This window comes from Aythya fuligula, chromosome 7, assembly GCF_009819795.1.
Source record: "Aythya fuligula isolate bAytFul2 chromosome 7, bAytFul2.pri, whole genome shotgun sequence".
Lineage (NCBI taxonomy): Eukaryota > Metazoa > Chordata > Aves > Anseriformes > Anatidae > Aythya > Aythya fuligula.
In genome coordinates this window covers 16211279-16338113 of record NC_045565.1, presented here as the reverse complement: position 1 = coordinate 16338113, position 126835 = coordinate 16211279, and the positions used below count along the sequence as shown (strand labels likewise).

The 126835-nt window shown below is 43.3% G+C and overlaps 2 protein-coding genes across 7 annotated transcripts; one reads left to right on the top strand and one right to left on the bottom strand.

The window, feature by feature from the left end:
* The first annotated feature begins 5916 nt into the window (after positions 1-5916).
* ZSWIM8 (zinc finger SWIM-type containing 8) lies at positions 5917-75386 on the top strand. Of its 2 annotated transcripts, XM_032191568.1 has the most exons (26): positions 5917-6439; positions 33507-33660; positions 34852-34946; positions 39923-40095; positions 41859-41966; positions 44575-44656; positions 45639-45759; positions 46121-46322; positions 47210-47385; positions 50375-51374; positions 53162-53293; positions 53487-53666; positions 55000-55183; positions 55747-55845; positions 56729-56853; positions 58164-58395; positions 59139-59291; positions 60013-60235; positions 60431-60720; positions 61451-61674; positions 61969-62451; positions 63051-63219; positions 65534-65707; positions 67104-67223; positions 68188-68366; positions 69619-75386. In XM_032191568.1, the coding sequence occupies exons 1-26, from the start codon at positions 6262-6264 to the stop codon at positions 69820-69822; spliced, it is 5460 nt and encodes a 1819-aa protein (XP_032047459.1). In that variant the 5' UTR covers positions 5917-6261; the 3' UTR covers positions 69823-75386. The 2 variants fall into 2 exon arrangements, with proteins under 2 accessions (XP_032047459.1, XP_032047460.1); XM_032191569.1 differs by lacking the exon at positions 65534-65707.
* A 1760-nt stretch (positions 75387-77146) lies between these two features.
* On the bottom strand, positions 77147-126426 carry NDST2 (N-deacetylase and N-sulfotransferase 2). 5 transcript variants are annotated; one of them, XM_032191570.1, is made up of 15 exons: positions 116587-116832; positions 116003-116272; positions 99565-100964; positions 94187-94274; positions 93711-93865; positions 92007-92192; positions 91473-91601; positions 86849-87031; positions 85949-86045; positions 84475-84598; positions 83133-83307; positions 82741-82911; positions 80856-80965; positions 79261-79363; positions 77147-79082 (listed from the first exon to the last, which is right to left on the bottom strand). In XM_032191570.1, exons 3-15 carry the CDS (start codon positions 100555-100557, stop codon positions 78957-78959), a joined length of 2640 nt encoding a protein of 879 aa, XP_032047461.1. In that variant the 5' UTR covers positions 100558-100964; positions 116003-116272; positions 116587-116832; the 3' UTR covers positions 77147-78956. The 5 variants fall into 5 exon arrangements, with proteins under 5 accessions (XP_032047461.1, XP_032047464.1, XP_032047465.1 ...); XM_032191573.1 differs by lacking the exons at positions 116003-116272; positions 116587-116832 and adding an exon at positions 126395-126426; XM_032191574.1 differs by lacking the exons at positions 116003-116272; positions 116587-116832 and adding an exon at positions 113280-113430.
* Positions 126427-126835: the final 409 nt, after the last annotated feature.

Sequence of the window (126835 nt, the reverse complement as noted above, 5' to 3'; positions counted from 1 at the left end):
TTATTTGTCATTTCTGATTGCATGGCTGCGTGTGGAAAGACAATGAAGTCTTGCAGATTCAGAATGTAGCTGAACAGCTGGGTCTCATTGCATTAGCAGTGATAAAATCTCAAGAGTGCTTTATTTGTTATTGAGTCTGTTAGATTCCAGCCATACCAAGGATGTGTTTTACTTTCTGTGCATTGAGAAATAAAAACACACTGGATGTGACTGGTAGGGTACCACACGACTCAGTGAAAAGCAGACATTTCTGGGGTGCAACACAGACTCTTTGATTTTCAGTCTCTGGTGAGACCTTAAGACTGAAAACAAATGTAAATGTAAATTCTGTAAATGTAAATTCTGCTTCAGGGTATGTGTGAGTGCTTGTCTTTCTAATATGAGATGCTGCATTCTGAAAATTGCATGTAATAGATGCAAAAGAATTTTGAACAGTAATTTCACTCCTCTAAAATCAAAAAGGAAGCTAAAAAAAAAAAAAGTACTACCCCTGTAAAGGAAAAAACATCCTAGTTGCAATTTTGTCATCTCTGCAGAATTTCTTATTGAATTTCTGTCCTAGCAGAGCACTGATGTAATCATCAGATACTATTTTTCATGGCCTCCTCAGCAGGGACTATGGCTTCTGTCTTTTGGGAGATCCACAAGCGAAAATGCATGCCTGTCTCATGCAATACATTGACTGAAAAAAAGATGAATGAGTGTTTATGAACTGTGCCTTTACAAGCCATAGCCCTGAGGACGAGGAAAAGCTAGCAATCACCCCTGCATTCCCTCATGTTGGCCAGAGAAAGAACACACCCAAATCTGGTCTGCACAGGCCAGAAGACATATTTTTTTTCAGTCTCCTGATGTACATTTTAAGATAAAAGTGCAAATTTGTTTGCCTGCTTTGCTTGCCTCACTACTTTCATCACCTCTTTCATGCTTTCAGCTTGTGATGTTTGAGAAAGTGGAAACAAGATTTATTTGGAAATTTCTGCAACTTGTGATACATGAAAGCTGGAAGGAGAAGGAATGTGAATGAGGATTGCTCCAGTTTAACATAGGTAAACATAATGTGCTGAAGCCCCCTTATAATTTGAAGCACATCACATTAGTAAAGCTCTCTACCACTTCTTCTGTCCTCTGTCTTTTCTTGTTGCAACTTGTGTTTTCTACTGAATTCTGGTAAGAGCTAATAGTGTTGTGTTGCATGTAATGTTGACAAAAGATACCAGTGAGCAGTACTAGGCTTATGCCATAAGTATGTCCCTGCCTATTAATGCTATTTCACGTCCTACAACAGGTCATGTCAGGGTGCAGAATCTCCCCCTAGTTATCTCTTCATTCTGTGGACAAAATCTTTAGTTTCTTAGTTTGCTCTACTTTCATCTCCTTTCAACTGTCAAGACACGCTTCAAAATTTCAGCTGTATTTTTAGATTCTATTTAACTCCCACCATTTTCTAAATAATTTTTCCTCACTAGTGAAGCACTGTTCCTGCAGGTCAAACTCTTCTTTCATGCAATGCAATGAAACCCTTCTTTCATGCAATGAAAATCAACAAAATATTGTGATACCTTCAGGTATTTCTGCTTTCTCATAGGGCAGAGATTCTCTGCAGTGTATCAAAGCTCATGACCCAGACTGCTTTTGATGTAAACTATCAGAACTTGCATTATCAGTAAGGTGTGTGTCTCTAATTACTGCTGATGCTGTGCACTAACAGCTCATTTGGCAGTACAAATTTGATCTGTCTGTGTGTCAGTGCACAACAACTTTTCTGTCAGATTAGCAAGGGATAAATGAGACAGAACTTGCTGTTACATGGTACAGCATATTGCCTGGTTCCTGGCTTGCATGGTGTCCTGCCTCTGCCCTTCTGCCAAGGATGTTGGCTTTGTTGCATTGTAGGGATGTGTATAGTAAGTCCTTTGGAAGAAGAACCTGTCACCAATGTTAGCTGCAATGTGGGGAAAAGTCTTGGGAGAAGCACCAAAACTGTCAGGATGCCATTTATATCCAGGCCTGACCAGCCAGTAACATGGTGAAAACAGGAAAAGCCATTTTTACCTCTGTTTTCTGTCTGTATTCAGCACTCAGGAACAGGCAGCGACTCTGTGGTAAAAGGGCATTGCTTTGTTATATGAAATGTTGTGCCTACTGTAGAAATTCAGTTTGTCCTTTCTGTGTATGTGTCTGTTCATCTGTTTAAGAGTTGTCAGCTGCAGCAGCCACAGGAAGTTCAGCAGAAGGTATGTGAAATACCTGGGGCAGGGCAGCACTGGATGCCACACCAAGGCTGAGGAGAGAGCGTGGTGGGCATGCCCTGCCCAGGTGGACAGGCTGCGGAGCCGTGGCCGTGACACCAGCCCAGGGGCACGGCATGCAGGAGAAGTGCACACTCAGAAGTGGTGGGAGTGAAGAGCCTGAGAGCTGCTGCTTGGCAAAGAGCCTGGTGCTTGGCAGAACACCCAGAAACAAACCAAGACAAAACAGAACCATTCCAAATTCCCAAATCAATGAAGGGACCCACTAAGCAAGGCTTTTATGCTTGGAGTAGTGGTATGCATACTTTCTAGAGGCTAAGCATCTTCTTGTAGCATCTGATTCAGATAATTGACATTGGAAGTATGATTCTGCCCCTCCATAGTCTCTTCTGTCATGGTATTCCTCCTTCTTTGCATTGGAGAATGCAAATTGTCCTTGAACCTGGGGAGACCCACATGCTGTTGGATTTAGGAATTATTTCTGCATCTTAGTTTAAGAAGTGATAATCTTCCTCATGCCATGAAACAGAATACATGTAATTCATTATTGACAGTACTCTTGTGAGCCCAGCTTAGAACCAGTACTCTGCATTGGTTCAGGTCCCTAAGGTGTCCACACAAGCATCCGAGCACAGAGTTTGTGGCAAACTGTATCTTTCTGCGAACTGTCATATTGGACCATGCATGGGAATTCCTTCCTCCCCAAACCAAACAGCTCTGGTACCTCTGTCTGGTAAGATTGCTGTGGGCTATGTCTGAGGAAAATTATCCTTCATCAGACAGTTGAAGAAAATCTTCAGAGTTGCACTCTGCACTGTGACCTACTGTTGTTTCAAGCCTGGCTATGACGTGGGCCAGGTTTGGGTTGATTAGCATTGTTTTATTTATTTATTTTTTCAATGGCTAGTTATTGTATTGCATTTTGAGACAGCTAGTCTTAATGGAACTCATTTGCTAGGAGTGCTAGGAGCTTAACAAAGCCCCAGCTCTGGTAAATTCTTAATTGAGAGGATACTTGAGACTGGATACTTGAGAGGATAATTGAGAGAGAGAAAAAAAGGAGAGAGAGAGAGAGAGAAGTGACGTAGTGATGTTCAGGTTCCTAACCCTCATATCACTGAAAATGGAAAAGAACCTCTGGGCTGGACGGTGAAGTACCAAGTGTGGAGAAGAATAGGGTACCAGCTAGGTCACACTGATAAAGATGCTCCTTCAGACAACTTTTTATCAGTAGTCAGCATTTGACACCCTGCTGTTGTGTTTTCGAGGATGTTAAGTATCCTGTCATTGTTATCTTTATGGAGCCAAGGTCTAAACATTTGACTTCGTAGAACTAGGGGCAAAGCATTTTACTCTGCTTGAAGCTCTAAATCACCAGGTTCTAAAGAATAGCATTTTCTGCTTGCCCCTGCACACTGTAAAAAGGGACAGTAATTACCTAACTACCTGACTGACTGTCATTAGCTCACAGGGTAATTACAGCAACTATAGTTAATTAATAGTATTTCTGGCTAGCTGAAAAACAGGTTCCAGGCTCCACACCCCTTCCCCTCCCAAAAGGTGAATTTCAGAGGTCCTGAATTGATTTTAACAGGTTTTAATACATGCATTCTTGTGTAACAGACTATTAGGGATAATACCATCCTTCAGATATGCCATATGCATGTATGCATGACTATGAATGAGTTCTTCCTGTGAAATAAAAATGTTTACAGGCAGCCTGATGGCAAAAAAAAATATCAGAGAAAAAAGAACAGGGAGCCTACTAGTGTTGTGAGAGTTTATTTAGCAAAAAAAAAAAAAAAAAAAAAAAAGATTTCTGTAAAAAGACGTGCAGTGACTACATTTATCATGTATCTGTTAACTCAGATACCTCCTCAAGAAGATCCCTTAAAGGAATTGTGCAAGTATTTTTAGAACAGCCACTTTGGACAAGCAACATATTAAGTCAGATGAAGTCTAGGAGAAAGATTTGAGGACTAAGAAGCTGTGGACTGCTCCCTTTTACCTTACTGGTAGGAAGCACTGAAGGATCTGACATTTATACAGGTAAACAAACTTTTTGGAGTTGATGGACATTTATTAATGCACATTTCTGTGTTCAAGATCTTAAATACTATACTGGTAAGCATTATAGTTTCCCTTCAGGTCCAAGGGGTATCTTTTAAGACCCACTATGAGGATTCATCAATTGTTTTTATTTATTTATTTATGTTTTGATCAGGGACTATGGTGAATTAAGATGAGTGACATGCTAATTGTTCCCACAAAGCACTTCAGTTTCTCTTAGCTCTAGGAATAGTTTCCTAATACTTCATTCTGTTTTCCTTAGCTCTTCTTTTTCCTGTGAGTCCTCTCCTCTCCTCCCCTCCTCTCCTCATGCAAATACAGGAAGGAAAATGCAGGTCCAGCCTGCAGTTGCTCAGCTGATGCTTTCTCACTTTACAGAGAAAACTTACCGTTAGGGTTTACAGCAGCATACTCTGACAATGAAACAATTTCATAGGTCTCCAAAATAAAATAGAATTTTAGAAAAAGCTCACAATAAGACCTGTTTTCAGAGTCGGTATGATGCGTAAACCTAACGTAACTCCTCATGTAACTGTGTTGGGCGGTATTTTATTTCTAATTTCCGAGTTGCTCAGACTCCACGTCCCCAGCCCCCTGCCTCTGGGCTGTGCTGGGGGTAACGGGGATGTTTTAGCCCGAGGCAAGAGCTCGGTACAGTTTGACTCTATTTTTCAATACAGCTCCTTCTCCGTATCCCTGTAGGAGCAGTACTCCCCTCGTGTTTTATTTCCTTTTTCCTTTACTCAGCTTTCTCTCCTAACAGCTGTGTTTAAGTAGCAGAGCGCCCCGTGGCTCCGCCTTTCCCCCACCTCTCTTCAGGTGAGCGGAGCTGCCCTTTCCCCCTCGGGTGCCCGATTTGCGGTCTCTGCAGGGGGCAGGAGGTGTTTTAGCACAAGCTGCGCTCCCCCATTCCCTTTGGTTGTCTAAAAAGAGGGAAAACAGCAAAAAGGAGACCCCCGCCACCCCCCCCACCACACCGCGGGACCCCCTCAGGGACGCCTCACTCTGGGCACCCCCCTCCCCCCCCGTCATGCCCCGCGCGGCCGCCTGGCGGCGGAAGCCGGAAGCGCGGCGGCGGAAGCGGGGCTCAGCTGGCGGGGGGGTGTCGCAGGTGAAGCTGGGAAGCGCGGAGCCATCTTGGTGCCCGCGCCGGGCACCCACCCGCCGCCGCCGGTACCGCGCCAGCACCGCGAGCCGCCGCCGGGCCGGGCACGGGAGGGGGCGTCCGCAAGCGGGGGCCCGGCGGCCATGGGCCCCTAGGAGCGCGGGGCGCGGCAGCGGCAGCGGCGGCGGTCGCCCCCCCCCCCTCCCCTCCCGGCCCCTATCTCCGGGCTGTGCCCGCCCGCCCGCGCCCCCATGAGGCCGGAGCCGCTGCCCAACGGCCGCCGGTGCCGGTGGCGGTGCTGAGGCGCCCCGAGGCCGCGCTGCCCCCGCCCCTGCCCCGCGGGCGTTTGAACGGCGCCGGGCGGCCCGGGGGAAGTTGGCCCCCGCCCCGCAGGCGGCGCTGCCCCGGCCCGGGGCTGCCGGGGGGGTCGGGGCGGCCCGGGAGTGAGTCGGGCACCGGCTGAGGGGCGCGGGGGGGACGGGACGGGACGGGGCGGGACGCGCTGAGGCGGCTCCGCGCGGCCCCGCCGGGCTCGTACGCGCCGCGGACACGCACTTCTTGTGTGTTTGTTTTTAAAAAAACAACTTTTTTTAAACCAAACGAAACTTGTCTCCCGGGATTTTCTACGCGCGCCCGTTACTCTGCGATGGTTGCCTGCTTCTCCCGCGGCCAGACCGCGCTCGCTCCGTTGCTGCTGGAACCGTAGCGTGGGGATCTGCAGGGGACCGAGATCTTCAGCGGTACCGAGTCCTCCAGCCCATCCACCTGTTAAAGCCAGCACTTCTCTGTCTGTTTCTATTTTTTTTTTTTCCCCCACGTTGCTTGTCGGATGTGATGGAACTCATGTTTGCCGAGTGGGAGGACGGGGAGAGGTTTTCCTTTGAAGACTCTGATCACTTTGAAGAGGACTCTCTTTGTTCCTTCATCTCTGAGGCCGAGAGCCTTTGCCAGAACTGGAGAGGATGGAGGAAGCAATCAGCTGGACCCAATTCTCCCACTGTCAAAATGAAAGGTGAGAGCACACGGTGCCCCCGGGCTGTGCGCTGGCCGTGTGGGAGCCGTGGGGTGAGGGGGCGTTGCTGGGCTGGGAGATCTGCAGAAGTACCAGCGGTGCAAAGAGAAGGCAAACGCAGGCTAGTTGCGAGGCTAACTTTGGAACAAAGACCGAAACCGGGAATTTACCGGGGTTCTTACGAAAAAGTAGCCTTTTGGGTGACTTCATCTGCCTGTTCTCCGTATGGTTGTACTTCTGCTTTTCTGAGTTGATTTTCTGTCTTGCTTTCAGAAATCCAAAAACAACCTTCTGTAAACAAACCACAAACATATTTGGAAATAATTATACATAGGTTGGTTCCTAACTGCACTGATTGCATTACACAAAGGTTTCACAGAGGTCTTTATAATTGCTGTAAAACTACTCATGTACAGGTATCTTTGTATAGAGCAATCTATTTTTCTCATTCTTTATTTTTCTCTTTTCTATTCTTCTAAACTTTCTTTTGTAGTAGTAAAGTAAGCGGGCCTTATGTCTGTGACAAAGGAATGAGCAAACTGCTGTGTGTCAGCTTCAAAATGGTTGTTTTATTTCTTTATTTTTGAGGAGTCTTTTCTTTTTAATAGCAGACAAAAATAGTATTAGAAATTAAAAAAAATATATATATAGTATAGCTACTAAATCTTTGCATGTGTTTTTTTTTGTTTGTTTTGTTTTAAATTGAAATGCAATTTGTCTTTTATCGTGGTGCATCATGACCCTAGAATTCAGGTGGCATTTACACTCAGAAGGGCCAGACATACAGTTAACAGAAGTTACACGAGCCCTTTCTGCTCTTCCTTTTATCTCCTGCCTTTTTTTCAGTCCAGCGTCAGTACTTTTCCTGTTACTGCTGACCTTCGTGACCATCAGCTGCCTTGTTAATATCTCCCTGTCTGAACTGCAAAGCTTCATTCTCTTCTGAATGTTGGCCTTCCATGAACAGAGAGTGCAATTTATAATGAATTGTGCTGAAATCTGGCAGTGCTATGCTATGGACAAACGTTCACTTGTCACTGGATTAGGACCAGAAAGTACACTTTGCATTAACCATAGGCTTTCCAGAGTAGCTTAAGTTCTAAATTTTTAATAAAGATTAGAACTGTCCCAGCTCCTAGATAGGAAACTGTCTGCATCTGTCAACTTGTCAGTAGTAGAATTCAGGGTGGAATGGAAACTTTATTTTTTTTTAAAAAAAAAAAAGGGTGGGGGGAGGAAGAGAGAGAGAAATGCAGTGCTCTGTATCTGCTCCTGCTGGCGGGCTGCACTGGTTTTCATATGGAACATCCTGAAGGTGTAAAGAGGGTGAGCAGTGTTGGAATTGTGTTTGTTTTCTTAAAGGTGTGAATCCTGAGATGCAGAAGGAAGGGATAGGCACAGTAAGCTTCGTGTTGCTTTAAGCCTTGTTGTGTATATTAACTTGTCTGAAAAGAGCTGAAGTTTTGACAACATGCTGCTGCGGAAAATCTGTAGTTCAACAGAGGTGTATGAAACTGGTTTGTATGCGATCAGCAGGTCAGAATGATACTTGGAAAGGTGGTGGTGCTTTTAGTTGCCTGCTCTCCAGTGCTTCAGTGTATGATTTTGTGTTTTTCTAGGTCCTGGCCTACTTCCTTTAGCTCTCTTGACCGAATTAAAAGCAAGCAGCAATTCCTCTATCTACTGTCATCCAGTTGTTGCATTAAAATGGAAAATTGCTTCAATAGATTGTAGATAATTGCAGTCTTTGGTCTCTTTCCTGACATGGGAAACTAAGCAGCTAACATCACTGTTGTGATAATTGTCATGATTTACACCATGTGGAGATGTTGCTGTTCCAGGTTCTGCAGACCTGTGTAGGCAAGGGTTGCAGTTTTTGTATTTGGTTCATACTTTTTAGGTTTTATCTGTAGGGAGACTTAATTTCTTTGTGCTAAAGTTTTGCTCTAACAAGAGAGACATTCTGAAGGGATGCTGTTGCCTGCTATTGAGGCATTTGCTGGCCATCTCAGGCTCTGGTCAGGGTTATTTTGAGAGGAGTGTGAACATGGATTGCTACCTAAATAATTATTTGTCCACTCTGTGTGTTCACATATGGTATTACTAATATGCAGGTACTTTACTATACACAGCATGTTGCCAGTGAGTCTGTACTGGCTTGGAATCTTTCATCATCTGGGATCTGTTTGGATTCCAGAAAGCCTGTACAAATTTAACTATTTTTAACACCTCTTTTTGAGATATTTTTTTTTGCAGTCAGAAAAATAGTTTCTGTCAAGAACTTGCTGGATCCTGGGGCTGTCAGTTGTAGTGAGTCTTCTAAAATGTGATAATTCTAAGTACAGCTTGTGTGTTTTTTACTTCCACAGTTTACCATTTTGCAGTGGCCTGTGATGTAGCTTCCTATGCAAACATGAAATGAGGTTAGACACAGAGAGCTTCGATTTTAAAAGCTACAGGAAAGTAAGAGGAACTATAATCTGTTAGCCTTTTCCTCCAGTTTGGAACTCCGCCTGTGTTTTGATTTGGAATCAGTCAGACAAGTTATGTAATAGAGACAATTTCTAGCTTTTTTAATTGTTTTGAGTTTGTCTTTGTGAGAGTTCAATTCTTCTGTAATTAGTTCAAAGAGAATCCCCTTGAGACTGAAGGAAGTGCTGCTGGCTGAGGATTCTTCTTAAACAAACTAACAAACCACCATCCCCACCACTTACAGCTTTTTTACTTTTTGCAACATTTTACTTTGTGCTTGGGTGTTTTCTGTGTTTTGGTTATGCTTACAGCAAATTTAACAATAAGTCTTGTTGCAAATAGAGACAGTGTTCACTGCTGAGCTATTTACTTATTTGTTAGTCACTCTGTCAATGTGCTAGAAAAAAATAATGAAAGGTCTTATAATGAAAATAATGAAAAAGTCTGTTTTTTTCTAATATCATCCTTGGAACTGAATTCTTTGTAAAATCAAGTATCTTGAGTAGTTGCGTCAGAAAAATAGGACTGTAGCTGATTGTTTTTCCTCAACTTGATTTTTACCGGTTTGTGATAAATTCCTCATATGTTACTTTATGTTACTTTTTATAGAGGAGTTTTCTTTTTAAATGTAGGATTGATAATGTACAGGATGAATGCATTGTGTCCACTTAATGTCCTTGGATTTTGAGACTCCTCACAATTTCCATGGGTACACCTGTACTGAAATCCCAGGCAAGATTTCAGCAAAACATATCAGTTCTGGGAAAACCAAGAGTCGTTTAGAACTTACTAAATAATTTTGTACCTCTGCTTTAGAAATGACTTCTTCTCACCCTAGGCTTCCTTGATTGCTTGTTTTTACCCCTGTCTGTTTTCTTTTTGAGTGAGATAATCCTAGTAATATATTTGACTATATACATCATTGATGAGAAGCTTGCAGCTGTACTACCTGAATAAAGTAACAGGAGGACTGAATTCATCATCGAAGTTCATGTGAACAGACGTTTTGGAGAACAATGTCTTTGCAGCGTTTTCAGAAGCGCCTGCTTCCCCAAGTTGGTTTATGGCTCTAACTCACTTTCTTCCACATCAAGCTACGTTTCACCAATTTATCACCTTTCTGCCAATGATTTTGCCATTTCCCCAATTTTCTAGACAGTCTTTTGTTCTTCCCTGGAAACCATTCTGAGAGGCAGTATGGTTGTCTGATTGCCCTTCTCACTTTTAAAAATAGCTGCATTTTTTTCATTGGCAATTGAAGTCATCCTGGTGTACCTGCAAAGGTTTTGTCATCGGTTGTGATTACATAAGTATTTTTGCAACAGAGGTCTTAGAGTGCGTGTTGAAGTACGCTCCAAACCTACCACGCCTTTGTTTCTTCTTGAAAGCGTCTCAGCTTTTTCCCACCCTAAGTCTTTTACAGTTTCTGAAGCATCAATGTTTACCAAACACTTAAGAAGTTGCTGTAAATACTGTAGGATTGCTAAATAATGTGTTCACAATACTTTCTGCTCAGTTTGCATTTATTTATTCACACTGGCTTACACTGGAAGTGTAATAATGAGTTGCATTGAAACTGTAATCAATAGTGATTATGGTGCTAAAGCTTGATCTTTCTTTCTTTCCTAACTGTTGCATACTGTATGGCAAAAACCTCTTAAACTACACTAAGAACTGATGCAGGCAGTAATCTTCTACAAAATATTGTTATCCAGCCCCAGAAAATTTGTATACTTCCAAGCTGTTAGGAATGCCCACAGTGTTAAGTACCAGGTACAGTGCCTCAAAAATACAAGCCATAGTGAGGAAAAGGTTGGCAGAGAATAGGCAGAGCCTGAGGTAAGGGTGTGATCACTTCAGAGAGACAACCTGATCAAAGCTGGAACAGTGTCTGCACTGGAAAAATGGCAGCGACTGATTTTCATTCATTTATAAGGATAAAGAATAAATAGCTTAGAGAGTAATACTTCTTTCTCAGAATTGCCAATAACAGCTTAATAAATTAAAATTAACCCTTGCTCAAAGAGCAGTTCAAAATCAAAAACAAACCAAAAGACTAAACCCAACAACAAAACAAGAAAAAAACACACTCTCTTTCAAATTTATACTGTGCTCTTCAGACTCTTGTTCTTTGTTGAGAAGAGTGTTGGTGTCATCCAGAGTATCCACTCAGAGCCTGAGGAAGCTGGAAATGAACACTCCATGGTTTGCTGCAGTTTTGTTGCTGACTGTTACTGAGTATTATAGCTACAATTGATTTTTTCCTACTTTATTTGTGCCTCTGGTATTGAGAGGGAGCTTATGTAATCAGCTTGTACTTCTGGGAGATACAGATGTAATGCATCTTATTTGTGTGGGTTTTTTAATGTAAAATAATGTGACAAATCTGTTTTAGCTCAAATATCTGTTATAATATGTCCAAATTCGCTGGTAACATTAAAAAACCCCAAACAATAACCATTAAGCAAGAGTATTGTATGTGTATAGCTGCCTGATGAGTTCCTTCACAGGAATTAAAAATCTGAAAGTTAGTGAGAGATATTGCAAATGCTTATGAAATGAGTGGAGATCAGCTGTCCAAAGAGGAAAGGTAACATGAAAGTGAAGGCTTAGCTCTTAGCAGAAAATAGGTTTCTGTATATTTTTTCACCCTAGTAAGTGGATTGCACCTGTTTTTGTACTCCATCCCATTATGCATAGTGGTTGGTAGTGTTGACTCACTGTATAGCAGCAGCAAAAGTTCCAAGTTGAGGGTTGTGCAGAGGTTGTGCAAGGTGCAGAAGTGATGTCAATTCATTAGGGCTGAAGGTGCTGAAGAAACTCGGGAGACTGCCATTTATCAAGACTGATTGGCATAATTAAATGCACCGCTTCGGAGTGGGGATGCAGATTTCAGAAGCTGTCTAGAAGTTTCTAATAAACAAAAAGATTGTTTCATAAAGCAGTGATACCTCTGCCTTTTGGGAGGATGACAAGCTGAATGACTCTCACACATTTGCCACTTATTTTGCATTTTCCCAAGCCTTTTTGAGATACCTGCAAGTGTGTCCCCTTCTCTTCGGGAATGGAACTGGGGAATCCACGTAAAGAAGCTATCAGGAAAAGATGTACCTTTACTACTGCAATTTTAAATGGCCGAATTTAAATGGTGTAATTCTCTTGCTGTCTTCTGACCTCTTCCTTTAAATAAGCTTCTCCTCATGAGAAGTCTTGCACATTCTTTCCATATTTTAATGTCTCATCTTTGTACTGGGAGACCTTCCTGATTCCAATGGATTTTTCTTTTTGTGTTTGTTTTCTCCCTCCTTTCACCTTGTGTTGCTGAATGACCAGAGATCCTAGATGCTCTATTTGAATTTCAGGTGGACTGAAGCTATAGGGGTTCTTCTCTGTGACATGCTCACTTCCAGGGAAGCAATGACAAGGATTCAGCTTTGATTCTAGACTCTGGATCATGCTCTCTTCCTTCGTTTCTTATCCATGTCTTTATATCCAACATCCTTCCCACCGTTTTTTTTTTTTTTTTTTTTGACCTGTTCTTTATTGCTAGAGGGTGAGTTTTATTTATTTATTTTATTTGTTTTTAACCTGTAAGTAACTAGCTCTTTCCTGAGGTAAAAAACAAAGTGAAGACAAAAACACCTCAAGCTACACTTCGTGTTTGAAGTATGTGGTTATCTGGACAAATTCATTTGACAATGAATTGCAAATGTCTTTTATTGATTATTTTACCCAGAACAATGCATGTTCACAGAATCACAGAATTTCTAGGTTGGAAGAGACCTCAAGATCATCGAGTCCAACCTCTGACCTAACGCTAACAGTCCCCACTAAACCATTTCCCTAAGCTCTACATCTAAACGTCTTTTAAAGACCTCCAGGGATGGTGACTCCACCACTTCCCTGGGCAGCCTGTTCCAGTGCCTCACAACCCTTTCGGTAAAGAAGTTCTTCCTAACATCCAACCTAAAACTCCCCTGGCTCAACTTAAGCCCATTCCCCCTCGTCCTGTCACCAGGCATGTGGGAGAACAGACCAACCCCCACCTCGCTACAGCCTCCCTTGAGGTACCTATAGAGAGCGATAAGGTCGCCCCTGAGCCTCCTCTTCTCCAGGCTGAACAAGCCCAGCTCCCTCAGCTGCTCCTCGTAGGACTTGTTCTCCAGGCCCCTCACCAGCTTCGTCGCCCTTCTCTGGACCCGCTCGAGCACCTCCATGTCCTTCTTGTAGCGAGGGGCCCAAAACTGAACACAGTACTCGAGGTGCAGCCTCACCAGAGCCGAGTACAGGGGGACAATCACTTCCCTAGCCCTGCTGGCCACACTGCTTCTTATACAAGCCAGAATGCTGTTGGCCTTCTTGGCCACCTGAGCACACTGCTGGCTCATATTCAGCCGACTATCCACCATCGCTCCCAGGTCCTTCTCTGCCTGGCAGCTTTCCAACCATTCCTCTCCCAGCCTGTAGCTCTGCTTGGGGTTACTGCGCCCCAGGTGCAGGACCTGGCACTTGGCCTTGTTGAACTTCATGCAGTTGGCCTCAGCCCATCGGTGCAGCCTATCCAGATCCTCCTGCAGAGCCTTCCTACCCTCGAGCAGATCGACACACGCACCTAGCTTGGTGTCATCTGTGAACTTACTGAGGTGCACTTGATCCCCTCACCCAGAACTGCTGTTAAAACAGCATCTTTTTTTAATGCTTATACATGTGTTTCTTGCATAAGTCACGTCTTTGAATGCTGACAGCAAAAGTTGTTTTCTTCATTAAATTAATGTGTTTAAATATTTGTATGATCTGGTCCTGCAAGCAGGCCAGAGCAAGTGGGAGACTAATTTTGTGTGCCTTACAGCCACTGCATGAGCCTGGTGCTTTGAGCCGTGCCCCCTCTGTGTGGCTGGGGTCACCCGTCAGAGAAGCTGTGGGGAATAAAACTGAAGATGTTGCTGCTGCTTCTGCAGTGTTGCTGATTATATCAGGAGCAAAAGAGACCAGATTTGTCTTTTTCCCCTGATAATTCTTAAAAAGTACAGGAGAAGATGTAAATCCTGTCCTAATGTAAACCTTGGGAGATTTAAAATTAGAGCTTGGCTACTCACAAGATGCATCTTCATTTGTAGGCAGATGACTCAATTTCAAAACCTGCATTTTCTGGGTCTGCTTTTGAAGAGTTAACATCCCACGATGGGGGTGAATCCTTGTGACTCTTCACTTGGCCGTTGGAGATCTTTTTGCAAGTTGCTGAGTTCAGAGAGCAGTGGGAGCTTTCAGAAGCCAGGCAGGCTTGTTCACTACGCAGAAGTGGCCTGGTAGCTTCATAAATGGCATTCGGCTATCGTCAGCTTCATGCACCTCTTACTCTGTAGTGGTGTTGCTTAATATAGTGGCATGATCTTTATGTTTGAAGAGGCACCAGTTAAATGCAGTTTAATATGCAGGTTTACAAGTCTGGAATTGCAGTTCTGTTTGGGGAGCAGCAATAAAGTCATAACATAGCCTGTTTATGGAAAAATAGCACCTTTTGTGCTGTGTAAATTTCTTGGGTCTTTGGTGAGAAAAGAAGAAGTGAGAAAAGAATGAACTTGTGTGGTAACTATGGTAAAGTTCATTTTTAAGCAAACGTAAATTCAGTAATTACAGCTATGAAAGCTTGGTAGCAGATTAGAAATGGTTTAAATACTTAAATGGATATTCATTTTCAGAGTAACTGAGAAAACTGCTTTTTGTACAGCCTACTTTATGAACCTTTGCTTGGTTTTGATGCCCAGTTTGTTAAGAGTTAAGTTACTCTACAAGCTCCCAAGTGCAACAAAGGTGTCCTTACATGTTTTAAACTTGCACAGAATTGAAGGGAAATGTGTACGTATTACTGTGACTTGGTTTAGTGAGTGGGAGAGTGGTTTCTTGTCCATAGCAAGTTATTGATAGTCAGTGGTTGCTGAGTGATGCAACTTATTCCAGTATGTTGAGAAAAAAATAACACAGTTGAATGTTAAGAAATATGAACCCGAAATAAATAAATAAAAGTAAATGGCAAGGGTCATAGGGTAGTCTTTATATAAACAGATAAAAACCCTCTTCCCTCCATGCAGTATACCTTTGAGGGAATAGAAATGGACGTCAGTGATTGACCAACATTTTGTGCGCCAGTTGTAAAACTGGGACCAGAAACCGTCTCCTTTTAATGGTCTGGTGTCCTAGTTATTATACAGTACTTTGTTCCAGGGGAAGAAAGGAATGTACAGCTTCAAAAGATGTTTTACATACTTTAATGAAGTTTTGGAGTAAATGTTTGTCTGTTTAAAATATCTATAATTAGTTTTGATATGCTTTTTTTTTTTTTCATATCTTTAAGTAAAAAGTCAAAGAGTCAAAACAAATTTATACTTTAGCTCTTAAAATGTATACATCTCTTTAAGATTTTTTTTTCTTTACCAACAGCTTTTTTTCTGTCACCTATCCAAATGTAAGACTAAAAAGCAATTGTAAAGGTAATTTAAAAGTGTCATGGCTAAATGTTAATTTTCAACTTTATTTTAATGCACTTTATTTGTATTAAGCTCTTTCCTTCCTCCTTCTCTTTTGCGACCCCTGTCTAAACACTCCAAAAGTAAAATTGAAAGCACATATATATCAACTCTTTAAAACACTAGGATTTTATTTTTTTTAAGACTGAAGAACAATGATGCATAATGTACAAAATATTTAAAATGTTAATTCTAGTTTTAAAGTACCATATCACACTTTTCTGAGTTTCTTCCTCTGATCCTATAGTCTGGGGCCAGAAGCATAGGGTTACTAACCAGAAGATTCTCATACTCCTTTGAATTTGTGTGGTTTTTGATGCGTCCTTTTGGTTTCTTCATCTGTGGAATGGCTGTGACATTCTGGCAAGGCTATGGATTGTGCCGCTTTCTAGTTTTCCGACATTTGTATCAGAAAACACTGAAACTGGTATCTTTGACCAGAAATTTTGCGATGGTGCTTTAAAAGTTAAGGGCAGGGCTTATGGAAAGTCTGTTGGTTTTGGTATGTTTAGTTCATTTATGTTTGCTTACATGCAGCTGGAAACATAATGTCTTCTAAAAGAATGAAATAAAGGAACTCTCAGGCTATACTTGTCTGGAATTTTGCATATTTTGAGAAAAATGATGCTGTGAAAAGTGTCTGTTTTTAATGAAATAGTATTGGTCTTATGAGTTATTAGTGCTTCTAGGTTGTTCCAACAAAACATAAAAAAGGAGAAAATGTAAGTATTGAACAGTATAAACTAGGTCAAACATGTTTAAGATGCATTATATTCAATGGGCAAATCTTTGTGCTGATTTTTCTTTATTTAAATAAAAGTCTGTTGTTAAATTGGCAGCACTGAAAAAAAATGGAAATTAAGACATTCTCTTTTCACAGAAGAGGGAATTCTGAAAAGGTTGCAGGAATAGTGTCTTTACAGAAATGTGTAACACCCTCATTTGGCTGTTGCAGGCAGCAGACCCAACTGTTATTTCCTGATGCCTCGATGACTTTTATGCCTTTCTTTGGTCCACTAGTTTGGTTTAGTTTGTGGCTGTGGGACAAATAGTAGAGCTTTCAAGCTCCCTTTTTTTTTTGTATGAGATTGGCATGTATGAGAAAGGGAAAGGATAAGATAGGGGGAGGATGAAAAAATCTGTCTTCAGAAGAAATCCTGTTTGCCCATGGGAGAAATGCTAGATGCTGTCATGCAGGAGAAGGGAGAATAGATTCAACAAAATGAAAAGGGAGGTCAGAGACACCCGCCCAAAAATAGGAGAAAGGTCCACATTTTTTACAAAATGTAAATCGTGTGCTAAAGGAAGTATTACACAGAATTTGTTTGCAAGCAATGAGAATATTTACAGGAGGGCATCCAGCCATATTTAGACCTCACGAGTTAAGATATTTACTGAGGTGGGCTGGTGAGCACCTGCACCACCAATTCTGGCTTCCTCTTCATATAGAGAGGGGAAAAATGTGAGTAGGTGACGATCATTCTTTGCCACCCAGAAGTGCTGGTAAACAGAATTAATGCACTGTGGAGCTCTGAAAATGAAAACACTGATATTTTAAAATCTAATTAGTATGGAACTTACTGTTTTACTTTTTGTTCCAGATAAACTAGTGCAAAAAGTTAATTGCTGCTTTTTTGTTCGTGAGGCTAAAGATCATTAAAGATCCAGCTTTGAGCATGTCTCCCCAGCCAGAATTCAAGAATGGAAAAAGTGAGGTGGCCTTAAAGCGAATGTAGCCAAGTTACCATCTGGACTCTTTTTTAGATGGATTCATTAAAACAATGCCTACGTGTAGCCGAACCGTTATTACTGGCATCTTGCCAATGGATGTGACAGATTCTTTCTTGAAATACAAAAAAATGCGCTGAAGCTGTGAACATTGAACGCTGTATGACCTTACGGAATCTGTCCATGTCTTGTTTCTTGTGTTTGAAGGGCTTCAGCTTTTACAGATCTCAATTGATGTTCAAATTTGTCTGACTTCATGTATTAACAAAATGTTTTTCTTGAGACTTACCCTTTATTTATTTTTTTTCCTTTGTAATATCCCTGTACTGGAATTCTTACTTGATAAATTTGCATCTGGCCCATCCTCTGGAGAGTGTACAAACACGAATCCTTGTTAATCCGTGTTAGAGGCTAATTGAAGAGCTTGATGATGGCTTGAATGCCTAAGTTTCATGCTTTTAGGAAGCACTGATGGCTGATGTAAAAATTATTGTTAAGTATTTGACATTTAAGCTTCATTGTAGTCCTGCTGGTAAGTAAAGATGTAATTAATAGCTCTGCAAATGAAACGACTACTTCTTATGAGACTCTAATACCTTGGTGAAGTCTGTAGGGCATCACTTAATAATTCTCTTGAGCTGTTTACAGTTTCTGCTGCATATTACGTGTAATTACATTTGCTACCTCATATTTAGGTCAGTAGATGCTGAGATGGGAGAAAAAGGGAAAAGCAGCTGTAAATGCATTTGCGGGAGCTAGCTGGATGGGCCAGGTGTGAAAATATTTGCAGCTTACGCTTGCATATAACTTTCGTGCATGGTTTGAAGGGAAGGCAATCTGACACGGATACGTTAGTTGTATGTGACCCTGAATGCCTTTGGAAGTTTTCATTGACTAATGGATTGCTTTTAAAGCGGTCGTGTGCGGGGTCAGCTAAGCTGCTTAACCTTCTCAAGGGCAGGGAGTTAGTGTTTCCTTACTGGTTATGAGCAGCAAATGCTTCAGGACTTCTGCAGCCATTTTCAGAAGGTGGTTGGCTTTGCTTCAGTCCTGTGATGTTGGAAATACCTTGGAAGGTCTTGCCCATCTGGCTAAGCAAATTCATGCAGTGGATTGTATTTAATCAGTGCCTCACGGCTTTCTTGTGTTGCATTTGTCATTATTTTTGTGTACTGAAAATGATAGATGTACTTGTCATTAGTTCCTCTGTGCGCACTGTGTAGCTGCTGGCTTGTTCCTGTATTCCTCGAGACTCAGCTTTGTGTCGAGGCGGCCTCTCCGCCCTGTTGTTCCCTCTCCAGGGGAGGGGAGGGAAGTGGAAGAGAAGTCTTTTCTTGTTAGAGGAGGAACTTTTTCCAACCGCAGGATACCAAGGAATGATCAGACAGATGCCTTACTTCTAGTGAAAAGAAGTGGCACTGCTGAGGGATGGAGAGCTTGAGGAAGGCTGGGGGCTGCTGCCTTTGGGGGCTTGTGTCCTGCAGCAGCACTTTGTGCCGGCCACGGGCTGCTGTGCTGCACCTCTCAGCTGCAGAGGGAAACCCTGGAGTTGAGGGATAGCACTGAGTGGGCTTTGTAACCTCCCATAAAGCCGTAGACCCAAGGTTAGAATTGGGGGAGATTTTAACAAAACCAAAGGAAGTAAAAACAGGAGTCAGGTGAGAGTTTTTCTGAAACATTTAGGTATCTAACTTCTTTTGACTCTTGTCTGTGGAAACAGTTTTTTAAACCTGTAATGGTTTTGCGTCGGTGATACTAAAAGGTGGTGTCTTCTTTTAGGTTCTGGCAGATGTTTAATTAATTTTTTTCACCCTAGAGATGAGATTGCCTCATCCTTGATCTGTTCTTTTCAGCCAATAACTTTCCCATAAGCCCAATAAAATTGGCCTGATCTCATTCTGATAATGCTCAGTAATGCAGCGCTTCAGTGTTTGCCAGTGCATTTGTTTGGAGGCCAAGCGATACCGCTCTGGGATTTAGGCATAGGAGAAAGCTGGCTAGAGATTAATTTTGCATGTAATACTTCAGGATGGATGCTAATGGTAGAGAGCAACACATTAAATGCTGTATGCTGCATGGTGTTTTGTGTGACATCCTCGCAGCGTTAGAAAACCTATCAATACTTCTGGGTACAGATGCTCAGCTGGGCTGCAGTCTGGGTTTTTGACTTGTGTTTGTCTTCCACTGTCTGTGTTCAGCATAATAGCTGCTCCCTGGTGGTCTTTGTAACTTGCTTGTTTGTTGTCGGCCGCAGCGGTTAATTTTGAATTCTGAGATTATAAAATACTTTGTGCGGGGCAGAAGTGGAAAGAAGTGGTGGCACTGAGCCTTCCTTTCAGGAAACAGAAGGCGTTTGATCTCTGTGCTCTGAATGCACAATGCAGGTTATGCAGTGTGCTTCTGCATGGAGCGCGAGGGGGAACAGCGCCGGGAAAATGCCTCAGCCTGCAGCTGATCTGCTTCATCAGCTGCGGAGTTATTCTGAATGCGAGCTGCCCAATTTGTTGTGAAACCTTGGCCAGCACTGGCATGAATACAGTGTTTTGTAGCACTGTCTGTCTTTCTTTACAAAAATCTGCTGTTCATTTTAGGTTTTCTAACAGCTGTCAGTTGCTTGCCCAGGCTGCTCTTTTTTTGAAATGAGTTCTTTTTTTTTTTTTTTTGTTTTCTTCAGGGAGGGAAACAGAAGGGTGATGGGTGATTGGATTAAGAATTTACTTGTCTGCATTTCCAGAGGAGGTTGTCAGGTTGTGAATGCTGCATTGCCTGCCTAATGCTGGTATTACAGTTTTTGGACCTCAATCATGTTAGAGTGGGTGAGAGTTGAGAAAAGAGCTTGCTGACATTTTGTTCTTGAGATTCAGAGCTTATGGAGAGACAAATAGATCTCATCTCGCAGAAGGCATCAGCATAACATCAGATACTCCAATTTCATCAGCGCAGCTCTGTGCACAAGATTTTCACAGTCATTGCACAGGTGAAGCAATAGAATTAAGTGGAAAATACAGCTTTCCGTTCTGATCTGGTTTTAAGAGAGTTTGGAGAGATTCTGACATATGCTGAGAGCAGATGCTTTCTCTAGGTACTTTGTATGTTTTTGCAACAAAATTGTATGTGAACTGTGAGGCAGAACTGAAGTGACTAGAATCTGAGGAGTTCAAGTTTAGTGGTGGAGGAAAGTTCAGGTTTTTCTGTCCTGGAGTTTAGAAGTCATGGATTTTGGTTTCACCTTTATCTCCCTCCCTTTCTCTATCAAACATCTTTTTGGTTATTAAATATAATGTGTAGCTTTCCACCTTTGCCTTGTCCAGAGGTTCTGATGATTGAATCAAGTGTTCTTTCTAGAGGTCTGGTTTCCAATATATGAATAGTGTGTAACTATGATGCTTTAAGGACATGAGGACAAGTTAGTAAGGAAGGAAAGTAAATGCTCTTCAGCCAGCTGACCCTTGGAGTGTAGAAAAAGTTTTCATATGTGTGGCTCTTCTTCAGCCTAGAAAGTGCAAGAGGACGTTTAAAGGTTACTTGGACATACTGAATTCTTTAGTCACGGTCACTAGTGGTGAAAAAAGGAGTAACAGAACAGAAGTGATTATTTTTCTTATTAATATGTCATAGTGCCCTGAAGACAGAATTCCTTCAGGTATTTTGTCTCTGAAAGTATTTTTCCTGACATAGGAAGCTACAGATGAGGTTGGGAGGGGTAGAAATGAACAAGCTGCTCCAAAACAGTGTATTGAGAAGCTTGTCTCCATCTTCATGCACATTGTAGCTTCTTCTTGTGAGGAGCTGCTTCTTGCATCATTTTCTAAAAAGTCCTGTAGCAGAAAGCATCAGCCTTTTTCTTCTGGTTTAGGTCTGTTCAGCAGTCCTAAGACTGCCCCAGATCTTCCCTGGTAATGCTGGTACTACATGACTTGGTTAAATTGTAATTTCTTCTAATTAAGTTGTGATAAGAGTAGCAGTCACTGCTCTGGTTGTTGTTGCAGTAGGATTATGGTAGACACTATGTTTTGTGGGATAAGATAATGTTTCTGAATCATTTTGTGGAAGTTTCAAACAAACTTGTGCTTGGGATGTTTGACAACATGATTTGAGCTGATCTGGCAGAGGATGTTAAACCTGCTGTCCATGTCTCTCCAGTTCTCCTCTCATCTGTGTGACACAGAGGTAAGGGCTCTGATTCTCAAGGGAGAAGGCTAATTTGAAAAGAGTGCAGGAAGAAAAAGCCATTTTCTTTCTTAAGAAATTCAACAGAAATTTGAGGATGGTTAAACACCGGTGGCTGATGCCCCATGCCTGTCAATGTTCAAAAGGCATGTAGATAATACCCTCAATAAATTGCTTTAACTTCTGGTTAGCCTTGAAGTGGTCAGGCAGTTGGACTCGATGTTTTTATGTCCCTTCCAACTGAACTATATTGTTCTGTTCAATTCTAAGTAGGTGCTGCATTCATCTGTGGTTGCTTGTTCTTCTCAGCATTGTTTTAGCATTAAAAGCAGGGGTACTGGTAACTAGAGCATCTCAGAAGAATGCTCTGAAGGTAAGTCACAAGCATTTTATATGGCAGTGGATGGTGGCTGATGGTTGTTTAGAGCAGGGAGAAATGAAGAATTCTATAGGGGAAGCTGAGACGTGGCTGTGGGATTTTTGGTATACTCCTACTGATTTAGACATGAAGTAGGTTCAGACTCTTGGGCCTTACACAAACATCATGCATCTTCTAAGGTTTAGTTCTCTTATCAGGTATGGGATAGGAGTATAAAGACTCATTGGCTTTTTTTGTGCTTTGTGAAATCTTGTGGAAGTGTTTTGAGGAGTTGGCCTAATACTTGAACACTTTACGATTTCCAAGATGTAACTTTAAAAACAATAACCTCAAGATAAAATACTTCTTAACTCACTCCAATATTGAAACAGCCACCAGTAGGAATTGAATATAAGTAGGAGAATATGTAGGATTCTAAATATGAGTAGGAGTTGAGCATGTAGGATCCCTTCCTAGTTAGGTTCTTGGCTTCTTTAACAATTTTTTTTTTGGATTGCAGTCTCTATATTTGGTCTTAGGGTAGTGGTGATGTTACTTCTCTGACAGCAAAGTTAAGTCAGCTGTTTTATTTATTTATTTAGCTCTGTATGCATACAGAGTGAGTATAAAAAATGATTGTAAAGTAAGTTTGTCAGTTTTTTTTTTTTTTTTTTTTTTTTAATAATTCAGATGACCAGAAGGAGACCTGCAGGACTTAGCAGGTTTAAACTTACTGACACTTGAAAACAAAACAAATTATTATATTAACAAAACACTTATTCACCAGAAATCCAGAGTGTAATTGAGTATTGTATTTTGCAAATCTATTAGAATGTGCAAAACAAACAAAAGTGTTAATATTTGGTGTTTAGGTGTATTTTAAGATCTGCATTAAAGAAAAAATACTTTCTTGCTTCCTAATCATAGAGACAGAAATCATGGCGTCAGGATATGTCTATACATTTAGCCAAACTACATGTATATACTTACTTGATTTTGAAATGAGGTGTGAATACAGGAACAAAAAGGTAGTTTGAGCAATCAGGTATTTTTTACATTTGTAGCATATTTGCTACCTATATGAGCTGTTTGTGACACAGTATTAAGCAATTTTCAGAAACCAAATTGAGCTGAGATTTGACTTTGTGCTATGGCTTTTGTTGCTGATAATAGAGACTTTAAGGATGAATTGGACACCCTCTTGTGGTAAAATTAGCCTGTGCTTTGGATAAAATAATAAATAGCTATTCTTAAAATGTTACTGTGGTTGCAATGGAATTAGTATAGTAATGGTTGCTGCAGTTTGTCAGTTAAATGTGAGGTTTCCAGTTGTTGACCATAATCTGCCCATCTGGGGTTTATTTGTATTTTTAAAAGCTTTTGGCTATGAATCTCTTGATTGTTATGTAGTATACCCTAATGAAAAAGTTCTGTTACTCATTCCACTTCTCAAATATTTAGTACATTAAAATGTCATTCTGTGGCTTCAGCCTGATGTAGGTTCACCCAAATTCTCCTTTTTGCTTTCAGCATGGTGTTATATATCTCCTCATTTGCTATCCTACCACATTATTCTCAGTGTAATTTCACTGCTAAAAAATGGTTATGAAAACCAGACAGAGCTGTATAACTCTAGGTGGGGGAAATGAGAGGTATAAGAAAGTCTTATTAACACTGATCCCATTAAGGTTTTAAAATGTTAGCTGCACTTGCCTGCCTGTTCTGAGTATGTGGACATTTTAACAAGTACAAAAACATTTTCAAAATGAAACAAAACAAAAGGGGCCCTCAAATCAAAATGCTCCTTTCAGTCATCTTTTCTGAGCAAGCTTGATTAGTGATCAGCAGCAGTGTTCGTAGCATACCTTCTCCATCACTTAAAACCTATTTTTTCATCTAACCTTCTTGTTCTGTCTCAGCATCTGAACAACTTGCATGGATGAATTCCACTGAAGAGTTTTTTCCAGAGTCTGCTGCTCTCCGTTATTGCAGCTGCCTTGTTAATGCTGAGGTGTTGTGCGGAAGAATTGGTTTGAAGCAGTATCTGAGAAACAAATTGCTGAAACTTTATCTTGACTTGGTATAAAAGCTGTTCTAGTATAAAGGAGTTGCTTATTTTCTGAAGGTTGACACTGCTTGACTGGCTTAGGAGCCAGGACCATGCATTTTCACGTTTGTTTCTTAATCTGTAAGTAAAAGAACCCCCTACTTTTTAGCAATACTGTGGTTTGCTTGGTTTCAACAAGCAACAACGTTGGCTTTTCCCCTTCGCATAGGATGGCATGGAACTGTTAATCTGAAACGGGGGAATGCCAGTTGAAGACAGCGGGGGCACAGTATTCGAGTATTATGCTGAATCTTCAGCTGCTCAGGTTGCGTTGTGCCGTAGGTAGTCAAGCTAGACCTGGATTAGGGTGGGGAGGTGTGTGTGGGGGAGCTTCTTGTGTCCATTCAGTTGTCCAGGTCTGGCATTGCAGGGTCTTGGTTCAGTCTTGGGGTCTGAATTGCCCCATCTGTGGGGTGACTATACAGCACAGTTTCATCACCCTTCGGCTTGCCAGTTTGTGTTTCTTCTCTGCTGTTTGGGGCAAGAAGTTACACTCTTTGTGCTTGTTCAGTCTTTGGCATGTCTACTGAGAACACCAATTTGCTCCAACTGTGCTGGAACAATCTGTGATGTGTGTGTGTGCGTGTCCACTGTGAACTGCCCAGACACCAGCTGTCTGGTTCCAAAAGGTCATTACAATGCAAAGTGTGGTGATTTTTTGAGGGAAATGACTTCCTAATTGTAAGAATCACCATATGAGCCTGAAAGAGGGCATCTTGAGTGAGATTTTTCTTTTTTATCTGATGTGCTATATTAGATAGCCTATTCTACGCACAGGTCTAGCTAATCTTTCTTTTACTACATATTACAGCTTTATAGCTGCTCCAGCAGTTTGCCTCTGAGCCTTTACAATGAAATTTTCTCAAGCGGTTCAATTTAGTTTAAACTCTTTTATCTTAAACCCTCCCTCCCCCAGCTTGGGCACATTTTGGCATAGGTTTTTAAAGGTGAATAATGCTATTGTTTCAAATGCTTGTTTGTTACCTCTCTCTCTTCTATATGTTTAAAACTATTAGCTGTTTTGGTTGCATCGTGTTGTAAATATTTAGTGTCTTTTTTTGGAGCTTGGTAGTTGTGGGCAAATATTTCATATTTCACAAAGTCTTTCTGGCAAAGAGTAGAGTGGCTGCAATACCTCTTCAGCTCTGATGGAGAACTCTTCCTTTATGCCTTTGGAAACATAGCTGCTACATTTGTGACTGTGTCATGAAGCTTCCATTTAACTGTGCTTAGGTAATTTACGCCAAAGATCATTATCCCAAGACTATTCCAGGATGCTCTTAATATTCCACCATTTGTATGTGTGCTGTACTACCGTATTATGGATGTGCTGTATTTTCTAATAGTGTGACCTGAAGTTTGGGACGTTGTACAAGACAGGTATTGGCTTCGTGTCTCACAAGTGTGTGCTTGAAAGCCACAAACCAGCAAGCTGACAGAAATGCATCCTTACTGCTTCCGTGGGCTGCAAGTACATTAGTTCAACACTTCTGATCTTCCCTTTCTGATGACTTTATAGGGTTGGGATCTGCTTGGGCACAATGTTAATGTGACAGAAAACTGAGTGGTGGTGGTGGTGTGTTTGTTACTCGTTGAGATTGTTCTGCTCCTACCTGAATGCCTTTTCTTTGGAAAGAGAACTAAAGTAACTGGGCCTTGTGGAAGGAGCTTTGGATGAGAAATGCTTTTGAAGGAAGAGAATATACCCTGTTTTCAGGCATTTGCAATGTACCGTGTGTTTTATCCTCAGTTCAGAGGTCAATTTTGATTATTTAAAAAAAAACATATATCCTGCTTTTTGTAGGGTGTTGATTATCTGGCAAAATGGAAGAATAATAAGGAAAGAAGTATAAGTAATAGCCTAAATACTTTGGGTCTAATCTTTATTCAAAATGAAGAGAAATTTTTAATTCCAGTGGTCATGTTTCATTCTGCAGTGTTCACCTTGGGAAGTTGTGCATTCAAAGCATTCACCTTAGAGTATTACAGAGTTCAAGACAAAGGCAGAGTTTTTTGATGTTTGTTGCAAAGTTGGAGACAGAAAGGAATATATTGACTTGGCATGTACTTCTTAAAGATATCAACACCAAGAATAAATTTTTAGAAAGGAAAAATGGAGATTAAAGTAAAACAAACAGCAGAATTTTGGAAAAAAATGTACAGAAAACAGTAAGAAACCAAACATTTTTGAAGAGCTTTGTTTTAGGTATGTTATAGGTAAATGCAAGGCTTGCTCTGCTGGCCTGTATTTGAGAGTTCTCAGCACTTTTTTTGGTTTCAAGGGGTATAAGAGAGACTATGTCGCTGCCTTAAGTCAAGGGGCACTTTACTAGTGTGCATTTCTGCTTGATTTATTTTAGTTAAATGCCTAAGTGGCATTCCACAGTGGCAGATTTATCTTTCTACATGGCAAACCCTGTAAAAAGGAATGTAATATTTACCATTTAAAAAAAAATGAGGTTTGTAAAACAAGTTTTATAATGGGCCCGCACACACCTTCTTCACCAGTCAAGATTGCACTCTGTTTTTTCTGTTAGTTTTTCTGTTCTTCTCATTTTCTCTTTTGATAACAGAAGTGCCTCACTTCATTTCCCCCATCTCCTTGTTCTATCTATAGTTGGATTACTTTGCTCCACTGTGTTACATTTTGGACTGAGGCCAATGGTAGAGGTGAGAGGAAATGTGAGATGTGGGCTAGGGATAGCTATAAAATCAAGCTGTGGACTGATCTGTCAAAAGATAATGCAGCCTAAGATGTTGTACAATGTAGTTTACTTGTTCTGCTAAGAAATGCCACCCCATTTTCTTTAAGGTATATGTAAAAAGACAATGAGTCTTGTCTGTGCACTGTCTTATGTCATACTTAGAGATTTGTTCACTTGCATTTGTATTTATTCACTTGTACGTATAGTTTATTTTTAGGGTCATGTGTCAACTGAAAGTAACCCAATGGAAATAATGTAATTAGATAACAAAACATTCCGTGCTTGGCCAAGTTGGATTTGTTTCAGTTCCATTTGATAACTCTTTTGTATTCTCTTTGGCCCTATTTTGCTGATTATTCAAGCAGTTTCTTCTCCCTCTCCTTGTCTGTCATGCAAACTCTATTATTGTACTGAAGAAAACATAGCTTAGTTGGAACATGATCTGTTTTTATGAAAAAGTGTTGGCTGCAATTCCTGCAGCCTTGCCTATACTAGGAAAGGTTAAGCAATGTAGCACACCTATGTCAGTAAGTCCTGCTGGTACAGAATTTGCTTCCACTGGTGAAAATGCATGTGTGTGTGAATAGCTTGTATTAGCTGTCTGGGGGCTGGGTTTGGTTTGGTTTGTTGTGTGTTTTGTTGTTGGTTTTACTGTTACTGTTATTGTGCCTGCAGGAATAATAATAGCTATTAGAAAACTGTGATAAAAATCAAACCTGTAATTCACATGAAACAGTAGCAAAAAGTGTGGGATGGTTCTCATGTTTCACATGACAATAGATGGATGGGACGTGATTTATTCAGAATGGTTTAGATGTGTTTGGTCCTGCCTCTCAGGTAGGATGTACAGATTAGATGATCTCTCAAGTTCTTTTCTAGACCTGGACTTTGGGTTTTGCTAGTCATTTAATGTGTAGGTCAGAACTGATGAGGGTTGCTTATGTTTCCAAGACTTGAAGAGTTTCCTTTGTTCTGCTTGGGCAATCATGTCTGCTTCCCAAGAGGAAGCCGAGATTCTTGCTATTGTGCTTCACAGTTTAAAATAGTCTTCTCCCTCAGATAGATTTATCGTTCAAATGTGTCAATGTTCCATTACATCTTTGATTTCATTACTGTATCGTTTTTTACACTGTTTGCAATCTTCTTTGCTGTCTTTATCATTGCATTCTGAATGCATGCTTTCTCCTTTTCTTTGCTAGCAGACTTTAATTTTTTGTTCTTGCCCAAAATGTATTTATGTAGTACTTGAGAGTACCTTTTGTCTGTCTTACTGATAGTACCTTTTGATACAAGCAGGTGTGAATTTGCCAGTAGTAGATGTGTGTATCTAGAGATAAACTTTTGGAAAACGTTTTGTTTAGGACTCAAAGTATTCAGAGTCTAATTTAAGCACTTAGCTGGGGCTGTCCAGCTGACTTCACAGGAAGCCTAATCATGTGCTAGGTAAGTGTCTCTCTCACCTTAGGGACTACCCCCTCAAAACTTAGGGCAGTTTAACATAGCAATTTTAGTAGTCACAGTATGTGCCAGCTTAGCTACTGTGAATTCGTCTATTCTTAAAGTATCATTAAAAATTTATTTTCTACTTTTCAGTTATCTTCTACCCTTTGTTCTCCATGGCTCTTTTCCTTATAGAAAATTAACCATTTTAGACAGATTCATGGCCTTACATATAAGACTATTGCTTTTCAGATTATTTTTCCCCAACAGGTGTTACTGCTTTCACCTTTTTCTGAAGAGGTCTAAGCTGTGTGCTCTGAATGTCTGAATGCACACTGAAGCAACATTGTGATGGTTAGTTGACTGCTGTCTTCTGCAGATTACTACTGACACGGAACAGCTGACAAAGCTGAGGTCAATGCAAAGTGAACTGGTTACCATAGTTCACTGTGTAAATCTGTTAAAGTCATGGGCTGACTTGCACTGGAGCAGATGAGGAGGTCTCTTGTTGTCTGGTCCATTGACTCTTCTGTGAAAATCATGATCTTCACCTCCCAAAGCATATTGTTTAATTCTTTGGTCATACGCAAGGCCATCATTAGAAGAAAAGGGGCTTGCTTACGTTTCAATTCTTTTTTATTTCTTTTCCCACCAGTGTTGATTTCCATGACAGCATCTGAGTTTTTCTTCCTGATTAGGTTTCTAAAAGATTAATACGTAAGTGTGTTTGGCATCTGGTTTAGCCTACATTGTCTCATCTGTTTTGGTCTTACTGTTTTTGACTGAGTCTATCCATCATAGCACTCTAAAATATTTTATTTCATATCCATTCTCTGCCATGTTTATAAATCGTTATACTCCAGCATTATGACTTATTCCAAAGTGCTTCAATATTCTGTATTTTCACACACAACTCTTAAGTCGTTGTATTTCCTATACTCTGTCTTCTTTTCCCACTTGTCCATTTCACTTAATGTAGCACAAGTGTTTGACAAGGAAGAGAAAAGCTCTAAAAGTCATGTGCTACTAGTGCCGGGATGCCTGGTACCACCCCCAGAATCTCTTACAGAGTAAATTCAACAGATTCCTCAAATAGGGCTGACTTCCATACAGTTAAAGTGGATTTTTTTTGTCCCGAAGTCATTGTCATACGTGATCAATTTAAGACTACCATGGCAAGGGGTTTTGCAGCCATATAACTTTGTGAGCTGACACAACACTGCTGAAGTGAGTCATCTTCCTCAATAAAGCTGCAATTTCTTCTCATAGTATGAAATCTTGGTAGACGATGCAGAAGAACAGGGGACGCTGGCTACAGTGTTTCCTGGGAAGTTATTTTGTCCAAAGGAGCCTTTTGCTAATATATAATGTGATTGTGAGAGGGAGGCAGGGATCTGTGGGGAAAAGTGGCAGCTGGAAGTAGGGTCCTGCTGGTGTCAGGACCATTTATCCAGCATACTCCCTGCTGGTGTCTGAAAAGCACTTGAGAAAAGATGAGAGTTGTAAGTACACTATGTAGTACATAAATTGCTCTAATGATGGTTATTCACTCTTGACTTCCCTTTTTGGGGTGAGGTACCCTGTGGGCAGGGAATGGACGTAGCGTGCAGCAGCAAGAAATCACTGTGGGGTTCTCCTGATGAGGTTGAGTACTACTGCTTTATTGACAGAAAGGTCCTGAAAATTGTTAGATCAGGGGCTACAAAGTTGTCTGATACATCAGAAAGCACGTGTTTCTTATGTGTAGTAGCAATCTCTCTTTCCCACTTGGAATACAGATATTTTTTCAGGAGGGGTAATGTCAATTTTTCTTGAGCTAGTTTAGATTGAAAGAAAACAGTCATACTGTGTAATGAAGTGAGTGGAGGGTAATTGCAGTGATCGTACTAGTGCTCCTAGTACTACTATTCCTCTGCTAGCACTACTGAGACCTAGTAACTGATTGTATGCAGTAGTCCATTGCAACTATAAAGAAAAGTATTTTTAGGCATGAGTATTTTAAGGCATACTGATAGAATAATAAGCAGAATGCTTTTGCTTTGCTGTTTTTCTGTCAACCCAGTCTGACTTTAGCATTTCTAATCTGACCTTCACAACCCGCAGCAAATAGCTGTAAAAAGGAATACCATCCACTTGTAGTCATACAGTTCTTTGAAAAAATGCAGAGACATTTCACCTGATACTGAAGTCTTTTTTTTTCAATTGTTATACCTTTGTGGATAGAGGTCATGTAGGCGTTACCTCTTTTTTAGTACTGTGTAATGAAAGACTTGGATAAAGTGCCTCTATACAAAAAGTGTGGTTAAACCCACAAAAACTACCTCTCCTTTCATTGCTCAGAGTTATTTCAAGGATTAATGTGCCTCAGTTTGCACCTTCTGTTGTATCTACTACTGCTGCAGTAACAGCAATGATATTTAAGATGATTGTGTTGTACTAATTAAAAATAGTGATTATTTTTACTGACGTGCATTGGCTGTCAAAAGTGGAAATGAGAAGACTTGTCCACCAGATCTTTTTTATCTCCTTGCTGTAAAGAAAAGGAAAATCCACTTTACCATCACTGTTCATTTTACATTCTGCTGCTCTCACATTTGTGGATGGGATTACAGAAAAAAATAGAGGCTCCATATAGAATGTAGAATAAAAAACACAGGCAATGGAGAAATAATGCTGTGAAGGTAAAAGACTCTATCTGTGAGAAGGGAATGCTGCCTAATGAATCCAATTTCACTGCAACCAAAAAGTCACAAAAGTGGATTTTTGCAAACTGTATGTTCTTTCCATATTTATGTAATCCTACTGTTTGACAGGTCTGTTCAGTACTGGGGGAGATGCTGGCTGTTTTGCTGCGTGCATGCATTTTCAAAGCCCTCTCCCTTCCTCTCTTGTTCGCAGCTGCTCTGACTGGAGGGCATCTCTGGGCAGTGGGTGAGAAAGCATTGCCGACATCAGGGCTGCAGCTCTCCCTGGATATGTTGCGTGGAGGCCAGTGGAGAGGGGAAGCTGAGGGACTGATTGGTTTACATGCTGGCTTCTAAGGGTGGGTAAGAAGCTGGTTAGGGAGGTGAAGAGATGTAACACTGAATGCCTGAAACTCTATTAATTAGGCTTTTGGCAACAGGGTCAGGAAGCCAGGGAACCAAGGCTGCTGTAGGACAGGAGGTGATCTCAGTAAAGCAGTGGGGTCCTTGCATGGAGAGCTGTGATGTTATTGGCATAAGCAAAACTTAGAAGAGTGCTGTGACTGTTGTGTTAGGATGCATGGTTACAGGCTTTTCTGAAGGGACAGGCAGGGCAGGCGAGGCATGGGTTGGCGCCGCGTGTGGTGGAGGGGCTTGCTGCTTGCAATGGCATGGTTGAAAGCCTGTGGAAAAGGATTAAGGGACAAGCAAATAAAGTGGATGTTGTTGTGGGAGTCTTCTGTAGGCCACCCAGCCAGGATGATGCCAATAAATTAATCATAAAGGAACTAAGAGATGAGATACCTCTAGATTTAGCACCCTTGTTCTTATGGATGATTTTAACTGGCCAGATGTGAACTGGGAATATCCCACAGATACGATAAAAACAGGCCCAGGAGATTGCTAAAACACCTTGGTGATAGCTTCTTGGTACAGGTACTGAGGGAGCCGACTAGGAAAGGGGCCCCCCCAGATGTGCTGCTTATTAACAGAGAGGGTCTGGTGAAGGGGCGGTTGGCGGCCATCTTGTGCACAGTCACCATGCGGTGGTTGAGTTTAACACCTGTGGTGATAGGAGGCAGAGCCCTGAGCTGGAGGACCATGACTATGGGAACAGTAAACTCGCAGGCAACACTAAACTTGTGCGGAATTTGCTGCTCTAGGTGGGTGCACGTAAGTCTATGGGGCCCGATAGGTCTCATATCAGCTTATTCAGAGAGCTGGCTGATGTTACTGAGTCTTGGGAATCTGGAGAGGTCCCAGTCAACTGGAAGCTGGCAAACATTGTTCCAGTTTACAAGAAGGGCATGAAAGAAGACCCTAATGATTACAGGCCTGTCAGTATCACTTCTGTTCCTGGTAAAGTTATGGAGAAAGTTATTCTGGTAGTTACTAAAAAATGCCTGAAAGACAATGCGGTCATTGGTCACAGCCAACACGTGTTCATGAGGGGAAAAGTCCTGTTTAATGAACTAAATTTCCTTCAAGTTTCTTCATTTCCTTTAAAATAAGGTTACCCATCTAGTACCTAGAGGGCAAGACGTATGAGGAGCGGCTGAGGGCCCTGGGTTTGTTCAGCCCCGAGCAGAGCAGGCTGAGGGGAGGCCTCATGGTGGCCTGCAGCTCCCTCACGAGGGGAGCGGAGGGGCAGGCGCTGAGCTCTGCTCTCTGGGGACAGCGACAGGACCCAAGGGAACGGCATGGAGCTGGGACAGGGGAGGGTCAGGCAGGGTGTTGGGAAAAGGTTCTGCACCCAGAGGGTGGTCGGGCACTGGGACAGGCTCCCCAGGGTAGATTTTAAACTCAACCACCGCATGGTGACTGTGCACAAGTTGGCCGCCAATCGCCACTTCACCAGACCCTCTCTGTTAACAAGCAACACATCTGGGGGGGTCCCTTTCCTAGTTGGCTCCCCAGGTCATGGCACCGAGCCTGACAGAATTCAAGCAGAGTTTGGACATTGCTCTCACACACGTGGTTTGATTTTTGGGTAGTGCTGTGTAGAGCCAGGAAGTGGACTCCATGATCCTTGTGGCTCCCTGCCAACTTAGGATACTCTATGATTCTATGAACATAAGCCTGGTGTTTCATTATGGAGTGTAATGTAGCTCAGAGCAAAGCAGAAACATAGGGTTCCCTTAGCCTCATGATAAGAAATATTTATCTGTGCTTAAAAATGTAAAAAGTAATTTGGTAGAAAGAACGTGATGAATTTTATTTATAGAAGGCTCTTATGCCCTTGGTTAAGATCCTCAGAAGTTCACTGTAGTCAGCAGTCTACAAATGTGAATTCCCAGTTGCTTTTGTAAAGAACTTGAAATATAAAGACAGAAGAAAGGTAGAGGAGAGGGGTGAAAACAAAAATTCTGTTTTAAATGAAAGCCTTGCAAATTGCAAAATCCTGGACGTAACCAAAAAGTCAACACTAAGGTTCCCGGACAATCCATTGCTCTCTTGTGCATATACATTGTACTAATTCTTCTCTGTGTAATCATGTGGTGTTCACAGGATGTTGGCTGCCATATTGTAAAATATGTTAAGTATTTGCTTACCACAAGTCTTACTAAATGGTTTTAGCTTTGTCAGGAGACAAAGTTAGAGTTACCAACATCCACTATATAGGCTAGTGCAGCTGTCCTGATGAAGGACTGGATATTCATCAGTGTGTTCCTACCTATGCCTTGTAGGGGCTGAAAACAAACATAAAGTTGGCAGGCAGTTCTTCAGAAAACTTCTATGCTGCATTTTACTGTATTATCAAAATTGGTCTTTGGTGAGATAAGAGAGGAAGTGGAAGAGCTGCCTGCTCTGATCTCTTTAGCCTCTCTTGAGTTCAGTTCCTTCAATGGTTAATTGCATTTTGTTTCTTGTCTTGCCAGATGGGCTGGTGATCCCATTGGTGGAACTGTCTGCAAAGCAGGTTGCATTTCACATTCCATTCGAGGTCGTGGAGAAAGTTTATCCTCCAGTGCCTGAGCAACTGCAGCTTCGGATCGCCTTCTGGAGTTTCCCTGAAAATGAGGAAGATATTAGGTAATGCATACTGTTTCTGCTTCATTGTCTTATGGAAAAATTCTCTTCACTAGAGAATTACTGTCCATTTAATGTCCTGTATGACCACTGCTCCTGCTGTTGATATGTGCATTTTGTAAAATGTGGATGGGTTAATGTGGGATATGCCATGATACGGAATTTTACTGTGGGGTGAGCTGCTCTGCATGTTTCCCAGGAAGAAAACATATATGTGTGTGTTCTGTGTGTAAATGATAGCAGTGTAAATGCACACTTTAGTTTGCTGACAAAAACCTGTTTGTAAAGTTTTGTCCTTTCATAAGTCTTATGTAGTGTTCTGTCCAGTTTGAATCTGTTTCTTGAATTAGAACTTAACTGAACTCAGAAATGATTGGGGAAGGCTATCTCAACAGGCTGTGCAAGCTTTTTATTGGTGTAAGTAGGAGAATAGGAATTTGCTGAGTACATCAGTGATAAGAGTGAATATAGCCAGGGAGATGATCATATTTCGTATGTTTCCACATAAATTGGTTGAGCATGTAGTCAAAAAACTCCGTTATTAGATCTTTTAGCAATGTATCTTTCTGAAGCTTTTTTTTTTTTTTTTTTTTTTTTAACAACTATAGGATGCCTACCTGTGTAAATGTGCATCCATAATTTTGTGGGAAAGTATGGTATTACTGTCTTTTAGAAAGAATCATCCTGATAATTCTTAGATTCTTGTGTCTAACACTCTGGTATCAGGTGAGGGAGGTGGTGTCAGAAGTGCTGATACATAAAGAATTATAAAGATCACCTGTGATGGACTAGAGCAAGCCAGGTGTTGGTTGTACATGCTCATTATTCTGATGAGCACAGATATAAAAATCTCAGATGATCATGTGGGTAACTCATCCAGAAGTAGGAATTTTACTTTTGCTTGCTAACATTGGACCCTGAAGTGATTTTAGGTTGTGAATGTATTTGTATTCCAGAGTCTTTAGGTTGAAATTACTAGAAATGTCAGTGGCTGTATGCAAACCCAGTTAGGAAGAGACTAATGGTTTTTATGGTTGAAGTGTAATAGAGAAATGGCAGAAAAAAAGCTAGATTTCACCTTAAAGATGAAGATAGCAAGTATTTGTTGAAAGCTAAGTTAGAAATGCAAAAGTGAATGCAATGTGAAGCTTCTCAAAAACAGATGATCTTATATGTTATGTTTATCTCTTACAGGTTGTACTCATGTTTGGCAAATGGCAGTGCAGATGAGTTCCAGCGAGGGGAACAGCTTTTCCGGGTGAGGGCAGTCAAAGACCCTCTCCAGATAGGTAAGAACTCTACAGTTTCATGTCTCAATACATTTCAGATTCCCCAAACCATCTCTCCAGTGATATGACCATGTCTCAAAACTAGCTTTTTTGGTGTCCTAGACCCTGTGCTTACGTGTATTTTAGTAATGTGTTGAGCTAAATAGTATGTTTATTTCAGTATCAATCAACTCAACTGTAAAATTGAGTGAAAAGACAGAAATGTCCTACAAATTAGATCCTTGATCTGCCTCAGCATTTTGGGAAAAACTTTATAGAATGCTTTTGTCTCCATAATGCTTAAATTTCTCATTAATAAAGGGAACTTGGCTTTCTGGTAGTCTGATCCAATTAATGCCTTGCCTAACATGTATGTATGGCAGAGGTGAAGTTTACAAGTCTTAAATATTATTCTTATAGCAAAAGAATTGTATTTATAATACAGCTACTCTTGTAGTACTAAGGCAGAAGGAAAACCCTGTTGCTGGATAGTGAGTTTTATCCCTTCTCACTTACCTTGCTCATTTTACATTTTACAGTTATGAAAACTAATTTTATCTTAAACAAGGAACTGGACTCTGGATTTTTCATGAAATCCGTTGAAGTGAGGAATAATGTTGAGTTAGTTTTTCTAGTGACAGCTATAAGACAGGAAGGAATTATGTGAAATGGGCAACTCTAATAATGATAGCAGGCATCTTGGGAATAGAAGCGAAGTACTTCCTCATACATCAGGTATATTGAAGTTGTCAGTAAGACCAGGTAGTAATTTTGGATCATCAACAAAACTGAGCTAAATAGAATAAAATTGAATTTTGCCTACATAGACCTTCGATGACAGGACTGAGATGCTGCAAGAGGCCTTTAAGGCTGAACTTCAGGAGGATAACTGTTTGAGACAAAATGACTTAACAATGAAACTGGCAGAAATTCAGTAATTCCTGGGACTTTAATAGTGGAAAAGAGCAAAATATTTAATACACAATGCTAAGACTGTGTTTAAAACCTGTTTCAGTAATAAATTAAAATTGAAAGGAGGTATAGAAAAACTTAAATAAACAAAGTCTGGGAATGTTAGTTCAAAACCTGTGCTTGGGGGAGGAGGAAAGGAGTAGGAAAAAGAGGGGGTGGTGAACAACACAAGGGAGGAACTTCTTGACCACACATACAGCAACTGAACTTCTTAACAAAGGATTGTGTGTGGAAGGGAAGGAAGTAACTTTGTTTAAATAGTAGCATTGTTTCCTCCTTTGGAGAAGAACTTTGTCTAAGGAAGGATTTTTTTCTCTGAATAGCAGCTCAGAAGAGAGGCAGTACATGTGGGGTGGATGTCAGTTCACTTGTTTACTGTAAATGATTTTACAGTGTGTGGTTGCAGTTTGAATTTCATATATGGACAAACATGAAAATAAATGTAGGAAATGAAGCAACCATTTGAGAGGGGATTTGATTTTGGGGGGAGTCAGCAGTGTATTGTGATGTTATGATCAGTTGGACAAAGGTTGAAATGTGCTTTGTGCTCTTCTCTCTGTGGTGGTTTCACTCTGATGGGCAGCTAATCTTCACCACAACTGCTCTCTTGCTACCGCTCCTCAGAGGAAGACAGGGAGAAAATACGATAGGAGAAGGCTCAAGAACTGTGATAAAGACAGGGAGATTGCTCACCAATTACTGTCACAGGCAAAACAGACTACGTGTAAGGAGATAATTCTTAATAGGCAATAACTAAAAGCAAACTAAAAACACCTTCCCCCCATATCTACCCCCTTCTATCTCCTATCCCAAGCAGTGCAGATGAATGGGGCTGCGGTCAGTCCATAACACTTCATCTGCTGCTCCTTCAGGGTCACTCTTGGCCCCTGCTCTAGCGTGGGGTCCCTCGCACGGGATGCTGTCCTTCCTAAACAGATCTTGTGTGGGCTTCCCACACGCTGTAGCTCTTCAAGAGCTGCTCTAGTATGGGTCCATACCATGGGGTCTATCTTTTGGGAACAGATTGCTCAAGAAAGGGTCTCCTCAGCTCCCATAGAACTGTCTATTTAACAACTCCCATCATCCCTGCTCCTTTGTGGGCTGCGGTGCCAGGAGTTGGACTTGATGATCCTTATAGGTCCCTTCCAACTTAGGATATTCTATTCTATGATTCTCTCCACGGGCTGCAGCTCCAGCCCAGGGAGCTGGGGAGCAAATAAAAAGCATCTGTGTTTCATGGGACCTAGTCTGGGTAGCAGCTGATTTTTTTTTTAGCTTTTCTGTTTGATCAAACCATGTGTCTTAATTGAATATCACGGACGACAGTATGCTGCTACCTCTTCACTGTGCTAAGACCTGCTTCATGAGTGCAGTAGATTGCTCCTGGCATGTTGTGTAGTGCATCCTAGCCGAGTATCTTCTGAAGTGCTGGTACTGGCTGCTTGACAAATTTGGTCTAGGCATAGGTTAACTGTTGGATTTGATCTCAGAGATCTTTTCCAACCCAAATGATTCTATAAGTAGTAAATGTTGTGGCTGTAAGAAGTCTAAGATGCACTTTATGTGCAGAAGCCTAAATGCTTTCACAGAAGCGCTAATCTTGCTCTGTGCAGAGAATTAAAAAAAATGGTAGTGAGACTCGTGACAAAGCGATTCCTCTGGCCTGCAGCCCGTTTGTGAGGTCTCCTGGAGTGGAGCTAGCTAAGAATAGAAATAAATACATCTTTTTTTTTTTTTTTTTTTTGGTGGGCTACGTGCAGTTGTAGAATGAATGCTACTGGTACATTTAGACAGTTTTTAAAAATGTACGGCTATGCATGGAGTAGATAAGCTGGTACCAGATAGAGAGTGCAGGGGGTGAATGGGAGGGAAGAACACTCCTTGGCCTTGTGACCTCCTTGGGGTAACTGGGTCAGTAAGTGCATGGTGCAGTGAGCATGATTCTTGTCTTCATGTTTAAGCAGGCAAGTCTGCAATCTGCAAATAGTTGCAGTTTGACTGTAAAAAAGTACAGTTTGATGGCCATTTCTTTAAACAGGAGTTTTGGGGTAAGGAGTCCAGAATGGTCTCCCTCACTGCCACCATTTCAGTCTCTGCAGGTTCAGACTTTTATAAGCTGTGCAGTGAACTGAATTGTGGTATTAGTTTCCTGTGCCATCCCCCAAGCAGTTGTTCAGTACAGCAAGATGGCAGTGCAAAAGAATCAGATGGATCTGCTGGAATTGGCATTGCCGGTGGCAGACATGTTCATTAAGCTACAGTTTGAGTTGAAGCTTGTGATAGGTCATGCTGAAGCCCTGAAGTTTTCTTTGTCTCTCTTTATACTAATTCTTCCCTCTTTGCCTTTAATCAGTTAGCTGTCTTCATATGCAAATAAAAATATCACGGTAGGAGCTTGAGGAGAGTGCATAGCTGTGACCCACTCTTCTCTAACACCTTTAGAATACTTATTTTTCTTGGTGAAATAGAATTGCTGCAATTACAATTTGTGAAGTGCTTAATTTGCTTTTGTGAAAATTAGGGCATTTTGGCATTAGTCTGAGATGCTTCTAGTATACCAGAAGGACTAGCTGAACTGTTTGGGTTCTATTATCCAAGTGTAGAATACAAAATAGAACTGTAGCTAGTAATAAGCAGTGCAGTAATTTTGTGGTGAATGCCTTCTTTTGTTTTGATTCTGTTCCAATTGCTAAAATGGCTGAAGAATTTGGGTGGCATTATGTGTACTAATCAAAATAATCACCCACATCAGGAAGAGGATTTTAATACTGGTGAACAAGAGAAATAGAAAGGTTAAGTAAGGTAAGAGCAAGTTTGTGTTGGCATGGGGATTGTATTTTGAGGAGGAAATACTGCACATTGTTTTAAATGAGATTTAGTAGGTCATGTGCATGAACACTGTTACTGTAATTTTCTCGCAATATCGTAATAAAAGTTCAGTAGTGTGGGTTGATAATGTACTTGCCTGTGCTGATGATGGAGAAACTGTTTGAATCATTTGTCACAAGCCGTTTTTTTTTTTCACTTAAAGTAGATTGTTGGACTGAATTTTGGTTGCGGCTTTGATACGCTTTGTGCTTTCCATGCTGCATTAAAACTGAATTTAAGACTGGTGAAAAGGTTTTGAGGCTGATATTCATTGCTATAAATGATGATGAACTGGTGATTGGAACCTTAAAGACAAACAGGAGATTCATTCTCCTGATGGCCTTTTCCTGCTTGTAATACGTGTGCCTTTGGATAATCATATCTGCAGAGGAAGCCTCGTTTTGAGTACCACTGGTATGCACTGTACATGAGGTTATATGAAGCCAAGTCTTGTTAAAGTGTTTTATTATCCTGCCTGAGATGAGATTCATAATTTGTGTGTTTGATCACAAATGAATGAGACTGGATTCTTTTAAGTGTTATTTTTGAAATTTTCCTTTTTTGGTATTTTAGTCTAAGCAAGTGTTGTTTGTATGTTTTCTGAGTGCAGGGTTTATAAAAGTGGGGTTTTGCAAAATTTCAAGTAGGTATGTAATTTGTGAGAAATTGGTAGCCTGTGAAGCCACAACTTGACAGTAAGTGTTCAGGTATAAGTGCTGCCTTCTTTAGTTCACTGCAGAATCGTGAAAATTAATAGAGTGGGAACTAATTCTGAAGAAGCCACCTAACCTGTTCTTTTGCATTATTGCTAGAGTTCATAAACGTGGTAATCACGCCTAAAATATGTGTAGTCTGACTTTGACCCTGTGATCAAAAAGTCCCACTTTTCAGTGTTAGCTTTATCCGGTCCTGCTTGTCTTTGTAAAATATAAATTAATATATTAAAATCTGGTAATTTAAAACCTTTTACAATGTGTTTTGCTTTTCTGCTAATACACAGCTGATTGGGAAGAAAGGAGTGCTAGAGACTAACTTGTAGGTGTCATTGCTAGACATAGAGTTTTGCTGTTTAAATGCCACATACCTAAATTTCCATGCTATCTGAATGTGTCTTCCAGGCACCAGTATAGTAACTTTCGACTTTTGAATTTTAACAGGTTTCCATCTGAGTGCCACTGTGGTACCCCCACAGATGGTGCCACCCAAAGGTGCATACAACGTGGCAGTGATGTTTGACCGATGCAGGATCACGTCATGCAGCTGTACCTGCGGAGCTGGGGCCAAGTGGTGTGCTCACGTCGTGGCGCTCTGCCTCTTCAGGATACACAATGTAGGCCTTTAAATACACTTCTACTCTCCCCTAGGTATCCTCTTCTCTGAGTCTCTTGTCATTACCATATTATGCAGCATGCACTCTCTTTAGGGAAATCGGTTTTGGCACTCCTTTTGGTTACAGATTGTGCAAATGTGCACTCACAGTTGCAGTCTGCAGTGTGAATTGACTGAGGCTCTAAACTGCAGAATGTCCTTTGATAATGTACAAATTGCTAAGAGTAGATGCAGAGTCCTTTTTGGACCCTTCCTGTTTCTCATTTCAATGCAAAAATTACTCATTCTTTCTTCAGTCTGCAGGAGTGGAAGGTCACCAATACTTAATCTTTTATTAAAAGTCTTGGGAAATGTGGGATTTGAAAGCTCTTTCTTGAGGTTGTTTGATCACTGAGAGTGCATAAGAAGTCATTTTGATCACAGTTGGCCTTTATGTCCACCAGTTCACTTATACACATAGTGAGACAGATAAGTGTCATTTTTGCTTGTAGATTTCAAACAGTACGTTTATAATTTTACTTGACTGCTAGCATTCTGCATGGCCTTGCATAGAGTGAAAAATGGGTACTTCTTGCCCAGGGACTCCAGGTGAAAACAGGTGGAATCGACCTGAGACACAGAAGTTGAGGGTTCAGACTTGTATGCAGATTTATTTCTTCAGTCTTTAGGAAGCAATGAGAAATATATCTTAAGGAAGGATTAAGCTTGGTTGATTGAAGGAAACAGAAGCTTCTCTGCTGTTACGGAATCTTTTATAGCTAACATGGTTATTTATGATTAATTCCAGATTCTTAAATGAGTGCTGATAACCTCCTGAAGCTTGTTTACATTTCACACTGGACAATCATAATAGGATTAAATTAATACTCGGATGTAGTCTCATTCAAATATCAGTATACTTTTTGTACTTAGAGCAGGAGAATTGGCAAAAAAATAGGTTCTGCTTTGAAAGACTTCCATTATAAAAAGTAGATATTAAAAGTGAGGATAGGAAACAAATTCTAAATTACACTATTTATGTTCAGAAAGTTTGGATCCTTTGTAAGACAGAAATCACCCTTTCCCCTGATCCTTTCTTCCACCTGAAAGTGACAGTGAAATCATTTTCATGTTTGTGTATTCTGACTGCTGACACTAGTGCGATACAAGCCAAGGGATCTTGCTCTGGGTAGACAAATCAATATCAGAAGCATCTTTATTACCAAAGTGCTCTCTCCTGATTCCAGCTTAAATTTTATGTGTGTTTCATTTGGGTACTTTTTTTCTGTATATCGAAAAAGGTTAAGAAACTAGTATTCATTTTATGATCTATTGTTTTAAGATATTGAGAAGGAGTGATTTTGAGATTGAAGTCAAAATCTCAAATGAGATAAATGAGGCAGTTGTGATTCTGTGAAATGGTCTCCTACAGAGCCGGTTGCTTTGCCAGAAGCTTAAAGAATAATGTCCTATTTTAGAGGTTTGTTTGTGAAATCCCTGCCAGTATTTGTGCAATTGCTAGCAACAACAGATCTTAAGCGCAGCTGTTAAAGCAGTTTCCTTGACAAGAAACTCTTAAAAACAGTTTTGATAAAACTTAGACAGCTTATTTGCATCTTATCTGCAACACTCCACATAATTACAGGGGGGAAGAATTGTCTGCCAAAGCCAAGCATGATATGCATCAACATGGCCACTGTTCATGACACTTTATCTGCTCGCTGGGCACAGGTTCATTATGTCTGACCTGGTAATGACAGTTTATATCTCCTTTTCTTCCTTCAGGCATCTGCGGTATGCTTACGAGCACCTGTTTCTGAGTCCTTGTCTCGGCTACAAAGAGACCAATTGCAAAAATTTGCTCAGTACCTAATCAGCGAACTTCCACAACAGGTAAATTGGGACGATCAATAGGACTGATTTTTTGTTAAATTGGGTTATTGCTATTTTGGGTGAATTTATGTGATGTCTTTTGTTGCCAGATCACCAGTTATGCTATTTGATTGTGAGTTGCCGAAAAAGCTTTTAGTTCTTGCCCTTTTCAAGCTTGCCATTCTATTATTTGACAATTGTCTGTTGTCAAGTAAAAGATTAAAAGTGTCTTAGAAGAAGAAAGAAGAGTGATGTCGATTCATGTTAGCATAAATGTGCACTTAGCTTGTGGAAGTAAAGTTCGAACCCAGTAAAATAAAGCACAGTTGTGAAAAACATGGGTCAGAATAAAACAGGTTATTCTTTTTGTGTTTTGTGGATGGATAAATGGAGAAGGCTACACAAGGGATGCACTGTAAAAACATAGCCTAGGTAGGTACTTTCTAATGTACCCAACTGGTGACCTTTTGACTTTGCCCAATGCAGCCTCTTGATTCAAAAGAATCATTTGGGTTATGCAAAGTAATAGGTGTGATGTTTTGTTAGTCGAAGACAAAATCTGCTTTATTATTCCTTAAATATCTACACCATTCAAGGTCAGGTCATTTCTATAATCTGCCTAAAATGCTAGCTCAAATTGCATAAAAATACCCAAGTAACTGCAAAATGTTTGCTTTAAAATTAAGAATATAAGGGTTTGGGAACTTTTTATGATGGCTCAACCAAATGAGGCTGAGAAACGGTGGCCTACATGAGTATCTGTCACATTTCAGTAGTGAGTGTATTAATTATGTCAAAGACTTACAATACTGTCAGTGTGTGCCTAGAATTTGTATTATGACAGTGTGCCTGGGACACTAAGATATTCTATTGCTAAAACATCCCCTGACTTTCCTACAGAAATAGTAATCTTCTTATGAGATCGTATAATATGAAAATGATTAAAAAAAGAACTGTTTTTTGTTGCTGAAACTTAAACACCAACAGTGTGTGCTTCTTGCTTTGTTACATAAAAGACAAAGCTTTTCTTTTCTCCTTAAGATCTGAAAGTCCTATGTCACTAGTCTGCTTGAAAAGGAGGGTTTTAAAAGGTTAGTAGTGGTACTACTAGTTTCCTGAGGATCATGTGAATTGCGTGTGTGATATAATGCTTTCATATATTCTGTCTACTCCTTTTTTGCAAGGTTTGTTTCTCCTTTCATATGTACCAGCTGTGCATCTAGGAACATCTGGACAATTTAATTATTTCTGTCTTTCCGGATAACCATAGGATCATCACAGAGTTATAGAATGGCTTGAGTTGAAAGGGATCTTAAAGGTCATCTACTTCCAACCATTCTATCATAGGCAGGGATGCCACCCACTAGATCAGGTTGGCAAGGGCCCCATCCAAACTGACCCTGAACACCTCCAGGGATGGGGCATCCACAACTTCACTGGGCAACCAGTTCCAGTGCCTCACCAGTCTCTGAGTAAAGGATTTCTTCCTTATATCTAATCTAAATCTACCCTCATTTAGTTTAAAGCCATTACTCCTTGTCCTATCACTACACTCCCTGACAAAGAGTACCTCCCCAACTTTCTTGTAGGCCCCCTTTGGGTATTAGAAGGACTATATTCTATTTTGTAGAAATGTAAAATGTCCTTCTGAAATGTTTTCTTCTGTCTGTTTGGATGCGTCCATGTTATTTGCAAATATAATGGTGTACTGAATATTCCTTGCTTTACAGTAAATGTGATCTTTAACCACAGTTGTTGTGCAGGAAGAGGTGGGGGGTTATCAGATGTTCTGCTGCAAGTCATTTCAATCCTAACTATTTTATATGCCCAACCTGTTGTTAGTGTGCATGATAAGGACTAAACGGATCTAAGGTCTCTCAGCCCAGACTTAGAGTGAAAGTGAGGGAAGAACTGTTTTCTGCTATGCACTTTTCTTTCAAAAAGGCCAAATTATGTGTATGTCTACTCGGGATTTTGCTGTCAGGTGTGAGTCTTATCTGCTTATGCCATGAACTGGCCAGTAGCCATGATGGTATTAATTTAGTGCTGAGATTCTATTAGTTTACTGCTGAGCCATATATACATGTATGTGGTTTCTGTGCTAAAGGCATGGTAAATGAGCTAAAGGCTGTCTGAAAAGTTATGTACAGATGTAACTTACAGTTTGTTCCTCTGTTCTTATTACTTTATTTTAGTGAAATGAATTTTGGAACATGAAATACAGAACATTCATAGCGTAGGAAAACGGTGACAGTGACTGCAGTCATTTCCATATTGCCCAGAGCTGGCTGCAGTAGCACAGTCTGTTTGTTGTCTCCTCCTCAAGAAAAGAGAAAGGAACTAATAACCTACAATGCTTCTGTTTACTTCTTAGGGTGTGAGCATAGAAAAGAAGTCTTGCATATAAGTTTGCTTTAAGAAAGGAGAGAAGGAAGTCTAACAGCTAGTTTGCTGTTGGATTATCTTTAGCACCCTCTACCGTCCTTTCTGAAAACATGACTGTGTACTTGATACTTCTGATGTGAGAGTCCCTCAGTTGGGAAAATCCAGGCAAATATTTGGCTGCATATATTGGGGTAAGAAACACCATGTATATTGTATATATTGAAAGTTTCTTTCATGTTTGCAGATTCTTCCAACTGCTCAGCGCTTGCTCGATGAGCTGTTATCTTCTCAGTCCACTGCCATCAACACAGTGTGTGGAGCCCCAGGTAACCTTGATACATGTTATTTCAGTAATTTGTGTCAAAGATAGGAAGCAGATGTATTTCCATTGCTTTGAGTTTTTGAAATGATGGGTTACAAACTACCTGGGATTGCAGGTGGAGGTCAAAGTAAAAGGGATAAGTAGAAGCATGCATGCGGTTAAGCTACCAGAAATTGTTAGTGTGATGGACTCCTTGGAGTATATGCAGGGGAAGGGAGCATCAGGCAGTGCACCTATTCTAACAGAAGATTTTTCTGTTTAGCTCCGTGTTAATTATGGACTCCTGGAAATGCTGGTTGGAGTGAACTTCTCCAGCCTGCTACTTGAAACAAGATTATTGGCAACCCTCAAATGGGTTAGCTGTGTCTTGGGCTAACTTAGCTAAGTCTTGGTTACCAGAGAAGTTACAGAGTATTGCAGTACTACTGCATTACTCTTATGGTCAAGAATTTTTTCCTACTATCCACTATAAGTACCGCATTTTTATTATCTTGCACTGCTGATAAGAGTTTGTGACTCCAAGTAGTTGTAGGATGTTAATGATAACCTTTCAACTTTTTTTTCTTAGTCGGAACAGTCCCAGCCTCTCTTCATAGATCAGTGTTCCATTCCCCCCACTGTTTTCATATCCCTCGGCTATCTCCTGTCTGGTTTCTCAGTATCATTCCTGGACTGAAAGATTCAAAACCGAATATAGTATTTTAGGTGTAGCTTTAGCAGTGATGAACAGAGGGGTATAAAATAAGCTCATCGAATTGGCTAGCAGTGCTTTTTTTAAAATGGGAGTCACGTCTCCTGTGTAAGTGTTGCCAGTTGTTCAGGTAATGTAACAATAACATTTTGAGATATTTCTGAATAGTGAGTTGAAAATGGGTGAAATAAACTGAGTAACACTGCTTGTATGCTCCCCATAATTTCTGTGGTTGGGCAACAGAGGAAAATCTCTTTAAAATCTGCAAAACCTGTGTATGTGTTCTTGTGTCAAGATCCCACTGCTGGACCCTCTGCATCAGATCAAAGCACCTGGTACTTAGATGAATCTACTCTGAGTGACAACATAAAGAAAACCCTTCATAAATTCTGTGGACCCTCTCCTGTTGTTTTCAGGTAAATTGTTTCCTACTGAAGGGAAAATGTAATACTCATGTAATCTGTGAGCTTATTCACTGTATAGTATGTACCCTTACGCGATTCCGTGGCATGAAGGATGCTTAGTTTTGAGGTAACTTTTCTGGATTGTATTTTTGCATCGGTTGTCCAATGTTACTTCAGTAGAGCACATTGTATTTGCACAGTACCTTATTGTGCGGTTTTCTCAGTCTCATTATGTGTCCTCTCTTCTAAATTATGCATATCTGTCCCATTTAAGATGCAAATATACTTTTGGATATAGCATATACTCAGGATTTTGTGTGGCTTTGCTTGATTTCATTTTTTTCTCATCCCTGTGTTGCTATTTTATCCACAGTGATGTGAATTCAATGTACCTCTCTTCCACGGAGCCACCAGCTGCTGCTGAGTGGGCCTGTCTCCTGCGTCCCCTGCGAGGAAGAGAGCCCGAGGGAATCTGGAACCTGCTTTCTATCGTGCGGGAGATGTTTAAGAGACGGGATAGCAATGCTGCTCCTTTGCTGGAGATTCTGACTGACCAGTGTCTCAACTATGAACAGGTATTTGAGCCTCTTTGCTACAGAGGAAAAAATTCTGGGGAATCAGGCGGAGTCAATGACTGATCCTACATGTCTGTACAATCCATCTCTAAATAACTTTTTTGATAACAGCCTATATTCATTATGGGCATATATTTCTTCACGCTAAACTTATGTTGTAGCTTGCTCTTGCTCTAGCTCAGTGTTGCCCCAGCAACACTGTATCCCCGAAATACCTCAACCTTTTTAACACCAATATATGGAGTCTGAACTGTTTTGTTCAGCAAATTTGTTCTGATTTCTGGCCAGTCAAGGTGATTTATTGTAATGTTTTTTTTCCTAAACAAGTAGATCACATATGAGCTGTTACTTTTATAAAGCCTAAAGAAATGTGTTGGGCGAACCTGAACCTCAGGTTCTTTGGTTATTGCTGTAGACCATATATTTTGATGGGTCTAAGTAGTGATTTTTTTGATATTTTTGTAATTAATATTAGGAAAAATGTTTTCTTTGGCAGTTTAGGACACTGATCTCACTCTAATATAAAATGCAGTACACGTTTCCTTATTACCTTATCACATACTTCAACTTCAAGCAGGAGAAAGGAAATGCTTCATTTATCACATTTGTTCGCTTTTTTTCCTCCAGATGTGAAGGCCTCTAGCAAGAGAACCTCCTGCGAGTGCTTTGTTTTGTTCTATGGGCATGTGCCTTCCAAACAGAAAAAAAAAATGAGGCCCTTAGTTCTCACAAACCAATACAGCTTTAATGTTCTCAGCTATTTTGAAGTCAAATGAGAACATGGTACTAACTTCAGCTTCTGTTTCCTTGTGGGTATTGTAGTTAAGTGAGAACAAGGAGTGGGATGTTAACCACAACACAGCTCCACTGAACATTTTCTTCTGCAGATAACCGGCTGGTGGTACAGTGTGAGAACGTCTGCATCACACAGCAGTGCTAGCGGCCACACTGGGCGCAGCAATGGCCAGTCAGAAGTAGCTGCTCATGCCTGTGCGAGTATGTGTGATGAGATGGTAGTTCTTTGGAGGCTGGCTGTCCTAGACCCAACTATTAGTCCACAGAGGTGAGTACCAAAGTCAGATAATCTAGTGGGAGCTAGAACTCTTTAACCAATGGACACCGTCCTCCCGTTTATTTTTGTCATGTGCAAACACACTCAGGAGTTTTCTCCTGTAGATGACCTGTGTTTGTGTCATTACCTCGTTGCCTGTTCAACCGTCACCCAGTCCTTTTGGAGCGTGTGCTATGTAAGGCTGAAGAGCATTGTAATTGCCTTTAACTTAATTGCTTTTGCTGCTTAGTTTTAGCAACATCATGTAGTGTGAATAATTTGTTGTTTTCTGGAAGTTTTGTTTTACACATGAGTGTATGTCTGCATTTCAGTGTCCCAGTGGAGAACATTTATTTGAGTGGTAATACAGCCTTCTAATAAATTTTAATGCTTTTTGAATTTAACTGTTTGGCAATTTAATGTATTTTGCTATTGTCTATTTCAAGATGAACCATTTATTGCTTTCTGTGTACTTACGGAGCTTATTCTCTACAGTGTATTGACAAACAGTGTCACTGGTGTATTATTTTCTGTCAGTGTTTTCAATCATCTGAGGAAATACTGAGAAGCTTATGCAGGCTTCTGAACCAGATTGTGCCTTGGTAAATCACTACCAACTTTATGTATCACAACTTGAATAGCAGTTGAGATATTGGTGGCTTACGTTGAAAAACTGTGGTCAGCATTGTGATAATATTTTTAGTACGTGCAGTCTGTGAAGTGTAGGGTGCTAAATATATTGAAAATGTCTAATGAGAAATATATGGTCAGAAAAAGTTCTAAGAACAGATGAAAACAGGATGGTATTTTAAATACAATCACATGTGAACAGCATTTGCTTTCGGTGAATTGTTGCATAACGTTAGTACAGTACCGTATCCTTGTAAGGTACACCAGGGACACTAAATACCTGCAGTTTCTGACTTGTAAAGTTTACGGTATGAAGCAGGTAAATACAGCAGATGAAGACAAGTCAACAATTGTAGGAAACTGGGAATGAGGTTTAAAATAAACACAAACATCAATCAAATCATATAGAAAAATCACAAAAGGCTTTTAATAAAGTATGTAATAGTGCTACATATATTCACCTTCCAGCTATCTGGTGCAGTTCAAATTTGCTCAGATTTACTTGAGCTCATGTATAATTGAAATACTTCTGCTTGATTTCCTATTCTCTTGGCATTTTAATAGTCACCAGAAGAACCTTCTTCTATCCATCCTTGCTATTCTTTCCATTGAATCATAAAGAGACTTGCTACCTAAATCCGAATTCATTGTGGGCACTCACCCTTAAGTTACCTTTCCTGAATAATTCCATCTCCTTCTTTTTCCTTCTGAAAATTCTCTCCTCAGTTAAGCCCCACTGCCCTGCTCCCTTGAGAATTAAATTCTTTAGATAACTAGAAGCAGTCTATTCTGTTGAGCTTATTTTGTTCTAATACACTTTTCACCTAATTTGGGTCACCCCATTTTGATTTTGTTTGGGTTTCTTTAGCTTTTGAGGTACAAGTGCAACACTTCAATCCCCTTGGATTACCTATCAAATCTCTTAGATGTGTGGCAGAAACAACATGGCAGTTGATTGGGACACTTGGTGCAGAGCTAAAAGACTTTCTAGAAACTTCTTGAATTAGTTTGTCTAAACATTGTTATCCATTCAGACTACCTTGTTTGCGTGCTTAGGCCGTATGTGAGATTCAGAGCTGTGAAATGCAGAAATGCTTTGTTCTTCCTGTGATAATATGGGACATGGGACTACCTGCTGTGTAATTTAAGTGAATTTAAGCCTTCTAGCTTGCTTCTTCCTCGGTTGCTTAAACATCAATTACATATTTGTTTTGCTTGTTTTGTGCCTATGGTTTGCAATAGTTCAGTCTCTGGAGGTAAGCCTGCTACAGCCTAAATTAAATTGCTGGGCTCTAGATAGGCGTATCGGGGGAGAAAGATACATGCCTAGGAGGTACATTACGTGATTTTATCTGCCATAGTACTTCTCTGGGCAGGCTGTATAGGTTGTTCTTCTGAAAGTCTTGACTGGATTTGTTAACAATGCCATTTCACAGCTGCTGCAAAATGTTTTATCACAAAATCATAGAGTATCCTAAGTTGGAAGGGAGCCACAAGGATCATGGAGTTCAATTCCTGGCTCTACACAGCACCACCCCAAAGCCAAACCACGTGTCTGAGAGCAATGTCCAAACTCTGCTTGAACTCCAGCAGGCTCGGTGCTGTGACCACTGCCCTGGGGAGCCTGTCCCAGTGCCCGACCACCCTCTGGGTGCAGAACCTTTCCCTAACCCCCAGCCTGCCCCTGCCCTGTCCCAGCTCCATGCCGTTCCCTCGGGTCCTGTCGCTGTCCCCAGAGAGCAGAGCTCAGCGCCTGCCCCTCCGCTCCCCTCGTGAGGGAGCTGCAGGCCGCCATGAGGCCTCCCCTCAGCCTGCTCTGCTCTGGGCTGAACAAACCAAGGGCCCTCAGCCGCTCCTCGTATTGTCTTCCTCTCTGGACCCTTCACCATCTTTGTAGCCCTTCTTTGGATGCTCTCTAATAGTTTTATGTCCTTTTTATATTGTGGTGCTCAAAACTGTATGCTGTACTTGAGGTGAGACCACACCTGTGCTGAGTTCGGTGAATGATTCCTGCAGCAGTTCCTTGTGGCACTTGCTGGTCTGAGACTGCTGAGGCTCACATCACTCATGCCTTACCTGAGGCAGATAATCAGGGCAGATGACATTTCATTTTAAACCTCCCAGTTTGTATCATGTTTTCATGATGGCACTCTTTGCATTTTGTTTCTATGTCATGGGCCTATTCAGGACTTCATTGTTAGTAGACCTGTTTCCTTTTTTTAGCCTGTCTTCTTATTAATGTTGTTTATAGTCAATTCAGCAGAAGAGTTTTCTGATCAAAAGGTGGAGGTGTTTTGTGGGTTAAGAGGTAGTTTGGTGGTGGTGTGTTTTGTGTCTGCTTTCTAACCTGTCCTCTTACTTCTTCTCTTAGGCGCAGGGACCTTTGCTCACAGCTCAGACAGTGGCAGCTGAAAGTCATAGATAATGTTAAGAGGGGTCAGCACAAGAAATCACTGGAGAAGCTGTTCCAGGGTTTCAAGCCAGCTGTGGAAGCCTGTTACTTCAACTGGGAGGAAGCTTATCCCATTCCTGGGATCACCTACAGCAGCTCTGACAAGAAGAACTCATTCTGTTGGGTAAAGGCCATCCAGCAGAGGAGCTGCCGGTTGCAGTGTGCAGAAACTGCTTGTGAGGCTGGTAGAGCCCATGGACAGGAGCCCGGGGGATCATGTCTGCAGCCTGGGGACCGGCTGCGGCCCTCTCCCCAGGAGCCAGCGGTTCGCCCGAAGGAACTCACTGGAAAGCGGAAAGTTGTGTCTGAAACGCCACAGAGGGTTCTGAGACGACTTTCAGCAGAAGGTGATAAAGCTGTGTACAAGACTGCAGTGGGCAAAGCCAAATTGCCAGTGAGCAAAGGCTTGACCAGTAAACATAGTGGGAAACGGCGCATGAGCAGTGAGGACAGCTCCCTGGAGCCAGACTTAGCGGAGATGAGCCTGGATGACAGCAGCTTGGCTCTGGGGGCAGAAGCCAGCAACACGTTTAGTTTTACAGAAAGCCCGCTGAGCAGGAGCTACAGGGATACCTTTGAGGAGGACGGCGGGGTGTACTTCTCCGAGGGACCTGAGCCAAGTGTCAGGTCCACAGCCAAGAAATCAACCAAGGATCCTGTGGGGGAAATGTGTAGTGGTGATGATGATCTGCCTTCTGCAGACGAGAACGGCGGTGTGAGCCTGAAGCCAGAAGAAGTAGGAGAGAATGGTGCAGCAGGGGGAGGGGACGATGGAGAAGAGGAAGATGATTACCAGGTGTACTATCTGAATCCACAAGAGGTAGCCAAGGAAGATGATGACAAAGCTGAAGGGGGGAATGAAGAGGAACAGGATATATTTGCTGGTATAAAGCCTCTGGAGCAGGAAAACCGGATGGAGGTGAGCTGAGTCTAGTTCAAAACATTGTTTTGCATTATTTTTCCATGTATTGATTACATCACGTTCTTGCCATCCTCCAAACTGTCACACTTAACCTAGTCTGTTGTTATAGCAAGTGCTTAACTATGAAGTCATCATAACCCATTATATCATAAGGTATCTACAGTCTTAATGTATTGGTATCACATTTCTCTGTTTCTCTCAAGTTTGATTCCCTTTTGCTGTGCTCACTCCAAATGTGTCCAGTTTTAGCTGCTCCATCTCGCACTGCAGAACTTACACATGTACGCAAAACATGCTTGCTTTTTCCTCTAGCCATTTGGAAATGGTAGAATAATGCTGCACAGGCCAGTATTGGGTCCAGTCCTGTTCTACATCTTCATTGATGATCTGGATGATGGGGTAGAGTACATCCCTAGTAAATTCACAGATGACATGAAAACAGGGGCAGTGCAGGGTAAACCAGAGGATCGTGCTGCCATCCAGAGGGACCTTGAATGACTGGAGAGGTGGGCTGACAAGAATCTCACAGAATTTAGCAAGGAGAACCGCAAAATCCTGCAGCTGGGGAGGAACAACCCCGGGCACTAGTTCATGCTGGGGGCTACCTAGCTGGAAAGCAGCTTTATGAAAATGGTTGAGGAGTCCTGGGGGACACCAAGTTGAACACAAGTCAGCAGTGTGCCCTTGTCACTAAGAAGACTAACAATATTCTTGGCTGCGTTTGGCAAAGTATTGCCAGCAGGTCAAGAGAGGTGATCCTTCCCCTCTCCTCAGCGTTGGTGAGCCCGCACCTGTGTCTGGCTTGGGGACCGCCCCACAGTACAAAAGAGACCTGGACATGCTGGAAAGAGTCTAGTGGAGGGCCACGAAGATGAAGGGATTGCAGCACCTTTCCTCTGAGGAGAGGCTGAGAGAGCTGGGACTGTTCAGCCTACAGAAGAGGAAGCTCAGGAGGGATCTTATCCATGTCCATAAATACCTCAAGACAGGTACAAGGAAGGTGCAAAGAAGATGGAGCCAGGCTCTTTTCAGTGGTGCCCAGTGCTAGGACAGGAGGCAGTGGGCATGAACTGGAACACAGGAGGTTCTGTCTAAACATCAGGAAGCACTATAGTGTGTGGGTGACTGAGTGGTGGTGCAGGTTGTCCGGAGAGGTTGGTGGAGTGTCCCTCCTTGGAGATCTTCACAACCTGCCTGGACCTGGCTCTGGGCAACCTGCTCTAGGTGTCCCCTGCTTGAGCAGGGGGCTTGGACCAGGTGACCTCCAGGGGACCTTTCCAATCTCAGCCATTCTGTGATTCTGTGAAGACTGAGCTGAAACTCATAATAAGTAAGATTGAGGCATGCCCAGCAGGAAAAAATTAAATCCAGCTATGTAAGTAAGAAGTTCTCTGGAAGGCAAGAGATAATATAAATAGATGGTGTCACATTTCTGTAGTAACCTCAAAATATGTTTAGGGTTTGCACCTATATAAGCAAGCAGCCAAAATGGAGATGCATGGAAACAGTTATTGTCAGTCAATTTGAGTTTTATTCTTTGAGTTATTCTCTGATCTCTTATAGTATTGGAGGGAAGATGGGACCTAATCATGTGAGATAAGGCTTTTTAGGTCAGCACGTAAAAGAATAGAGGTGAAGACTGAGGAAGGAGTTCTCTGGGAGCACCCGCTGCTGAGGTTAATTGTGAATTATATTTGCAAAGGCTTTGAGACAAGTGGTTTGAGCAGGCTGGCTCCAGCATGGGGGAATGTGGTTTGAATATTACCATCTGTTCTTTCTCACAGATCCTGTTTGCCTGCGCAGAGGCCCTGTATGCACACGGATACAGCAATGAAGCATGTCGCTTAACTGTAGAGCTTGCCAGGGACCTGTTAGCCAACCCTCCAGATCTCAAAGTGGAGCAGCCACCTACTAAGGTAGAGAGAGTACTTGTCTAGTTTCAAGGGTGGAGGGTAATGTAGAAGGAAGGTGTGGGATGGGTACAGCAGCATTCCCAGGCATTTTGCATTTACGGTGATTCTGGGCCCTTTATTGATGCTGATTTTGGGTTGAACTCCTCTGGGTGTCATTGGTGTGCCTGATCTTGATTACAAATTCCTCCTCAAACAGGGCAAAAAGAACAAAGTATCAACCAGCAAGCAGACCTGGATGGCAACCAACACCTTGTCCAAAGCTGCTTTCCTGCTGACTGTGTTGAGTGAGCGGCTGGAGTACCACAACCTGGCCTTTCGAATAGGAATGTTTGCTCTGGAGCTGCAGAGACCACCTGCTTCTACCAAGGCTCTGGAGGTACAAAACATTTAGAAAAGGCAGTATCCATAAGAAATATTGTGCTGCTTAAATGCTTATGTTTATATGGTTCCCATTTTAACTATTGAAGTTTGGTTATGCTTTTATGTTTCCTTAAAATTGAGTACACTGGGACAAAAGGGGGTGTTCACAAATCCCAAGCACGCGTTGATCTGCCAGAAACTTGATTAGAAATATGATTTCTAATATCTATATTAGAAATATCTATCTAATATCATATCATCTGGGTTTATCTCCATTGAAAGGAAGATCAGACCTCAGTGCCAAAAGGCCTATGATTTCAACAAAGTTACAGATGTGAGAACAATAAATGAGGGCAATATCTTCTATGAATATTTTATTTCAATTGGAGCAGTTTAGTTGTTGTTATCTCAAACACATGTACGTTTCCAGTTTTATTAGCTAATCTAGGGAAGAAAAAGACATTTATAAACTGAATTGTATGTATTTGTGTTGGTGAAGTGGTTTGAAGTGTATTCCTTAGGGTGAACTGGAGTAATTGTTTCATGTTTGAAAACTGTTGCTTTACCTGATATTTCATTTGTTGGCCTGTGAGCACGTGCACAGCGCAAGCATATTGTTTTGGACACTATCTGATTACTGCTAGGCTTCATGTTTAGAAAGAGAAGTGTCCAATTAAGACCTTGTCTATGTAATTTGCAGCCACCTTGCAGGATTGAGCAGTCCCTGGAGATGTGCATTATTGCTAATAATCCACCAAGTACACTTGTTCCACTGATTATCTCTACTTCTTACAGTCTGGTTAGAAGATTAAGTGTGAGATTGGCAGTCACTAGCTACCCAAGCTGTTGCAGAGAAAACAATCACTTTCACATGTTAAAAATGGAGAGAATGCAGGAGTGACACAGGGTAGTGAAATGTAATAGGTCTTCATCCTGGTGTGCTAACACACATTGATGTCACCCCATGCCATTCAGCTGCTAATCAATCCCTCGTCTCTAATGGGTGTATTACTTAACTTAGCATGCTTTTTCCTATAATTGTGAGTCATCTTTTCCAGGGACTTAGCCAAATACTTCTCCTGATGTTCCTATGAAAGCTGATGCATTTTTCTGTATGCAGCTCAAGAATGAATAATTTGAGTAAAAACAGAAGTTGTGCATAAATCTGAGGCAAGACTTGCATTAAACTTGAATGTCTGTGTTCACTGCAGAGGGAATGGCTAAGGTGGCTTGGGTGCTAAGAGCTATTGTAATTCAATAATCCAATACTATTGCTTTACTTCAACATATGCATAGGGAAGAATGGTGCTGATGACACCTTCTTCTCTTTCTTTGTGGATACTAACCAGGTGAAGCTGGCTTACCAAGAGTCTGAGATTGTAGCCCTCTTGAAGAAGATTCCCTTGGTCACTAATGAGATGAATACTATTCGAGGAAGAGCTGAAGAACTCCGAGAAGGAACATTATGTGATTATCGTCCAGTCCTGCCTCTTATGTTGGCTAGCTTTATATTTGATGTCCTGTGCACTCCAGGTACTGTCTGCATTGGTTTGAATGTGCAAAGGGAACCTTCTGAGATTCCAGGTCTTGAGAGGGTTTCAAAGAGAAACTGTCTCCAGGATAAGACAACCTGATCTTGATTCTTCCCACACTGTTGCTTGTTCTTCCTTCCAAGTTGCTCTGGAGATAAGAATTCTCTCTCCTTCTGCCTACATTTGAAACTTAGCATATTTCAGCACTGTTTGTGTGCTTTTGTAAAATAGTTAAAATGATTAACTTTTCTGCTCTTATGCTGGTTATATTCAGAGGAAGATAATATAAATCTAGTATTAAAAAAAAAAAAAAAGAACCCAACAGTGTTGGATTAGATGACTTACTTGGCATATACCTGGCTGGTTTGGAGGCTTCTGAGTTTAGAGAGAGAAAGTGTGTGTGTGTTGGGGGGGGGAACAAGGCAGTGATCTGATCCTGGAACTGATAAAAGGATTAGGAATAGGACCACTGGAAGCTCTGCAAATTCAGAGAGTTCAGAAATAGCTTTTGCCCTGAGGTCCTAGTTCTGAAAGCTGAGCATTAATTCTCTTGTCTCCTTTCAGTGGTTTCTCCTACAGGTTGTAGACCCCCAAGTCGTAATTGGAATAATGAAATGCCTGGAGATGAAGAGCTTGGTTTTGAAGCAGCTGTTGCTGCTCTTGGTAAGAATCTTTTACAATATAAGTTTTTTCCTCATCCATGTTCTGCATCCTGCCTCATTTTGGATGGTAAGAGATGATTCCAGTTTGGTACAAAAATTAAAGGTTTGCACAGCTTATCAGAACAAGATGCAGAAAAATTCTGTACATCAGATTTGAGGTGTCTTTGCAAAGCTGTAAAAAATGGAAGAGTGATATGGGACAGGAACTTGAATATTAAAGCAGTGAGTGTGGTTTAGCTTTCTTTGTGCTTTTTTGTCGTGGAAGAAGTATTGCCTAGGCTTTGATGGAGATGGGTAGTTTCAAAGAACAAAAGGCAATCATTTCAGAAGAGGTTAGACAAAGATGGTGAAAGACTAGCAGAAGTACTCTCAAGTATTATCATGTATTGGATTTCTGCCTCTCATTTAGCAGCGTCAGCAACAAAGCAGTGGTTATATGTATTATGTTGATAATAGTATATGCCTGTTTTAAAGCTGCGTGCAAAAGAAAGAATAGAATGGATTAAACAAGGCCTGTCCCTCTGTTGCCTCCTGTCAAAAGGGCAAGGATGAGTTCTGTATGGTGTGGGAATGCTGGCCTGTAACACCTGCAGAAACTGGAAAAGTTTATTTCAAGATGAAGTGGACTTACCTGGGCTCTTTTTCATGGCATATTATGATCAGGTTGCTCTGACGTTTGTAGCAAGCTTAGTATTCTGGGGACAGACAGCAGCTCCTGTTTATTCATGACCTGTTTTTGAAGTTAACAGTAGAATAGGTAAAATTATTCTTTTGCCTGACAGTGAGGTGAATAAAATATTCTGAGGTGTGTATCTAGTGCTAAGGATGTGGTGTAGTCCCATGGGCTCACTTGTCTTTTCATCCCTCTCTTTTCTGGCCTGTAGGCATGAAGACAACTGTCAGTGAAGCAGAACATCCTCTGTTGTGTGAAGGCACCCGAAGGGAGAAAGGTGATCTGGCACTAGCCCTGATGATTACTTACAAGGATGATCAGTCTAAGCTGAAGAAGGTGAGCCTCCCTTTAAAAGGGGAGAGGGAGGTGCAAAGCAAACCGTGTTTGGGTTTTGATGGATTTCAGAGTTTTCCAGGGAGCATAAGTCGCTATGTCATGTACTGATGATTTACAAGCCGCGTTGTGTTTCTCTTGTCTCACTGATGCAAAATCTGACTGCACAGTGCACATTGGCCTGGAAGAGGCACTCTTACCAAAGGTGTCTTAAGCTCCAGCTGAGGGATGCTTTCTGACTGTATTTAACGCTTTCACTTACCTGCTAAACAAGTCCTTTGTCCCAGGGGCTTTCCATGCGTACTCTGTGTGTTGTATGGGGATTGATTCTGTTTTGCTGCAGGGATGTTGCCTTGCTGAACAGTGTATCTAGCAAAACCTTTGTTTATGTTAATCTCTCACCTCTTCTATTTACAAGTTCAATCCACCTGTGCCTTCATTTTCCATACAAGAGAGAGTACCGTTCTGCCCCTCCTCCCCACCCCATGCCCCAAAGGGAAAACAAAAATACCAAAAACTGCTGAAGCTTCAGGATTATTTTTTTTTAATATTTTATACTCAGAAGCACTTCTACCTGGCAAGAATATGATTAATGTTTTTCTGTCTCCTAAAGGAGAAGCTCTTTTGCTAGTCTTCTCTGCTATAGTGAATAACAGGGAGACTGTGATATTAAATATTAAAAATAAGTGCTCTGTCACACTCATGGTGTTCATTTCATGTAGAAAGTGAACAGTAGAAACGGACAAGCCTAAAATACGTGGTCATGCCTTGTTCCCCAATTCTGTAATTAATAAGGATAAGAAAGTGTTACTGTAGATTAGTGGAAGACAATTTCTCTAGTGTCTGAAAATCTAAAAAGGCTTTGCCAGTTCCTCAGTAATGGTATGATGGGGTTTTTTGGATGATGAGCACAGAATTTTAGTGACTTAAACAAGAACGTATGATGACTGGCACTAAATATAGAGTCCTCTGTTCTGTCCTTGATGTGCCAGAATTACTTCTGTATTGTGAGTTTTGGATGCTTTCCAAATAAAGCCAATGGCTTTTTGAAGTGAAAAGGGGGATAATACTGAGTACAAATGAAGCATTGCTTCCTCAGCAGTGCAGGCCACATGGCTGTCAACTGTGCATAGGTGATGTTTAGTACAAGAAGATGTTTATTCTCTTGAAAGCAGGAGTCATTTTTCTCCAACCAAATGGAGTTTGTTGTCCACCAGGAAGTTGGTTTGAAACTTTGCCACTGTTTTGTAGTGTAATGCCTGTTCTCTTACCTGCCTGGAAAGCTCTTCTTTGTTTTTTCCTTGCTGTTAAAGATTTTAGACAAACTCCTGGACAGAGAGAGTCAGACTCACAAGCCACAGACTCTGAGTTCCTTCTACTCCTCCAGCAAGCCTACAGTAGCAAATCAGAAATCTCCTTCCAAACACGCAGCCCAGTCCACTGCAGCTATCCAGCAGCTTCCAGGGACTTCTGTCACTCAGCAACCTGGTGTAAGCCCAGCAGTCCAGAGCAGTCCTGAGAACTTCGTGGAGAAGAGTGCACAGGGTAAGATGTGATTTATAAGGGCTATGCTATGTTCTTGTCTGTATTAAGAAGTAGTCAGAGTGACTTTATGTACTTTATATTACCATCTGGCTGCTTGGTAGTTACTAGACGGTCATTCCTCTGTTGTTTAGCTGAATCCATTTCTGTACTCATGTAGAAATTCAAGCTAATTTTCAGGCTTTCCTATCTTGACCCAGCTGTGTTAGCCAGTTACCATGAAACTACCGTGTTTCCATCTTTTAGGTTTGTATCAGAGGTGCAGTGTTCAAAAAGTCACATACTGAGTCAGGTGCCTTCGTGCAAGATAAATAACTAAGATTGCTGAAGGTCATTAGAGATAAATGGGGTGTGATTTTCTTCCATCTGTGCTTGCTCTTCGTTGGCAAGCATTACATCTGTTGGAAAGTGGATGCTCTCTTAACTGTTCCCAAAAAGATCAGTTATGACTGAGAATAAATGCAATAAGGTTAGGGTTGCTGGAGCAAAGTTTTTTTCTTGTAAAACTTCGTACACAGTTGCAGCAAATTTTCCAAATCTTGAGTTAAGCTTAAGTGTTCTTGGCCTGGTATCTGATGAAATGCTTAATAAAGAAAGAAAATTGAGATAATCCTACTCATAAGTACCACTCATTTTAAAAATGCATTACATCTTTTCATATTTATACTTCTGAAGTGACCACATCTGGTTTTAGAGATGTAGAAACAAACCATAATGTTTACCATGTCACTGTCCTGTTTATGCAGAGAGCTCTCAGAGGCCCCCCTGTGAGCCAGCTGGTGAGTCTGCTGTCCTGAAGCAAGAGGGAAAGGTGCCCAGTCGTCTGGCCCTTGGAAACCGAGGTGGATACAACGGGAGATGCTGGGGTTCACCTGTTAGACAGAAGAAGAAACACACAGGTAGGAACTGACAATTCGTACAGCATCTAGTGCTGTGCTAGGCATTGCTCTGGGGTTTCAGTTGTTCCCTTGTTCCTTCATTCCACTTTTCAGCCTTTCATGTACTACTGGAGCAGTTGATTGTCTCTGAGATGTTTGGTACGGCAGAACAGGTTTTGATCCATAGATTACCTCCCCACCTTCTTCTGAATTGCAGTTTACCATGTGCATACTTTTCCCACAGCAGCTGTGTTCCGGGTGATAGATTAGGTATCTGGAACAGAATGTTTGTTGGGCTCTGGGAGCAGAGCACTGTCCTCCTGTGTACAGAAACAAATTCAGAGGAGTTGCTGCCTCTCACACTCCTCTTCAGAAGGGTGTAAGTTAGAGGCTAGAGGATATGAAAAATCTTTGTATAAATTCTGCAGCAGGGTACCTATAGAACCTAACTTTGTATGTATATTTGTTTCTTGTTGTTATACTCTGCCATAAAGCTTGGCAGATGGAGTGAGGGGCTGGGACGATGCGAAGGAGGAAATAAACACATTGTTCTTGGACTGTTCTGCTTTTTAGTCCAAGAACTGTAAAACGTCAGTGCTATCTGTGGCCAAACTGGCTGATTTCATCTCTTTTAGTTTGCAAAGTTAAATGCTTGCTGACATGACTGATCTTAGTTGGGACTGTAGGTGACGTGGGTAGAAGTTTACCTGCTGACTGTACTGTGTTTGTTCTGGCGTTGTAGGCATGGCTAGCATTGACAGCAGCGCTCCTGAAACCACCTCCGACAGTTCTCCAACGCTCAGTCGGCGACCACTACGTGGGGGGTGGGCAACAACATCGTGGGGCAGAGGACAGGACAGTGACAGCATCAGCAGTTCTTCGAGTGATTCGCTGGGATCTTCCTCTTCCAGTGGCAGTAGGAGAGCCAGTGGGGGAGCCCGTGCAAAGACTGTGGAAGTTGGCAGGTAATGAGTGGTGTCACTGCACAGAATCAGCCTCTAGGCCTGATTTTAGGGAGCTGGCGTGTGTGCATCAGGAAGTAATTCCTTGGGAGAGTTTGCTTTGTCTCCTCTGGACCCTAAAATAGGAACTCAGCACCCAAGTTAGTGAACTTGGAATATTGTTGCTATCTGAAAGTTTCCTCTGTGCCTTTCCCCCAGGTATAAAGGGAGGCGGCTGGAGAGCCATGCTCCTCATGTTCCAAACCAGCCGTCAGAGGCAGCTGCTCACTTCTACTTTGAATTGGCCAAGACAGTCCTCATCAAAGCTGGTGGAAACAGCAGTACCTCCATCTTCACCCACCCTTCCTCCAGTGGTGGGCACCAGGGACCACACCGCAACCTTCACCTCTGCGCCTTTGAGATCGGGCTGTATGCACTAGGGCTGCACAACTTCGTGTCCCCCAACTGGCTTTCTCGAACTTACTCCTCCCACGTCTCCTGGATCACAGGTTACAGCAGAACTTCATCGGGAAGCTTGCTTTTGGGCAGGAAAGGGTGGGGGACGAGCTTCTTCCCAAATGTGATGATGATGATGTGCTATGGGAGTTGTGTAAGCCGCTGGCATGGCTGGCAGCACAAGCTGAGCACCAGTGAATTACAGTGTTTTGCTTCAGTCCTCCGAGCCATAGACCTTTCGCAGAAGGTTTTTGGAAAGGGAGGTACACAGACTGGTTTTAACCTATCCTTTGGGGGTCTGCCAAAGAGAAAGATATTTGTCAAGTTTGGATGTGCTCTTTGGCTGTGTTCAGCATTTCACTTTCCTCCTCCCTGTTTGTACCCAGACCTACTGCCTGCTTTCTACCCACATGGTTTCCAGAGCCTGAAAAACACACCTTTGAAAATTCATGTTTTCCTGACATGACAGAAATAGAGCAACAGTCCAGGCTGTGGTTTCTGGGTACTAAAATCAACTGTAGCAAGTTCCTCTCACTGTTTGAAATGCATCTTTAGCTTAACTTTGATTATGGCACCTTCACTCTCTGCTGGCTTATCAAGAGCGCTTCCCTGCCCTGCGTTTTGGGAGGAAGAGCCTACATTTGACTTGAAGTGTGAGAAGAGTGACTGGGCTCTGTTGCTGCTACTGAAGGAAGTAATGAGTGCATCTCCTTTTGAGGGAGAGCTGGCAGGAATTTTGTTGGGTACGGTCAGTAGTGTAAGAGTCTTCTCTTGTACTCTTAGGGCAGGCTATGGAGATTGGTAGCGCAGCCTTGAACATCTTGGTGGAGTGTTGGGACGGACATCTGACCCCCCCGGAGGTGGCATCGTTGGCAGACAGAGCCTCGCGGGCCAGAGACTCCAACATGGTGCGGGCGGCTGCTGAACTGGCGCTCAGCTGCCTGCCCCACGCCCACGCCCTGAACCCAAATGAGATCCAGAGGGCTCTGGTGCAGTGCAAGGAACAGGTGAGCATCGCGTCGGGGCCGCCTAGCACAAGCTGACTGCCAGCATCAGGGACGTACTGTTGCTTGGGGGCTTGGCCCCTCTCTGCTACCGGATAGCCCTAGTCTTATTTCTGTGGGTTTGTCTTAATAAATAGCTGAGGTTATTCTGCTGCATAGTTGTGATCTAGCTGCTCCCCTTAGCATCAGTCATTTTAGAGTGCCTTGTACTTCTCTCTGCTTGTAGTTTTGTCCTCTGTTTCTGGGTTTGCATTCTTCACTTCACCTCTGGTTTTGCTTTTTTCTCACCACCCTCAGGACAATCTGATGCTGGAGAAGGCCTGCATGGCAGTAGAAGAGGCAGCGAAGGGAGGTGGCGTGTACCCGGAAGTCCTCTTTGAAGTAGCGCACCAGTGGTACTGGCTGTATGAACAGACTGTCGGTGGGACCCCGGCCCAGAGAGAAGGCGCCACGGGCTGCAGCGCCAGCGGTGCGCGGGCTGCCTCCGAAACAACGCGAGGGTTGACAGACAACCGGGTGACCACTGAGCCGACCACTGTAACAGTAGCAGCTGCAGTGACTGCAGCAGCAACGGTCATGCCAGTGATCTCTGTGGGGTCAACCATGTACCAGCAGCACACAATGGCAGGGCCGGCGATGGCGCACACACACACGCAGGGCCTCCACCCCTACACCACCCTTCAGACTCACATTCCCTGTAATCCCCAGTATATCGGACACACTATCCAGCACATGCCGCGTCCAGCTGTCTTCCCAGTGCCTGGCTCAGCATACCCGCAGGTGAGTTTTGTCTGTAGCTTGTTTATTTACAGTAATTTTGTGTGACTGCTGCCAGAAGTGTCTGTGGCTGGGGAGAGTGTGGGGTAGGACCTGCTGTGGCTTGAGATCTGGCTTCTGTGCTCACTTACTTGCTGATTTGTGATACCTACTTAGACTTCCCAGCTGGGCTTTTGAGGTGATAAGGAGCCTTCTGTGGGCGTGTGTAATGTCTCAGGAAAAAGCAAAAGATAACATATCACTAGTTTTTAATTTTAATTGCCCTATAGTTTCTTAGAATATGCAAGGCACTTGACAGAAAGTTTGTCATCTTGACACTACATAGAAACTACAGAGGGAAAATTAACAAAAGTTATTTTAACCTCTGCCTATTTTTGAAAGTTCTTGGAATGTGTTTGTGGAAAGATTAGATTTAAATGGAGGAAGAGCAAGCAGATGTAATAGTCATGTGGTGCAAGTTAGTTACTGTGCTGCTTACTGAGCTTCCTCCTCTTTGTACGATTGGATTTCCCATGCTCTGGGTTTTGTGTGGGGACATCATGTTTTGAACTTATAAATGGTCAAATAGAGTAGACATGACTGTTGCTCGTCTTCTTTTTTAGGGTGTCCATCCAGCGTTCATAGGAGCTCAGTACCCTTACTCAGTAACAACGCCATCACTGGCAGCTACAGCAGTGTCATTCCCTGGTGTGCCAGTCCCATCCATGACGCAGATTGCGGTGCATCCCTATCACAGCGAGACGGGACTGTCACTGTCTTCCAATGTAGCGAGTAAGTGTTACAGCCCTGGGCTGGGCGTAGCATAGGAGGTACAGCCTCACAGCTGTACCCCAGCCACGTCCTGCTCCTCACCAACATCGGTTGGTTGGGACCAGAGTTATTGCTCTGAGAAGTTCTGAACAAATCCACCCCAGCCTAAAGATGCGCATGCTCAGGGCTGCTGGTTCATTATGGGGCCTGATTCAGCTAGTGGAGCTTTAATTGCTGTGTAGATACATTTCCAGTACTGAGCTCTCTGTTTGGAGATGTCCTGGCCCTTCTGACCTCTAACTTGCTAGAACTTTAGCCCTCTTCGTTATTTTTTTCCCCCTCAGCAGCCTCTCCTCAAGACAAGGTGAACATAGATGATCTTGAGCAGTGGTTCCTTTGGGTCAGATGAACAGGCAGTAGCATTAATAGGTGTCTTTCATGCCCTGAGGAATTTGAGGCAGCCAGTACCTGAAGCGTGGAACCTCTGTAGAGAGGACAGATGTTTTGGCAGTCATGGCAATGGCAGTCTGAACGACTGCTCACACGTTGTGTTGGGGCTTGAGTGGTGGTGGAGATCGTCAGGCAGTGAGCAGCACTGGAACAGCAGATGTTGACTGAGTTGTGGACATGTTCTCATTGCCACAGGGTTCTGCACTAGCAAGTTGTGGTTGGACCCAGGCTCTGTTATGCCCTAACTGCAGTGGCTATGATGTGTCTGTTCGTGAATTTGCTTATCTATCAGTGTGTTGCAACTCACTAGGTTCTGGAAACTTGGCATGTGGGAAAACACTTAAGAGATGTGCTGGCCTCCTTCATATCCAGATTATCAGGAGAAAGGGGATTCCTTTTCAGTTATCTTTAAGTGTGCTATCTTTAATTTCAATGCCAAAAGACACCGCAAAAGGAAATACAAGAGTCCTGAAGGCCTCATATATAAAGAGTATCTTTTGCTGACAGCCTTAGTCCTAGGCTGATGCTGTGACTCTTAGCAATGAGAAGCCATTTCTGTAAGAGTTATGAATCTTCTAGAAGTGTTAACTAATCCTAGAGCACTTACACTAACAAAAGAATAAAACAACCCCACCCTTCCCACTTGCCATTGTTTATGGTTTTCAGAAACTTGTTTTCAGTTCTTAAAATACGGTTTTGCTGTTCCTGGAGTACACAGGCACATGGTGACGCTCAGGCTCTGGCAACAGTTCAGCTTAGCTCATTCTTGTGGGTTTTTCTCCTCGGCCAGATGTCAAATGCAGCGTGGATTTTGCCCCACTTTGTGGATTGTTTGGCACTGTGTGTCTGCTTGGCTGAGGAGGTCAGACAGATCTGTCCTGGGAGGCACATTGTTCTCAGTTATTCAGCTGTTCACTAGTAAACATTAAAAAAAAAAATGTTGGAGGGGTCAGGGGAAGAGAGAAATCAGAATTTGGAGCATTGCCCAAGCATGGTGTAGTAGCACCACAGAGAACCTGTGAAATACAAGTGGCAATGTGCACCCACCTAATGGCATCTCTGCTCTGAAATGCTCAAGAAAACCTTGTTTTTCCTTCTCTATGCCTTTCTTGAGAGAGAAAGATTAACTCGAGTCCCTTGTCAGAATACAGCTTACTGGCTCAGCGTTAGCTGCTGTCTGTACAAGCTTGTGTAGTACAATGTGTAATGGGTTTTCCTGTGATTTCCCTTGAATTTGCCCATATTAGTTCAGTGTCTGAACGTGACAGAACCTTCTCAAGTTTCCTTGCAGTTTTTACTGTAGATAACTGCTGCCAGTGTATTCAACAGCTGTTCTTTACAAGGCTTGATTGGAAGCTAGCCTCCAGTAACGTTCTTCCCACATAGTATCTGGATGGAGTCATAGCTGACTTAAACAGGAGTGGAAGAACTTTGCAATGTTAGACTTTCTTTGAGAGACTTAATACTGTTCTGGCTCAGGGATTTTCCTCAGCAGTTTCACATCAGATGTAGATGTGCACATGTGTGTTTCCGTAGACAAGAAATCAGAACCAGACATCATTTAGTAATAGCAAAGGCCTCGGAGTCAATACCTCTATTTACATGTAAAACATGGATGATATGCACGTCCATGGTATATTGCAGAAGAGATGGGCAAGTGTGTAAATTGACCCCCTTCAGGCCCTGCTTGCAAATAAAACAGAGATATTCTTAGCCCCTTGTATTTCAGTTTTAAGTCTGTGGTTTTTGGTTGCTGTATTGTTCTGTTTAGGGGAACAGAACAGTACGTTGGCAGGGGGCGGTCAGTTGAGGGAGATGACGGCCCAAGTAAACCTTCTCCTAGGCTTGGTGGTGGGTCCTAATGCTGCTGTTTTGCTCTCTTCAGTAGGAAGTGTCCATGCAGGATCAACGTTCCCAGCGATTCAGGGGGCTTCCTTGACAACTCTGTCCTCACAGCCCAACTCCCTTGTTACAGGGGGTTTTCCTGCCGAGGATGAGCAGCACAGTCAGCCTGTGAGCCCCCAGGGTCTGCACTACCTCCACTCCGCATACCGAGTTGGTAAGGATGGCCAAGTGGGTTTCTATGGCCCCGTCAGAGGGATTCAGGGCAGGGCTGCAGGTTTTCACTCTTGTTTGGTAATTCGCTACTGCACCTGTTGGGGGCGATGGCATCCTAGCTACCTGGGGAAAGCCAGTTTATAAGGGAGGCATAGCGATCCTTCCTCCTGTGCTATGAAGGTTGAAAAGTTGCTGCTGAGATCTATGAGAGTAGAAGAGAAAGCTCAGTGGGTTAGAATGGGGAAGAGTCTTGCCTCTCAGCTGGTGTGTTCTAAAGGAGTCTGGAGGGCATTCTGAGGATGTGGTTGTGGAAGCTGTGACTGTGTGAAACAGTGGAGTTCAGTTCCTGCTGCTCACAGATGGTGCAGGCACACCTCTAGCTTAACACCAGTTGAGTCTTCAGAGGCACAGGGGGATGTGACCTGTGCCTCTCCAACTCGGTTGTTGAAGACTGACACGGAGCGTGGGGATGTAATGGTGTTCCTTCCCCAGCCACACTGGTTGTGAGGAAACTGTCTCTGCCTTACAGTGCCGCTGGTACAGGGCTGTCAGTCAGTCGTGGGGTTTGTCATTGAGCGTAGACTGCAGGGAGCTACTCAGATACGGTCACAGTCCAACCCAGCAGGTACTTGGGGAGGGAGGAGGAAACCTCCTAGGATAAGCAAAGCCAGCACAGGACAGCAAAAGAAGTGAAACAGCAAGAAAATGGAAGAAAAACTGCCTGGATGTTGCCTGAGTTTTTTTTGAAAGCTAGAGAAGGAAGTACTGAGTCAGAAGGAAGTCTGAGTAAGAAAGGGGTGCAGATGTCATGGGAAGCATCATAGCGGTAAGTAGTAAGCCATGAAAGGCATTTAATAGCCCAAGTAACAGAATAGGGGATGGGGGAAGAGGATCTGGAAGATCAAGACAGGCATTTGCATTATATTTTACAGCTGTTTAAATGGGAGAGTTTGTGTGAGGAACTGTAACAGAATGAGTGAAAAGTTTGCAGATTGACGCTACTGCAGCTCCCTGTTGGCCTGTTGTCTTTGCAGCTAAGTAGTTTGATTTGAGTAGCCTCTTTGTTGCAAAACTTGGAGCAAATCTGTTGTTCTCCGGACAACTTTTGTAGTGCAGCCTTTGGGGCTGGACCCTGCCGTAGATCCCAGTGGAGCGTCTCTTGGCAGCTTTGTGAGCTGTGATGGCTGTGCACGTTCCCAGCCTGGAGCAGACCCAGCTGCTTCCTTTGGTGACAGTCTCCAAGATGGGCCTTCTGTTTCTCTGTGGACTTTTTGCAGCCAGGGAATTTTATGCTGGAGAAGGGCAGGCCAATGAGGTGGTGTTGCAGTGAGTGAAGTGCTAGACTAAGTCTTACAGGGCAGAAGTGCTGCTTGACTCTGGCTGCCCCTCTCTCACAGGGATGCTGGCTCTGGAGATGCTTGGCCGAAGAGCTCACAACGACCATCCCAACAACTTCTCCCGCAGCCCACCCTACACGGAGGATGTAAAATGGCTCCTTGGGTTAGCTGCAAAGTTAGGTAAGGCTCAGAGCAGTACTTCAGCAGAAATCCACTTCTTGGGATTTGGACCATGGGGGGGAAAAAAGCTCTCCTAAGAGTGCAACTTCAAAGACTGGGTGAGCCTGCTGTCTGATTCCATTTCTGAGGGTTTCAGAAGACCCCTGCTGCTCTTTCACCCAGACAGTCTTCCCTTTTTTGGGTTCTGTAGGCTTGCTATTGAATTTTGAGGCACTGGATGCGTGGGGTTGGACAGGGCTCAGAACTTCAATTCTGTAACAATAACCTTTTCTTTTCCCTTTCCACTCTCTCAGAGGTATTCTTTTCTTCTTTGTGTGCATTTATGCCTTCTGTGAAGACCTTTTATAGGAGTAGATGCTTAACCCACCAAACATTTGGGTTTTCTTTTCCTTTTTTGGGGGGATTTGTTTTACTTACACTTTTATCTTGGATCTTTTTTTTTTTTTCCTTCTTATGTTCTTAATTCTTTCATCAGCATTAAGAACTTAAAAGCAACTCTACAAACAGCCTGCTTAGTGGCATGACTGCTGCTGCTGCTGCAAGGGAGCTCCACTGCAGACAGCAGTGGGGAAGCTTGAATCTCCTTCCAGCATCCACAAGACTTGGGTGCTGGTGCTGCAGGTGCTTCCTAGATGGGAGGCTGGAAGAGATAGGAGGAGGTGCAGTGTATTCTTTTCTCTGTAGTTACCTTGCCACACCAGTTTTCTTTCATATCTCTTTTTAAAGACAGGTCAGCTGGGAATATCAGTGACTGAGTGGTACTTGGTCTCTACTCAGACCTGATGGATGTATCAGAATAATCTCTTATCCCCATGAGTTTGCTAGACTCTTCCCTAAGCCTGCTGGGAGGATACATTACACTGAGAAGAAGGTGTTCCAAGTCCAGGTTCTTGCTGGGAAGTGCGTGATTTTTTGAGTGTCTCTCACCTTAACACCGTTGTTCTGACCTCTCCTTCCTGTGCAGGTGTAAACTACGTGCATCAGTTTTGTGTTGGTGCAGCCAAAGGGGTGCTGAGCCCTTTCGTGCTGCAGGAGATCATCATGGAAGCTCTACAGCGGCTCAACCCTGCCCATGTGCACAACCACCTGCGCACCCCAGCCTTCCACCAGCTGGTGCAGAGGTGCCAGCAGGCCTACTTGCAGGTAATCTGTGGTCTGTCTTCCTGCCCTGCAAAGCTGCCTGCCCTGCAGGAGCTGCCCGTGTGTGCATGTGCAGAGAGGGGAAGGGGCCTTGGTTACTGGTAGCTGAGCTGCTGCACTGCCTGATGCATGCCTCGCCCTCAGCAGGGACTGCAGCGGGCACAGCTTGCCTGTGTGGAGGCTGCATATAGAGGGCCACACTGCTGATTCTTCTAAAGCCACTCACCACACTGGATGGAGTGGTTTTATGTTCCCTGTCCTCTTTCTTTCTCACTCCAAGTGCTACACAGGTCTTTTAACTTTTTCCTTGCTATGTTTTCAAGACACCTATCCAACTCTTTCTAGCCTTTTTATTCTTTCCTCTTTTGTAGTCTGTCTTCACCACATCACAAAGCCCTGGCTGGCTGGTGTGCCAGTGTTGGCATTAATAGGGGAAGTGGCTTGGTCACCTACCAGTACAGATGAGATAGCTCAGGTTTTACAAGTTTTTTACTAGGATAAATGTGTTTCCATGAGCCAGCTGCCTGTTCCTTAAAACGGTGTAAACAGGACACCCTCCATACACCCTCTTCTCTGAATAGGTGACCATAAGGGTGGTTCTGTAGACATGCTGTCCAGGTTTGGTTAGCTGTCCTATCACCTGGCTGGTATTTCTGGCAATGACAGCTTCTTCACTTGAGCTGTTTTACTGAGCTCCATTAGGGAAACAGATTTCTCAAAGGCTGGACTGGCAATTTTGGAGCCTGAGATGATAAACTGATGGAAGTAGCAGGTGACGACAGAGTGCTGGCCCTAGAGGTATTCTGTAGCAACTTAGTGCAAACCTCACTCTTGCCATACCCCTCAGTGCAGATGATGTCCAGTGACTGTGCCGGGTCCCCACATGTAACCTGCAGAATGAACAGTGTGAGGGCTGGGTGCTGCTGGGCAATGGAGCAGAGCTTTAGCTGGCCCTTTTGCTCTGTACTACGCCACCAAATGGTGCTCACGAAAGAGAGTGCCTGCTGATGCTGTGTGGTGCATTTGGTACTCTGAGGTCAGCAGCTGCCTTGGCCACATTAGGATGTAAGATACAACACTACTGTCTGTTGAGCTAACTCTCCTCTCTGTCAGAGCCTCTGAGTCTCGGGACCTCTCGCAGGGTAACGTGAGCGCGTGACGTATCACCTTTGGAGCTCTTGAGTCCTGCTAAGAATGTCAGCAGCTTGCGGGTGGTGAGCAAATACCTTAAGGCTTTTTCCCTGTTCCCATCCAGTACATCCATCACCGGCTGATCCATCTCATTCCAGCTGACTACGATGACTTTGTGAATGCCATCCGCAGCGCCAGAAGCGCCTTCTGCCTGACTCCCGTGGGCATGATGCAGTTTAATGATATTCTCCAGAACCTAAAGCGCAGCAAGCAGACAAAGGAGCTGTGGCAAAGGGTGTCTCTGGAAATGACCACCTTCTCACCATGACAGCGGGCGGAGCTCCACGGACACACAACCCTTTGCCCTGCATAGTTGTAGTTCCATTTACACCATCCTTCCTTCTGGTGTCTTTTTTATTTTAGTTTTAACTTGTTGGAAACCACTGATTTGATGTATTTATACCATAACATTCCTCTCCAGCACTGTTGCGTGTTGGCGCTCTGCTTTGCTCGCTCTTCCTCCACCTTCCCAGTGGGCTGCAGGCTTCAGAGGCATCAGGTAATGAGAAGGAAGTCGAGCTGGCTGCCCTGTGGTGTAGTCACTGCTTTTTTCCCTGAGCCCCTGGAGGCTGTCCTGCGAGCAGTTTGCAGTGTGATTACGCACGTGTTTGAGGGGTGGGGGAGTCTGTCTTAAATATTTATTTTGGCATTTATAAATATGTAAACTTTTTTTTTTGTTTTTGTATGGGCTTCTCTTACTCCACACACCATCTCCTGTTGGGAGAGGCTGGGACTGCAGTGCACAGCCAGTGCTCCCTCCATTCCTTTCAGCACCTCCTGCTGAGAGAAGCTGAGACTGGAGTAGCAGGGCCGGGGCCACCTCTGCAGCTTTCTGCAGCAGCTGCTGCTGGCAGAGGCTGGAGCTGGGGCAGTCAAAGTCCAAGACTGCCCTGAGCTGCCTGGAGGCTGCCAGAAGTGCTCAGGCTCTTTCTCAAGAGTGTCCCTCACTGGGCACTCCTGGCTCTTAGGACGTTTTGATCCTGGTCGTTCGGAGTTGTACAATCGTGTTTCTTTTGGCTGGGGTATTACTCTCCTGTAATCAGTTTCTTATCCCTTGTCTCTTCTCGTTTCCTGATTAAACACTCGTTTTCTTAGACTGACTCTCTCTTCTCTCTGCTGTGATGTTGACAGCGATGGAACTGGCCAGCTGTGTGTCAGTGGGAGCTCTGAGCTGCTAGCTAGCTGTCTTGCCTTGGGAAATAGCAGCCAGCACGAGGCAGGTGGCCAGAGCCAAAAGTTTCTTGCCTGGTACTGCTCTGAGAATGACGTGTCTCTGCAGAGGCTGAGGTACGTGCTGACTGGGTGGTGAGGGGCGTGAGCGGAGCTGGGGGCATCCCGTGCAGCATCTACTCTTCTGCCAGCCTCTGGGTTCCTCTTCCAGTGTGGACAGCAGCAATACCGTGTGGTGACGGCAGCTCTGTATTCCCAAAACCTTATGCAAAACAGTAGCTGCTCGCACTTGGTGTAATTGATAAGGACTAGTGGTGTGCTCCCGTGAGTTTTAAGAGGTATTTGGTGGACTATCTCAGAGATGCAGTAGGGACAGTGTTGCAGAAAGTTAATTTTAGAAAGCTTTTATTTTTGTGCCAAGGAAATTTAAAAGGCTACTGCCGTCTGTAAGCATACAAGCACAGAAATTTCAGGGTTTTTTAAATTGGTAATCAGAGAATTGATGGATGTTAAGAATCTTAATGTCTCACTGGTAATATATTTTTGCTTCTTACTTGGATTTAAGCAATGGCAATAGGGAGCTTTTAGTTTCTGCAAGCTAAAAATGTATGCCTGTGCGATCTTTTCAATGATGCTCTTAAGAAAGTTAACTAACTAAATAGGGCAAAGCAGATGAACAGGCTCCTTTGGTTTTCTTCCTGTACTACACAGGCCAGCAAGAGTAATCAAGGTTGTGCTTTTGATTGTACAACTATTTAAATATCTCCTTAGAGCCCTTTGTATACCTCCATAAGGTGTTCTGCTGTCTAGTTACATGCTAGTTTTAAATGCTGATGCTTGTAAGAATGTGTTAAATTTTGTGTTTTTCAAACTAATTCTGTGTTGGTTGTGAGTTGTCTGTTATTGAGCAAAAGTCCAAGCTTTTGAAAGGACAGACACCCCCATCTCTGGAAGGTCGAGGTTCCTGGAGCACTTTCTCTGGTTCTTGTATGTTCAGAACTGGGAAAGTAGTTTGGAGAAAAAATGAGTTTTCTAATAAAGTCTAATCTTTTCCTTTCCACTACACTTAGACCCTGAACAGGCAAGTTTTCAGACTCTTGCAATTAAAATACATCAGGAGCACGAGAACATTGTCACCAGTATCTTTGGTTTGAGGAAATACAGTGGAGCTGCTTACAGTGAGGTTAGAATGGAATACATAGGGAAGTATACTTGCTCGCTTTTTGTGTAGTCCTCATAAAGTGTGTAAGAGAAAAGAAATAGCAATACCCATTTTCTTCTACTGTGCTCAAAACTTTCTCTTTGATTGTTTTACCTGCTCTAGTCCTTATACAGAAATTGCGCTGCTTCCATTTGACAGACCCTGTCAGAGTTGTCTTCCAGCAGCTGCAGAGCCCATGCAGGAAGAGCCAGGGAATCTCACCTCAGACTGACATCGACCAAACAAGCAGCTCAGTGGTATGAGCCACAGGTCAGTAGTTTCAGAAGTTTCCAGTCTTTTCTCAGGAAAAAAGAGAGTACTCACATACAGCTGTGAGAAAGAGGAGCTGTGTGGCGATGCTGCCTTCTCATTTAGTCACATCTGTCTGAACACACTCCACCCTGGGTCTCTGGAGCTATTTATCTTGTTGTTTCTGAGCTGTATCCTATGGAAATGTAGCTGAGCAAAGACAGGAAAACAGTGAGATAGGAGATGATGATGTTTTCTTTTTCCTGCCTTGTGGTGGGTAGACTTTTGAAGTAATCTTTCCCTTATATGAGATTAAGTGAGCCCTGGTGGCCCCAGATTTGTTAATTTACCATTAAGCTAGAAAAATTAATTCCCAGTGCAATTTTGTTAGCTTGGTCACTATTCCAGGTGTGGGGAAAGTACTTAGGCTCAGAAATTCTGAAGATACTTCAGCAGAAAACCTGTGAAAGAGCAGAGGTCACAGCCACCTCAAATTCCCTCTGACTTCAGTTAACCATTGTTTTTTCATGTTGAGTACGTGTTCTCTAGGGTTCAAACCCTCACCAGCAACACATGTGCTCAGTGCAGGTTAGGCTATCTGCCAGGCAGCTGCCTACTCTAGAGTTCTTCCAGTGTAGAAATGTCCTTTATGTAGCTGAGAAGCTGTTTTGTTATTTTCTGGGGGGGGGGGGGGGGATTGGCTACTGCTACTTCTCAGGCTTGGCAACAAATGCTGAATTTAGTCAGCATTAATAGCGACAGGTATTTGTCCCCACTTACGTGAAGATGGATGAAATTCTGTGACAGGTGACCTCGCAGTGGGTTAATGTCTTGTTTGCTGAAGTCTAATTTGTGGTCCATTCCTTGAAGGTAGGCGGAATGAGGTCTTTAGATTGTCTGTCTTCCTTTGTCCTCTGTTTATGATGACTTTTTCTTCTTTGCCAGATTTATTTTTCTCATGTGACCATAGGAAATACTTTTTCTCTCCCCTTCCCTGAAGAAGTTAGTATCCATTTAGTGTCTTTTCCCCTTACCTGTATGTGGTCTTGTCCTTAAAAATAAAGTTGTATCTAGGACAGTAGCAGATCTAGACCTTAATCATTTGATCCCTGCATAATTTCTGAGTCTTTAGGGGGTAACATCTTGGCTTTATTGACTTGGTAAATGTGCCATAACTACAGCTGGACTTTGGGCTATTTGGCTCCTCAAGAAGGAATGGTGTGATGTTTTGCTCTTACACAGTGGATAAAGTTGTGCTTGGTCCACATCTCTTGCTACAGACACGCCTTTTTTTCTGTATGACTCAGGTAGGTACACCAGGCTCCGTGAGAGCCTCCTTCCCGCTGTAGGGGAACATGGAGGACATACTCACCTTCAACCATCTTTCTTGCCAGTGAACGTTTTCCCTTGGAAGCCCTTTCCAGGAATCCGAGTTAGCAGAACATTGCTTGCCTTTGGCCCGCAGTGTCTTTACAGCAAGTGAACAATCTGAGTTGGAGCTGTCATCTGATGATGTGACATGCCTAGCAGGTAGGACTAGAGTCAGCTGAAAAGTGTGTTTCTTTATATGCTTTCTTAACTCCTCTTTGGGATATGTACTCTGTGTACCCTAATTAGAGCACCATATGACGTGATTATGGTGAAATAACAAGAAAGAGGGTCTTAAGTAGTTCCTTTTTTGTTTACTACCTTCCCTCTCATGCCCTAGCGTAATTCAGATGTGGATTTTTGAACTCCTTTCTGCTTCTTGTTCCTATTTTAAGGATACTTGAACTTGAGGCAAGGTAGGCAAGGCTTCTGTCAAGGAGTGTCATTAATCTGTGAAAACTGCAAGTGCAGTTTGGGGATATTCTGTGCTAGGGTTTCCGTTTGAGCCTATGATCGATTACAGCGTTTTCTCAGGGCTAACTGCCAAATGCAAGCCTTGTGAGCTGTCACAAGGTAACTTCACTGCTGCGTATTGTTAATTGTTGGTACAGTAACAGTGTCTGTGCTCTGTAAGCAATTGTTTTCTGTTCAATGTTGCCTGTTTGCAGTTATAGCATAGCTACTTAATACTGTACAGTCTGCACTGCACAATTACTCAATTGCTGTAAGGGGATGGTGAGCTATAAGAAGGGTAATGCATTAAAAATCTATTGTGTATAGTATGTGTACGTAGATGGCATGCAGTTTGACCGTGGAATGGTCCCTCATAATTTCCTTTGATTTCATGCTTTACTTCACCTTGTTTCAGTCAACCAGGAGTGTATCGCTGTTAGAAATGATGGGGCTTTAAGGGCAAAAATCGTGCAAGGCCTTAGTGTCAACATGTTGTTATAAAACTTGACATGCGCCTTTTCCAATACTTGACTAGACAGAATTCTGAGAACAGTCTGATTTGTGATCCTTTGTTACCAATGCAAAGTAAACAAGCTGGTTTTCAGCCTGCTCTTGCAGTGTCAGAATTATGGATATATGGTCTGCAAGCATTTTGGAGAGACTAGACAAGTCAATAAAGTGATACGGATGAGAATGGGGAGGACTTGTGTCTTGAAAGGCAAATACTCTTTACAGTCAACAGTAGTTTGAGGAGGTTAATAAATTATTTGTACATATTCCACAACAGTATTATAGATGAAAGTGTCAGGTGTACTTTGTTGTACCAAAACCAACTTGTAAAGTGCTTTTCAGTGATAAGAGTTAGTTCTTAAACTTAACTCTAAATGTTTACTGTTTTTTTTTTTTAATTCCACAAGCCATTACTAACAGGGGGACAGAACCAAACAAGAGTTAAAGCCCAAATAACCGGAGGGACGGTACCACTACTCACTCTGTTGCCTACTGAGTGAATGGATTTTTTTCTTCCTAGCGTGAGGCAGCCTGCTGGAAGCACTTGTGTTTGTTAGATTACACTGACTTGGTGGCCTACTCACAGATGCACAGTCAGTCAGCAAAGGGATGAACAACCAGCTTCATTTGGCACGTTCAGGTCAGTTTGTCACTAATTTTCTTGCTCTGTTGTTATTGCTACAGCAAAATGACCAGTAAGGAACCAAAGGAGCCTCTTAGTCAACTGTGCATTTGAGACCACTGAAAAGCAACAGGACCAGCTTATTTGTTCAAGATGCTTGTTAGATTAATGTAACTTCAGATCATTGTTTCTTTCTGACTTCCAGTATCTGTAGGCTTCTGCCAGGATTATTATGCCTTTGTGGTGCTGTCATCAATTTAAAAAAAAAAAAAAAAAAAAAAAAAGGCAATTTTCAGGGATCAGATTGTATGTAGAATTGAGCCATGCTACCTACGTAGAAATTCTTTCAGGACCTTTAAAAGTTCTTTTTACTCTTTAATTGGAGGCTCATACCAGTTGTCAGCATTGCCCTGTGTTTCCTGTACTGAATAAAAAGCAGTCTATTACCAAGTATCTTTCTGATTGAATTCCAGAGGTCGTGAGTGAGTAAAAGTTTCAACTTAATGTTGCTGAGCATTCTTTGCTAAGGTTAAAAAAAAAAAAAAAAAACAGTTTTCTTAGCATTTGTTTTGCCCATTCTCACCTGCCATGCACATTTCCAGTTCTGAAGTGATGTTATCCTGCTACTCTTTTAAAGTCACGGACCTTTCTGATGGCTCAATTTCCTATGCATCAGACAAAAAAAATACATTACAAAACAATTTTCAGGTAATGTTCTGTGATTAACATTATCCTTGTCTTGAAAGCTGACTACTTACGATGAAATTTTCCTTACTGAACAGGGAGTTAAGATAAGGTTTATTTAGTACTTACTTCCACTGTTAAAATGAGTTGTGAGGGTAAGTGACTGTGTCAGTACCTAGTAATCAGCGAATCTCACTGGAAAAGACTTCTGTTGGCTTTTTGAAATTAGACCTTCTGCTATTGTAAGAGCTTCTTTTAAGATGTGGGGGAGGCTCTTCCCACAGCTTTGAAGGGATGGCTGGAAAATGGGATGCTTCTACAGCAGTGTGCTCTAAGAGGAAGTTACCAGCTTTGGGAATGACTCTTCAGCAGCTATATCAGATAAGAACATCCTACATCTGGATCTGGCCACAGCAGGTGATTTGTTTTCCATTACTGTATGCAGTAAAGAACTAGCATAGCATAGAAATGAAGTGATCAGTGGGAAGGGAGGGATAAATAATGAGGATATAGAGCTGCCTCTTGCTGCCTTGACTGAGGGACCATCACCAGTTTAACAACCCCGACATTTAGAAAACCCCTCATACATTTATTCCTGGTACGTTTTTTATTATTATTATTATTATTATTATTATTATTATTAGAATCTATTTCCTTGAAAATTTACCACAATCTTGAGGTAAAGTATGAAGTAATTGTCTAAGTGACAACCTGTAATGGATTAAAAGAAGGAAGATGTGCATAACACCAGCAGTAGCACAGTTCATGGGATCCTTCTGTGTAAAAATAATAGTAATAATAATAATAACAACAATGATAATACCTGCTCTTTTGATGCTGTATTTGTTTCTGAAGTGCCTGGTGAAGTGAGAGCTGAAAGGTGGTTTTACAATTCTGTCACTACTGTGACTATTTAAATAATACTTTCTTACCGCATGGATGTAAGGTAGGTCTACCTATGGGCTGCTGGCCAAGGCCAGGCGATGGATGCATGTCTGGACAGAATGTTGACAGCAAAGCTCTGTTGCTGCAGCTGGGAGCTACTGCAGTATAGCTGGGAATAGCTCTAAAGTCATCACTAGTACAAACCAGTAGGAATGAGTCTCCAACCACAGGTTCTCTGTGCCGTGCTGGCACCTGCAACCCTATAGATGCACGTGCAGAGAAAGACATCTTTAGTACACTGTTACTGCTGCAGAAAGAGCTTACAATTGTTATTAAAACAAACACCTCCCAGATATCAGCTGTAAGAGCTGGAGTAGGTTTTTCTTTTTTTTTTTTTTACTTTACCATTTTAGCAGCTGACGGTCCATGACATCACTCCAAAGCATCACAAAGAAGAAAAATAAGTAGTACATTTATTGAATCCACTTACTACTACTTCTAGCTTTTATTCAGACACTTGTGCTCAGTTTCGAGAGCCAAGAATTTCTTCATTATCATTCAATGTGAATGATGCTGTACATGATCCAGTGCAGGAAGTTGGGCTCTTCTCTCCACCAGGAGTGAGAGAGGTGTTTCTAGTCTTTCTGTCCTGTTTTTTTTTTTTTTTTTTTGGCTGCACAAAATAACCCTTTCCAAGGGCACATGAAATAAAATACTATATTGCATACTATATACATTTACATACAACGGTAAATGCACCATTCATTCAGAAATACACAATACCTAAGGCTCAATGGAAAAGCTTGGTTGAAGCAACTTCTCTCCCCCAACAGGAGAAAAGACGCTCACGACAGTTGTGGAAGTTCCCATGACCTGTGGTCGCATGGATCCTGCCCCCCTCAAACTGCAGCAATAGTTACGGGCCATCTGTGTCCAGAAAGGGGGGGACGATGGCCCATGTGACTTCAGAAGCCCACGGCTCAGCAACAGAAAACCTGTACAACCATGACGGAGGATTTCCTCTGAGAAAAATTGTCTGGCAACTGCTGGAGGAGGCACAGCACCTTAGTGTACTTACTTGACTATGTGCAGAAGTAGTAATCTAAACAACGAGCCCCTTTTGGATACAGGAAACCACTTAGAACTCTACGCTTCCCCTTTATATCTAAATAGTACTTACTTACTCTTGACTGTTTTTTGCATTTCTCCTTGGACTGTTGGACTGCTGGGGGACTAAACAGGTGTTAGCTATCAGCATACATAGTAGAGACCCTGGAGCTGTTGAAAAGACAAAAATGTTGCTTTTTTTTTTAAAGCTGATCAGACACAGGGAATTGAACAATCTGTTTCAGCCTTATTTAACAATACCTGAGCTTTGCCTCCCTTAGCTACTGTGCTCTGCTAACACAGGCCTCCAAAGTGCTCTAAAGGGGACTTACCATTCCTTCCATTACCTTCTGAAATGGCTAAAGTCCTTACAGAGAAATCTTTGCCACGTTGTCACATATGGCAACCTTTTCCCTAAGATAAGAAAATTTTGTGTCAGTATCTGCAGCTTTGCCTTATCTCCCACTGCCCATTGACCAGAGTCATTGGACATCGTATCATACCTGCAAGGCTGCAGATAAGGAGAGGCAATCTTATTTCTGTTACATCTGTCTCCAAAAAGGTGCAGTCCACTACGCCCACACACAGTGGCACTGTAAGTAATAACCGTGGCCACTATCCTCTACATGGGGAGGAACAAGGTGTTCTTGTACCTTGCTGTTGCCAAACACACTGCTAGATAAAAACTGGGGTTCAAGGGACCAGATTCCCCTTTTATTAAGCTGCTCCTCTTTTCTCAGCAGCAGGCTCAATACCTTACCTCTTAAATCTTTTTTTTTTTTTTTTCCTGGACTCATAAGGGAAAGACATCAACCCTCCAGCTAGTGCCCATTTCATATACTGAGAAGAGTAATTTAAACATAAAATGTTAACTGCTCTCTCTGCTGCTTGAAGTAGGGCAGGCAACACAAATCCTTCCTGCAAGTAAGAGTCAGAGTGTAACACACCAATAATACCCAAGAATGAGATTTGTACTCCATGCCCCAGGACAGTGTCAGAGGCAGCAGCCCCTCCCAATGGCAGGGAAAGGTTCCACGCACACGTTCTCTGCTACTGCTCATTTGTCCAGTTGTTCCGGCTTGACAAGAGATGGCATCACAGCAGGTGTTGGAGCACCACACATCCCAATGGCACGGGGGCAATGGAGTCCCCCTCAGCTCCAGCTGGAGTTCTGCAGTTCCTCCCTCAGCCAGGTTGGAAGGGGCTGTCCAAGTCTGTTCATCAGCTTGGATAATTCAATGTTGTGCTCCCGGTAGAAGTCTCTTAGGAACAGCCGTGACTGTGTGGAAAAGACAAACCAGATTAGCGTAAAAGAAAATGTTACCCTGAGCACGTTTCTGTCCCTGTTCCACATGTCATTTCCTACCACTGATGGTAGGAAAATCCAGGTTTGTTTGCTCGTTGTGTTTCATGTTTCTGTATCTCTTGCCACCAATAAATTTGAGACAGTTACTCACCGAGGAATCCATATCAGGGTATTTTCTTCCTTTACTCTTTCCTAGGCATTTAGTCTTTCCTCCATCTAGCAGCTGGCACCAAAATCCTTTTGCTTCATCAAATCTGAAAAGGACACTTGTGTTTAGAAGATATAGCCACACGCTCAATTAGTAGCAGCAGAAATTAAATAACTCCACAGCTATTTTGCATTTCAATGCTTAATTTTTTTGTTTTTGTGCTATTCAGTTGTTGTTCTTGTTGTTTTTAGCACTTCACTACTGTGACAAGAAAACCTTTACAACCACAATTGGTTCAGCTTTATGCAAATTTGAGAGACAACTTAGTGTTACTACATTTGTCTTTCAAGCTTTAGTGAAAAAAAAATAATCAATGTTTTAATGTATATAAAATTCTTTTAAAACTTCTCTTTAGTTGAGAGGTGTTAGATGATCCCCCTGTGTGTTTAAAGCCTCAGTGCTTCTTCTCTTGCTAAAACACAGGTATAAGGCAATGCTGGGAACCATGTCAGGTCTATCCTGTCCCTCAATCAACCAAAGGTGAGCTTGAGGGTTGAACAAGTACCAAACTCTGAGGCAAGCTGACCAACACCGCTTATTTTCTGACCCAGGGTGAAGGGGAGGGGAATCATAACAGCCAGTATCACTACTGTAAGCAGTCCATTTACTATCATGACATGTGCTTCAGCAAGTAAGGCTTTCAAGTAATCTGGTATTTCCTTAAACGTGCACACACCCCTTTAGAACACTCCTGTAGGAGGAGGGGGCCTGAATTGGTACTGCTGTCTTTACCATTGAAGGAAGGACAATTGCAGTGTGCCTACACACACCGACACACCTACCACCCTCAGCTACCATAGGCTGAGGTAGCAGAGAAGATGCAAAAACAGGTTTCAGCTGCAGAGAGCAATATTACATGATTCAAGATCACCGGCAGGCTTACAGAGTTTCTACTGATATTGCTACAGTTCACCTTGAGCTAGGACTTATTTAATCTGTTCAGATTAATTGAACTTACACTGTGGACAACATCACAGTAATGGCTGAGTAACATCCTTCAACTTAGCAGCATCAAGGTACTGCCTCTGCTAACTCTTCCTCAGACAGCTCTGGGCACCTGTCAAGTCCACGTCTTCTGTAATAATAAGCTCTTTACCTCGAAACTGTGTAATGTGTCCCTAATCTCCATCTAGGTGAATATAAGAGCAGCCTGTCACACATTTTTATCATACCTTTTTCTGCTTTCTGTCAGATTCAATGTGTAACACCAAGCATAAGGAGCTCTAGTAATTCCAGCACCTTTAGTGAAACCACAAAGACCAAATGGAAAACATCATAATTACTGCTGTGAGAAGCTTCATGCTTCTCCATGACAGTGCCAAAAAACACCCCTCCCCTTTCATTTCTGGAAAGACTAAGTGATGATTTCAGTCTAGTATCTCATGCTATCCAAATACGACCATCTGAACCTAATTTTGGGGTTTAGACATAACCTCTGAAACCGCGGCAGGTCTTGCAGTCAGAGATGACATATTCTTCCAATCAACTTAGTATCACACGTGGCTGAGAAAGCAGCTTCCCCCAAAACAATTCCCCACCTGAGGGCCTGGGTGTAGTTGAAGAGCGGTGTAACTCCCAAGAACTTCTGGATGTTGTCCATTACAGAGGCAGGGTTGTGTCTCAGCTCCTGACCATCCACAATGAGAATCTGAAATAAAAGCAGCCACCTTAACCTCTGGCAGCTTGTGCTGAGTGAAAGTTCTGAGCTTTCTGGCTCTCAGAACTGCCCTGGGCCTTCACTCACGTGAGTAAAGGCTACTGACATCTGTCTATTCCAGAGCCACATGGGGGGATGTGGCCCAATGAACCCCAATAGGCTTTGCTTAATAAACTTGTCTTTGGTCAAACTCCCCTAGAACTGAGCACTGAGGCGCAGCAGTAGCATGATTTATAGATTGTCTCATGTATCCTTTTTTAGAAGTCAACCATTAGGCTAAGTATTCTTCTGTAACCTAAGATTACTCTCCTGTTACATGTATGATAGACAATAATGAACACTTGTGCTAATAAATTACCTATTCCAAAGTACACAGCAGAAAAACAGTCATGTGAGCAGGAGACCCTGACAAATAGAAAGTACAAGGATGGTGTACCAATACAAAGGTACCACCACAAAGAGCAGCCATACAATGTGATTTATTTCATTATTTTAAACAGTGACCACACCCGTTGGTTTCACTGGCTCTATCATTCCTCGCAGGAATAGTAAAGCAATGAGATTCGAGCCCAAGAATGTGACGGTACATTTATGTAGGAACAGTTGATGTTTGCCTGCTCCAGCTCCACAGACATGGAGGAACGCAGTAACTATGAAGGAGGCAGGCTGAGCTATTGGTTAAATTCCTAATTCTCACACACAGAAGGCATGGGTGGCAGTATTTATTACGCTATCCTGAAGGAGTTCCTACTTGCCACTTCTCCTTGCAATGTGGCACCAGTGACTTGCTCTTTCTGCTAAATATTCCACGACAAATAGCTGGATTGCACCAGTCCTATTCTGACAGTAACCAGGGATATAGGTCTTGCTTTGTTCTGCCTTCTCTCTTTTAGTCTTGGCAGATCTATCACATGCAGTTATTCTCTGCCAAAAGAGCAGCCTAAAGTGACTAATGGGCATTGTAACGCTGCTGGAGTACAGACTGTCTGAGCAGAACTGCAGTAACAGAAAGGAATTGAAAAAATATTTTCCGACTCACCATGTATTAGACAGCTTATAAATGTCTTGGGAATTTAGAGACAGAAATGGTCTGTAGTGTATATTAATTGACCTTCTGCAAATTTGTACACAAAACACAGAAACCTGACATGTCTGCAGTGAAATTTCCCCTCAGCAGACATCTAAAGACTTCACAACATGGAAACTACAAGTCCAAGAGTCCAAGAGCCTCTCTTTAAAGCAAGGAAACCACAACAAGTGGATGAATACCCGCTGGGCCTGTAGAGGGTCCCAGGGCTGCTGGCTGCCTAGAAGAAAGGAAGAGAGTGCTGACACTGCTGTTTGTCCTAAATCTCTCAAGCCTGGAGAGCTGCCTGGGAGATCACAGAATTGCCTTGTACTCATTTACGTTTACAAATGCAGTAAAGTACAAAATTGAAGCATTCAAATCTGATTTCTTACCAGCTTATAATAGGAAGAAGCAAGTGGTGATTCTTGTTCCAAAAGACAAGACAGAATGTGAAATGAAAACAGAACATAAAGGGTTGGGGGCGAGGGAGTTGGGAGGAGAGAGAGGGGTTTGTTCTCAGCTCCCCAACAGTAAACCTCAAAAGGGCCCCAAGAGACCACTCCCTGCTTTGTCATCTCAGTTTCAGGCCAGCCAGCAGGGTTCATCCCCTGGGCCCAAGGGCTTTGCACGATCTCATCCAAACTCAGCAATGTCAAGGCATCATCAGTCTATTTCACCCTACTGCCAAACGTCCTACCTGCCCAGAGGGGTAGTACGTCAGCCAGCGCTCCAGGTGAGTTGAGTACCAGCCAGGGAGCAGGCATCGGCTCTGCAGGTTGCGCAGTTCCTGAGGGGCCTGGGATTTTGCAGAGATCACTTGGAAGAAGGTGTAATTGAGCGCCACAGGGTCACTGTGAGCACGCTGGTGCTGAAAAATACAAGCTGAATTAAGGAGCAGGAAAACAAAATTCTACCCTTCCCGCACCAGCTTACACACCAATGCGGACACCCTTTGTACCTGACTTTGTCCACACCCTGCAGGCAGCCTGCATCACCTCCCCTGGCCTGCCTGTGGAAATGGATCCATGGTTTTCTGCCCCACTGGAGCATTTGTCTCGCTCTCACCCAAAAACAGTGTAGGAAAGTTACCTGGTACCATGAGTAGGCTCGGTCAGCAGGGTTGATCAGAACTGTAATGATTTTGGCTCGAGGAAGCAGGGCTGCCCCGCGTTTTGGTACCACCTCTGTGTCAAAGTAATTGGCACTCTTCTCAAACATGAAGTCTGTGCTGGCATTGGAGGGGATGGGAAAGAATTCCATGTACCTGCAGAACAGACAGGACGCTGGTGAACAGCATAGCCTGGTAAAGACAAGGCACTGCAAGCTCTAGGAGGAAGATTCTGTTCACAAAAAAGGCCAGAACCAGCCACCTGCCCTGCCACTGACCATTTGTTTAGACCTAAATCATTTGTCTCTTTGTACCTCTGTTCATAGCTGAGACACGGGGTCAAGAGCTTTGCTGTGCCTCACAGAAGCCTGTAAAATCAGTAACACAGAAACTCTAAGACATTTGAATAATGGGAAGGGAGAGGGTAAAGAGGACAAGACACTGTAAATCACTGGAAGACTGCTCTGCTGGAATTTAGGCTTAAGAACTGATTGTATCCTAAACATAAACGTTGCCCTCTTGCATGTGGTGCTACATTCAGCTCAAGTTGGACGGCTTCTCCAGGGGACGCACATGAAAGCCCACGCTTTCTATGCCCATCTCTCAGCTAGTAGTACTGCTCTGCAGCACGGACTCACGGGGGCTTCACTCAAGTACCAAATACCTTCCGGTATCTTTTCACCAGTCCTCTAAGTGAGCAGAGAGGTCACACAAGGTCCTGCATCGCGCGCGGAAGGAAATCCCATGGCAGAAATCTGACAGCTGTCCCTCAGAGCCAGACACAGGGGAGTGGTGGCACAGTGCACCCAACTGTCATGCTTCAAGCAAGACACACGGGCAGTTTCTCTGCCCAGAAACACAGTGGCATGATAGTGCCGTTGTGGCTTTGTATCTCCCTGCCAGGTGGAAACACTTTACTGTAACTGCACACTTGTACAGGTGGAGATTGTGGCCAAAAAGACACTGCCGTCAGCGTAAGAACCCAGGAAGAACTTTTCAGTGAGCACACTGCTGTCTGTTTTACGTGTCAAAGGAGAAGAAACCTCATGACAGCAGTGGGTTCAATGAAGAATAATTTTTTAAAGCTAAATCATGCCCTCAAGTATCTCCTGGTGAACAGTTACTAAGATCACAAACTACCTGTCTTGCTCCTGGGAGTAAACAGTTGGATGAGCAGGAAAACAATGTGCTGAGCAATAGCAATGAAAACAATTGGTCAGAAATGGAGAAGCTACTAACAAGTCTAAGGTGGACACAGAGACAGACTTGGGAAAAGACAACACGTGCAACTTATCACAGAAGAATGAATGTCAGGATTCTTACCAATCGATTCCTTTATGATAGTTGGGTCCATTGAAAAACTGGATCTCCTCAAAGGTGGATGGACTTGGGAAGTTACTGGTGACGGCTGGATGCAAGGTCAAGAAGAAGTGCACAGCTGTGGTGCCTGCAACAAGAACCAGTTAACGGGACCAGGGTCACACACAGTTGGCTGAATGAAAGGCTTTCTCTGCACAGAACAGTCCCAGATGGCCACACTCCTGTTACACACAGCTAACACACCCCTCAGCACATGCAGGTTACAACAGCAGACACACCAAACACTTTGGGGCTGAGCATGGTTCAGAAGTTCAGTCCCAGACTTTAACTCATGCAGCTGGTTTAAATCACCTCCTCAGCACAGCAGCTGCCACCCATGGTGACTATATTGTGTTCTTGCCATGGCTGGGCTACTCCCATCCTTTTTTTCCCTGTTAGCACAGCCACACTGTCACGTGGCAGAACCCAGACTGCTAAACAGACATGACCTGGGCACTGCAGGACAACGCCACACACTTGGGAAGGAGATGTAATAGGGGCATTAGTTTCCTCAGATGAGAATTCAGCTGGATGTACAGCTCGGCCTGCCTCTGCTGTGGATGTTTCCCTTAACCCAGTCTAGCCTGACAACCCTGCTCTGCACCCAGCTGTCGGGCTCCAGCAGGTCAGTAAATTGGATGCCAGGGGAAGATTTTCTTACTGTGCCACTGCAAGCAGCCTGGGCCACGACACAGGACCCATACTGCACACACACCAGCAGAGCTTCACAGCGACACCGGCAGGAGACAGCAGTTTGGCTGGGAGAGCTTCCTGCCACAGGCAGGATCACCATTTGCTGCGCATGGCTGGTGGCTGCTGTTTCAATGCACTACAGAGAAAGCCAAGGTTTGAAAACCTGGCTTTGGCTGAAGAGACCTTGCTGTCTTCAGGCTAGAAGGGAGTCCTCAGGACAGTACGTACAGCTGGCCATGTTGCTGCCAACCATGATGCCGCAGCAGTTAAGAGCTGGTGACAGAGGTCAGACAAAAGAGGATCTCAGCCTCCTACTGGCAGTGACATGGAGCATGCAGTGCGCACAGAGATCTGTCGCAATAAAAGCACTAGGGGACATTCATCGTAACCTTTGCTAAGCGTGTGTTTAGTCCTGCTGACAGCTTGTGTCTTGTGAAAAACTAAGAAAGGTCATGGTTTCTCTGAGCTCGTGGGGAAAAGCCAAAACACAGCTCTGCAGGTAGGGCTTTTTCCTGCAAATCAGGACTGATCTGAGGAAACTGCCAACATGCAAAGTGACAGACTTGCCAGATTTAGTTTGGAACAAATCTGACATTCTCTGAAATATCCTCTGTGGTCATTTGGCAGCTTGCACGAAGGGCAGCCATACAGATCTACAACAGAGATCCTTCCAGCTCTCCTCTCTAGAGGAATGAGATGAAAGTTGCAATCTACTTTTTAGATAAATTAGAAAGATAAACATTACCAGTTTTCTGAGGTCCCACGATGAGGAACTTGGGGAGTCGATCACATGTTTTCTCTTTGGACCAGATATCCTTGTGCCTCTTATCATCGCAGGGATTCTGCAGCATAAGAGATGGGATTAAGCATTACCACAGGAGCAAATGGAAAGGGGAGGAAAAGCTGGAAGGCCAGTCCTCCAGGGAAGATGCTATTAGCATATGAAGAACACTTCACAGCCACACTGCTGCTCTGCCAGGCATCAAGAAGAATTAGAGAAAACAGGAGGGAACATTTTCAAACTCCAAAGTGATACAGGAGCCAAAGTCCCCCTGAGAGTGTTAACCACAGGTCTTGCCCTACGCAGCCACACTGGGTGGGGCCCCCCCGATAGTACAGCTCAGCATCTGTGGAATTCTGGCAGACAGACAACTCTATCACCCTCAGCTAATTTCATCTGCTCATTACCATGCAGAGAGCTGCTGTGCTGGGATAAAATGGAATAAACATGTTTTTATTTAATGAACATGAATTCTGCGGTGTGAAATTACTTTACGATTAATCACATTAACATGCCTGCAAGCTTTTCCAGCAACAAACAGGGCTCCTTTCCTCATACACTTAACATTTCACAGCGCCTTGCTCTAATATAAGCCCTTTAACGATCCAAACTTCCACCAACCTCCTTCCAGTCACCTCCGACAGCCATCCTTGCCTCCAAGCTCACACTGTGATTGTGGCCTACCACCCCTGGTCCCCATCCCTTCCACTTTGCGATTTGCCCCCTGCAGCCTGAAGCCACAAAGGTTAAACCTAACGACTTCATGCATTACCACGCTGTGCTCTGCAGCAGCAGTCTCTCTGCTGTAAGTGTGGGACACACCTCTTGGAAAACCACTAAGAGCGGTTAAAACTGCCTTCTCACCTGCCACAAGGGATTCTTCTCCTGGGGAAAGATTTCGAAGTACTTTTTTGCAAGTTGGACAGGGGGCAGTGTTTGCAGGCGAAGATTGGTCCAGCACTGCACAAACTTGACCAGGCTCTCAAAGGTGTACAGTCCCAGGCGGTCATTCCCATAGTTAGACAGGTGGGTCATGAAGATGCTGATCTGAAAAGAAGGACATGGGATGCTGCTAAAGCAGGTAATGGTGCTGTTTCCTCCTGGCTTGTTTGTGCTGCCAGGAAGAGGTTGTGTGCACCTCAGTCTGCCCTGCCTGTCTGGGCTGACAAACAGCACTGCACCACTGAAAAATTAAATATATTTTGTGTTTGCAAGGCAGCAGAAACTCAGGACGGAAGGAGGGACACGCACCTCTCAGTAACCCCTGGGAGTGGTGGCAGAGGTAAGCTCTGCCTGTGAGTCCTGAACAGTTTCAAAAGCCCCTTCAGGTGGCTCTGGGACATATTGGGGAACAGGGATTAGGCAGTGACTCTCTCTAGACAAAAAACAGGAGCTTCCCCTCCTCTCTCCAAGGCACTGCCAGGGCAGCTGTAGCTGCAGCATCTGCTCCATCCAGCAGGGCAGCCGCTGGGAGCAGGGCAGCATGCTGCACACCAGGGCACAGGACAAGTTTTCACAGGAGTTATTCCAGGCCTGCAGCCTGTGCCTAGGGGAACGCAGTGGATTTCTGTCAATTCAACCCAGCAGCGCTTTGCCAGAAAGGAGGCTAGAACCACACCAAGGCTAGAAATCAGCAAAACAAAAGCAGCACGTTAAGGCCAATGGAAGAATGACTGTATGTGTGACAGAGCCCTCCGCATCCAGTGCCTGCTGCTGCAGGGAGGGGAAGGGGCCTCAGTAATGGCAGGGACACCCACTGCTCAACCCTGGTGAGGCCAGCAGGCAACAAGAGGCTGTGTTGGCAGGGGGCAGGAATGGCCTTCCTTCTCCTAGTAGGGAAGAGCAAAAGGAGGAAGGGGGAGACAGATGGGTTTGGATGAAGAGGTTTGCTGGCACTCAGGAGGTCTGAATTCAGTTTTCTGCCCAGTGTCACCACGGGCTGTTACCAGTGCATCTCAGCTGGAGCTGCTGAGCGATAGTACCTCTGTGCCTGACCATCCCCAAGACACTGGAAATTAATTTAATCCTGTCCATGAAGGGATCACAAATCAGGGTCATTGCATATGCAACAGCAAATAGTGGTGGCACTCTGGGACATGCAGAAACTGAATGGAGTTAGAGAGTTATCACATTTGGCTGCCTGTGAATTTTTCACTTCTGGTTTCCTACCGAGCTGACAGGGGCCCTGCCAGACAGGCTGTGGCACCCACACTTCAAAGAGCAGCGTGCACTTGGTGCTGTTGTGCAAAAAGGATGTGCTCGGTTCGACACAGCAAAGCACAGAAAGATCTGGGCTGTAGCGTGGAGCACACTGGAAGGCAAAAGGATGCGTCTCCTGTTGTCTTTTGCCCATTTTTGAGAGACACCAGGAGGGTGGTGTGATAGCAAAGGGTGCCTCATCCCCTGACATACTTGTGGATCATTTAGACAAAAGGTTTGCTGCACGAAGCGCCTGACCCAGTGCCATAATCCAAGCACTGCAGCAGGGAGGACACAGAGCACCATCAGGAACACTTTCAAGGTTTGCAGAATAAAAAGCTTGCATGAGACCAAGGTTAGCAACTATGTCTCAAGACCAATTGCATTCAGTAAGATCTTCATGCCATCCGTGTCTCACGTAAGTAATGCTATCATCTGCAGACAGTCTCAAGCAACGTGGCTCACAAGACAAGACCAACCAAAGAGACATTTCCCCAACTGTGCAGTCACGTCCTGTGACACCTGTACACTGGTAGCCAAGGCAGCTTGCTGTGCCTTGCAACAGCTATGGCTACCAAAACAGCTCTGTGCGTTCCTTCTGGTAGAACCTACATTCACAATGGCATGCTTTCCTTTCTTTCACACCGAGAAAAATTCAGAGGAAATGGCACAGAGAGCCTCAAATACAGAAAACAGGAGGGTAAGAGCATCCTTACAATACATAAAAGAAGCAGCTGTGGGCACAGCATTAACCTGCTGGGTGTGCAGTATGAGCAAAAGTGTTTGTGAGGATGATCAGAAAGATGCCCTTTGCTTCTGGGAAAGAGACTGGGCACAAGGCAGCCCGTCCACCGAACAACAACCATTCTTTTTACTGACACCAGACCGTGTTCACTAGTCAGAAGATCAAACATCATCTGTTTGCACTGTGGAGTTAATTACATGCACACAGGCTTGGAGACTCCTGCATGTGTATATCCACTCAAAGAGAGCTGGAAGCACCAGAAAGGACTGAAAGAGACTGGTCCAAGTTTGCCATGGATCACTGCTGGGGCCGTGGGGTTAGCCAGCTTTCTATCAAGTCCGTGAGATGGCTCTATCAGTGAGGGAAGGAATGCGAGGGCCTGAGTCACTGTGCAAACACAAGCAATGAAGAGGAGCTTAGAGCACGATCCTCCACTGCTGACAGAGAGAGAAATGCTCCGCTGCCAAAAGGAAACGGAAATGTAAACATGGGAAACACAAGAAGGTGTCTGAAAGAGTTTTAAAAGTCACCCTGAAGAGCCAACAGTAATTCTGACAAATAAGCTAATCCTGCACCAGAGCACAATCTTTCCAAACTTTTACAATCACGGATCACTGCCAGCTGCCTCGATCATCATACGCTTATCAGCAAAGTTTACTGGGTAGCTCTAGAAACTATGTTTCTACAAATTCCTTGGCACAGCCTCCTAGACCAGCAATGACCTCTTCATTAGTCTGGTAACTGGTTTTCCAAGAGAGACCTATGGCTCTTAAGTTTCACAGTGGTTATTTCTGCAGGCATTCTTTAAGATCTGACTATTATAAAGTGGGACAAGGTAGAATAAACCCTACATATGGAAACAGCAATGCAGAAAAGCAGGGGTTACAGAGAACAGATCAGTTTCTTTCTATCTGACCAATGATGTCAAAGATCACTCAATATGCACAGCCAAGATTAGTTTTTGCCTTACGACAGACTTTTATTAAGGAGGTGGATTTAGTTGTTGTGTGTAAAGCTCACGGTTTTGTCTCTGGTGATGGGGACTGAAGGTTGGCTTCCAGAACAGGAAGTTTCCAGAACAGGGGTTTCCCTATGGTTTTGTGGCTAGGCTGTTGTAGACTCATACTTCCACAGATCATATACCAGGCCAGAGCTGGTATCATTCAGAGAAACGCAGGGCCTGTCTGTAAACTACAACCTGCATGTGATGCACCCAGAATGTACTGCAAGGGCTTTTTCACTATCAGGGGTCTAGGATTAGAGAGGGACTGAGCTGTAGGAAAAAAAAAAAATTAAAAAAAAAATAAAAATTAAGCTAATTATGGGAAAAAGTTTGACTTCTGATTCATTGAGCTTCTGCACCCCCAACCAAAGGTAACTAAAGCCACACATTCAACTCTGCAACCAGAGCCACTGATGTTACGTGACAAATCCCACAAAACAAGTACTCAGTGGTTGTGACCAGGGTGTGCACCTAGTCAGAAACACCCTACTTTCTCTCAGATCTGCTTGCATGGTTTCTTACCCAAACGTGGTCAGCACTTGTGGAAAAGATACATAAAGGAGAAGTAAGAAGGTAGAAATTCAGAAGTTCCAAGTTAGACATTCTAACATCACGATTTAAATCTGTCAGGGCAATGCTCATTCAGAAGACGGGATGACAATAGGTGCCAAATCAGATTTAATAAGAAACAAACTCAGGTGAAGAATTGAAAGTTACTGTACATATGATCAATCAAAAAGAGCAGCAAGTTTTCCTACTGCAGCCAGTAAGTGAGGGATTGCAATCTATGGTTGGAGAGGGCTACGAAGCTTCATCTCCTAATTCTATCCATTCAGCATTTTTTAAAAATGTTTTTTTTTTTTTTTTTTTTTTTTGTCTCTTGACACCTAGCACATGTTCCCAGCTTCAATGGGAAGTGAGAAATGCATGTGATTAGCCATCTGTGACTGAGAATTGGGAAGTGGCTGGCTGCAGTGTGTTGGGGTTACTAGAGTAGTTTGGTGGTTTGATGGAAATGATTAGTATTAAAGGGGAAAGAGAAACAACTGCGTCAGACCCAGATCTCCCAAAACTGCCTTAGGGTGACAGCTACACCACAAAAAACAGCATCCAGAAATTGCTTCAATATACATTATGAAAGAAAGCGGAGAACATCCCATAACAAAAGCCCAGAGAAAGCACTTGTTCTGAACAAAAGACACCAAGGCACATCTCACCTCTGATTCATGAAGGTGCAGCACCCTAGGTAACACCCACTCCATGTTGGGCCACGCTCACCACATCGCCCTGGCTAGCTTCTATCTGAGGAGTGTTGTGCTTCTTGACACCCAACACTGATGTTTCCTTGGCAGTGTGCAAAGCAGTCTTAAGTAGCAAGTGCTTCCTTGGCCCTCTTTTTCACATCTCTTTACCCTCACACTGGAGATACCCACAATGCAATAGGTTATTACACTGAATCCCCCACAGGATTCAGTCCTTTCCCACATCATGTGCATTAACTGAGACACCCACATAGTGATTCCCCTTTCAGATGAGCTTACCGGGTTCAGGAGGACTGTCAGGAAGAGTTCACCACCACGAATGCTCTTGTCCAACTCCTTCGAGCCACCAGGATATTCATTATAGAAGATAGTGTGAGTAAAAAGACCGCAGGTCTGTCGAGGCAAAACCTGACAGAGAAAAAGAAAATGAGACTAGATGCAGATGCAGCAGAAATCCATGAATGTGTCAAAGCATCCCTCTATCGATCAATACAAAGAGTAAGGGATATAAGTAGCATAGGTTCAGCGGACTCTGATATTTCTTCCAGCCATTTACTCATCACAGTGCAAACGAGTCAGTGGAACCTCAATTTAGTCTCGTTGTGCTTCATTGTGCTCTCCGTTCAGTACTGACCTCTGAATTGCACTGATAAACAAAAAACTGGCTTTAGCCAAGTTTCTTCGCTTCACTCCATGATTTTGGAAACACGGGTGATACTGAGATTAATGTATGTGGTGTAGGTTATCAGGAGAGTGTTCCTCAGGCAGGAATTCTGCCCTGCCCATGGGCTCCGCTTCCCCAGCTGTGCTCACCATGATTCCATTATGGATGAATCCACGCCGGTACCGGGCAGGTCGCAGGTGTGGGTATTCCTCTGTGCTCGTTACCTGGATGCTCCAAACAGATTTCCACGCATCATAGAGTTGTGTGTGGACAGGATAAACCCCAGAATGATGTGGAGCTACAGCATAGCCCAAGTCTGTGGGAATCCCATGCTCCTGAAAGCAGAATATGCAACCTGATCATTCAGTATTGAACTACTATCCTTACTAGGGGTCATACTTAGCAACAGCCTTCAAGTTGGAGCAAAGGGACAGAGTAGTAAGAAATCTCTCTGAATTAGGAAACATGAAACGCTTCTTGTACTTCTTGCATTATACATCTATAGAAATAGGAAGGGTGATTCCATATCAACAAGGACATTCAGCACTTGGAACAGCTGCTGCAAGAACAGTCTTATAGCTTGCAGGTGTGATAAGTCAGACTAATTCAAAGCCTCAGGTCAGGCTCCTTGGTTACTGAAGACAAACTAATAAATGCTGTTAAGTGACACAACTCACTCCCACAATGCCTAGATCTAAGTCACTAGAGGAGGAAATCAAAATTTCCTTAACTGTTATAGAAGGAAAGGAAGACAACAGCTGGGATCTGCCCTGAAGACAGCAATTCAAAGAGAAGCAGGCATGAAGTAAGAGGCTGCTCAGGCCCAAGATATTGGGCCTGAAGCTATACTAAAATTACAGGAAATATCTGAATTTCATGGTTTTTAATTCCACTATGTGGTTCTGGTAACAATATGAATGATGACAGCTCTGCCCTCATGGTGCACAATAAAACCAGAGCCCCTAAATGAAGCAACAGCCTTCCCTTCCCACTCGTAGCCTGTTTTATGTTAAATACGTATAATTGTGTTCTGCGCTTTGTCTCTCTTTGCAAGAGACTGCAATGTGACTTAAGCATGAATAGAAGAAGACTAAATTGTTTCTATAATGCTGCAACTGTGCTCTGAATTCAGGATCATTCCAACTCTGCATGTGTCATGGGAACATGAGACAGCAGCCTGCTATTCCCAAGGGGATTACCATCAACAGAACCAAACTAGGGGTGAAAAGGACGTATCTTTTCAGAGAAACATGTACACTACATTCAACTCCGTGCTGTAAGCACAAAGCAGGCATTGTCTCAGCAATGCAGGATGTTCAAGGTTTCCCCCCTCCTCTGCCAAAACCCAGGGAGTTTCCCCTGGACTTCCTAGATAAGTGACTCCCTCCAGCGCTGTCTGGGGAGGCTAGAGCCAGGCCTGGTAGCACACGGAGCATTTTATGCTACCACATAGGTGACTTTGTACAAAGCCACTGCGCACAAGGATGGAACAGGAAATGCTTTCTCACTGCCAGGGTTTATGCATTAATTGGATTTGGATGGTAATGCTACAACAAGTTCACACCTCAGCAAACCAGAGCCTTGGGATTTGCACCCTGGAATGTGGCGGAGCTGCCTGGAGCCATGCAGGTGCCAGGAAACACTTCCCACTGCACAGGCAGGCATGCGAATTCTATTTCTTGCCTGAAGACAGCAGGAGGCATGCACCTATTTAAATTTTCAGGGCTGGCTTTTTTAAATGCAGATGTGTTACTAGGCTAGTATTTGTGTTCAGCAGGGTCTGAGCAGCTATTCCGTGGGAAGAACACTTTAGGATTGGTACTATAAAGGAGATAAACTGTGATGCCCCTTACCACAGCAAACTGTTTGTTGAGCTTCATCTGCTCAGCCAGCACAGTGACGTTGTGGAAAAGATGAGGCTGCATGTGACTCCACATGTGAGGGAACCACCAGAACTCCTTCCTGTGCTTGAGCAGCATGTCATCCCCTTCATCTTCCTCATCTGTACCTACAGAGAGCAGAAAGGAAGTGTAAAAACACAAAGCAGAAGAGGGGCTCCATGTTTCTAAGCAGTAGCTAATCCCCTGCAATGCTGAGTCGCTCCAACAGAGAATCAAGATTTAATGTGTTACACACACACACACACAGGGAGCAAGGCAGGGAGCTGCCAAAAGCTGCAAGTGCTAGAAGAGATGCATCAAATCTGTCAAGAGCCACTAAGAGCCATACGGGAATGTGCCCCATACATTGCCATAGCACCATGCAGCAACTGCAAGCATGTGGGCTGTACAGAGGTGTGGGGACAACGAGGTGCCAGGAGCTTGCTTACCTGTGTGGTAGAATTTCCCTGAGAAGCCCAGGTTGAAGGTGAAATTTGGGACTAAAGTTCTCAGCTTATTCTGGGTGCTCAGCAAAGCCTGTTTGGATTAAAGGAAAAAGAAACAGTCATACTCAGTTGTTCTGTAACATTCCTCTGTGCTCTGCTTGTGCCCAGTTCAGCCTGAAGTATCAGAGGGGATGGAACTAAGGCACTGCTACCTGTGGGTTGGAGCAGGGTAACCCAGGGTTCCACATACACAGCCCCTCCATGAGGTACCACCTTGCCTGACTGAACGCTGCCACTTTAAAGCCACAGCCACATACATCCCCCACTCATGCTCTCCACCTCACTGTAAAGGACCCAGAGTGTCTGTGCTAAGGCAAAGGGACAAAAATCTCACCTCCATGGAACTGGCCTTAAATCTTCCCAGGCTCAACCTCAACACTCCCTTCCTCTCCCTTCTGGGCTAGGACCTTGCTATTGAACCCGTGACAGAGAGGTATCCCTGGCTCTGTGTCCCTTCAAAGTGCCAAAATCCTTTTACAGCAGTAAAGTTTCCTGGATTCTGGACAGAAAGCCTGGGGGAGCTGACATTCACAGTCATGTCATCTCCTGCAGGTTCTCTCTTGCTCACTTGTGTCTGCTTTGAATGTCTGAGGTAATTGTTACAGCCAAAGGGAAGGAGCCCTGTGCCCCAACCCCAAGGTCTAGCGCACAGAGTAAGACAGCAGACAGACTTGACAGAAAAAAAGCAGCTCAGTGTGCAAGAAGGACACAAACTAATTCCAGCCAAATTGTTCCTGTTCTTAAAGAGTAAAAAGTGCAGCCCTGAAATGCATGCTCTGCTACTACGCGCGTGCTTTGGGGAAACTGTCCCTGGTGGAGCTCCCTGCGGGAGCAGTTCTTAATCAAACAGGGACCTGGCAGGGGCGCCGTTGGCAGGTGCCAGAGGCGGTCCTGTCCCAGACAGTTACTTACATGTTAATGGCTTTTCTAGAAAAGCAGCGGCTGCACCAAGGTGATGACTTCTCAACAGCAGGTTTGGGCTAAATGCAAACATACAAGCAACTTGGCACACAACACTGCAGAAAGCATACAGACTGCACAGAGATGGGCACATCTTCCTTCAGAGCTGCCCCTCCTTTATGGGGCACACAGGAGCACAGCAGCGCTGCCTGCACACGGCTCACGCCCTCTCTGAGGGCCAGAAGTAACCAGGCTTCCACACCTTTCCCTAGAAGCACTTAATCGCTTCTTCCACCTCTCCACACAAACCAGATGCAGCCTGGGACAAACTTGTAGCAAAGATCCCCGCTCCTACATGAACACACGCCTACCACATCCTCATCCCAGTTCCCACCCTGGAGTGGTATTTTGAGAGACAGATGGCACATGACATCTCCACTACCCACCACACGTGCATGTGAGGCTTTAAGAGGTGGCCCACCAGCAGCACTGCTGGCTGAAGCCTTCCTTGCTGCACAAGATCCAAAACAAGCAACAGGAAGCCGAGTTCCCCTCCTGTAAGGCTTGGGGACTCACCCCAGGCCAGGGAGCACAGTTTAAGAGCTGTGCACCTCTCTGCAAAGAAGCATCTGTCTGCCCAGCAGGGTGACAATACCACTCCTGGCGTGGGACCAGCACTTGGAACACATCGCCCAGTACCTTAGGCAGGAAAACGCCCCCAGAGCTGTCCCAGGCCTTTCCCCTTCTCCCTCCAGCCCTGCAAGGCACATCCCGGTCCTCAAGCTCGGGCAGGGAGGTGGAGGGAGGAAAGACAGCAGCTAAGAGGCTTAGCATTCCTCTGCACGGGAGGGAGATTTAAAGCCTGGCTGGGGTTACCATGACGACACATCTGACGGTAAATCCCAAAAAGCTGTGCTCTGGCAGGCAGCAATCCTTTGTGTCCGGGGAGGGACCCAGGGAGAGCCTGCGGAGCCCTGCAGAGCCCTGCCCTCCTGGCAGGTGTGAGTGGTGTGCCATCCCTGCATGGGTACTGCTCCTTCTCACGGCCACAGCCATGGGGTGGCACAGCTCATGTCTGAATACGTCTTTCCCCTGCATGGGATAAAAGAGACTAAGGTGCCAAGCAAAATATTTGGAAATTCCTTCCAAAAAATGATGCATTCACCATCCCCTAGCATATGGGAACATGTGTGTAGTATGGTGAGAGAAGGCAGCTGTGGGAACGGGCTAGGAAGATGGCACTTCTCTCTTCTGACACCTCTGCACTCTGCTTCTTTTCTATAAAGAAGGATGAATATGATCCTACTAATAATATCTTACAGGTGACTCAAGTGGCATTTCATTTATAGCCATAACGTGCCCTGAGATTCTTAAGTGAAAGGCAATCAAGGAATGTGGAGTACGTTATGCAGTAAGATATAAAATAACTAGCCAGCTGCAAACAGATCTTCATATTTAAGACATTTGGTACTGGACACAGAGCTAATAGTTTAGTTGTCCCCCATCTCTAAAAAGGTAAGTTTCTTACCCTAGAAAACCAACCTCCCAACCCCCCCAAGTATTTCTCTTTTCTAACTATCTTCCCTCCCCCAAATCCTTCTCCTTCCAAGAGGTATGCGTGTCCACCTACAAGCCCTTCCCTGTCTCGGCTCTGCTAGAAACGGAGGAAGGCCCACCCCAGGAGGAAAACATGGGGTCTCCAGGAGATTCTCAGAAAAGTGCTGCCCAGCAGAGCTCATAAGTCCACAGCCACCAAGGCCAGGCTGACTTCCCACTTGTCACATCCTATCAGAGTCTATCAGCTGCCATCAGTAATACAGGGCTCAGCTTTAAGTAACTCTGCTATGAAATTTTTATCTTCCAAGAGTGTTTGCAGTGATTTTAGCTGCTTCATACCAACCCTGAATATTACCTCCCCTATCTCAGATCTCTCTCTAGAAAGCAGCAAAAGAAAAGTGGGAAACAAGGATGAAAGGTAGATCCTGGGGACCCTGAGGATACTGTGAGTTTGGGAAAACAGTATACGGACAAATGAAGAGGAACAGGATAAAAAATGGAATTAAAAAACTAAGTGCCCTTCTCAACTGCTCATGCGAAGCATACTAGGAACGTGTTGCAGAAACACCTTTTCCATACGAACTGCCCCTATGGACAGCAGCACATTCTCAAAAGATTTCAAAACAGATTCTCAGTTTTTCTGCAGTTTTCTCACTGCCTGGCAGTAGCACTGGCATAGCTCAAAACAGTGCTGTCAAAGAGATTACCACCAGAGAGGCAAAAAATCATCTACTTAATTTTCTTTCCTCAAACCTAATGCAGACCAGGAATGATCATAAAAGCCAGAAGCTTTTCCATTAGAAACAGCTGAGTCTTTGTTGGCCGGTTCCATGGAGGTTTGGTAAATTCCGAGGATTACGATTTTACAAGAGACCCAATGTGGAATAATTGATAAGAGAAGGTATTTTCCAGGATTTTTTTTTTTTTTGTTGTTGTTGTTAATTACGTGCAGCTCAATCCCTGTTAAAGCTTACAAGGAAAAAATATTTTCCTTGTGCAACTCCCAACTGCTTCACTTAACTGAGGAGTGCAAGTTCTTGCTGCAGCCCTTCGGCAGAAACAGGAACTCAAGGGGTTATCATCTTTAAAGTAAAAGCAAACATGATTCCTTTTTTTCTTTTGAAAGATAAAAAGCTAACCAGCCCTCCTTTAAGCATCACAAATGAAAACATTGCTCCTCTCACTGAGGACAGCTACCACAGGCATGCATCTGATCAAATTATATTTAGCATTTTCTTTTAATAGTCATTTTGTCTGGGAAGCTCTTTGGATGTGGGCCTGCATACGGCAAACAGGCTCATTGGGATAGCAGAGTCAATTTTAAACCTTCACGCAACCTCCAATCTTCTAACCACTGCTACCCTGACCACTGTAATCTAAGCTTTAAGATAAGGAGCTGTGTGTTGAGATAGCAGCCCTGAAACACAGCTTTCATATAAAAGGCCACAGAAAATGCCAGCTGTTTTGTCACCATTATATTCCCTGCTCTCCCCACAGCAAGAGACTATCAACAAATCCATGTAGTTATTTCTCGCTTTTAAAAACTAAAAATTCATTAACCTCTCGTGGCTCTGCAATCAGAGAGCTTCTTTTAAATGGATAAATCTGGGCTTTATCTGCTTTGCCCGAGATTCTCTGCTTACTGATCACAGATTATTCCTCCATTTCACCCTGTTAAAACCCAAACAAAGCATCTTTTGGAATTATCTTGTCTGGGTTTGTTTTTAAAATCACTAGAATAGCCTTTGTCCCAAAGAGCCGTGGCCAACTATCTCTTGTTTTCTCACACTGGTCTGTAACCCACACAAACACCACGGAGGTGGGAATCTCTGCAAGTCTGGGCGAGAGGGTGCAAGATAAGATTGTGATCCTTCAAAAATGTGCTTTCAGAGCATTTTAACATCTCAAAACACAAGGGCACTGTAGTGAAATTAAGGAAATGGTAGCATTTTCTTTAAAGGAGTATTACATCCAACCATTCCATTTTTCTATACCTGCTTGTTTGGGAACACAGAGTTATGGTCAAAGGTGGTCGTAAAAGATCGTTAAAGAATGGAGCAAGTAAAATAATCAATGGTCTGCAATTAGAGGTGCTTCAGGTATGCAGCTTCAAGTGAATTGAAAAGATAATGCTAGCTCTAAACACAATACAAGGGCTTCCTTTTCCCTAAGCTAAACTTGGGATCAGAGCCAGAACTTGGTATCTCACACCTGAAGAAAGATGAGCTGAGAAATACATCCTGCATGGGTGTGTAAAAAATGTAGAAAAATTTAAAAAAGCAAAACAAAACAACAGAAGTACAAAAGACTTTCAGTGAGGTGTGAGCGCTCTTGGGAATGCATTATGGATGTGGTTCAGTTCAAGTAAGGGGATACACATACAAAACATTACTTTGTTTATACCTTTGCCCCTAATGTTCTGTGCCCTTGGCTGAACGCATACAGCGTGCTGCATTTTGAAGGTCTGGAAACACGCTGAGGCAGCTGCTCTCACAGCCGTGTTTGCCATCATGGCTGGTGCCGGCCATTCCCTTATGGGCTTATTTACAGGCTTCAAGCTAAGTGTATTCCCTGTGTTAAAGAGGATACAGGACAGACCATCACAGGCATCCTCATCCTAAATTCAGAGATGCCAGCAAAAGGTCCTACAAAGCAAAATGCTCCATTTAAACCAGAAAAAACCAGCTTGTTAAGAGTATCACATACTGTGCCTCTGCATCTTTGCAGGTTACTTCTCTGTGTCTAAGATGAGAAAAATTGTAGCAATCAACTCTTTCACTCAAACTAAATGCAACCTTGACATTCCTGGCATACCACACACATGGGGATTTTATCTGGGGCCTGTGATTTTCTGCTGATTTTACCTCTACATCAGACACTTTCATGCGAGTGCCCTCTTTTCCCACAAATATATCATCAATGTCGACGAGGAGATAGCGATCGAGCGTGAGACACAGGCGCTTGCCAGTCAAGTAGGCAATGGCATCCACGAAAATCAGTTTGTGCAGCCAGAAATTGAGGTTATTGCCAAAGAGAACCCGCTGGATCCCATCGTGCAGACCCAGGTCCTGCACCACCGTGGCATGCAACGCTTTGTGGGTGGCCAGGTGGGCAATGGACTCCGAGGACTTGGTGCTGGCCAACAGCACCGGCTCGTAGGTGCTGTGGTTCGACTGGAACACGGTCCAGTCGTCGCCGGGCAGGGGACCCTGCTCCACCTCATTAGCCCGGGTGACATAGAGCAGGGGAGCGCTGGGGTTGATGTGGTAGTCCCGCAGCCCCAGGTTGGAATGTAGGAAAAGGGGGAAACCCTTGAGCTGTGCACTGAGTAGGCTGTTCTCGTTGGCTTTGAAAAAGCCTATAATCCCCACTCCATACTCTACACAGTATTTGTCCAGCAGCTCTCGGTTCCAAGCGTCCAGATTCACATATTTGAGGATATTCTCATAGATAATAAGAGCATAGCGTCCCCTATCTTTGTCTGTCAGGGTGGGCATATCCCCTTTGCCAGGGGCGATCTCTGTCCTGTATTTAAACCGGCTGGATTCCAGGATGGCCACTATTTCCTGCCCCAGCTGGGAGTAAATGCTTTCCACGAAGACGAGCACCACAGGATCTGTGCGGGAGGTGTCCACAGATTTCGTAAGCCTCCAGCTGGCCTGCGGTGGGATCAGGATGCGGTGCTGGTTGCTGCAGTCACTGAAGGGCAGGGGTGGCGGCTCTTTAATTTTGGGACTGTTGGTGACGTAGTAAGCCAGGATGCACATGGAGATCAGGCTGAAGGCAATGAGCAGCAGGATCAATCTGTGGAGCTCCAGCTGTCGCACGTGCCGCACTACTTTCCACAACTGAATCATGGTGAGGCGGGCTGCCCACCCCCTCCTCACACCCTGCACCCACGTCGCTCTTGAAATCTACAGTGCCGCCGTGGCAGTACCCAGCAGCAGCTTGCAAAAAAGAAAGAGCAGCTGCAGAGAGAGACAAAGCTAAAGCAAACAGCTACCAGGCTAGACTCCCAGGGATCTGCCATTTATCTCAAGTAACCATGGCCCTCAATTCCCATCGCTCTTTTGTGTGCTTCCTCCTGCTCTTCTCCTCTCACTCACGAAAGTCTTTTGGAGGAGGGAGGTTTCCTGACTCTTGTCTCCAACAGCAGATCAGTCTGTCATTCTGTGCACAAGCACTTTCAGCTCAGCCTTCCCAGGTGTCCCGTTTTCTCATTTAGCGGTTTTGCATTCACATGATGGCACCTTCTCTTTGCATCCTGCAATTTAAAAAGAAAAAGTCAATTCTCAGGATGGATTCATGGTATTTAATGTGCTTGAAATGAAATGGCAAGATCAGTAGGTGCAAACCTGTTCCCTGGGAAGTGACGCACACCTTTTGTACAGGAGCTTGGCAGAGCTGCAGAACAACCATCAGAGCCTCTGCAAGAGGCACGGGGACTCAGCACTCTCCTTGGGTGAGGTCCTCACACACTCCAGCAAACAGAGTCAGGGTATCTGGCCTTCCCCGACTCCTCTTTATGCCACTGAGCACATGATATGAACCCTTTTTATTCTAGCTTAGATTTCAAAATTAACAGAGGAGGGGAGAGCCTCACACTGGCTGTCTTGTCCTGTTCTAGCAATGATGTGTGGTTCCCTAGGCCCCCAGGACATGGATGTCCTGAACCCAGCAGGATGCTTCAAATTCCTGCCAGCGTTCCTGCCCTACAGCTCTCAATTTCCATGGTTTCCACCCGCTCTATGAGGCTGCCTCACTTCTCCCAGGAATTCACATTGTACCAGGGCTCTTGAAACACTCTGGGGATGCATCGTCCCCCAGGCACCACTGGAGCCAGGGGGCACGGGCAGCCCGTACACTGCCCGGCTCACCACTGCCAGCTGACCCAGCGGCAGGCGGAGAAGAAACACCTCCTGAAACCTTCCTCACCTTCTCACCCGCCACTCATGTGAAAGCTTCATGTTACAAAGCTCCCTCACCTCCTGCCTTGTGTTTATGACAGCAGACTACTTCACCATATGTTTTTATGTTTCCAGAATAAAATGTTCAACAAAGCCAACAAACAGCAACCCATCTAAAATGCAAACACTATGGAAAGTGACTAGATTGCCCCTTGGCTTGAAAATAAATTAAAATCACTGTGTAAGTTTCTCTCCCTTACCAAAAACGTGACCACCTGCAGCAGTAACACCCAGGTGTGCATTACTCGGGACACAGGCCTATTTTTGGTGAGCACCTGCTGCCCCTCCCAGCACAGGCAGGTCTGAGGGTAGCGCAAGAACACCCTGTACAAGAGGTGCTGCTCACTGTGCCCGCAGTGAGCCCTCCGGAGCACTTTCAAACTTCTCTCAAATCTCTCTTACTCGCAGACCCACACTCCTGCAGACGTGCTCCACCACATTCGGTCCCTCTAGCCACCTCCTCAGCCGGCATAGCTCCCAGCACCATGAGGCACCAGGGCAACAACAACAACAAGGAGTACTACCAAAACAGTTCATCACCTCTTCTCCATTCCTCCTGTTTCTGAGCCTTTTTATTACTATCATTCTGACAAACAAATAATATCAAAAGGCCAGTTCTTCCACGAGCTTCAGACAGACAGAAGGTTTTTTATGTCGTGAGGGTTTTAACAACTAGCTCCAACAGAAAAGAAACCACTTGTGAGACAGATGCTTATTTTGTAATGTGTATCACTAAACAGAAAGAAATCCTTCTGACTCAGGGAAAAGATCAGTTCACAGATGAGGCCAGGAGTCTCACTCTAAAGATTCCCAACTGACTCTTTTCCAAACCTTTGGTACAGCTTGAAGCAGAGGAAAACAAAACAAAACAAAAAACAAAACAAGCAGATTTTATGTGAAATGATATAATACTGCTAACTTTGTGACAGGGGTGGCAAGTAGTCAGAGTACTCTTTATAAAAGCCTTGTAGTGCCTATCAAGTGTTATCTACAACAACTTCTATGCTATAAGCTCAGAAGAGCAGGTACTGGCTTGCTTAGTGCATAACAAAACCTTAGCCCTGATGAGGGCTTCAGAAAAGCCGCAGTCTGTAAATATAAAATATATTACGTGCTATGTGCCACTGGAGAACTTCAGACACAGCAAATCTTATTGAAGGTCACACTGCAGGGCAGCAAACGAATAAAGGTTAAAAAAATCTGCTTCCCAGACTCCAAATGGATCGAGTCTGCATCCCCACATGGCCATCTCCAATGACAGAGCTGGCTTTGGAAGTCCAGCTCGGCCAGCAACAATAAGCTGTGATTTCTTCAACCCAGACAACTGATCATCTTTCAGTTTTTTCTCTACATACTGAGGCAGAATTCGGCAGGGCAGGTAGAGGTTAGATAGAAACACGTAATAAATGCCCTCTTTTTAAGAGGTGAGTTCTGTACAAGATACCCCATATACGCAGCTCCAGGCACATCAGTTGCTATAAGAAGCGGTCTTCATTCTACTCCTGTGCAATAAATTCTTAGAAAACACCCCTCTCAGATTCCTACGTACTCAGTTTTGACTGAGAACACTGAGAGCTGTAAGTCAATGTCTTCCTAAATAGCTCACGTCTTTTTGGTTTTGAATCCCATTATATGAAACAGAATAATCAGACTATTTTGGATTCCCAGATAGATTCCCGATCTTCACATGCATTACACAAGAAGTTGTTTTTACAGGAGAAAATAATGCAAAGAGGGACTTAAAAGCTCAGGAGCCCATGTGTTGCCTGCAATTTCCAAGCAAGTGCTTCCTGGGTGGAATTTTGAATCTAAACACCACGGTAGCAGTAAGAAAACAAAGCGTACCGATCTGCGTAGAAGCCTGGCAAAGTCCTATAGTACTTCTATGACGCTACCCTCACAGGCTCAATCTGGAAACCACTTCTCTGCTCTGGTTATACTCACTCACCTCTCCAACGTCAGTTTTAGCATTGAACTGAGTCCCTGTTTTACAAAGAGCTGAAGCTTCAGATTCCTGGTTATCAGTTCAAAGATGAAAAACACAAGACAACCGGATTATTCTGTAGAATAAGGATGAAACTAGAGTTTAAGCTAGGCTGCCACACCTGCAGTGCCCAGCTGAGGGGCAAGAAGGAGAGGAAGCCGCTTTGCTGGGCACTTCTGAATCACAGCAGTGTTTTGATAACAATGACTCCATTCAAGCCTCTAGCGAAGCTCCCAAACAAGCCCCCATTTGTTACATGGGTAAGCTCGAAAAAACAAATAAAAAAAAGGCCTGTATCAGATTGCTGCTCAAGAATCTGTCAGCTCTGATCTCTTTAACAAGGCTTCACAGCCAGAGGGCATGCCAGCTGGCACAGTACGCGTTAAGCTCTTTGGGGACCACATCAGCTGGTTTAGGTTCAAAGAAAAAAAAGTAACAAAACAAAAACACCAACCAAAATTTATATTAAAAGTTAAGAGATGTCAGAAACCACCCATAAACAAAATACAAAGCCCTGAAAAATCTATACTGGAAACAAAACAAAACAAACAAACAAACAAACAACATCACACTGAAAAATAATCCCTCTTAAAGGAAACAAAAATACCTGGCTCCTCTTTTGAGATCACACTCCTTGGAATCCAACACCACAAAACCTTCAGGTTTACAGACGAATTAAGGTCCTCTCCAAATGCCTTTACTGCAAGCTCGCCGGGACTGCCTGAGTGCTACCGGCAGGAGGAGGCAGTCAGAACGCACAGCGAGGAGGAAGTCTTTCATTGGTGTAAGGATGCAGGCTCAGCGGGCTCCCGTCCTACCAGAAAAGTAGCACTAGATCTGAGAGCATCAATTCCTTTGTCAGCTATCTCACAAACCACCAGCATTCAAACAAATGCTTTATAAAACTTAGATGCTCTGTTTCCTAGTGATATACAATGTTAATGTGAAACACTAACCATTTTGTGAATTATCAGCTGCTAAACCACTTGGCAACTGATGTGATACGAAGGTAAGATAATAATCGGAATTGTGTGGTTGCAGTGTCTGATCTCCAGATATTTCCAACGCCTTGAAATTATTGTGGGGATAGTACAAATGCTCAAGCCCAGTCAGCACTCAGCCAGAACCAATGAGCAGAATATATTTGGGGCTGCTGGTACGCTCATGACAAGGCACATAGGAGATGGTGGATGTCATATGACACGTTTACCAAGAACTTCTGACATACAGCTCCCTCCTAGCTGAGCCCCAGAATGTCCTACCACCCTAAGACCCAGCATCACATTTCCACAGCTCTTTTATTACTTAGAATATAACCCAACTTTCTGGAATGCACAGTGGCAGGACCTTGTTCTTGTCTACAACAGCTCTAATTTAGAGGTCTTCTATGCTTCCTGTGAGACAGTTGTTGCTTTGGACCCCAGAGGGACTGCAGTAATTGAGTTACACAGTAATCAGAGGAGGAATCTGATTGATTTTCCATCCCATTCCATTTTAACGGTGTAATCATGACACAAAGTTCCTCATTTGCCTGCTTCTCTGTGAGACACCGCAACCTCTCCCTTGTCTGCAGCGATAGCCGTATGCCAGGCCTGCAGGTACAGCCGCGCTCTCCTGTGAATGCGAAGCATCTGGTGCCATCAGCAGGGCACAGCGAGCCATGCTGCAAGCCCTCAGACGGAGGAGCGATGGCTGTATTCCATAAACTGGACTAAAAAAATATACTGGGGAAGTTACAGCCACGTTGTAATGTAATTGCCAGCCAAGCTCGTGTCTGGGCTCTGGGCGTGTGCTTCAGCTGGCATTCACTGCCAGTGAAACCCTGTGGTGAGAGACTGCCCAAAGAGTACCAAACTCAGATCAAAGAGGTGAGAAACACTAATGGTGCCTACCCTGCTCCGGCAGATCCACTTGGAGCCTTGAGGCAACGCTCTGCTCTGCTTAGGCAAGTCCCCATGCAGGGACAGGCCTCTCCTGGTACAGACCTGTGGTAAGCAGGAAAGCTGCCAGCTGGCCGGCCGGCTTGATACCCATCAGCCTGATATGAGGAAAAGACCTGTGCAATGAAGTAGTAATTACTTTTTTTTTAATTATCCCCAGACAGGTGTGCAACTTCACACCTTCTACAAGAGCAACAAACTGCAGACCTGAATAAATTAAAACAAAAAACCAACCCCAAACCCACAAAAAACTTCAGCCTTCAACGGTTGCTGATACTACCTACTTAACACAATTACTATGCAGCTATGTAAGTGTTCTGGTAGTGGAAGAGCCCACAGCAGGCTGAGCTTTCCACCAGCTGGCGGGATGTAACTGCTCTGCTTCTCTAACGCACCTGCTCCTATGAGACAAAGGAGGCACTTTCCTCAGAGATGCCCAAAGGGGCACCCCCAGTTCTTTCTTTCATGTGCTACTGAAGCCCTAATACCCAGCTATCAACCTGCCACAAACACCTCACAGTTTTGATCTGGACTTACCTTTCCTTTTGTTTCGTGCCTCTTCTGACACCTGCATCTACACACACTCCGACCCTAGGGCTTTTCCCAAAGCAGGTAATGACACCACGTGCCTGCTGTGGGATAGAGAACTACAGCTAGTGCAGGTTCAGTGCCTGCCACACAAGGGGCTCTCCAGTCCCACCCAGGTGACAAGTGAGTATCTCAGCAACCCAAATGGGACCATCTTCAGCCTCCTCTTATGTCAACCAGTCAACCAGTTTGCTCTATCATGGCAGAACATCTTCAATGCAACTGTGAGAACAGGAAATAAATGCAGTTCCTTCCACATTAGATATTAACACGGATCTAATTTCCATTCCCTCGTGCACCCTGCTTATCAGAACTCAGATAAACGATCCTGCTGCAGAAAGCAAAATGTATTCTCTGCTGTCTTCTCCTAAGTAATTCAATCCAGTGGGGAAACTGGATTGTTTCTGAAAGTGTGGCAAAAAGAGGACAACTTAGAGTTAACGTGTCTCTGAGAAATACAGAAATGTACATTCTGAAAGTTAATCCACAATAGTTATGAAAGCAGCCTATCTGTTCTTCCTTTGAGCTATACATTAAAAATTTCACCTCAATTAGCAAGAGACTAATCTATATTCAATTGCTTCAGGTAACACATAGGAACTCATCTTCTCTTCTAATCTATTTTATCTAGGAACATACGACAGCAGGGACCAACTAAAACAGTTTTAGTACCTTTATGCTGAAAGCTTGTCTAATTTAAGACCAGAAACGTGCTGTAAAAGTATGCTCTACCGAAGTATAAAGCCTCAGAAAAGGCTCTTCTACTTACCTGTTCTCATGTATTTGCACATGGACAGTGTTTGGTGGACTTCTAAACAGGACATGTTCCCTGCCTGTGTACAGCAGCTCCCTCCCTGCCTTCTTTCAGCTGAGATCGTCTATTCAAGAGACTTCCATCCCATGTAAAGCTAGAAGCACACCTCCCAGAATTTGTAGTTTCAAATATTCATTTCACTGTTACCTTGGTAAGACTGAAATAAGTAAGTTTTCCAGACTCAGAAAACAATTATTGGCTATTGCAAGACAGTTTTTAACACAGTGCAGACTCACTTTCAGAAAAAAAAGGCAGAAAAGGCGATAAAAAAAAAGCTATAAATCTGGCTTAGGAAAGGCAAAATGAGTAAATAAGCAAAGGGAAGGAGAGTGGAACCGGTAGAAGAGGGAGAAAGGGAGGATGACTTGAGACCCATGGAGATTACACTGACTGGCTGTGACAGTGGTTTGGAAGCTTGGGTGTCCAAAAGACAGGAACTGATGCAAAGAGCTCTATTGCCTTCGCTAAGCCTTTATGGCAGCCTGTGCATTGAAAATCATAATCTGTTTTTATCACAAGTGTTATAGCAGAAACGGATCTTGAGGGGGAACTCTACAAGGAAGACTGCCGGGGCCCTGCACACAGCAGCAGTGTCTGAGTTCCCTGAGCAGTCTCCACCCGCTGACCTGTGAGCTGTACCCAAGATCAGGCCCTGACATGAACTACATTACATGTGCGTTCTGCCTTGCCGACCCAAAGTTGGACCCACCTGGTGATGAACCTGGCGGCTGTCACCAACTGCTTTCAGTTGTTTTGTTTGTGTGCTGTGGGGCTGCACCCTCGCTGCTGAGGATGCTGCCCATGCCAGCTTCGTATCCTGCCTGGCTCCCGTCTCCTCCTCCCTGGCGGAGCAGCCAGCGCTTGCTGTTCCCCGGCAGTCAGCTCAGGCCATCTCCAGCCTCCCACCGGCACCACACAGCCTGGCGACTGGGATGTGCACAAGCTTTTCCTCGGAATCACCCATGGCTCAGGGCTGATCTCCAAACCTTGCAGGAGAACGCAGCCAGCCTACGCATCAGGTCACACAGCTGTTTCCCAAAGCTTCTCACACTTAGTTTGCAATGCATGAAGCAGCAGGAGAGAGTCTTGCTAGAGAAACAGGCTGATAAGAAGTTGTGGCTATTGGTAGACTCCCCTGTCTTAATGTGGGTGGAATTAGTTAATTTTCTCTCAAACCGTTTGTGTTTGTAACCGTTACACCACAGGCAATGCACACCTACTTCCACACCAGTTTGTACTACTCCATGTTTACTATCATGCCTAAACAACAATTTCAAAACCCTGCCTTCTGCTCCTCCTTGCAGAAACCTCGCTTTTAAATGATCAATACAAACAAAATTGATGGTTTCAAATTAAATACACCTCAAATATATTAATTCATTTAAACGTGTTAGAGTAATTACATGCCACTAGTTCTTTACCTTCCTCCCATTTTATAGACTTAATTACTAAAGAGGGTGCTGAATTCTTACATTTTTAATTAGTCACCTGATTACGGGTAGAATGTTTTTCTGCTCTGAAGCAGCATCTTTAGAATACTTGTTCATGCAGACTAAGACCAGAGGTCTCATTAACATCCTAATTAACAGTACTGACAAACTCAGAAACAAAAGCTGCCATATCTGCAATCAAATCAACCCTTTGATAAACTGAAGTTTGGTCAAGAAAGCTCAAGTATTTTAAGCAAGATGCACATCTCAGTTAGGAACTGCAGCTGAAGACAAAAGGGTCTGGGTACTGAGAACTGTTAGGTGCCCAATGCCCAAATATTGGTTGCAGAGACTGTCAGCTAGGTTGGAGCCATTTTTCCAAAGTATGCATGTAGTAAAATTTCCAATAAAATAAATTAAGCTACTGAAAATCTGATTCATTTTTCATTAACAAGAAGACCATTTTTGTCCTGAAATTATTTTTTCATGAAGAAATTTAGACTTAAAGTCCAATTTTTGATTCTGATAACACTGATAATATAAAAACATATGCCAAACCTTCATGTAAAAATTAATTGGGTTAGTCTTGTGTGCCACTTTGCAAGCTCCAGTAAGTACCTACGGAATACATTTAAATATGAGAATATTACTGTTCCACACATAGCAGTAAGGTATTAGGTCAGATATTAACAGAAATGGGACTTAAGAAAATGAGCATTCAGAACACTATTTATTATGAAACTTGGTCTAAAGCTATAATATTTTCAGGTGTTTTGCTTTTCATTCTAAACAAATATCTGACTTGGTCTAGAAAAGTAAATTGAAAACAGATAATCCTGACAACTTTTCATTTTTATTTTTTAAATGGATGATCAGATTGCCTTGCACTCAGTTGGAAAAGGAAAGAACAGAATTGCTAGAAAAACAAAAACTCTCTGCAGGTAGAAAGGTAAAAGTTCTCTTCTGCTGCTATGGTGAGGGATTCAGTAAAGAGAACCCACTTCTAGTGTAGTCTGACAGAAGACATCCAGCCTATCTCCGTGCAAGCCTATAAGAGCTTATATATAACAGCAGTCACGGCACCACAGTTACTCCAGCAGCAAAGCCATGCAATGGCAGTACTAGTGCTGAGCATCAGATTTGCCCACAGCCCTTTATTTTCTACCACCATTTCATGCACGTTGGTAAGCACAGCTGAACTTCGCCTCTACGGCTAGCTGACGGCACGTGCCGTAATACTGACACTCATTTTCACAGCCTAGCAATTACCTTAAGATAAAACAGGGCTGTTCTTTCATAGCACACAGTTAAGAGCGAATTATAGCTTAGTGAAAAAATCTGCACTCAAATACTAAGGAGAATTTATTAGTTATCATTATATAAAGAGCTAATGTAAACAATACACCACAAAACAGTGGCAAATATACTCCTTATCCTGCAGTATGTCATCTCTCACGTAAAAAACATGATCCAGAACAACAAATACAGGAAAGAAAGCACAGAGAGAGACGATAAATCAGGTAAACAACTTAGAAGCAATTGCTGTAAGAAACAGGTTCGCAAGAGCAGAGAGAGGGAGGGAGGCTTTGGCAGCGCAGACTGGGAGGCTGTTCCAGGAATAGGAGGCAGCATGAAACTAAATGCAAAGCTGAGAGTAGGAGGAAGAGATAAAGGGAGGAGTGCACGGGGAGTCAGAGGGGAGTAGGAGAAAATGACAGCTCACATTGTTTAAGGAGGCAGACACATAGCGGCTAAAGACAAAATTTGACTCAGATGTTAGGTCTAGCTTGCCTAACTGTAAAAAAAAAAAATGGGTTGTTGAATAGCCAAAGGAAGCAGAAACTAAAAGATTAACATCTTCAGAGATGACTTTCCAGTAGAAATACACTAGCATGCTTCCAGCTTATGTATGTAATGGTCCTGGAGGAGGGCTCATCCAGTCTACAAGGGTGAAGTTTAGCATGTCTTGCAACAACCCGGACACATTATTTCATCTATATCCTGACTAAAGCCACTGCTGGTTTGGTTGTGAAAATTGAGTATGCTTGCAGTACTAACTGCTTTCATCTGCTTCTTTTGTCCAGAGAAAAGCATTGGGGAGGACTGCAAAGGCAGGAAAGTTGCCCCAACTATGTCTTTACAGCACTTTCTGCTCCTTCAGGTGAGATCATTGCCCATAATCAGACAAAAGCAGTATTAGTAAGGTGCGCTAGCTGGCAGTGTAGATCACTTAAACTAAAGAACACCCACAATAAAATGTTATAAATGCTGAAATTCCCTGAAAATGCTCATTTGTGTTAAAGTCTCAAGTACAGTTGCGCTAACTGATCCCAGCGAGGTAACGCTGTAACATTTTCAGATCACTTAACACTAAATCTTATGCACAGTTGTGATGGGAAGAGAAACAATCACATTTAGAGCATTCACGTATTCAAACTTGACTTTGTAGCGACACTGTAACTAAATAATTCATGCTTTTTAGGAGCCCCAAATAAGATTAACACTGTACTTACAGAAAAGATTATTACTTCTTTTTTTTTAACTCTACATTGCTGCAAAAGGGAGAGGAAAGGTAGCCTGGGATGTCCAAACTGAATTTTATCTTCTTCATTGTAGCCAAAACACAGTGACGAAATATTTTTTAGCTACAGCAACGTTGAAAAGCTATAATTGTGTTACTAAAAAATACACCATGATAAACATCTTTTAAAATTTTAGACACTAAATTTAAAGTTAAATACACAAATTAATTTTAGCTCTAATTATTTGGTCTATTTAATTCTCACGTAATTAGCTTGGTAGCTGGAATGTACGAATTACAGCTTTTGGAAGACGTGCTCTGTTTTTGTACACAACAAAGAAGCGAAGCCTCTACCCGAATCGCAGAATCCAGCCTGCATTAGGGATCCGGGCTAGTGCTGCGGCAACAGACTGCAAGCTTTGACTTTGTTCTCATCCTCCCGTGAAGCGCTAAGTGGCTCGCAGAACATCTGCCACTGGAAGCGATAATGGAAAGCTCATTCAACGGATCTGCTGACACCTTGATACCTGTAGCAAGAGTCTTGCCCTGGTGCTTTTATGCTGATTTTTGCCCGCATTGCCTGCCTGCACCATCCCAACCACCTTACCTGCCACGATCAGGCAGCATCAGGAGGCAGCAGCCTGCCTCTGGAAGCAACCTGGCCTCCCTTTGCTCGTTATGGCCTGCCAGGCGCCAGTGCCACTGCCCAACACCCTCTATGCTAGGAGGTGGTGCAAATCCAGCAGCATCCCCTGCTCAGGAGAGCAGCGGAACACATCCTCCTCCTCCTCGGCCACACAGGGCTGCCAGGTGGACAAATGTGTTGGTCATCCCAGCTCCAGGAAACCCAGTGCTCGGTTTCAGCCTCTGTTTTCCCTCTGCTCAGCAGGGCAGCCCTCTGGCAGCAGCAAACTCCTTCCAGGCAGTGCCCAGGGGCATGGGGGTGAGGCTGTCAGGCCGTATGCTGCTGCCCTTCAGCTCCTCCCAGAGCTAACACAGGGGGACTGGTTTTGAACTCATTCCCGCACACATACACTGAAGACCCAGTTTTGTCCTCTTGTCCAGACACAGACTTCCCAGGGCACTCAGGGAGGAAGACTCCACAGCTGAGACAGAACTGGGGGCTCCACGGTCAGGAGACCAACACTGGGAACTGCCAGGGAAATTTCAGGGCCATTTTTGGCTTTCTCTCCTTGAACAGCTACAGAAGGGGCGGAAGGAAGGGGAGCAGTAGCATAGGAGACAACAGGGTGGGATATTAAAAGCTTCAACTTCCCCTTTGCATGTTCCACAAGCATCGGAAATGGGTTCAAAGACCTTTTTTTGGGACAGTGAGAACTCTTCATTACCTTCCTTCTACAAGGCAGCTAGATATCATCTTTAGAGCTAGGGAATTTGAGAGTAAGCCTGAGTTCAGTTCACTATTCCACTTTTAATTTGACATGGTTACACATCGCCTGAACCTCATCTATTAAATGAGAATCAAGTTACGCAGAAAGACTATGAGCAGCAGTGCCTCAAGAGCACTTCTTGAACGTATCAGAATGAATTGTTATCCCAATGCTAGCTGTGTAAAACCCAATCTTCAAAGCAGTGATACAGGTGGGATTGCCACCACTCACTGATCTACTCTAAACACTCCAGATAATGAGATTTGAGACAGACAGAAGGTGAAAAATCTTGCAGTTCTCAATTAGAACAACAACTGTAACTTTGCTTTGCTTGCTTGCAACACAGAGGTTGGTCCATGAAAAGGGTGGAAATTCTTTTCCCCTCCACTCTATTTGCCAAGCTCTCATACATTTCTTTCTTTATTGCTGCTGTTTGCGTCAAACAGGACCTGCACTCATTCAGCAAGGGCCACCTCAGAGGTTAAACTGCTGGCGATGGCATTTAATTTATTGGCAAGGGGGGTGACAGTGAATTTGTTTTAGGTCAAATTGCTTATATGAAGGATCACCTTGGACTTTGCAAATGCTAGGAATACAAACAAGCGGAGATATTTAAACTCTCTACCTTCTTAGAGAGAGGTACACTTTCCTTCATGATTCTAAACAGATTGATGCCAATCGACCAACTTAACATACACAGACTGAACCGATGCCACAAACCCTACTCCTGAGTATCCTACTGTTTCAGAGGAGACTCCTTAACTGGTCTCCCCTACCCCTTATAGAAATCCAAACCACAGCAGTTGTATAGGTACCAGTGGGGGACACTGGAGGTCTGTTACATGCTCTCCCATACCCGCCACCCGCCCCCTCCTTAAGAAACATTTGCCCATCACACAAATACATTCTGCACTTCAATTTTCAGTATAAAACCGATTACTTACTCTGAAATGAAGCACACAATATGGAGTGGCCAGTAAGCATCACAGAAAGGCTGAAAGCCACAACATGCTAAAGCACAGAGAGGTGAGCTTCTCTGTTCGGTCTTTTTCAATTCTAAAAAGGAGGGTGTCTGCATAACCTCAGCTCATACATAAGGCTAGGAAAAAGCAACATTATGCATCCTTTGCTGTACAATACCTAACTTTACAACCTTTTGTTTGGAAGAAGGCATCACACTGGATTGAAGGCAGCTTTTGAAATGGTAAGCAACAAAAATCCCTTTGAGGAATATTTTGCATTAAAGATGGCTTCAAATTCACAGTGAAAGACTCCAGTACCAGCCATATTCTGAGAACAATGTGTGCTCGCTCTCTGCCAGCCCTTGTGCCTGGCTTGCTGGCTTCTACAGGGAGTTTGTTATTGCCCTGAGGGAGTATTAGATAATGAAGAGCTCCGAGTTTTTCTTTCGCTTCATGCCTGGGCTCATCCTAATGTGTATAAGTAGGCTTAGCTTGCAGACTGTCTTTCTCAACCTCTTCCCCCTCCTGTTTTCCAGCAACCCAGCAACATTTTTTATAAATGAGCACTACCAATTGCCTCTCTTGAAACAAGCTTATTGAATCCATCACCTTATTTAGAGTGTTCCAGAGATGAAAATGAGGTTCACAGCTCTTAAACACACCCGAGTGCTTTCTTTGCACTGGGTGACTCCATCATGAAGCATCAAAAAACAGGCACCCCGCTGAGTGGTAACTACTCAAGTACCTGCTCCAGTCCAGCACGGCGCCCTAGCTGGCACACTGTCCTGCTAGAAGGAACCTTCAGCAGGGGACAGACAGGTTTGTGGAACGAGGTGTGACAACAGAGACGCACCTATACACACCGACAAGGTAATACCAGGCAGAACAGGAGCTCAGCAACCAGACCTTAATTGTGGTTTCAGGCAAATGGCTGCGTCCACTCGTGAAATGCCTCTGACATGCCAGAACGTTTTGCTAAGTGCATAAAATGGTTGTTTTAGGATGAAGGACAGCAGTAGCGCTAATGACTTTTCACTGTATTTCATCTAAGATGAACACACTTGATACATCATTTTCGGATGGTTTAAGACAATGGAGAACATTTTTATGAAAAGATCATTTATATTTTTATAGTTATTTCTTTCAAACCATCAAAGCAAAAAGCCATATAGGAGGTTGCTTGTCAAATCCAGCAGTGAGGTACGACCCAAGATTCCTGGAGTTATCAGTATGTGACCTTTGACAGGTTACTCCAGCTCTGTATTGCTGAAACGCACCTGTCAACTTACACCATTTCATTCTCTCTTTCCGATTGTGGAATTTAATAGCATATAGAAAGGCCAGAGTCTTAAAGTAACTACGATAACAGAGAAAAAAAATTCATTGCAAGCCTGAAACATAGCACATCGCTTAAGCAGAGAGCACCACCCTTCCTAATCCTTTATGAGCTGAAGCTGGGGAGTGAAGGGAGTTGAAAATGTCTCCTTTTTGCATAGTCACATAGTAGAGAGAAGGTTTTAGACTGCAGGAGCTGCATCTACACAGTAGCCTCATCATCTGACTACACTCATGACAGCAAGAGGAAGAAACTAAGACCCTTAAGAGAAGAGGCCCTGTGAGAAGTTTCTGGTCTGTGCTCCAGGCCAAGCTCTTGTTTCCTACATCTGCAGTGTTTGGCTGCACCACAGAAGCAGCACTATTACCAGCATGAAATTGACGGGTTAATCGAAGGACATTTTTAAAGGTCCCGATTCTGTTTAGTGTGCCCTGACCAGGAGAATGACAGCTGCATCTCAGCTCAAGGGTCAGAAATTTCTTCATGACCAGAAAATCTTCAGTGTTCCAAGTGAATCTTATTTCCCAGCGAGTTCAAAAACAAAAATCAAACACACTGTTAGCCAAATACATTTCTTTTCCTAGTTCCTGGTGAAACAAAAAAGAACATTTACAAAAAAAACTCTATTCCTAATCTTTCAAGTTGCTTGATATTAACTAAGCACAACTAGCTTTGCTCTTGAGATGCAAATGAGATTTTAGATTGCTGTATGACAAACCACTAGAAAACGTGGTTGCATTAGTCCTTGGGGAACACACACGATATCATCTGATTTTAAAACGTTCTGTCTGTAATGACTCTAACCTTTACAAAGATTTCATCAGTTACCAGTACTGCTGATATCCGTTCAATTTCTGATCAGGTATCGAGGACATAAAGAAGGGCCAGGTCAGTATGTATATTCAGCAGAACACGAGCATTAGTCTAAGCAAAGGCATGCAGCAGTTACAACCTGCTTTTTTGAAAGATTTTGTCTTTCTCCCAGCACATTTCAGAACCTGACTGTAACCCATTAGCAAGGTTAGATGCAGAAACATCCTATCACCATAACATGTCCTATCAGGGAAGGAAAGGGAGAGCAGCGGAAGGACGAGGAGAAGGAACTAGCAAAGAGCTTAATGACCAAGGAACTTAGCAGGCATATCAGTGCGTGATACAAGCCCTGCCAACTCCACTTAGTGCACTGCCTAACAGTCAGCAAAGAACAGCTCCTCCATCCTCCTCTCAAAGCGCTGTCCTTGCAAATGGTGACTGGTTAAACAAACAGTCAAATAACAAAGCATGAAAGCAAACAATGTTTTCTTGTAACAGCCTAAGAAACAATGAGATAAGGAACAGCATGCGCAAGTGCAAATCCCCAAATTCCTACCTTTAAAAGCGATGTCCACAGGTGAAGTTGCTCTCTCAAAAAGAGTCTGACAGACAGCAGCCCAAGGAAAGACATGAAGCCAAAGGCAAAGCAAGGGGAGTGGAAAGCCCGAGAACTGCTCTTCACAGGAATCATAAATAAAGTAAGCTGGCCTTTCCCAAGAAGGGCAGCTGGGCTGCACAGTTGGTAGATGGCTGAACCATTAGTACCAGCAGTGGCTGCCTTCCCTTCACTCAGTGTTGCCAAAATCTCTCAAATCATTTTGTGAACCTAAAAATACAGGAATTTTAAATACAGACAAATGGAAAAATGTAAACAAATTAACGCTAAAAAAGAGCACACCACTGCTGAGCCAAACACACACCATTAACCACTAGCTGGTGTATCACACTGCAGCTACAGGTGGGTGGTGGGCAAAGCACAGTGCCACATAAGCAGCCCAAAAGCACAGCAGCTTTCCCCCAGAAACTATCTCGCCTTGCAGCTCCCCTCTGAAAAGCTTCCACATCACTCCCTGAAAACCCAGGAACAATGAAGGGAAAGTAAGAGAAGCATGGTCCAGTGTTCAGCTTATCATGGCACACCGCAGATCCGAGATGCTCCTTCAGGGTGGGGATACAGCTCCATTCCTTCCTCCTCTTAACACACTGTGCATCTCATCGCGGTGGGGCGTTGAACTCCATTTGCACGGCAGACAATGGGATCTGGCAGCAGTTCAAAGGCATTTCAAGCAAAGTGACTGAACGAGCTCGCTGCCGGCTCAGGCAGAGCGCGACGCAGGGCGCCCACTCTCCTCCCCTCCGCTCCCCGGACTGCACGGGCAGGTGCTGCACCGCTGGCAGCCAGCTCCCCTTTTGTTCCGGTGGCAGGAGGATCAAGGGAGAAAGCAAAAAGGTGCTGTCGTGGAGAAGAGCAGCACCTAAAACCACACCAATAAGGTAGAGGGACGCAGGGCGGGGGGAAGAGGCGGGTGGGCAGAGGGAGGGTGAGCGGGGGAGAGGGGAGGAAGGCAGCCCACACAGCCAGCAGTGCCTGGCACCCTGACAGCTTGCTGCCGGAGTTTGTCTTCTGAAGCTGTCACGGGTTTATGGATGCCTTCAGACTGACAAGCTGACAAGCTGAGGGAAACTATGCTCCGCAAATGCATTCGGCAGCAGTAAATTGCTTCTCTTGCCCTAATGTGGCTCACAGTTTCACTCGGTGAACTGATCTCATTATCAGAGGGGGGGAAAAAAAGGCGAACCAAACCAAACCAAATGCACACCAGCTAAGTATACTCAGCCACTATTATTGGAATCTGAGACTGGAATAAATCTGCAGATGGACACAGAAAAATCACCTCCTTGTACACCACTAATAAAAAATTAACATGCTAAAAGAACAAGTACATAAATCTGAGAGTATGCTCTGTCATTAACCAAGTGTGTTTGGTTGTAATGGTGGGAGGGATAAACTCTCATTAAACCCCCAAAAGAATGTCACGAGAGCGGTTCTGTATTTCAGAACATGACAGGCAGTGGTGCTCTAGAAGAGCAGAGAGGCAGGCAGGATGCACTGGAAGAAACAAGATGAGCGTGGCAGGGTACCCTGCTCTTTGAAGACACAGTGCCCTAGGTACACTCAAAGTTGTATCCTTTCCCAGGCAGGGTTTGGGAGAAAAGGGTTTTCAGACAGGATGACACACTAGCACACATCTCTAGAGGAGTTATTTTAATGGGAGCTGACAGCCCCCAGCAAACACTTCTGTAATAAGACACTGCAAACTTCGTGCAACGGCGTGTTACAGGGTATTCGAGAGCTTTGGAAGAGGCCTGAATCTGATCGATCCAGTCGCTGCCTCTATTATACAGCAAACAAAGCACCTCCTTCCAATTTTCTCCTGACACGACCAAGCTAAAAAGAAAAATCAGAAACAAGGGTCAATGATTAGGCCCTTGCAGTTACCTCCTGTGACTTCACCTGCTTCTGCGGGATGGCTAGTTTCTCACAGTTAAAAAGACCAGGTAGCTGCAGTAAGAACTGTCTGAAAGGTATTTATTTTTTAGTGTCGCATTGCTCTGGTGGAACAAGAACAAGTCCCGGAAGCAAGGGCTAAAATGGTTTAAATTGTTTATTATAAATTAGATGATTTTCCTTTCAAATTAACAATAAAACTAACTCAGAATGCACATATGTATTTGTTATGTCCCGTAATAACACAATGATTTGCTCAATGCTGTTTCATCCTAGAAGATACATTACAACAACATAGCAAATTATTTATTCATTTAATATGAAAACTGAAAGAAGCATTGAAGTCTTTCAGAAGGAAAAGCACCCAGACATACTGATATTTACTGCTAAGCAGTGAATAAATGATGAGGTGCTGAGGGATACAGATTACACACAAGAAACTGACGCAGCTGCCCTAATTAATCAACAAAAGCTAAATGGATGTTGAGTACCTTTTAAAAACGGGGGTTCCACATCTAACAGAGGAGACAACTCTCTATCTTGCCTCTTTAAAACAAACAAACTTCTCACAGAATTGTCATGCTACAATGCAGCCCTGCAAGTCTGCAGGCCTCTTTAACTTTGTTAATTGCAGATGGATGATGCTGACAAAAATTTTCATTTATACATAACCTAAAATCCTTTAAATTTTTAGCTTCTGGCTGCCATCTCTGCCAGTAAACATATCGTTTCCATTCAAGCCACAGCGAGCAAAAGGCAGATGTTGGAAACCTCTCAATACTCCACTAATCACAAAGACGACAGAAAATCCTGACTCCACACAATGCAGGCCTGATTTTTAAAATAACCCTGACTTTCATGACCAGTTTTCGCCAAACACTTAATACATTTTCCTCCAGCCTCCAGTGTTTTACAGGGATTCTGGTTTATTGGACATTTGCGGGTAGTCTTTTCCAATTTACTCACTTAGAAAATGTTAGAAGAATTACTGTTGTTCCACGTACATGAAGACAGGCAATTTTTGCTCACTGCCTGAAGTCAAAACGTCAGTGTCTTTCACAGAGGCTAGATCTCCTCCACCCTCCCTACCCAAACCTCCCTCAGTTTCCCACTCGACCCCGCCTTCCAGGACCATCCCATGCTGTCCCTCAGGTCAATGGCAAGCAGACAAGAAAATCAACAGCTTTCCGTTGAGCATCCCTTACAGGCAAGTCCAGCAACTATGTCCTCATACTAGCAGGCAGCGACAGTGAGATTTCAGAGATATTTTCCTAACAGTCAGTCCTAACTACCCAGGCAGGACACAAGCTCTAGCACTGCTCAACATCGCTTTGTGGCGATCCTCTTCAAAGAGCCCTGGCAATACAGCAGAAGACGCTCTGTGCTGATACCAGTGACCAGACAGCCTGTAGTGCTGCACGCTGTAAGTACAGCCTCCCCTTCCCAGACACGCTCCCCTTCATGAAGGCTGGGACAACCGCTTAGGTCTCTCTACACCATTCCCTGAGCAGGCTGTGGTATACATTAAGGCCTTTCTGACACCATTACTTGATCTCTGCATTCACTACTCAATTTATTTTAATAACTAGTGAGAGCTGAAGCACAGCTGCAGAGTTATGTAACATCAGAGCAGTGGTTTTCCACCAGGATCAGCAGACTGTTTCTGAGGAGTCCAAGGAACGGTTACCAAAAAAATAAAACCAATCATCAGTAGCTTTAATTCTCTGTAGAGGAGTCGATACCTTCTTTAGACGATTTTTGTAGAACTGTGAATTAGAACAGACTTTAAATGAATGTTCATCAGGGTGATACCCAGGAAAATGAAGGTAAATTCAAAACATCTAGTCGTGGTTCAGATAAAAGCCTGCCTTCTGTCACTGTCTGAAACTGTGTGTCCACTGCAGCATTTCTGAAACCATCCAAATCTTTCCTCTATTTTTAGGATCCATAATCTGGAAAACCTACCTGAATAACAGAACCAACTGTCAGTAGAAGGCCTTTTAGAGTCTCTATCCCTAAACTAAGAATGGTGATAGTTACAAAATATTAGCAGTATTTGCATAATTTCTGCTGACCAGGGTCATATTGTGTAACGACATCATTTCCAGGATGTTGGTTAGACCAAACCTCTCACTGTGCTTTGTATTAGTAGTAGCTTAAAAGGGTATATGGTATCAAGGTAAACATGTTTGAAGTGGCCTTAGTTCGTAAATAACCCAATCTTGAAAAGTTAAATAAAAAGGAGCAAAGTCCAACTGTTCAAGCAGACCTCCTAACAGACCTATCTTGTAGTCCTGGCTTCATACCCCAAAACAGACTTCATAATTCTCCCAGATGTATCACTTATCGGGCTTTACTATAAGGTGTTACTTGAACCTTTAAAATGACTTGAAACAGGGAGGCAAAACAGATTTTTTGTGCCCTTCCGTGTCAGACATGCTTTTCTGTTGTGTAGTTTTCAAAATACCTCAGGTTTAGGATGCAATTTACATTGTTTGCACTTGAGAAACAGACAGAGCCTAACTGGTTCTGGAACCAAGACATAGCAAGATACGTGTTCAGTTAGTTTGCATTCTTTGAAAAATCTTCTTGACCAAGCCTGGATTCTTACTTGTAAGCCAGCATGGCTTGATAGCACTGTTAATGCTATCCTTGGACAGTCCTTGACCTCCAGACATAAACACGTAACAAATCTAGCAGGGTTTACAGTCATGTGCCAAACAAGAATTTCCCACCCAGTTCTTCAGTATCAAACATGCAGCAGTCTCCTCTGTGCACAGATTCTGTCCCCCCACTTCTTTGCACACCATTGCACTCCTTCATCTTGCTTCACTACAGGTAGAAACAACACACTGAATGTGCTGCAGCCAGTCCCCCAAATCTTGCTGGAGACAGCAAAGACCAAATATGTTTGCATTTTTCCTCTGGAAAAATACTAACAAAGACAAAACCCTTTCTTCACTGCCATTCTGTTCACAGATAAAGCTGAAGGTCAGTTTAATAACTTCGTCCCTGCCAATGTGATAAATCAATTTGATTTGAAAACTGGACTGAAGGAGGTTACCTCTTCGCAGACTTTCCCTGAGGTTTACAAGTGAAAGTCCATCAAAAGACAGAAGTCTGCACCCATTTCAGCCCCTGTGGAATGTGAACCAAGGGTTTATGTTTCTGGCAGCACCACAGGATCATCTCTTCTACCATTCCTCTGGTATAAATCATTAGTGAGGTACTTTAATACCACACTAATACCTGAAAAAATTAAACATCTTTTGAGTTCCTTCCATCCTCCCTCACTCAAATATTGATAAAGAATCCTAATTACATTAGCTCTTCTCAAAAGATACTTAAATACAAAGCAAATTTTCCATGGATCACCAAGGGAGGAGGAAAAACTTTTCACCCTTTGTAGCAGCTGCAAAAACGACAGGAGAAGATTTAAGGATGCATTTATCCCAGACAGAATCTGTTTGTTAACAGAGAAACAGCTTCCTGTCCTGAATTTATCCTTTAACTGAGGTTAACAAGAGATCCACTTCATAGCACAAGGAAAAAACTACAATGAAGCCCAACAATAACTTAGTGGCATAACAAGATATATATAAAAATAATGTCAGTATTGGGAAGGGCATGGGGGGCAACAGAGTAGATGGACCTTGCAGACTTGTGTAGGTCAAATATGTGCAAATAAAATGTCTTTAGTAGAATTAAAAAGATTTAGGTAGACTTATAGCTGTTTTCAATGTTTATATTGTCACTGGTGAAATCTACCCTACTTCTATTTCAAAGACAACTAAGTCATACTATTTTTTTTCAGCCTGCCACTGAAATAGAAAACTAGTTCTTGAGAAGGTCTTGGTGTAGTTGACTATGGGATTAAGGGAAACAAACAAACAAACAAAAACCTGTAAAAGGTTTATATCCCTAAAAACGTACCTCTGTCTCTTAGATAAGGTGACCAGTGAGCCATCACCCATACTGTTTGGAATGAAGTGCCCATTTCAGGGATGACAAGAATTTCAGGGGCCAGGATAAGCATGTGATGGAAGACCCTTTTCTTCCTCTTCAGAGAAACAAAGGGGATCTGCTATAGGCACCAGTTATATCATTATAATCTGTGAGAGATGACAGCATGCAGAGCAAGCAACTTTTCCTTGTCTTTAACCTGTTCCACAGGAGCCTGTGGGTGTCATAAGCACTCAGTGGCAGGGACCATCCTCATGCAGGATCTGCACTCACCCCTCTACTTATGGCCCAGCTGTCCCAGTTAAAGCTTGGGTCTGGGCCTTTGCCCTTTGCCTGAGCTGTGTTGTAGGTGTATCTGCCTGCAGCCCTGCCTCTGGCCGCATCTCCTGGGTGGACCTCAGCCTTATGCTGGAGGCAGCTCATCTCCTAGAAAGACCCCTTGTTTAGATGCTGTAGCTTGTACCCAGTCCCGCCTTTGGCCCTGTCACCTGTGTGGACTTCGGGCCCACGCTGTAGCCTTGTCTCCAGCCCTGTCTTTTATGCCCCAGATGGAGGCTGGGCCTGGTTATTCTCTCACCTTGCCTGTCGATGGACCAGCACCCAGCTCTGCTGGCTGTGCTGAGACCTGTGGGACAGCATCAGTTAGGGCACGGCCTGCACTGGGGTCACCCTTGCCTCCTGCCTCTTGCTGTGCCCTGACAAGGGGCTGGTATAACCACGGTTGCAAAAACAGATTTAAAAATCAATGGAAACAATATTCATCTCTTCTGACTAGTGATCGGACAGGTCTTTTCTGGGAAGCCCTCCAAGCTGTCCGTAATCACAACCTAAGTTGATTTCCAAGCCTTTAAGCATGGCTCTAGGACAGACCTTGGCAGTTTGGCGAATGCCAAATGGATCAACAGCTTTAATGCCAGATACAGAAAATATAATCTGAGAGACTAATATAGTTTTGTAATATATAAAGACATGAATCATAACTTGGGTTTCATTTTATGGAAGAAGGTGAAAGAAAGAAAGAACATGGGTTTGCATTTACACGTGAAAACTTAAGGGCAATGTGCTATTTTTCCTCCTCCAAATAGAAGCAGAAAGAAAAAGCTCTTGATGTATTGAACACAGCATTTCCTAAGCATCAGATTACATTCACTTAAAATGCATGGCAAGAAGGGTGGAAAGGGCCGGAGTGAAGCCATTCAATTGACAAATAGGTAATACATTTAGAAGACAGCAAGTGACCCCATCAGAGCACCCGACTCATGCCCTTACACTTCGTAATTAATTTTTTTGTCTCTGTTCAGCTGTGCTCACATTCTTTTCATCTCCCAACAAATCTCCAAAAACCACTTGTGGATAAAACAAGTTAATATGGAAGAAAGGATAATGAAGTTACAGGTGTTGCTATGCAGGTAGCCAGCCTTACACATTCCTCATACTCGCTTAGAAGTGCCTACAGTTTGAGACAGTTCTATTTTAGTTTTTATTCATTTTAATATTCAACAGGCTCATCTTAAGCAACAGCCAATCTTTATAAACTTATATAAATTGTAATTGGCAAAAACCCACCACTGTAACCTGCCAGTTCTCTTAAAACTTCAGTCCAAAAAAACAATTAAAATGTTCAAGACCTGATCCTGTCCAAGCACTAGAATTCATCTCTGTTGCTTAGAGGTGCCATGATGTCATGACGACACACCAGAAGTAAATCAGCATATTTCTGGAGATGTTTCAAGGACTTCACTGATGGGATTAGATCAACTCTGAAAGTTTCAGAGGAACTGGTTACTATAACCTACCCCAGACAAAGAGATGAACTTGTGACTGCAAAGAAATACCTGGCAGGAAAGTCCTTAACAGAACCAACTGACATGACAAAATAGACACAGTTAGGAATGGTAAAAAGATAACATATAATGGAAGAGAAAAGGAGTAATTTTTCCCTCTGCTTCAGCTATGACTGTACAGAGTTGAGAGAAAGGTTTTCGGGAACATAAAGGCTTATATAAAGGTTTTTTGAAAATTATGCAAGTAAGCTGCTAGCATTTTGTGGTACCATCTCTTTTTTCTGACATTTAAGTGTGTAGCATTATTGGCACATGCATCTCATTGTAGGTGACATTAAAACATTATTAACCAAAAGGAAGTATTGCTAAGACAAGGGCTGAACTAATCACGGGTTAGCACAAAGAAAGCCCAAAGTCCACTGCTAAAATAGCAGTAACTTACAGTTTCCAGTGCTTCCACTTTCAAATGCAGTCAAATGGCTTCTGCCTGGCCTACCTGGCTATATATTCTACTGCATGATCCCTTCTCCATCTGCTAACATTTCTACATTTGTCTATTCCCCCATTGCCTACCTTTTCTTTCACAATGAACCCAAAGGCGCAGTGGCAATTTATTGTGGCCGTATCTGAAACGAAACATTATTCTCCCTTTGCTCTCATAGCCATGTCACATATGCACTGACATTAATAGAACGTATAAAGCATGAATTCCATTAATGGTATCTTCACTGCCTCATTTATTATATTTAATTTATCAATTTCTCATGTGAATATTACACCAAGCATCTACAGAATAACACAACTATTCAAGCTGTACAGAATGCCGATTTGCTCACTACACTCATTCTACACTATCACAAATTTTTATATAATTTATTCTGTTTCTACTTTGGAGTTTGCAACAGTCGTCCTGGCTTCTGTTACCACCCTACTCATCACAACAACGCATTGCAATTACGAAAATCTTTATCATGTGTTTCAAGTTATTTTTTCCTTTACTAGTCTCTGCAGATTGTACTTTCCAAATTAACAACAAAAAGTTTACAGAAGACAGGTTTACACATTTACTATTTGAATCATACCAGAAGAATGAACTATGAAAATGAAGAAACACCAGCTATATGGGACCTACTACTTTTTTTCCAATCCTCTGAAATCCTTATATCTGATCAATGCTCGAGGCCCTATTCTACGTATCACCAGAAAAATCAGGGTGAGGAAGAAAAAGCATAGTGCTGCAGTATGAACTGGGCTGGGAAGGGGGGGTTGCCTAAGGAAAGTGGGAGCTACAAGAAGACCTGTCCTGTAAGGTATCTTTCATTTGGGCAACAGTATCACTCATCTATGGCTCCCCAGGATAATTAGGGTTGGAGTTTAGCTTTTGGTTGAGAGGAAGTTCGGCTCTGTAGTGTGAGAAGGGCTCAAAGAATCTGAAGTTGTCCTTTTAGTACATTTTTCTCACCACCTGAGTTTCTGTACACTAGAACTCAGCATTAAGTATGAGCTCCTGTAATTTCATTTTTATAAACCCAGCCTACTTCCATAACAAACGCACTATTCCATTCTCCATTTTTTTCGCCATCTAATTTTCTGCACAGCTGAAGCCATAATGACCTGCCTGCATAAAGCAATCTGAGATATCCTTGTAAGCAAGATCACTCTTCAGGCATTCTGGAGGAAAAGTATTTCAATCAGACTTCTCCAGCACACACACAAAAGCAAATTTCTCTGTTGTTTGAGGCAAGGAATGAAGGAACCTTTCAATGGACGAAAAGACATGGCCACGCCATCCCTCTTCTGCAGCAATGACTGTAGGAATTACAACCATTAAGACAGGATTGGCATTTTCAACGTACCACAGTGTCTGAAAGCCATAAATACCACAGGATCCAGATGCAAGTTCTGCATCAGGCACCTGGACAGGACCAGTGCTTTTTTGCTAGAGTATAATATTCAAGCTTATGAGCTAAACATAATTCACAAGAATTACTTTCCCTCACTATTCATACAAACAGAACTGAGGAAAAAAAGTAGGGCTCCTTTCCTCCAGCACAGAATTTAGACCACACCAATATTTCTATTTTTAATTACATTTATGATATTTCCTGTGGGTATAAGTCATGAATGCAGTTCCAGTATGCTGGGAGCAACATAAATATAATCATTCCCAAAGGGATCTTACAGCTGTTATGCACAGGTCAGAGATTCTGTGAAATGCAATATGTGAAACTTTAAAAGCTTTCTAGCCCACATCCTTCCCATTCCTCTTCAAATTTAGAATTAATGGAATACTGAAAAATGTTGCCCCAAATTTTGCCCACAAAGTATGCAAATATTCACTTAATTCAAATAAAATAATATTTAGCATTAAACAAACACCCATTCCTATCTCACTCAGGAGCTACATCAGAAATTCCTTTCTAATCCAAACCAACTCTGCTGTCACTCCATGCTGAGAGCTGTGTGACTGAAGACAAAAAAAATGTGGAATTGTTTCCTCTGCAAATCATTCTAAGGTTGGGAAGGAGGAGTGCAACATCACATTTCTGCATTTAAGTCTATCCTCCTCCTTCTACCTGATTCCTTAACTCTTATTTTGACACATGACCACTCAAAAGGACAGAAATAAGCTCTTCCCCTTGCCAAATCTAGAGATAGCATACCATAGAAACAGAAAAGATTCTTCACTTACCTCTGATCGCAGTTTGGGAAAGGAAAAACACTCATCAGCTGCTTCTCTCAGCAATTATGTTCTGTTTTAAAATAAATAAAAAAGAAACAAGACTTTAAGCACAGCCTCTGTCTCTCTTCCCTGAAGTTAGCCTCCATCAGTGTTTGTAAACATTTACTTAGCAGGAGCACCTTCGCTCTCCAGAACCAAGGTAATGATTACGTTACACTAACCATGGCATGAGGACAGAACAAGGCCATTACAACAGCCTTGCTGGCACTGACTAGACAGTGATGTCGGGTTGTACTTCAGCAGGCTCAGTTGTGCAAGACTGAGAAAGAGAGTTGTGAGATGAGAAATGACAAGCACAGGAGAGAAAAAAAAAAAAAGAAACAAAACAAAACAAAACAAACCAGGAACCTGGACTCAGAGGTAAACCACAAAGAAAAATGAAAGTTCACA

Bases quoted from the DNA above. Each gene is read 5' to 3' on its own strand.
- NDST2 (XM_032191573.1), bottom strand. From the start codon at position 100,557: ATGATTCAGTTGTGGAAAGTAGTGCGGCACGTGCGACAGCTGGAGCTC. The intron at 82,912-83,132 runs GTAACTTTCCTA...TGTATTTTTCAG, and splicing joins GAGCCTACTCATGGTACCAG to CACCAGCGTGCTCACAGTGA. The intron at 79,083-79,260 runs GTGAGTAACTGT...TTTTCCACACAG, and splicing joins ACCCTGATATGGATTCCTCG to TCACGGCTGTTCCTAAGAGA.
- ZSWIM8 (XM_032191568.1), top strand. From the start codon at position 6,262: ATGGAACTCATGTTTGCCGAGTGGGAGGACGGGGAGAGGTTTTCCTTT. The intron at 60,721-61,450 runs GTTACAGCAGAA...TTGTACTCTTAG, and splicing joins CCACGTCTCCTGGATCACAG to GGCAGGCTATGGAGATTGGT. The intron at 68,367-69,618 runs GTAATCTGTGGT...GTTCCCATCCAG, and splicing joins GCCAGCAGGCCTACTTGCAG to TACATCCATCACCGGCTGAT.